We start from the raw sequence: 121,099 nt of genomic DNA, 5'->3' as shown, positions 1-121,099 counted from the left end.
GGTCAGGGGGCCCGTTTTGGACATAAATTCAGGATCTGGGTTAGAGATCCGAGTGGCTGTGTCAGTAGACAGTTGAATATAAGCCTGGAGTCCGGGGGAGACAGCAGCACAGAACGTCCTGAAAGCCCGGAGGTGGGGCAGACAGAACAGGGCTAACCCCCCCAGCGCAGAGAGGCTGGAAGAGGACCCAGCCGCGGAGATGGCAAGGGGGGACCACCGTGCAGGAGGAAGATGGGGGCTGAGAGGAGAGAGCGACCCATGAGGAGGGTGTGGTCAGCGGGTCACGTGCTGCCCGGAGGCCAACCAAGATGAGGATTTAGCGACATGGAGGCCGCTGCGGCCTTTATTCAGCTCCAACTGTCTGTCCCGCATCCGCCCCTGACAGCTTCCTGCTCCCAGTTCCCCAGGCCCCTTGGGACCTAAACCAGCAACGACAGACCCTTCTCACTGTCCCCTCCTGCCCTTTTCAGTTTCTGTCCCTAAGCCTGGGTACAACCCTGGAGCACGGAGCCTGTTCTTTTCCTTTTTCACTGTTTTTCCTTTTGGTTTGTTTAAATAAGTTATCTTTTTAAATGATCTCTTTTAAGAAAAAATACTAAGGAACTAATAGTACGGGTGGCTGGTAGATACAGTGCAAGTCACCAGAGTTGTGCTGCCAAAGTGACTCAGGTTGGGGACAAAGTCTCCCCCTCTCCTTCCTCTAACCCATCTCTAGGTGGGCCAGGGTGGCCTTTCTAAATCACACACTTTAGGTCATGTCACCCTATTACACTCGAGATGAAGTTCAAACTCCTTAGCCGGGCCTGCAAATGCCCAGCTCAGTCCGCAATTCTCCTTCTGGAGCTGCTCAGGGCCAAGAAGCTCCCCACCCCGACTGAGTCCCCTGCTCATCAAGCTCCATTCCACCTTCCAGACTCAGCAGGACCACCCCCCCATCCCTCCAGAAGCCCCCCGACCCTCTAGGCTGGTGTAAGTGTCCTGTGTGTACACCTTTCCCACATCCTGTTGGTGACACACGATTTTCTGTTTGTATCTGTCTCTACTCCAGTGGGAGCATTTCAGGAGATGGCAGGGATTGTACGGCCCTCATGTTACTGTCCCAGCCTCCGGGTCACACAACAGCAGGTATCCTGACATGTCTGTCGAGTGGGTACATTCCTCCGTAGGTCTCCGTGTGCCTCAACCTCCGTCCTCCCCTCTGTGCCACACCTGGGAGTGATGCAGGAGCATGACCTTCTTGCTGCAGAAGACCAATGCCTGATGTGCAGTAGGCACAAAATAAATATGGGACGAATGAATAAATATAAAACCATAAAACCAAAAACAAGAGCTGTAAGGACCTGAGATTATTAGATTTTATGTATATTAATTTTAAAAAACGCTCTATCTTGTAAAGGTGAGCATAGGCTTATTTAGAGTGCCTCTGGGTGCTCTCTGAAACAACGTAAAATCGGTGCCTGTGGGCTCTTGGCAATGTCTTTTTTTTATTTTTAATGTTTTTTAAATTATAAAAATAATACATGCTAAAAATTTTTTTTTTAAAGAAGCAAAAAGAAAGAGGGAGACATAAAGGGGAGAAAAGGAAGAAAGACAACAAAGCAAGAAATTAACAACACACAAGGGCTAGGGCAGAGCTCCTCTGCCCGCCCTGCCCCCGCCCTCTCCCCAGACAAGCCTGTTCCCAGTTTGGGTGTCTTTCCGGGCACTTCCTACGTAGCTACAGCACACATATGTTTTATTGTCTTACACAAATGGGACCTTCTCAGCTCGCTCGCTTCCCTTCCTGTGTCTTAAACATGTTCTATGTCAGCGCAGTGACATCTCCTGTGTTTAAAAAGACTGCATATCACTTCTCTGTGCTGGTGTATGACGAGACTCTGCCAGTGAGCGGTGCGGGGCCTCCTCCCCAGTTTCCTGTAATTACAAACACCCTGCAGCAGGTGCCCCCTAACCACACACTTGGCACATGTGGCCGAGGATGGCCATGGGGCAATCCCTAGAACTGGTGTCACTGTGAGGAAGGTACGCACAGACATTGCAGTCTTCATCGATCTTACCAAGTGGGTTCCCAAATGGCCGCCCTGCTCAGACTCCTACCAGTGGGGTAGGACTGCCTGAAGGGCCACCCCCTCACCGGGCTGGGGAACGGTCTTGGGTGTCTCTCCAGTCGGGGACCACGTGGTTCTAGCACACGGTGCCAATGAAGAGGCAAGGAGCCGTCAGCAAACAGAGACCCAGACCTCGGTTCTAGCCCTGACTCCACGGACCCATGGGGTGACCTCCATTGAGTCACTTCTCTCTGGGCCTCAGAAAAAGGAGGTCAGACAAGTCATCCGGTCCCTTCCGGGTCCAATGTCCCATGGCTCCAAGAATGTTCGCTACGTGTAGTTTTGCTCTTCGCTACCCACAGTTTACAGACTAAAGCTCCTCAGCGTGGCATCCATGCTCCTTCTCCGTCTGGCCCCAACATGCATCTCCCACTTTATGCCCCAGTTAGAAGCCCCCGGCTCCCTGGACCCCGTCACAGCGTCCCCTGAACCCATCCTGCAGCCTCAGGCCCCGGGTGCCTGTGCCAGTCTTCCTGCCCCTCAGCACCCACCCTTGCCCCTTCTTACAGGCTGGCCTCCAGTGCCATCTCCTCTAGGAACTGTCCTGTCCGGTCCCATTCGAATTACCCCCCCAGTGCCCAGCTGGCCCTTCCTCAAACCCCTTGTCACAAGTGGCTCTGCCTTTTAGTTAATTCAGTTCTGCATGAGTTGGAGCGAATGACTTGAAGTCAATCGGGTCTGGAGTCAAATCTCAGATCTGCCTGCTGTTTTAACGTGACGTGTCTGCTTCTCCACCGGTCCTCTGTATTCTCATCTGTAAGCAAGGAAACCGCCACCAAGTGTGGTGGCATTACCCACAATGATGGACGTGAATCTCACACTGTAGTTGGCCTCCATCCTCTGTAGAGACTAGGAGGGCAGGAGCCCAGTCCAACTCCTCCAAGTGCTCGCAGGTTGGCCACACGGCCTGACCCTAACCCGACCAGCCATTGGCAAGGGCCTCACCCTGACGGAACGGCCTGCACCGAAGGGGCGCCAACGTAACAGCAGCCTCCACGCCTGACACCCAAGGCTGTCCCACCCAGCTCAGCGGGGCCATTGTGCCTCGCCCACCTGCCAGGGCCGGCTGTCAGATGAAAGTCTCCCACTCTGGAGAGACGGGGCGTGGAAGGGAGAGTGTGGCGCCTCCACCCTCGCCTCCCAGCTCTGTGACTCAAGAAAGTTCCTTAACCTCAGAGCCTGCTTCCTCAACCGGGAACTATGGGATAATAATTCCTGTCACCAGTGGATCTGTGTGTGTGTTAGTGTTGTTTTGTTTCAGGAAAAGTCTCAAATGATGCCAGACTGATTGGAACTCAATAAATATGAAATGCTTCACCTTTCCATTTTTCCTTACTCTAAGGAACAGAAACTGCACCTCCTGTAAGAAACCTCTCACCCAGCATAGGGACAGGCATATTATAAAGGACTGGCAATTGTTGTTCTTCAGGATGGTAATGGCGTATCTGAGCTCCTTTGGTTTGTAAGAGAACCCTTGGAGGCAGACAGGGTTATGCCCGTCTTGTAGATGGAGAATCGAGGTCCCAAGAGATCAGTGATGTATTCCAAGTCTTACAGCCGGTAACTTCAGGACAATTCAGGACGCGAACCCAGACTCTTGTTTCTGAATCGCCCACGTCCCTGGTGGCTGTGCTGCCGATACGTGGGTATTTCTGCCTGATATTCTGGGTTTAGCCTGTGGCCCCTTTGAGAGCAGCCTGGATGCTTTACATGTGGCAGAGCTGGGGCTGGGGCTTCCCAGCAACCACCTCTGCCCCGGGAGACGGGGGTTGATTGTTCTCTGAATTGATTCTCAAATGCAGAGAACAGGACCCTCTGCGGGCTGGCAGCCATGGGCACGCACTCCATTTTCCAGTGTCTAACAACATTGTCAGGTACCACTCACTGGTGAAGGCTTTGCCCCCTCCACACCACGCCTGCCTGTTAGGCCGGGTGATGGCGGTCTCAGGTACGGCTTGCTGAGTCCCTGGGGTGCCATCCAGACTGCCCGTGGCTTTGAACAGAGGCAGAAGCAACCATGTCAAGGTGGGCGGCAGCCTCCTGCTCACACTGAGTTCTCTCACATTCTTTTCCTGTGGCTTCACTGTAGATCGATCATTCGGTGAAGGCGCCACAGTCGCAACCCCGCTGCCGACAAGCACACCGGCCTTGACCTCCAGTAAACTCCTCTCGCCGGTGACACACGGAGCAGGCGAGGCCACTACCGCCCTTCCAGGGAAACACCCCAGACGTGGGAGCCGGGAGGCCAGGGCTCTGCCCGCTTATTTTACTCTTTGAAGAAGATGTTACTAGTGGTGAAACATCTTCATTACAAAACAGTGTCTATTTAAATTTGTTGAGTTGTTATCCTCACTCTATAGACAGGAAACCAGCGGAGGGGGATTTAAATCACTCGCCCCAAACGGAGTTTCCTTATAGCACCCCTTCCCCAGCTGAGAGTTTCCTTTACTTGAAATTCGAGTATTTCTGACTCACTTCTGTGTGTTCTGAGTTACTCCTGTTGGTGACTCAGAAAGGGAAAAGCTGGTGGTTGGACAAGGAGAAGGGACAGAGCAGGAGAATTGGGGGACAGCATCGAGGCAGAAAAGAGCGGATGTAGCTTTCCTGCTTGCGGGATTGCTTTTCTCGAGGGCAGGCGACCGGCGTGTATTTGGTCCGAGGTGAGCGTGGGCTCAGCTGCCGCGACATTCCCTTGGAACTGGGAGGCTGACGCTTCACTTACTCAGGGATCCTTAACAGAGGCTCCTGGAGGTGTCTCCAAAACTCCAAGTGACTCGACTCTGGGCCGCACTGTGGGGATCAGCAGATGCCGACACTGAGACTAGAAATCAGAGGACTTTTAACATGAAGATAGAGGACCAGGCAAAGCACACACACAAGATGCTTCTGGGTATGCACCTGATCCTTCACGAAGCAGAACAAACGTACAGGCAGCTCGTTGCAAACGCACGGGTGGGAGGTCCCGCAAAGTTTCTGATGAGTGCGGTGGCAGGTGGAAGTGAACAGACATCATTATTACAGATGTGCCACGTCCATGGTCCTGGGTATGCTTCGTCTTGGGCATGTTGCCTATGTTATTTTATCGTTGTGCATTCTACTTTTCATAGAAGGTCTCGGACTTCTTAACCTCAAAATCTGCCACCCAGCCCTTGGGTGTACATATGCCCAGCTGAGCCACGGCCCAGTGCCCACGGTGTGCAACCCGGAGACCGGCACGTCAGCGCACCTCCGGAGGTGTGTGCTGTGTGCTTTGGGGGTGATGGCTTCCGCTGAGGGGCAGAGGTGGGGAAAATGAGTAGACGGTGCCCAAGCAGGGTCACGGAGGGAGAATGTGAGACCTTCTCAGGAGAAGAGGGAGGACAGTTCCGACAGAGACTCCAGCATTCGCGAAGGCCCTGAGGCTGAGAAGTCATGGCTCGTTCAGAAGCCCCTTGCCTGAGATCAAGGGAGCGGGGGCAGGGGAGGCGACCTCTTGGGCCGAGCCATTGGCTGTGGGCAGCCAGGAGCCATAGAAGGACTCAGCCTCACGGTGACATTAGCTCTATGCGTGGAAAAGACCTGGCAGAGGAAGGACACGTGCTTGGAAAGGAGGGAGACACAAGGGCCGTGACCATGCCTGCGGAGGACTGGGGGCTGCCTAAGGGTACCTGGTGGGGGGACTGTCAGGGTGAGTGACAGAGGGGTCGGGGTGGCGATTTGCAGCCTGGGTGATTAGCGACCAGTGCTGTGATGAGAGGCGGCGTGCGGAGGACAAGCAGGTTTGGGGGCGGGGGCTGGACGTACCCCAGTCACAAAGGCTGATGCTGTTTCTTCGGAGTAGCACTGCAGTTCTTCCATTCCAAGCCGGCATCTCCAGGGGTTAAGGTCTCGGAGGGGCTGCAAACTGGTGAAAAGCACAGATGCTGGGGGGCTAGATGCCCGGGATCACAAGGTCTCAGTGTCCTTATTTGTAAAGTGACAGGGAAGCACATCACAGGGTCATTCAGAGGACTGCAAGAGGCAAAATATGCCCAGTGCTCAGAACGGTGCCCAGCACAAGCAGCAGCTGTTACCCAGGGGCAGAGTGATGCGCATTCCCCGCTTCTGATTTAAAAGGACGCCAATCTGATCATCACAGCCAACCTTCGGAAGGCAGACAAATGAGTTCACTCGTTAAACAGCCACCACTGCCCTGCAGGGGCTGCTGAGAGAAGTAGGAAGGGTTTTGTAATTTTCCCCTTTTTATCATCATTGCTAGCATCAAAGACAGTTAGTTACTGAACATCTCTTGGATGCAGAGGTCTCCGTGGAGCCATGAGAAGCGCCCTGGCCTCCAAGGCTTACTGCGAGCTGGGAAACAGCCCACCAGCCTGGGTCATCTCTGAGATGTGCCAACCCGGGACGGCTGTGAAAGCTGGGCACTGACGGACGGCAGGGTGACACTGGGTGCCCCACCCTCTGAGCGAGGGGTGGGCGTGGGGTGCCGTGCGGTAAAGGGCAGACTCTGAGGCCACCGCACCCACTCTGGTCCCCAAGCCTTGATGTGGAGAGGCGGGCAGGGAGCCCTGATGACAGTGTGGAGGAGCACCATCCTACTTCTGACGCAGGTCCCTGGAGAAACTCTGTGGGCAGTCAGCGAGGAGTGGATGGGGGCAGACGGACGTGCACAAATAGGGCTTTGGCAGGACGGACAGCAGCAAGGGAGGGGAGAGGAGGCCGTGTCCCCAGGCCCCAGGCGGGGAACTGCCTAGGGGACAGGGGCCCCAAGCACAGGAGACCTTCCTGCACACTTACTCTGGTGTGACTTTCTAAGGAAAGCTAAAAATAAGGAAACGTGTTTTATAATATTAACCCCTAATATGGTTAAGAACACATTTTTCCTCCTTTCCACCTCGGGAGCTTTAAGAGTCAGAGACCACCTTCCTCGCTGCAGGTAATGTTTAACTTACTCACAGTCTGAGTCAATGCGGACAGCAATGGGGACAGAAGGTCATTACATTTAAGTGGTGTTTTAACTGAAAAATTCCTTTGGGAACATCTGTGAGTGCCCAGTTCAACGCAAATATCCGTAAAACATGCACTAACTGTTCCAGAAGGAAATCATTGTTGCGGAAGGGCCAAAGGCCAAGTGGGCTGAAATACCAGGTTCTTAATTTATAAAGTCAATAAAAGGGCTCTTTTGTAAGCTCTTCTCCACTCATAGCGTATTACCAGGTAAGCCTGGCACTAAAATCACTTTACGCTTAAATACTCCACCAGGGGACAAACACGCCGGGAACATAAACTAAGAGCTTCTTGAAAACATTTTGTGAGAGGCTTTATACTGTGTGAATTTACTCAGCTTTCAAGAACACGGAGGCATTTTCAATTCATAAAGTCATTGCTACCTACTCAAGATAAAAATACACACTTTTCAGTCTCTGCAATACATGATAATGCACTAAACTTTTACGGCCCCCGCACTCTGCAAATTCTGTTCAAGGTTTTCCTTAAGACTCAGAAAGGAGGCTCCTCTTCTTCAAGCAATACAGCTTACTGTGTAAATAGGTACGGGGTTGAATTAATACTGATTTCCCCCCCGCAGGTGGCTTCGGGCCAATGGAATTAAAAAAAAAAAACCAAAGAGACAGATGACAAAGCATTACAGGCGCGCCCAGCCCTGGCTCTCCTCCCTTCCCTGGGCGTTAAAAGGCCCCAGTTCTGTGTGGCAATGACAGGCCTGCCGCCCCCTCCCCCCGCCCCCTTCAGGGAGATAAGGTGGCTCATCGCCCTGCTAACTCCCCGTCATTACATCCCATAACCACGCTGACTGACCCGATGGGAAAGGGGCCAGGGCTGGCAGGTAGAAGACACTCCCTTTGCTTTTAAGTCTAACACAGAATCCCAAACTACCTAAAGAAACCTGCTTTTTTTTTTTTTTTTTTTTTTTGGTAAGGATTAAGAGAGAGAGAGAGAGAGAGAGAGAGAAACCCAACAAAACTATGTTCAAAATGTATGCGCTCTCCCTGTAGGAGAATGAAGTATTTGGGCCAATGGTCTGTGTTCTCGTGTGAAAAAACTCTCGTACATTTACTGATATAATGTTTTAATTAAAAACATTTTAAAGCGTTTGTTTTAACCTACTGTGACTAAACCTTGAATTGCCACTGCTGTAGATCTTTATCTGGCCATGTGCAATGAGAAAACCCAGACAATATTTCCCACAGGATAGGTGCTTAATAGATGTTTCACCCCTGTGTTTTCCATGATGTTCGGATGATCCAAATTTGATACTCAGAACACTAAAAGTATGGAATGCAGCGCAACTTCTGCACGTACATGCGCTCTCTGCATGGCTGTGAGCTTAGACTGATCACTGAGAGACAGCCGACACGGGTCTCCCCCCAGAAGTATCGCTGCATTCCATTCTCGGCCCCTAGAAGTCTCTGATTTCCTGCTATTACAGTAGTGACTTAACCTGAGACCATGGGAACTCTCCCTTGGCTTTATTTCCCGTCAGGGTGGTTGCCTAAAAGGTAAAATTATGTTTTCAGTGCCGTGGTGTGGAATTTAATTTAAAAAGTAAGGTAAGAGTTGTTCATAAAAGAGATTCCACCCAAATCAACGAATACAAGTCACTCCCGTGGCAAAATAACGTGTGACCTCCCCTGAACGGAGGCTCAGCATGCGCTCCCTGCCCGCGCAGGACGCGCCCTGGGAGGCCCCCCTGGGGAGCCCCCCTGCGTGGGCGGCTCTTCCTCCTGCAGCCCCGCGGAGCCCGCCTGCCCGCCTGCCCCGGCTCAGCCCGCGTCTGCCTTGTCCAGAACCGCGCACTACAGGGGCCCTCCAGAGACCCAAACGGCCTTTTCGGGCAGGGAGCTGACGTCCTGGCCGAGCCCGCCCGTCGCCAAGGTGCGTCTGGATGGAGTCACTCAGTCCAGCGCAGCCTGCAGCCCGAACACGGGCTCTGGCCTGCACCCCTGCGCCCCGCGGTCTGTGCACCAGAGCGATTATCCCCTCAGGACAGGGTGCACCACACTGTTTTATATTTCCGATGGCTTTCTGCGACACCCCTGGGACAGAGGCCGAAGCCCTGGCCGCGGCCCTGAGACCGTCCCTTGCAGCCCTGCGGGCGCGCTCCCCTCCCACCGCCCGGAGCGCCCTGCTCTGCGGGCTGCCCGTGACTCCTCGCTGCGCTGCGGGCCAGCCGGGCTCTGCGCCACCTCCCCGGGGGTCCTTTCATAACATGGCCCGTCCGATCACGTGTCTGGGCCTTGCGCGTCACTCCCCCAAATAGCACGTACGGGCTCACTCTCCGCCCCCACCCAGCTGGAGGCCCCTGGAGGCGGCGACCTTGTCCCCACTGTACGCCAGCACCCGGAGGGAGCCCGCAGCCTACAGGCGGCTCAGGAAGCGGGCGTTGCGTCAGGAGGCGAACTGGATACAAACCTCTGCCGGAGTTCCTCACGTAGTTATAAACCTTAACCATCTCTGCCCGCCGACCACGTGGGGCACCCTCTCTCTTTCAGTTCGTATTTTTTTTTAAGTCGGGTGAGGCTGAGTGACCTATCACGTTTTCTTGGCTTGGGCTTTGTATTTCTTTTTTCAAAAAGCTACCTTTTCACATCTCTTGCTCAGCTTGTCATTTTCCTATTGTTTTAAAAGAGCTATTGATCCATTAAGGAAATTATTCCTTCATCCATCAAATGATACAAATATCTTCTCCCAGTTTCTCATTTACCTTTGACTTTGTACTCACATTGTCAATCTTTGCCTTTCGGCTTCTGGTTTTCAGAAATGCTTGAAAGTCATTCTCTGTTCCAAGATCATCAAAGCATTCACACTTGCTTTCTGTAATGATTGTGAATGATCTTTGATATACCTGGGGTTTACTTCGGGGCATAAAGAGTAAGGGAGTGATGTCATTTAAAAAGCTAATTTAGCCCTGGCTGCTGTGGCTCAGTGGATTGCGAGCCAACTGTTGCTGGTTCGATTCCCAGTCAGGGCACATTACTCGGTTGCACGTCAGGTCCCCAGTTGGGGGCGTGAGTGAGAGGCAACCACACAGTGATGTTTCTCTCCCCCTCTTTCTCCTTTCCCCTCTCTCTAAAAGATTAAGAAATAAACAAAACAACAAATAAATTATTTAAAAAAATAAAAATAAAAAGCTAATTTAGCTCTAAATTACAATGAATACAAATTTCTGGACACCATTTATATAACACTGTTGTTTTAATTTTCTCAAAGAATATTTATAATTTGAAAAATAAATCCAAAGCTCACTTGTTTTCCAATATACATTTTATAAACACAATCAATACATATATATGTATGCATTTCTATGTATGGATATATGCAAAAAAATTCTATTTTCCACAATGCTCTGGAATGTTACATTACAATTTGACATGACTGTCACTAATAAAATATTTTCCCAACAAAGTTTCTATATTATTTTTCTTATTTTCTCACTCTCCTGGATCTTGAAGATTTCTTTTTTGCTTTACTGTATTTTGTTTTAAAAAGTCTCTTTTCAATTAAGCTCACTTCTTCATGGAGGAAGTAGGCGTTTATTCTCAGCAGGAAGGAGAAGAGATTTAGTATAAACTGGTAACTCAGAGAAAAATTGGATTCTTCATAGGTTGTCACATGTTTACAATGGCTGGAAGGGGAGACAAAGGAAGATGTTATCTCTACGTGGCCATCTGGAAAAGTATGCATCTGTCCCTTGAACATCTCCCCCAAAACTGAACAAATATATGTGTTTAGGCTTAAAATAGTCATCTGAGCTGAAAGGAAACTTAGAACAATTTGGCAAGACTCCTTAAAACTTTAGCTCTGCCCCTGGCCACCATGCAAGGGACACACAGGTGGCCCTGGAGCCGGGTCTCTCAACCCCCGGGCCCAGAGGTGCGGCCACTGCATGGGCCCCCACTTCTTACCACGACCACGGCAAACAAAAGCACCCAGGCAGAGGTTCTGGACCTCTTTTTAAAACAAACGAAAGAAAACAAATACTCCCCGACGCAAAATATGATACCAGACTTGATCCTGTAGCTTTCAATCCTGTCGTATTATAGGAGGAAGAGTTTACATGGCAATTTCACTTCTTTAAAGTAGCAGAACCTGAATCTAATCCAATCTCTAACCACCACCAGATCTCTAACTCCAATCATCAGCCGCTACCTCTAACTCTATCAAGGTACAGGCAACCCGGTGGACAGAGGACCTTTAAAAGCTTCATGGGACTGTGGTATCAACTGTACAATGCGGGAAACTGCACAGGACACGTGACCTGGGCTACTCAACAAGTAAATTGCAAGGGAAAGGAGATAAAGGAGGAGTTTATGAACTCGGCCACGCACAATGCATGGATCTCCAAAAAGTACATGACAATCAGGAAAATCTAAAAAGCGACTGAATGTTAGAAAATATTAAGGAATTATTATTGGGTATATATATATTTTATGCCTAACTAATGGTACTGTGGTTTTGCTCTACGAATATTCTGCTGTTGGGGATTTGCTTGCAAACAGTCGGGGTGGGGGCGGCGGGGGACGGAGCTGGGGCACCGGTGAGGCAAGGCCGGCCCGGCTGACAGCTGCTGAAGCGGAGAGACAGGCACGTTCCACCCTCTCTCCTTGTGAATGAACTTGAGATTTCCCATAATAAAAAGTTTAAAAAACAAGGAGGCAACAGAGAGTATAGACTTCTAGATACTATGGTTTAGGTCACACACGTGGTCCTAAATTCCTGAAAGAATGTTAACATTTGCGCTATAAACTCCGCCACCCACGGGCAACTGCTCTCGGTGCTCCCAGCTGTAAAACAGGAACAAACAACAGCACCCACCTCCCAGGACTAAGTGTGACACATGTTAAGGACTTAACTCGGTGGCTGGGCGGCACATAGTAATGGCTCAAAATGTTCATTCCTCCTATTTGCCTTTACAACTGATTTTTTGTTTTTACCTTAAATCTTAAAGCTGTTTTAATAACACACAATAAGGCCATTACCTTGCTGTGTTGCGTAGCAGGAAATTTAAAAGCCTCAACGGTTTGTTCGCGGATTGATGTGTTAGATATAAAGCACAGGCCGCTTTATTCACAGGCCCCCTCACAAGTACGGTGGGCTCTCGCTTTTCCGCTTTCCTAATTTCTAATTTCAGCTATTTTAAGAGAGATTCTTTCAGGTGAAATGTCGCCACAGAAAGGGTAGAGGACTTGTTTCTTTCCCCGGGGACCACAAGGAAAGCTCTGGTTCTAGGCCACGAAAACAGGATAGGTTTATTTCTACGCTGAGTCACTCCTGACACTGTATGACGATTACAGTCCTAACCGGAAACTCAGCAAACTGCCCAGAGCTGTGAGGGGAGGACTTAGGGCCCCGCACTGTGCTGGGGGGAGAACTCGGGCCCAGCGAGGTCCCCTGCTCCCTGTGGCCGGCGCACGCGGGGCGAACGTGTCTCTGCCACCCCTTCCTGTGGCAGGATGAGCGCAGGCTGGTGCTTAGAGAGGGGCGCTGAAGGGCGCAGCCCCTGTAGGAGAAGGTCAGGTGCACGCAAAGGGGGTGTCCGAAGTCCGTGCCACATACAGGTAAGTGGCCCTGCGGATGCAGGCTGGTGTGTGGGTGGCCTCAGGTATGTTCAAATTGGGCACACGGCATGTTGTTTTTTTACTATAGTTTGAAAAATTAGTTAAATAGAAATCTTACAATATTCACGTGGGACCCCTCCCCAAGCCCGTCTGTGGGCGGACAGGGGAGTGGCCTGCCCTCTCGGGAGGGCGGGCCTAGACGCCATCTGCCAGTGCCCACCGCAGGCCTTTGGGCCGGACTGTCACTAACTGGCCCGCTCACAGACGGGGACTTCCACACATGGGCACGCACTAAGGGCCGTCACCACCACGGGACTGCTCGCTCAGCCTCGGCTCTGACGTCTCTCGCAGGCTGCTGAGAAGTGCCCTTTGCACGGCGCGCGGGCGTGGGCTCCCGCTGACGCACAGACGGGGCAGGGGCCGCAGCACAGGCCCGGGCGGGGCCGTCACGGCCAGGACGGGCGCAAGGCCCCACACTCATGGGAGGCCATGGCCCTGAGCCCTGCAAAGGGACAGAGCCCTCCTGCCGTGACGCCCGCTCCGGGGCTTTTGTGTCGCTGCTCTTAGGACGGGCCCGCGCCGGCATCGTCCTAGACGAGGCTAAGCTCTTTGGAACAATTTTAACACAGGTAACTCCATTTTATCACCGTCATCTCACTGCCTTGCTATGCAACTCAGGTAGTAAAATGCTATTATAATAAAACATTAGTTTTGATTAAAACAATCATAATTATCATCGTTGTCATTTATTGAGTATTTACTATGTGACAGACACCAAGTATCTCCTTTAAGTCTCAGAAGAAACCTACGGGGCAGCTTCCACTTTCCACTCATCCATTCATTTATTCAACAAATACTCGGGGAGCAGCGAGGCCCCGTTCTAGCCTCTGGAATTTTTCATTCAATAGGACAGAGTCCCAGCTAAAGGAGCTCCCGTTCCAGCGTGAGGAGGCAGACCAATACGAACATAAATATGTGACACCATAATTATTCAGTAGTGACAAAGCTCCAGGGAAGAAGAAAATAGGGAAGGCAGGTAGAGAGAGATGAGGGGTGTGTATGTGTGTTGGTGGGTGGGTAAGAAAGGCCTCTCCAAGGAAGTGGAGTCCGAGCAAAAACCCGAAAGAAGTGACCCGTGTGGGTACACGGGGGAAGAACATCCCCGCCGAAGGCCGACACACACAAAGGCCGGCGTGGGGAGCGTCCGTGACAAGTCCCAGGGACAGCTAGGAGGCCGCAGTGGCTGGGACAGTGAGCGCAACTGGGCCGCGGCCTTGCCTCTGAGTGAGACGGAGCGCCTAGAGGCCGGGGGAGGGGAGACCGAGCGGCACCGCCCCGTCTGTACAGCCAGGGCCACAGCGGGCAGGGCCGGCAGAGAACTTGCCCGCACCCGGCCAGCAGCGGAGCTGGGCCGTGAGCAACTGGAAACATCAGCGCATCCCCTTAACCCCGTGGGAATCTGCCGTACAGCCAAGTTCCGTGTCATATGGGCATGAGATCAGTAAAGAGAGACTTTTCGCAATAAGAAGTCTTTATAATCGAAAACCTTTTTCCAGCTTTACTGAGATGTTATTGACACATGAGCTGTAAGTGGGATGAATCGGTGCATTTATAGACTGTAAAATGATTAGCACAGTAGGGCAGCTCTATCCCTAAAATTCTTAAACAAGACCCGATGTATAACCCCGATTTTCTTGATGATAAGCTCACATCCGACTATTTCCAACAATCTTTCTGGCTCTCATTGGAGCCAACTCTAAGTCATACGTGACCCTGTTTTAATTAGGAACGACTCCTGCACGTACCTCTTACAGAACTTCTGTGTGCTGAGCCAGTAAAGGGAATTCTTGGTTGTCAGGGACCGGCCCCTCTTCTCCACGAGCCCCTGGAGGCTGCATCCGTGGAAGCAGGTGGGGCCTGTGTCTTCTTCAGTCCAGCTGAACTGAAAACTTGAAGGGCTTTTTTTGGCAACAGTTGGCGTTGAATCAACCAAAGCGCTGAACTGTTTTTGTAGATTGACCACCATTTCTGGAAATGGAAGGAAAAAAGGAACGAAATCAAGACTAATGTGACGTCCTGATGAAGTCTGCAGTTTACGGGACAGTAACGTGCCACCCAGCGTTGGTTTCCTAGAACGACAGAAGCACCGCGGGTAAGTGAGAGACGAGAGCTGTAGGGGAACACCTTAAAAAAGGCTCAGGTGGTAAATTTTATGTTACATATATATTTTACCACATTTGAAGAAGTAAATAAAACAACCTAAAGGCAACTCTCCAGACAGAGTTCTGTGAGTCATGGGAATAGAGGGCACTAGGTTTCGGTGGGAACTTGAGCTCCGTTTGGTGTAACGGCAGGTCCCTGAAATAGATTTCTTTGGAGGTTTCTTTTCTTTTTCCTTTTTTAATCCTCACCGGAGGATATATTTATTGACTTTAGAGAAAGGGAAGAGAAAGAGAGAAACATTGATGTGAGAGAGAAACATCGATTGGTTGCCGCCCACATGCGCCCCAACTGGGGATCGAGCCCGCAACCTGCAGGTGTAGGGGATGACACTCCAACCAGCCGAGCCACCCGGCCAGGCCCATATGGAGATTTCTTGCAGAGGATGATGTGTCTTTGGACGTGTGTTGGAACCCTCGTTAAAGAAGAAACAATTACTCATGCATTCCCTTTTCACGTCAGGATACTTAGCCCTTTACCACCGCCTTGCTACTTAGCCTGAACAAGAGGACATGCGACTCACCCCGTCTTTTGAACGCCACCGATTTGTCGATGGAGGAGTGGTAGAGGGGCTTTTCACTTTTCCACACGTACCTGTACAAGGTAGGGAAACAGTTGGCACAGGGTGAGGAGAAATGGACCCACACCCATTTCAGAGAAGTTTCTCTGAAGCACCGCCTGAAGGCCCTGAGATCCAGGGTAAGAGCTCTGGTTAGAACAGCCCACTGACGCGCGCCTCGAGAGCGTATACTCTCGCACCGAAGCAGAGAACAAGCCAATGGCGCGCTCCGAACGTCCCGAGGAAGCTACGAAGTGCACAAAGCCCGGGGAAAGCTGTCCCTCCCCGGGAGGCTCTCCTGCTGCCTGTCTCCTACAGTGAAGCCACCGAGGGAACAGCTGCTTCTCCTGCCTCTGCCCACTCCCCATTTGCTGAGGCCTGAGTGAGGGGTTCTTCCAACGTGGATGAGCAGACAGAGGGACAAGTGCCAGTCCTCTTACTTGATGCCCGAAACCATCCTGTCCCTGGAGGGAATGGGGAGGAAAGGGCTGGGTCCCAGCAGGAGCAGTCCTAAGTCCCCGCACTGACGTGACCTATCCTCCCCGAGGGCGACCCAGCGGGGAGGGTCTGCTCTAACACGGAGACCCCACATTGGGCTGCAGAGTAGATGTCACGTGTCCCCCAGAGCAAACACCGAGAGTCAGGTGGGGCCTTCCCGACCGGGGCGAACAGCCCAGAGGCAGGCTAAAGTGCCGGGCTGTTTCTGGTCCTGAACTAGAGCTAGAAACTTGCTAAACCTCGCCAAGCAGACTGCTGCTCTGGAACCCAAATCACATCTGATGGTCATGTTCAGTCTCATTTTCATTAACGTGGCGCTTCCTATAGGGGAGAATTTTCCTAATTTACAGTAAAAAATAAGAACTGCCTTCTTCTTGATCCAAGGGCGCTTTCTTATTTTGAGAGGCGGTGTGGCGACAGGAAGAGGGCTGACTCAGAGGCCCTGGCTCTCCCCGTCCCTGCTGGGATGGCCTTGTGAGAGTCACGTGACACCCTCGGGGGGTTCTCAAAGGCAGAGGCGGTCTCACCCTTCTCTATGTCCCTAACGTTGGCAGGGAATGGCACACGGTAAGGACTCACCTAAGTATCCGTTGAAGAAGGGGTAGAGGAATAAATGAACGAAGAAATGAAAGCAACGTCTCTAAATGTGCCTACTTTTACAGGGCTGCTTTGAGGGAAAATTACGATAATGTACATAATGTTTCTTTAAATCCTATACAATTGTTAGAAGTAATTATTACCCAGTGCTTGCCAAAGTGTCAGGCTAGTAGATACTGAACAAATACCTGTGAATTTTCTAAAATAAAAAATAAAAAAAAGGCTGATAAGCAATAGAAATCTGTAAGATCTTGACTTCATATAAAACAAAGACGTTAACTTTTTACTTTGAATTCTCCTGGTGATTAAAAATATTAAGAACAGAAATGAAACTTCTCTAACCATCAGGGAGCAGTAGAGATGTAACCAATGTTCATAGGTGATGGTCTTTCTGAAAATTATGTGCAAACTAAATTTTGGTGAGCCATATCAACATTTAAAACACATGAGAGAACCTGGCCTTTACTCCTGTGGTAAATGAGTCTGCGATTCTTTCAAATATCTTTTTTGTTATTTATTTTCTTAAATAATAAAAGTAACAACATAGTCAAGGCAAAACAAACAAACAAAAAAATCCCTCAAATAATAAATTCCCGAAAACAAAGAGAAAAAAAAAGTTCCCTAAATGGTTCTAGCCCCAATTGCTGGGTAAACCCACTGCTAACGATTCCTCGTGAAAACCTAATCTCGTTAGATTTTCTCAGGCATTTAGGACAAATGCCTACACAAGTGTCAACGATGCTGGTCAAGGAGGCGTTATCACTGGGTGGCCAGAAAGTTTGCTGGTTTTCCCGTATGAGGGCTCTGGTAACCCTAAGTTGTCTTTAACGCCCTTCGATACCATTTTGTTAGATTGTAATGTGACAGCTGTCATATCAGCGTGCATTTAAATAAAACGTTAAAATCAGTGAATTTTTGTGTAACTGTTTTAATATTGAAGATGGAAGGAAATAAGCCACATTTTCGGTATGTTATGCTTTATAATTTCAAGGGAGGTAAAAAAGCAACTGAAATGCAAAAGAAGATTTGAGCGTCGGAAGGCGCTGTGACCGATCGGACGTGTCACGAGCAGCGTGCGAAGTCCGTGCTGGGACAACGCTCCACGCTCGGGGAGACCGGCTGAGGTTGACAGCGATCAAACCGAGCGTTAATGAGGACAGTCAACATTCTACCGTGCGGGACACGGCCGACATGTTCAAAATATCCAAATCAATAAAGTTACTGGTCACAATGAAATCTGTGTCTTTTAGTTGCCAGGAAAAACCACACAGAATTTTTGGCCAACCCAACAGCTGCCTGGGGGCGGGGGATCCTGTGCCAAGAAAGTGGGGACGGCGACGTGAAGTCACGGCCCTCGGGTCGCCCTTCTTCAGAGTTCACTTCAGTTCGTTGGCCTCTTTCCCGAACTACAAAATCCACAAAAGACGGAGACACACGACAAAGCCCCAGCGCTGCTGTAGGGGCCACCGAGTCCCGTGGGCTGTGAGGAGCTCAGGAGGCCGTCCCCGCCCGCTCGCCCCGGTCCCTCCACCCTCAGCCTCGGGCCTCGGGCCCCTGGTGGGAAACCGCTGCTCGTCCCCTGCTCGTCCCCGTTTCTGACGAGGACCCGCTTCCCCACGCCGCTTTACGCGTCCCCCCCACCCCCACCCCGGCCGTCTGTTCCCCTAGTTCAAATCTCTCTCAAGTGCAGGGGGAGAAAATCTAGTTCTATCCGTGAAAACTGCAATTTAGTCCTTGGAGTATAAAGCAGGCACTATTATTCCTATGTATGAGGAAACTAGAACCGCATGAATTATTGAACTACTTTGAACAACTACCTTGGTTTTACTAAAGGATTTATATTATTTGATCAGATGAGTGGTATTATACATGTACACAAAATACAGAGATATTAACTTTTTCTTCAAAGTCTCATTGAGACTCAAAGTTCCAAAGAGAAATGAAACTGTTCAAACCAGAGAGGAATAGAAATGTACTCTCTACTATATGAAATATAGCATCTCTGACGATTTATGAGCAGACTAAACCTCAGTGCACAGAGGCCGAGGTCACGCCGCTGGTCTGTAGCAGTCAGGATTCGAACCCAGCACGCGGTCTCTGCTTTCCCACTTTCCCACGGTGGACCCACAGCGGCACGAGTTCCAAGTCAAACCCTGGGACTGACTGAATTAAATACATTCTCCCTCGGCCTGCCTCTGTTTTGATGTCCATAGGGATCTTGATTTTGGGAGAGCATCTCCATTAAAGAAAAAAGTTCATTAGAATGGAATGACTAATATTTCTAGAAAAAAAAGTCACAGTGCTGATGAGTCTACGCTGATGAAACCTCAACTTCCAAACGTAAAGTAACAGACTCGGACAAGAGTCGGCAAATCTAAAACCAGAAGAGATGACATACTTTGCCCTGGCTTCCTCCCATTTTTGTTTTTTTTCTTCAAAAGATTTCTTCATAACTTGGTACCATTTTCTGAACTCAAACCATGGCTTATCTGGAAAACAAAAGAAAACCCGTGATTATTAACCAAGTCAGTCCCATGATAATACCATGTATTGTTCATCTGAATCTTCACTCACTGACATACTGAACGCATGTGGAAGAGCCCTTGGGAATGACGGATGGAAGCCCTGTCTCTGGACGCCAATACGACTCCTGAGAGATCGGTCACTCCCTCCTCTGAGCTCCTCCTGATCCCATGGCCCTAACTAGGTTGCACCGAAACTGTCTCTTTGTACGTCTGCTTCCCCGAGGCTTGACTGTCATCCCCTCGAGAGCAGGAGACATGTTTCGTCTGTCACTACACTGTCAGGTGCCCTGCTCCCAGCCCAGCGCCTGGCACATACGTCCCCACATGTCCAAGATGACATGCGTGATGGAACACATGAGTAATGACCGTGGGAAACGGCACGGACTGCAGCAGCCGAGTCCAGACTCCCAAACCCGAAGCTCCCGGGGATAAGTGAGAACGTGGCCTGGCTTGATGGGACAGGGGTGTGTGTCCCAGGTGTCCAGGTGAGGGACGACAGAGCTGCTGTGGCCTGGCAGTCACTCCTCGCTCTGTTACGCACGCCACATGGGGGACGGGAAGAGGAGGGAGGGGAAAGGAATGGAAGTAAAGCGGAGAAGAGGGCCGGAGAGCAGGGAGTCGGAAGGAAGGCAGGCTGACCGAGGGGGAGGTGGCCGACAGGCTAGCTGTTTGCATCTCCTCTAATGAAGGTACGTCTCCCTCACTGTCTAGTTAGAAATCTCCCACCAGGCCCAGACAGTCATCACTGAATCCAACAGAGCCTTGCCGGCCCCACGGCCCCACGGCCCCACGAGGGGCCACCCGAAGCCCTGTAAAGAGAGGACGGTGGTGCTGATCAGGGAACACCAGGGCCCGCCCGTCGGTCGGTCACCGCGTCTCTGAATGGCAGGTGCCTCCCCCGGGGGCGCGGAGGCAGGGGACAGCCCCCGCCCGCCGCCAGCGCGCACCTGTGTCCAGGACCAGAGGGAGGAAACAGTATGTCCAAGCGCTCTGTTTACCCTGAACAGCTGCGCAGCCCACAGGGGCCCTTCAGCCTACGAGGGGACACGGGGACCTTCCGTCCATCCCACGGAGGAGCCACCCTGACGTAGCGGGCAGAAACGAGGGCCTGCACATGTTCGGGAAGTAACACACAAGCCGATGGACATACATATGGAGTGTAAACAAAATGTTAAACTCATACAAGGAGCAGAAATGGGGTTGCCAGGGGCTGGCGGTGGGGCAAGCAGGACAGTTGGGTCACAGGGGACAAAGTTTCAGCCATCAGATGAATAAGGTCTGATATCTAACATAAAATGTGGTGACCGCAATTGACAGCACTGTGTTATACAGTCGAAATTTGCTAAGAGAGCTAAACGTAAATGTTTTCCCAAGACAAGAGATAAATACGTGAGGTAATGAGTGTGCTAATTCCCTAAATGAGAGGAACCCTCTTACAACGCACAGCAGATCAGCACAGTGTGCACGTGGCATATTTTACCGTCTTATATGTCAGTTACTCCTCAGTAAAGCTGGATTTTTTTTAAAGGACGACGATGCACATAAATCCTAGTAAGAACATTAAGAAACTGAAATTGAATTTAAGAATTCATGCATTTATCCAGCTTTACTGAGTTTTCTTAGACCAGTAGCTATGTTAGGCACCGAAGATACATTTTTGTTTGTTTAAGTAAGAAAGGCATGGTCCCTCCCTCCAGAAGCTCGGCCAGCTCCTCTGTCTGCCTACCGTCTCTGCAGCGCTTACTGTGAGTCAGACACACCCCTACGCACTTCGCACTGAGGGTGCAACAGAGGCAGACACACGAGTCCGCTGGTGTAATGCACGGTGCTCAGCGTCCCTGAGACGCCGGACAGCCGCGGCTGGGGCCGGAGGGACGGGTCCTGATTCGGAAAAGGGGGTGGGGACGGGGTGTGAGGAGGACGTGTTGCACCTTAAAGACTGAAGACAGATTCGCCAGGGACTGAAGGAGAGGGGTGAGCAGGAAGGAGCGTCTCGGGTGGAGGCAGCTGTACGTGCCGAGACCGCGGGCCTTGAGCCCCAGGACCGGCCCCACGTCCACGGGGGTCTGGCGGGGGCCGACGCAGGGCGTGAGCAGGCAGGCTGGCCTCCGCACACACAGGGCGTCACTGAGGGCTTTTAGTGGCCTTGAATCATAATTAGATCTATATGAAAATAATCCTGGCACACGGTATGATTTATACACATGTATGTGTGTATGCGTACAGTCTATTATCAAAGTTCCTTCCCTACATTTATCGCATCCATTATCTTTGAATTTGGTAAAAAAGTTAGGTACCTTCTTTGTTCTCTTCATTGTACTTCTCAGCGACAGCAGACAGAGACCTGGAGACACCAGGGAACAAGTGAGTTTGCTCAGAAATCACTCACCTGAAGACAGCGAAACTTTGAGTTCTTCTGAAAGAAAAGCAGGGAACAGCCCTTGGAGCTGATGGGATCCCTGAGACAGGAGGAGGCACTGCCAGTCCTGCCCCTCCTTGTTTGGGTTTGGGAGGGGTAACATTTAAAAATTCCTTTACTCTCCAAAATATTGCCTGACGCACAGAGTGCCGGGAGCCCAAAGGCGCACGGACGAAGTGCTGAGTGGTCCTTTAGGGTTTGGGGGCGGTACCTGAGTGCTCAGAAGCCGGCGGGACAACGAGGAACATGCATATCTACCTGACGAACAGCAATAAAACACGATACAAATGACCTTTAAGGTAGAATGGACCCTCTGACAACTAGCTGAGTCAGAAGATTATGTAAAAAGGAATCGCTGCGGACTTCCCGCCAAGATGGAGGCCTAGACAGACACGCTGCGTCTCCCTCCACAACTAAGAAGGAATACAGCTACCTCAGAACTAGAGACAACCAGAAGTTCCAGAGAATCAAAGTGCACTGAAGCCCAACAAAGATATAAAGAAGAAATACTCATCCAGACAGGTGGGAGGGGCGGAGCTGGGGCGAAGAGGACGTGGTGTGGTGGTGGCAGCAGCAGACCAGCGGAAAGTGCAGTCTCATGCTTTAAAAAGCCAGGAGGGACACCTGGGGAGCGCTCCCAGCCCCAGACCAGACCACATAGCTCACGGTCCCAGCGCCGGGGAAAATGAAGCCTCATTGCTTCTGACTGTGCAGACCAGTGGGGTTGGGGCGGAGGCAGAAACTGCTGGTCTCTCAGCAGAGTCCACTTGTTTAAAGGGCCCCCACGGTCCTAGAACATCTGCAGATCCACCCACTCTGGGAACGACGGCCAGGGCAGCAGCTAGAGGGGCGCCAGTCCAGTGTGGAAGTGGGAGAGGTGCTGGAGGGGGGTGGGGGCGAGTGCTGAGCTGGCGGCATTGTTCCCTCTCGGACCCCTCCCCCACATACAGCGCCACAACGTGGTGAAACAGGTCGCCCTGTACTGATGAATCCCTAAGGCTCTGCCCCTTACAACGTAACAGGAGTGACAGCTCTACCTGGGATGCAGAGGCAAACAAACACAGGAGCCTGTCAAGATGAGGAGACAAAGAAATATGGCCCAAAAGAGGGGACAGATCAAGCTTCCAGTGGGAGAACTAAGTGATGAGGAGATAGCCAACCTCATAGATGAGGCGATAGCCAACCTAACAGATGCAGAGTTCAAAACACTGGTGATAAAGATGCTCACAGGCTTGACAGATATGCTTGAGTACGGCAAACGCATAAAGGAAGAAGTGAAGGCTATGCTAAGGGAAGCAAAGGAAAATTCACACAAAACCAATGGTGAAGGGAAGGAAACAGGGGTTCAAATCAATGATTTGGAATATAAGGAGGAAAACAGTCAACCAGTAGAGAATGAGGAAATAAGAATTGAAAAAAATGAGGAGAGGCTTAGGAACCTCTGGGACAACTTTAAACGTGCCAACATCCGAATCATAGGGGTGCCAGAAGGAGAAGAGGAAGAGCAAGACATTGAAAGCTTATGTGAGAAAATAATGAAGGAAAACTCCCCAAAATTGGTGAAGGAAATAGACATACAAGTCCAGGAAGCACAGAGAGTCCCAAACAAGCTAGATCCAAAGAGGACCCACCAAGACACATCATAATTAAAATGCCCAAAGTTCAAGATAAAGAGAGAATCTTAAAAGCAGCAAGAGAAAAGCAGAGAGTTACCTACAAAGGGGTGCCTCTAAGACTATCAACTGATTCTCAAAAGGAACTTTGCAGGCAAGAAGGGACTGGTAAGAAGTATTCAATGTGATGAAAAACAAGGACCTATAACCAAGATTACTCTATCCAGCAAAGCTATCATTTAGATGGAAGGGCAGATAAAGTGCTTCCCAGACAAGGTAAAGCTAAAGGAGTTCAACATCACCAAGCCATGAAATGTCAAAGAGACTTATTTAAGAAAATGAAGATCAACACTATGACCATTAAAATGACAACGAACTCACAAATGTCAACAGCTGAATCTAAAACATAAAAACAAAATCCAACTAAGCAAACCAGAACAGGAACAGAATCACAGGTATGGGGTCATTTGGAGGGTTATCAGCTGGGAGGGGGGAGGGGGAGAAATGGGGAAATGGTGCAGGGACTAAGAAGCATAATCGGTTGGTACAAAGAATAATAATATAGGAAAGGGTGAAACCGAAGAACTTATATGCACGGCCCATGGACATGAATTAAGGGGGGTGGGATTGCTGGAGGGAAGTGGGGTGCTGGACAGAGGGGAGCAAAGGGAAAAAAAGTTGGGGCTATTGTAACAACATAATCAATAAAATATATTTTTTAAAAAGGAATTGAGGCTGCTAGTCAATGTTCTATAACAGCTGAGCGTCCCCATTTTCTACTGAGATCACATATGGAAGCCTTCACTGTGAATAATCAGGTAAAAACATTACAATTATTTCCTCATAAAATTGGTATATTTACCATTCCACGTGGTCATCCAATAAAAAGAGCAGTTTCAATACTATCACAATGACAGCTACAGCCTGAACATCGTATTTGACAGTTTTTTTGTTTTTCGCTATAGGATCAAATGTCAGAAAATCCACTTCTCCTATTCCAGCCATTTTTACCACCTGGCAGGTGAAATCGTTCATTTCATCTGTGGAAGGAAAAAAACAGTGAAACATGAAATAAATCCTTTGGCTAACTGGAGTGCGTACCCACAAGACAAGCTTGAGTTTACAACATGGTCCTACGCAAGACCCCCATTTCCTACCGTACAGAAAGAGACTAGTGACAGGATCCTGACAAGGCGCGCCTTTCCCGATTTCGACTTCCTAAAACACCTACTATTTGCGAGATCCATCTTGGCACCCAATACGCGGTCACAGATAAGTTTCTGCTGCTGTGTACGTGTCCTGTCTGCGTTTCTACAGCGGTTAGCGCTTCCCTGAATGGCCTCCGCAGGGGGCCCACGGGCCTCTCGGAGCGCACACGGCCTCGCGGGCTGGCGCCTGCCGAGCACACGGGAGGCGCGGTGTGTTTACCTAGATACACAGCGTTCCCCAAGAAAGCGTGTCAGTCTGAATCCCGTGGACTCGGAACCAGAAAACGCGGGGCCTGTGTCTAGACGTTGCGATCACGACCTTTGTGACTCTGGATTCGAGTCACTTAACCTCCGCTCCGCCATTTGCCAGGGGGGTTACAGTTGAGGACGTCAGGGTAAGTAAGACTAAATACAATATTACAGGAGACTATACATTTGAAAACTCTAAATTACTACACAGATTTCTTTCCTCACTAATCTCAGTGCCTATGATGCACCACACTCTACTTTTAGTCATTTCCAGTCGAGCTATTATTCACGAGGGCATTACAAATCGTATCGTAGTCAACTGAGCCCCCTCCACGCACTCAGCCACCACGTTCCCTCGGTTCTGCTCCCGTAATGTAGCATCCAGTACAGCGGTTAAGGGCGACTAGCTCTGACCCGGTACTCGTTACGTGGCCTTGTATACACAACATGACCTCTCTGTGCTGCAGCTCTCCTCACCTGCGTCAGACAGGAGTCACAACGGCACCTGCCCCAGAGTGACTGCGAAGATTCAGTGAATGACGGTGCCCGCAGCGCGCAGACCAGCGCCTGGCACACAGCGGGCACTCACGGCACATGCGCTATGACGCCGGCCGCTCCCTGGCCCGCCCGCCTTCCCCCCCTTCTCTGCTGCGCCTGAGTTTGCCCTCGTCATGGGTCTTCCTTCCCTGTGTGACCCCGCTGTGGTCCAATCATCTCATTCCGCTGCTCTCACCGTGAAGACTCAGCTCCCAGCCCGCAGATCTCTGCAGTTCCCCAAACAAGCCCTGTGCTCACCGGCCTCGGCTTCGCACGACTACGTGTGCCCCTTTGCCCAGGGAGCCCACTTCTCTTCCGCGTCCCTCCATCTCCCTGAACTCAGTTCTAAGAACACCTGCCCGCCATCAGCAGCCCCTGCGCTTTGCCCTCCTCTGAGCGCGGGCGCAGCTCTCTGGCCCTCAGCGCCCTGCGTTCTGCTGGGCTTTACTTCTTCGTCTCCCTCTTCAGCTCAAGGGCACATTCAGTCTTGTTTTATTTGTCTTCCTAACTGCAGCGACCTACACATCATTGGGGCAGCCTACATGTTTATGGCGAGGAATGAGTAAAATACAAAACAATTCTCTCCCAAATGTTCGAGTAAAAAATTCCCACGGGTTAAAAAAGTGCATTGTTCACACAGAAATAGAACGTATATAACAATTGACAATAGGCACCAAGGTATTTTTATATGTCTACTGGGTTCTCATAACTTCGCTAAAGTTTTGACTTCGCTTTTCCTTATTCTTTCAAAAGACACGTATTGAGTAGCTACTACGTCCTGGGTGTTGGAGGGAGAGACACAGGCCTTGCCCCGAGGAGCTCTGTGCAGTGACGTTTAAATAACTGGAGGTCAGCGTGATCAGGGCCAGGACGCCGACGAGAGGGCGCTTGGGGACCTGCACAGGTCAGCCCAGGGCTTGGGGGTTGAATGTGGGGGGGGGGGGGGTCGGAAGGGCCAGGTCAGGCAAGTCTGTGTGACAGAGAATTTGGGCTTATTGTTAAGATTATTTTAATTTTCACATTCCATCTGAATAATCAGGGGCTTCATTCAAGTGCAAATCGGCCAGGAGACACAAAATTCAGCTCAATCCACAGGCGATTGCCCGGTGCCTGCTGTGGCAGAGACACTGCCAGGGTCCGGGAAGCCTGCAAAATAAAAAGGGGGCAAGGCCCCTGCCTCCAAACACACACACTTGAAACGTGAAAACATTTTCATTTTAAAATACATTCACTAAAATTTTACGCATTATCTGTATTGGGTTACAGAGGCTACGGTCTGTTCCCAGATCATTTAAAAACTGAAACCACGGTATTGTTATTATTATGACCAAAGACATTTCTTGAAAACTGTTTGCTCTCTTTCTTTTAAATTAGTACCTGGAACAGCTTGCCTTACACAAAAGTACAGAGTAATGAAAAGCAAACGGAAGAAACCTGAGGAAGGAAGCGGAGGCAGCAGGGAGAAGCTAAGGAGAACGGGGTCCCGAGCCAGAGCATAAGGTGGACGCTGGCCCTGGGATGTGAAGACGGGGCTGCACGTGTGGCCTCTGCCCCCCACCAGTCCAGTGTCACTGAGCCCTGCTGTGTGTCATCTGCAATGAGGTGACAGACACGGGAGCGCTTCGGAAACGCTCAAGTGCCCCACGAACTGTGTACGTGTGCGGTCGTGAAAGCGCCGGAGGTTCTCTCGTGGGGGTGGGGGGCCGTCGTCCCAGCGTGAGGAGCCAAGTGAGACCAGGCGCCTGGGCAGTGCCGCTCGGCAGGGGCGAGCGTGACAGGCCGTGAGACCTTTCCCGCCAGCTCCAGAGCCACAGGGCCGCACGGAAAGGCTGTGGGGGGCGGGGCGGGGGCTGCTGGTGCCGCAGCCTGTCACTCCTGGCTCCCTGGGAGCCCTGCGAGAGGCTGTGCCCGTGCCGGGGGCGTGGGTCTCTCCCTCCCGGGGCTGCAGACACAGCACCCGCAGAGCTGAAAATGGCGACGCCCTAAGGTCTCCCTGCAGCCTCCTGGGGGGGCCCGCAAACCAGTGCCACGTTTTAGAACCTACGTCCTAGGGTGCAGGGACTAGCATGTCTTTGCTGGGAGATCTGCTTCGTTTGCTGTCTCCCCCACTGCTAAGCACCACAGCCCCGACACGGGACACTCACAGGGCACAGAGAGGCAGACGGAAGGCACAGCGCATTGCTGTGACTTAGAGACACCGTGCTAATATTTCGGTACACTTATTTCTGTTAATTTAATGAATATTTTCCTTTTATGCAGCCGTGGTTATGTTACATATGATAATTTTGAAACTTGGCTTATTTCACGTTTTGTTGTAACATAAATGTTCCCACGCCTTTCTGGACTCTTCACAGCATGATTTTAAAACCTGCACACCGGATATACACACCACGGTTTCCTTACCCGTTACCTTTCCGCTAAATATTTAGGTTGCTTCTGATTTTTCTGTATTATAAACGAGGAGCTCAATAACGTGTGTGAATACTTTCTTTTTCTATTGAACAGCCTGGGAGAAGTGAAATTTCAGTACCTCAATTTTTTATCACACTGTCTCCAAAGAGGCACTTAATAAACAGCAGGTGATGGTAATGTCTCGCTGCCTCTTGGAATGTGTTTAACTCCACTTGTCACCTCAGGAAGACGGAGGCGAGACGTGCTGCCCAACGACACACACTGGCCAGAGCACCCACCCCCACTCTGTCCAGCCGCAGCCGCGTGGGCCGGGCGCCGGCCAGGGCCCGGCTGCGCCGAGCATTTTTGGTGATCCCTGCTACGTCTTCCGCACTTAGTGCTCCCTGTCTAAGTTCAGGGGTTAGGAGTACACGAGAGAACACAGGAGCTTTCCAGAGTTCAAAGAACCACCAAAGAAGTAAATTTAAAAATGCAAAATCTAAAACAGTAATTCTGCCCTATGCTCTACGTCAAACGCAGAAATCTCTGGAAGAGATATACAGTTCTTAGCTTAATAAATAATTTTAAAAGTATAAATTATTTTTGTTCTGTAAACTATAGATTTAATGTTTACGTGTAGACATTATAAACACATATCTGTATTTATTTTATAGTTAAAATTACACTACACAGTTTTATGCACTGCTTTCCTCATCTATTTTCCTTTCCTATTCCAAATCCATCCATCACACTTCGATGTTGCTTAAGCAACAGCAGTCACACCCTGTCAGTGTTTTCTCTCAGAGAGGAAAGTCCTGCACCTCTGACATTTCTAGTTTAACCAGACGTCCGAGAGCGGGTTCCACCGGCAGGGGCCGTCGGGGGCCTGCGTCCTGCACGTGGTGACCAAGGTCTAGGGAGCCCTCCCCACACCCCGTGTTTCCTTGCCTTCCAGAGTCCACCTGATCCAACCACACTTTGATCTCCCTTTGTTTTAGGGACTGGAAATAGCATCACGTCTCCGCACCATAAAAATGTTACCATAAATGAGCTTCTGGGATTTTTAAATATTAGAACTCATTATGCAACAATCATGCTTCACCATGCAAATGAGGAAGTGCTGCTTGGGCGGGGGTGGGGGTTCCCTGGGTCGCTGATACACTCCGAAACATCTGCTACTTTCCTTGCACTCAGCATATGTATGGAGCACAGCCCTCACCCCCAAACAGAGCTCTGTATTCCGGAACAGTGTCCCTTTTTAAATGGTCTGAAACACTTTAAGAAAAAATGTTGGTATTCGGCTTCACGCTGTTAGGGAGCCTGTCAGGCGGCCCCACTGGTCTGTGATTTGAGAGGACTCGCCACTTTGCTCACTAGGGTCATAGCTGGTAAGAGCCTCCTCGAGGCAAACTCCACTCGCTTACCGGGGAGGTTGACTTCCATCAAGTACTTCACACACAAGGTGTTGGGATGGAGATAGCAGTCTTCAGTTATGTCTGGGAAACGAGGCAGATCTAAAAACACGGCAACTTCGATCATTTTCTTATAGATATCCTCATAGGTAGGCCAAGACTGAAATAAAAGAGATACTCAAGGTAGCAATTTGCTCAACATAGATTAGTTTTTAAAATACTGATTTTGAAGTAATATGGACTCACTGAATGAAACTGGGAACATGGAGAAAAGCATGAAGGGGAAAACACTATAAACCTTTATTATCTAACTTAGCAGTTTTCCAGAGTAATAACACTCAGCAAAAAAGCCACTGAAATTCTCTTTGGCTCATAAAACTCTTCCTGGCGGTCCCCACGACCCAGTGAAATCCGAGCTTCCTGCCGGTCGTGGCAGAGTCTGGGAGCGGAGCAAGCTGGGCCTCCGGGAGCTACAACGTCACTCTAACTGCTGTACCCAGGCAGCCCCTCGCTCCTGTCCAGATTCACGGCTGACACATGTAGCTCATGTTACGTAATATTCATGTGCTTCTGCGTGCCTCAGACCGCCGCCTGGTCCCAGAAGCGTTATTCCTAGCAGCAGCCCTCAGGTGGAAACAACACGACCATCCATGAAGGGAGGGATGGGCAGATGGGGTCCTTCCACACAGCACAATCGTACTCAGCCTCGGAGAGGCACGAAGCCCTGACCCGCCGCACACGGGTGAGCCTCACACGCGGGGAGAAGGGAAGGCCAGGGATGGATAGCGATGATGGGCGCACCGTGTAAATTATTTAATTCTACTGAGCCGTGCATGTAAAGACGGTTTAAATGGTAAATTTTATGTTATGCATATTTTAGCACAATTTTAAGAAATTACAGAAAAGGAACCTAAATATCATCTAAAGGGGGAAAAAAACCCAATCATATTAGATATCATAATTAGAATAATAAAGCTGAAGGTTAAAAAAAGTCGGCATAAGGCAGCCACCGGAACGGGACATGATACTTGCAAACAACAGCTCTGACGAAGGGTTAACATCCAAATTGGATAAAGAACGCACACAAACCCACGCCGAACAAACAACCCAGGGAAATGGGCAGAGGACCTCATGGCCACTTCTCCCAAGAAGACGTACAAATGGCCAATGGACATACGGAAAGATGCTCACCGTCACTAGCTATTAGGGGAATGTGGATCGAAACCACCCGAGATGCCACCTCACACCTGTTAGCATGGCTATGACCCACAGGACAGGTAATGACAAGTGCGGGAGAGGATGTGCCGGTGGGAATGTGAGCGGTGCAGCCACCGTGAAAAACAGTGTGGTGGTCCCCAAAGAATTAAGAATAGAGTGACCACATCATGCAGCAACCCCTCTGCTGGGTATCGACCTAAAACATTTGAAAACGTTTATTCGCAAAGACATAAGCACCCCTGTGTTCCCTGCAGCGTTATTCATGGTGGTCAAGACATGGAGCCAGCCCACGTGCCCTTCAGCAGGTTGGACAAAGAAGGCGTGGTATGTACGCACTCTGGAGCCCCCTCAGCCATAAGGGAGGATGGAACACCGCCATCTGCCACAACCCGCTGCGTGGAATAAGCCAGAAGAAGCTAAGAATCATGTGACTCCGCTCATACGTGGCATGTAAAACTGAGGCTCATAGACACAGACAACAGCGTGGTGGTCACCAAAGGGAGGGGGCGGAGGGGACAGTACAGGGTAAAGGGGGCCAAACGCATGGTGACGGGAGATGATTCGACTTTGGGTGATGGGCACACAGTGAAATGTACACTTGATGTAATAGAACAACAATAAAAAAATTTTAAAAAAGAAATGTGCACTTGAAACCCATATGGCCTTATTGACTAATGTCACCCCAATAAATTTAATTGAAAAAAGAAAAAGAAAATCAAAGAAAAAATTTAGAAATTCAACATATATAAAATCTACACACATTTAAAATCTATAATACTTTCTAATATCCTAATATCTAACTATTTTATGTAAAATATCTTTGCAATAGAGACATACATGGGAGGGTAAAATTATTAAATATATAAACAAGATATAGAGCCTTTCCCAGAAGACAAAATATACTAAGCAAAAAGAAGCTATTAACACCTGCCGAATCTCTTGCTCAGGGCCTCTTTGTCCAGAATAACCCTTGACTACTATGGAAGAGTCCTCGCACGAAACTGGAAGTGACCTTAGTGCCTCAAAGGAGGAAAGGGTTCTAACTGGACACCGCCACTGCCCGCCATTTCTGCCCCAGCGGTGTTGCCACGGGCCCAGAACGCTGCCTCCTTCCTCCGACACCGCTCCAAGTGGCGGAATGGTCAGCAGCCCCCCGACACATCTGCTCCCGGTCCAGCCGCGCCGGCTCAGCAGAGCGGCGAACCCTTGGCGGGAGGCGGGCAGCGCTGTGACCCAGCACTGATTCCCCGCTAAGACCCCAGGGGAACGCGTGCGCTTCTGCCCCGTGGACCTTAGCCCAGAGAGGGGACTCCGGATCCAAAACATGGATAAGTGTCCTCTAATCACGACAGTAAACACTTAATGACTGTTAGAATGACCTTATTTTGACGTTTAGGAAGGACACTCACACATAGAACAACGCAAGGGAAGGGCCTCAAAGAAGCTGCGAGGCATCTGCTCCGTGTTCTCACTGCGCGTGCAAACTCTCCGCTGTGCTAACCAGGAGAGGTCTACCAGAGCCCTGCGTGGGGCTTCGCACGGTCAGTAGGGCGTAACGGCGCCTGTTTAAAACTGGGCTCTGGCGACCTGCTAATGAGTCTGATTCCACAGGCTGGGATAACGAAAGAAAGGAAGAGGCAGAGGGAGGGGACCGGCCCGCACAAAGCGCCGCCTCTGTCAGAACCATCTGCAGGGCGCCCGCTGACAATGCGCGTTTCTAGGCGCCACCCCACGCCTCCTGGGTGAGGCCCTGGCACTGGGTCGAAGAGCCTGCGGTGGAACAAGCTCCCCAGGGCATCCCGATGCAAAACTAAATAAAAGGAAAGGAAAACACGACGCAGTGGCTTCCCAGCCTCACTCTTCTTGCAGCCAGAGGAGCCCCTCTCCTGGTGTCAGCCCCCAAACTTGAAAACAGAGGCGCACCCACAAACCCAGGGACGGCGACGGCCTGTGGGAGGCCAGGGGAAGGCGAGGCTCTCCCGCCAGTGGCTCTGGGAGGGAGGAGTGGGGCTGAGGGACGCTGAGAACACCGGTCATCGGGACACTTGCCCTCGTCCCCGTCGGGCCATTATTACCCCAACGAACATGCACAAGCAATCCCGAGAACCACACGCGGCCTACAGAGCGAGCCGTGACCAAATCCAGAGTAAAGTTTGAAGACTCAGCGCGCGCTGAAACTCGATCCAGGGACGCCGTCCCGGGAGGTGCTGGAGAAGTGACTGACAGCTGGGAGGGAGGCTGCTTCTTCCTTCGGCCGCCAGGGACCTGGTTTCACAGCGGGTGTAAGGCTGCCCGAGGCCAAATGAGTCACCGTGGCCGAGTGCCACGCAGTGGGTTTGGCTGAACCGGCATTACACCTTCTCTCTCTACTCATTCAGAGAGAAGATCAGAGTGGTGTTGATGAACACTCAGAAAAATACTGCAGAAGCGCTTCGGAGTGACTTTCCAGTTCCTCTGTGTCCTTCTGGCTGAGTTTGGGGACGGGTGACGAAATGACTACTTGAGCGAATTGGGAAGCACTGTGGAGGACCACGGTATAACACAGTGTGTGTGACACATGACCTGTTCAGAAACTGGTCTGTGGGTTGTAAACATATAAAAATAAAGCAAACCCAGGCTAAAAAGACAGAAGGAGCCCCATCGGCAAAAAAAAACCTGTATCTGGAATAGAGACGAGCGTGTCTAGGCTCCACTTTGGTTCAGGCAGTGACTGATGACTTGGTACTCTGTGTAGGGACGGTGTCCCTGAGAGAGACCAGATTTTCAGTTTCTTCCTCCAGATGAACAAACAGATTGTTGCTGGAGGAAAGTAATGCTTTGACTCCGTACCGTACTCCAGAAGCTTGAGTCAAAAATGAAACAGCAGAAGAGACAAAGGCAGATGAAGGAGGTTATCTTTAAATTAAGTAAAAACAGAAAATGAAGGAAAGGAAAGAAAGCGCGTGCCTGGAGCTGGAATCCCAACGCAGGAGATGACAAGCTGACCTGTGCTCCCCCCACGGCAGGGGGGCGCCGGCCGCTTTCGTGGAAAAGAAAAACAAACCCCATCAATACCCTCTGTGTTCCGTGTTCCATTCCCCTCTGTCTTAAGTGAGCTTTGTCAGATTTGTTTTTACTGGGACCGAGGGGCCCACTTAAATACTAACAGAGCAACTTAATGGAAAGAAGCAGTCCACCCAGGATAGAGGTTTAAGGGTCTTTAAATAAAGCTCTTGCTCTCTTCTTTTTTTTTGGTTTGTTTTTTAAGCTGGACTCAACTTTCTGGAATAACAAAAACAAAATAAAACCAAACACAGAAGGAACACAGTCCGCAGCGGCCCACACGCACCACGCTCGGCTGGCACTATCTCCAGCCGCATCTCCCAGAACAATCGCACCTTTTGTCGCTTCTGGGGGAGGCCGAGCTGCTGAAGAAGCCAAGGCTTAGCGGAGAAAGGTACGCCACGGCAGGCGGGAGGAAAATGCTCCCTTTGTTCCCGAAAAGCCGTTTCCATTTAAGAGTTTCAACATCCTATGGAAGCGTGAATGCACTTTTGTGAGCAGAGGCAGGGCACACAATGAAGAAAAGCTGCCTGTCAATTAAACAAACAGTCACTGGGAGACATCTGCACCTTCTCCCTTTTTTCTTGAAAAAACATGGAACAGGCGGGAGGGAATGTGGACTGTGACTGGCCGCGGCTGAAGAGGCGTCTGAAAGGTAAAGTAAATATGACGCAGGGGGCTTTTTTGGCTCGGATGGCCTTTCAAAGATGACGAGGCTGCAGTAAAGTGTCCCAGCATGCATTACCAACGGAGGGCTTGGGAAAGCATTTTACTGAATTTCCCAAATATTTCCGTGAGTTTATTTTCCTTCATGAGGCAATGCCCTAAGACAGGTAAGGACAAGCTAGAGTTTCTGTTACACAACAGCAGGCTCTTGTGATAAACCTGATTATAATACCCTGTCAGAGGTGAGCTTCCTGCTGAGCTATTAAAAAAAAAAAAAAAAAAATAGAGCATGGAACCTCACCCTTATTGTTCTGAGGCAGAGATTCAGCTGAGAAGAAGCTAAGACTTCATGCACCTGCTGATCCAAACTTAAGACAAGACTTTCTATTACAAAGAACAATTAATGAGGAATAAAAGTAGTGTCAGAAGTAATGACAAAGCACTGTAATATATCATTCGTGGAGAAAGGGTAAAATAAATTCCACATGTATTGTAACTCAAAAAGCAGTTCACCTCACACGTCCAGCACACTAGAATTATCTTAATGGCTGTAAATCTACCAGGTAGTAACAAAAGAAATACTTTTTTATGTTCAAAGTCGAGTCTGCTGGGAGTCTGAGGCCCACACATTACTTTCTGGGAATACAGTCCTGGTCCTGGGATGAGGCCTGCCTCAGAAGTGTTGGCGGCTGGCACAGGCGGACAAGTCTTATGAAGAAACCCAAACGTACGAACTGATGACCAGTGAAGACCTGCCAACCGCACAGGAGACAGCGCTTTGTCTGGGCCCCAGGAGGAGAGCTCGGAAAAACCCATTGGGGTCCCTCTCCAGAGGCCTCTGTCCGCCAAACGTCCTGCTGATTGCTGCGTAGCTCTGTTCCAACGCCCCCTGTCTTTACTAAAGAAGATTCAGAGCAGATAATCCCCAGATCACTTCTGCTGGGTCGGGAAGGGTTACGTGATTATTTTTGCGGCAGATGTGCCTTTGTCATGCCTCGATTTCCTACAGACGGACCTCCTGCCTGGGCCCCACCGTCTCTGCCCAGACGTGGGGTGAGGGGAGGCCGGCTGCACACGCTGGGAGGTACTGGCCAGGTCACGCTGCACCCCAGACAACCCACATTAAGTCGCTGGCTTCATTTAGCAAATACGAGCTATGATTCTCCTAAACGAGGTATCATTAGCATAACCTCAAACAAACGTCTTCTGACCAAAGTAATTCATGACTGGGTTCCGTATATTGGAAAAGAGCAAGTATTACCTGATAAGATTACGCATCTCACACACTGATTTCCAGGGGTGATACCGGCACACCCATCATTTGCATTTTTAACTATCCTTGCTAATAAGCAGAAAGGATATCCCCCACATATTTATCATTAAAATTTTAATAGAATGCCTTCTTATTTTGTCAATCAAATGCCACTACTCAATGGCTTCCTGATATATTATGTAATAAATACATCAGAAGCAGTCTGGAAGTTTCCTGCTCAGGTAGAAAACCCCCCCGACAGATTGATTTTAGAGCTCCTAAAAATAAAGTATTTAAACTTATTCTGTTTTTTTTTTTTAAAGCTATTTCAAATAATCTTATTAATAAACACAGACTGAGTCCTTACCATGTATACAAAATTGCATTAGGTTTTATAGATAATAAAATAGAAGCATTAATACGGTCCCTAGTCCCAAAGAGGAACCGGGGAGGCAGGACATACATGAATAAACCCACGCGTTACACATTAACTTTTACGCCTCGGTTTTAGAAATTCTTCTTAGACGTCCTCTAGCTGCCTTTAAAATCTTGAAAAATACAGAAAGAATACATGCAACTTTCCTGCAAGCCATGAAGCATGAGAGTAAGATGGACCACTGCCCACCGGGGGGGCCACCCCACGTCTCCCGCGGCCCCCGCCTCCGCCCCCACAGAGGTCACGAGCATTCCTAATTCTGCTCATCGCAAGCTCACCTTTTTAAAAATGGTTTTCTCATGCACAGAACGCAGTATGTGTACGGAAAACCGCGCACACAGAAAGACACACCCTTGGCACTACTGAACCAAGCGTCTCTCCCTTTCAGCAGAACACGGAAAGGCGGCTCCGGGGACCAGCCACAAACAATGTCAGCAGCTGAATTTAAAATGACTTATTCATGAAGGACACAGACTTTAAAACCGACTATTTTAAGAAAGACCCTCTGTGACAGGGCCGGGGTGGCGTCCGCAGGGTGCGCGCCGAGCCCGGGCCCCGTTTGAGAGCAGGAGCCACCAGCCGCGGGCGCGGGCTGCTCCGGAGCTAAGACGTCGGGCGACCCTCCCGCAGACGGGCGCGGGCTCCATGGCGGCAGGCGGCCCGCAGCGCTTTCCTCCCCGGCTCTCCCCGAGCTCTAGCGCGTCCCTGACACAGGAGCCGGGGGCCGGAGTGCTGGCTGGAAAGCAGGATGTGCCCTGCGCCTCTCTGGTCCTTTCAGTCGACGGCTGCAACCTGGCCAGGCTGGGAAAGAGCCTCCCCTGCCTTTTTACAGAGGTCGGCCTTCAGCACGGCCGCTCCAGCCTGCCAGCCCGGGCCGCACGCGTGCGGACAGGTGCCCTGGCTGCCCCACGGCGCTCCCATGGGGCCGCCTCCAGCTGCACCCTCTGTTCCCCGCTGTCGGGCCCTGGCCGCCCCTCCGCCACGGGCCGCCCCGTGGCTTCAGGAACCAGGCTGGAAGCTCCTTGTTTGCCTGACGGCCCCCCCCCAATTCCTGCCCCGCTGCTCCCTGCCCTGGCCTGCCCTGTCCTGGCCTGGCCCTCACACGGTCCTCACTGATTGGCATGGCCCCTCGTGTGCCATCTCCTTCCAAACGAGGCTGCGCGGCCCCGCTGGACTACGCTCAGAGTGAGAATCGCAGGCACGCTACTAACAGCTCTGCCTCGGTCTCCCCTCTGAGAAACGGGGGGAATACACTGCCACGCACTGCAGAGGGTTGGTGTGGCAGCGAGCGAGCTCACAAGGTCTCTGAGACGGGGCCCCGCAGCCAACGAGCACCCCCACTACTGTTATTTCTTCTGTTTGTTCCAGGTCAAGCGGCAGCTGCGGCTACACCGTCCTCCCCTGCACTGTCCACGGACGGGCACGGGCAGGCCCACGCGGCACCTGTCGTGTCTCTGGGTATAAAGCAGCAGTGACTGGAAGGACGCAGCCCTGGGGACCCACCTCCTGGCTAGCTTTGCCTTCTCTGTCTCTACGGGAACTTTGCCGGCACAAGTGCAGATTTTTGGGGGGCAGGGGCACAATGCAACAACTTTATTGAAAGAAAGTGCAATTAACTGTGTTGAAAGCTTAAAAGGGGAACCTTAGACACCTCCCCTCAAGCGCAGGACCAGGGCAGCGCGGACTCTTTCTGGACGCTGCGCCCACCTTCCAGCCGTTTCCCGGCAAAGGGCAGCCTCTGCTGGTTGGGGGGATGCCCTCTTTGTTTAGGAGGGTGGGGCCATTGCTGGGTCACGGGTCTAATGGTCTCTACGTCACTCACAGAGACCAACATTCTAATCCAATGCAAAATGCTGCCCATGTTTAAGAGCCTCGGGGGTAAAATGGCCCGGCACGTTGCAAGCCTGTTTTTCTGCGTGTCCGGTCACCCACTGCCTTCTGGCTTGATATGTCAAAAGGAGCACGTTCCAGTGGAAGACTTTTCGTAGCTCCTATTTAAGGGCCATGAAGAACCCGGGTGATGAGGAGGGACACGCAGCCAGCAAACAGGGCAAAGACGATACGCTGAGCGGAAGGCCTCAGGTAGGACAGTTCCAAGCCTGGGACCGCCAACGGCACGCTCTGGGCCAACACTGCCCTTCTGAGCCGCTCGCTCACACGCAAAACTGGGGTGAAGTGAACCACAATTATCGCACAGGGTTTAGCACGGACCACAAGCAACCCTCAAATTAAACTGTAGACAACGTGAAGGTCGGGGACCTCAGGCCAGCCTAGGAAGTAAGTTCTTAAGTGGGCAAACAGAAGATAATGTTTAATCGTCATCGTATTTAGTAAACTGAAAAGCTTCTGACGATGAAAAAGGGAAGGTAACCTTTGAGCACTGTAAATAGTGGTAAAGGCTCCTAACGGAAGGACAGGCGCCCCTCCGCAGGAGACGGCTGGAGGCGGACAGACTAATGCTAGCGAAGGCCTGAAACGGTGCCTCATGAGACGAGATACTCGCTTTCTTCTATTTCTGCCAAAGCGACATAGCGTACAAATAACAACGACAAACATTCTTCAGAAAGAGCTGAAATTATTTAAAGGTCTCTAGATAAAACGTTTCAAGTTTCGCACCAACAATATGCCTTTCCGCAATGCACACAGCTTACACTACAGCTATATTTTGAGGCTACCCTAAAGGATTAAAAGGAGCCACGTGAGGAAACTCCACTCTTCATTAAATTATGACTAATGTTCCCTAGTTGGCCAGAAAGTAAACTAGATGACATTTTAAAAACCCTGACACCAGATGAGAAGTCAGACCAGAACTCAACACCCCCAACAACCACTGCGTCTTCTTCAAGACTCCAAAGTGAAGGGCGGAGACTGACCTCGACAGCGAAGATCCCCTTGTCGCGCCCGTACAGCTTCATCTGCTCTGGGAAGCGCTGGAAGGCATTCACGTAGGGGACGTGGCCCTCTTCCACAAACCTAGTGGGGAAGGGACAGAGCTTCAGTGCGAGATGCGAGATGCCGGCTGACGTAGCCCAGGACCCGAAGGAGCTGAAAATGCTGTATTTCAAAGACAAGGTCAGACTCAGCTGAGTGTATTGCTGACGTGTTTTAGGGATGGTTCTATTTCTCTCTCTGGCCAGGTGTGGAGAGACCACTTTGTCGCTTCTCTCAAGACCTCACGTCCCTGGCTAAATGGGTGAGTTAGCTCTGGGAACTGCAATCTTCTCTGGCAACTCCCCGGCAGGCTCGCAGCGCGGCCTGGCTTCCCTCCCTGTACCCTTCACAATGACCTCCGACCCGTCTTTTAAATCACTTCTTCAGGGAGACCTCCTTGGACCCCTGCTTTCCTTCTGAGAACACCTCCCTTGTCCACCCTTCTGTCCCCAGTCCCTGGCGGATGACTGTCACTAGGAGAACAGTTAAGAAAGGGGACCTCGCCCATGTGCTTATCACTCCATCCCAATGTCTGGCACATAGTAGCTGATCAAATGTTTTTGAGTAAATTATTCGGTTTGAAGAAAATACATAAAAGTAAATACACATACATACTTATTTACAATTAATCCATTAATTCAACAGAACTCTATTGGGTACTATACACCCAGTACTACTCCAGGCTGTGGAGACACGGCAGTGACCAGAACAGGAAAATATTCTTGTTCCTCAGGAGTTTCCATTCTAGAGAAGAGAAAGGTCACCAACAAAACAGACAAAGGAAATGCACAGTATGTTAGGTAGAAAAAGAGTAAGAAGAAAAATAAGGGAAGAATGGAGGATGAGGAATGGGGCATATGTGTATAGATGGAGATGCACACACGCATACATATAAGAACATATCTATTAGATTTTTTTACATAAGAAAATTGTTCAGGAAAGTAAGATAAAGACGAGAATAAGTTAGTATACAAAATATTTCACTTCAAAGTTTTTGGCAAAGCTAGTAAAGACTACTACTGACTCAATTCCAAATTTTAAATGTGATTTCTTTAAGTTTTTAGTCTACTGAAAGTTGAGAATTAAAGTATTTTCTATAAAAACGGTGTTTTATGAAGGTTAACGATGAAGCAGGGTTCCCTGGAACTGGCCCGTGGGGAAACCCACCCAGGTTTCCATTAGTTTAGTTTGTATAAATGCATCTGTGCATAGAAAGCAGTATTCGTGTTATTTTGGAACGAATTTCTTGGTTCCACAGAACTTTATATACAGGGTGTATTACATGCTTATCACTTTGATAAACTATCCAGTATCCATGATATTAACATATTCATCATTTATTCAGTCATTGCCCCCTTTTGGCGCGCGCGCACACACACACACACACACACACGCACAGCGCCCCCGCCAGGCAGGCCGCCAGGCGGTGAGCGGGGAGCCAGCCCACGGGCACACGGCGCTGCGGGGGCCAGAGAGGGAACGAGGACCCTGCCTGGGGAGAGATGACTGCACGCAGCATGTCCCGGGCACCCGGAGTTTTAACAGTTCTCACCGTTTATAAATATTGCCGCTCTTCACCTCTTCCCAAAGTATTTCTTTTCCCTTTTTGTATTTTCTTCTGGAAAAAGTATATACTTTTCCAGTCAAAGTTCTCAACAAGCTCTTTCCCTCGTTAAGGGTTCTCAGATGGGTCTTTGGATCAACCCAAGAAGCGAGCAGAGGAACGCCGCAGGCTAAAAGCCCGGCCTGACCGGCAGACCGCTACGGTAGCCGTGCCCCCTGGAAACAGTCTCTATTTATAATTTTATTACCTTTTTCAAAGTTCCAACCTGCGACAGACTGGAAATGTAACAAGTGGGTTCTTTGCCGCAGACACCGTGAGCAGCACTGCATTAGAGGGAAGTCATGTCTGCTTGCGAACATCCTGGGCCCGCTCGCCTTTTCTGCTCCCAGCACCCAGCCCCGGCCACTGCCTGAAGTCCAGCCGGGACCGCCTGGCCTCCCTTGTCCCTCAGCTGCCCGGAGGCCTCCCTGCCTCTCCTGCTAAGTCTTCCCGGGGCCTTACTACCATGTTCCTAGTGAGCATGGGGTGTCCTTCTGGGGTGACGGCTCTGTCGTGGAGATACAGGTGGTGTACAGCCTTGAAATATACTGAAAACCACTGAATTGCATTTTAAAAGGGTGGATTTTATTGCATATGAATTATATCTCAATTTGAAAAAGTCCCACTACTAACTGGCTAACAAAGACCTCTCTCCGGCCTCTGCTCCTTAGCTCCCTGTCCTCCCCCTCTGGCTCCCTCAAACCTGCCCAGCCCGCCCACCCGCCTCCTTGGGCCCCTTGACCCCACGGAGCCCGCTCTTGCTTTAGGGTTTGGCACCAGCAACCGCCTTTGGCCTGGAATGCCGGGACTCCCCATGCTCACCTTGTGGCTTGGCTCGATTTTCATTCCCAGTGCAGCTGACACCCCCTCTCAGCGAGGCCTTCCCCAGCGAGCAGTCTGGGGCGACTACCGAGTCACGCTCCGCCACGCCACCGTTTCCGCCTTCTGCGCCGCCCGTCCCTGTCTGACTGTGTGTTACATCCCTGCATATGTGCTCCTCTGTTTCCTCCTCTGGGATTGAACTTCATGAACGTGGGGGCTTGATCTATATGGTTCACAACTGTATCTCAAGAATAGCCCCTGTGTGTAGTCGCTACCCAATCAACATCTGGGGAACGACTACATGCTGGCCAGCTGTATGTACTACTGTCATTGCTAGGTAGGCGAGTTTAGGGTTATGAGTTTATCCTAAGGCCCACGGGTGCTGCTCAGGGACTAAACAGGCCAGACCAGGATGAGATACACGGGCATTGCAGCCAGGCTGATCGTGGATTCTCTTCAAATCGCCATTCTTCACATTTTTTGTCCAAGTGTGGAAGCAGTTCTGAGTTAGCGCCTACAGGAATCTCTCGGAAAGCTCACTCGGACAGAGATGACAGACAGGCCCATCCCCAGAGTCTCTGACCCAGAGGCTAGAGCAGGCCCAAGGATGTGCACCTCTAACAAGGCCCCGGGTGACTGCCGGCAGGGGACCACTCTGTGAAAGCCTGGACTTAAGAGATTCTTCTCTGAGAAAAGCAGCAGGGAAAGAAAGGCCATTCTCTCCTATTTCTCCAAGTGACTGAGCTCAGCTCCCAAGTCTGTGTGCACAGAGCAAAATAAAAGCCCTCCAGCTAACCAGACCCGCTCCCCTGGAAGGCACTGGAGAGCCTCCCTCACGGGGGGGGGGGGGGGGGGGGGGGCGAGGAAGAGGGTGGTGGAGCAGAGAGAGAGACAACGGTGCCAGGACCGCACCCCCAACCTTCCAACCCCGTGTACTGTGCTTACGGAGCAGCGTGCGCAGGGCCCCCGGGGAGGGTCTGAGGGACCCAGGTGAAGGGGACACAGGGCTGGGAAGGAAGGACAGGGGGTCTCAGCGCTGCTCCACGGACAGGAGGCCAGGACTGACGGCACGCGCAGAGAGAGCCCTTAAGGAGTCCGGGCTGATGCTGAGGTTTCTGAATAGAAGGGAACCGCATGCGCGCGTATCGGCGGAGAAGGAACACAGCGGAGGGGAGCGGGATGGGGGCGAAGACGCTGGACCTCGTCCCGTCCCGCCGCCGACTGCAGACACCGTAACAACGCCCCCGGAGTGGCCAGCAAGCAGCTGCCCTGGGTGTGTGGGTACGTGGGTCCAGCCCTCCGCAGACAAGCCTGGGCTGGAGACACTAACCTGGGAGTCATCCCCGCAGAGATAGTAATTAGAGCCCCGGGAGAAGATGAGGTCACCCAGGGAGGGCGCGCGGAGCGAGACGAGGTGTTTGACTCGACGGTAAAATTCACTGAGTCATGGACTGTCTGCACAGGGTTAATCGCACCTGAGAGAAGCCTTGTTATTTGGTTGATGTGGCCGAATTCAAAGGCACTATCGTCATTTACTGGAGGCATTTTATTTAATCAAAGGGCCTGGTGCCAGTGATGATGATGACGGTGAAGAAGGAGGCGGAGGAGGAGGAGGAAGACGAAGAAGGAGGACGAGAGCAGAACCAACAACTAGCTCTGAGCTCTTGTCGCGGGCCGGGCTCCGCTCAGAGTGCGTCCCACGCGGGAAGGAGCCCTGGAAGCAGCTTTGCCCCCATGAGGCAGGCGCTACTGTGCCCGCTCCACCCATGAGAAGACAGAGGCAGAGAGAAACTAAATTTAAAGTAGAACTCACTCAAGGTCACACAGCAAATAACGAACAGAGCTAGGATTAGAACCCAGGACTGTGGTCCTAAGTCTATGTTTTGAAAACCACTCCACACACCGATTGGACCCAAATGTTATTCATTAGAATACATAAAGCAAGGGAAGAATTAATACATTAATGATTTGGCACGTCCTCTAGTTAATGAGACGTTTCTGTACACAATGCCATAATTCGCTCATTAACTATAAAACCCTGTAGATAATCTTGAAAAATGCCGACCAGCTACTTAACAGATTCTTCCAATATTTCTGTTTTCAATTTTACCTTAGAAGCATTTCAGCCCCTAAGCACACGGGTGTGCACTTCTGTGTAACGCCAGGAATAACCGTTTCCCAATGTGAAGGTCATCTGTCCGTCTCCCCCTCAGGGATAAAAAGCACTACCACTACTACTTAAATGTCACTTTCCATTTTCAAAGCATTTTACTCACAGTAGCTAGTTTTCTAACACCCCGTGTAAGGCAAGGACTATTGTTTCCACTGTATGAACAAGGGGACCAAGAAGGTGAACGACCAGCCTGAGCAGGGTGAAAGCTCAGAATTAGAACTCAGGCTGCCCAGTCTTCCCAGCCCCTCCCGCAATCTAAGCCTCCTTGTAAAACTCAGAATAGCCAAACGATCCCGAGTTCGCACAGATAATGCGCAGAAACGCGCCAAGCGGCGCGGCCCACCTCAGGAGGTCTGAGAGCGGAATCGCCTCTCTCTGCCAAAGCAGCGACAGGGAGCAGAGAGCGAGGGTCCCCGGCACGGTCATCTTCACGGTCCCCTTCTCCTTCCGCAGCGAATATTCCACGCCATCGAGAGATCCAGAACAGACGGATGGCATTTCTAGGGGACAAATGGGTTTTTAATAAGTGCAAGTAATCAGTGTACACAGCCAAAGAAACACAATAAAACCCAAACAGGCATAGTTCATATGTTAAAGTCAGGCTGTAACTGATACAATCGTTTAAAATTATTTATTTATTTATTTTTAGAGAGCGGGGAAGGGAGGGAGAAAGAGAGGGAGCGAAACATCCATGTGTGGTTGCCTCACGCACGCCCCCAACTGGGAACCTGGCCCGCAACCCAGGCCTGTGCCCTGACTTGGAATCGAACCGGAGACCTTCTGGTTCGCAGTTCGGTGCTCAGTCCACTGCCCCACCCCAGCCAGGCCAAAATCTTTATAAAGAGCAATCTAGCAATGAAGCCATGATGGTTTAAGAGGAAATTACCCAAATAGATAATTGTTGGTTCTTTGTGGAAGTTGGATGGACTTGGATACTAAAAAAGAATTTGACCTATTGAATTTTTTTATAGGGAACACAAACGATTTTTTAAAACAAACAAAAGGACACACAATTTCAAAGCAAAGGACGAAGCGTGTGAGCGCTGTGACCCAGGCCTCCCCTCGCCTGTCCCTTCTCGGGGAGGCTCTGCCAACAGGAGCAGGGCAGCCCCGCCCCCAGTCGCCCCCACCGCGGGCTTCCGGTCCCCCTCCCTCGCGCGTTCAGGGGGCACGTCCTCACCTCCCTCACTCTTTGTGCCCGTTCTAGGTCTGGGGGAAGGACACCGCCAGTGTCCCAGCTCTTGGAGCTCACATTCCTTAACGGGAGACAGTCCACAAGCCAGAAAAGCCACAGAATTTACAACTGACAGACGGCGGTCACTGCTCCGTGGAGAAAGAGCCACGTGGCGCTACGGGGAGAGCGATGCGAAGGGAAGGGACAGGCTGCGCTCCAGGGGGGACGGAGGCGCCGCTGCGGGAAGGCGCTGTCTGGGCAGGCCTGGCGGGCGCAGAGTGAGGCTCGAGGGTCTCGGGAAGAACACTGAGTACATCGGTCAGCAGGCGTGACCCGGAGGGGACAGCAAGGGGGCCGCAGTGGGAGCTCCCGCCACCCGGGAGGGCAGTGGCAGGCGGGCGACACAGCCGGCAGTGCGGTGGGTTTCATCCTGGGACAGCGCGAGACGAAGATCCCGGACTTTCCCACGGAGGGCAGCGCGCTCCCGTTTCTGACTCCCAGGGCCCGCGGCCGCCGTAGGAAGGGTGGCGCCCCGAGGGCAGAGTGGGCGCAGGACCGCAGCGGCCCGCGCGTGCGGGGGAGAACGGCGGGCTGAGCACAGTCTGAACCGGACTCAGGGGCACGCCCTGCGGGGCTGCGTGGGACCCACCCAGGAGACACACTGAGGCAGGTGTGACTCCAGGTTTTCGACCCGAGGAGCAGGAAGAACAGACGCCCTTTACGGAGACAGGTGGGATGGGACCGATCATGCGCTCAGAAGTGCGCGAGGCGAGTGCAACGTGTGATTAACTACAGGAGGGAAATGCTGAGCAGGCAACTAGGTACCAAGTCCCTGGTTCGGAGGCGAGGCTGGGCTGTCAGGGTGCAGCGTTTAAAGCCAAAGTGCGGGTACACACGGGAAAGCAGGACCAGGAACGACCGGAGAGACTCTGAGTTTCCTTGGACGAGAACCCTCCAGGGCACTCCTCCAAGTCCCTGCTTCCAAACCCCACGCGCCCTTTCCGGCAGCACCGGTGGGCGGCTGCGCTTCCCCGCTCCTGGGCCGCCCACTGCCAGGGAAGCACGCGCAGGCAAGCAGCCGGGCCCGCTGGGTCCCCAGAGCCCCGAACAGGCCCAGCCACGGAGCGGGGGCCCGTAAACATCTGGTGACAAACAGAGCTTGCAGCTCTACTTCTAAGATGTTCATCCTAGTGATTTTTAAAACATGCAAAGATTCAGGGTCAAGGTATGTTGTGGCATCCCTGCTTATAATATGAAACAAAATTAAACCACGTGACAGGGTTAGAAATTTAATTAACTATCTTCAAACCATGGAGTACTATATAACAATTTCCGCAAGGTTTTATATAAATCAGGGGCCCTCAAAGTAGTGCCCCTGGACCAGCTGCGTTAGGGTCCCCGGAGGACTGATGAGAGCTGTACCCATCTGTGTTCTAACAAGCCCTGCAGGTGATCTGATGGATTCTGAAGTTTGAGGGTGAGTGTTTTCAAAGACAGACTTCCCTAAGATATATAAGATATCATGTTGAAGTGTATATGATATTCGTCGTCAGCAGCCGTCCGTCTTGAGAGACGATGGTGTAGCTTCTTAAGAGTCTATCTGCACCGCCGAGAATGGCTGTGCAGTCCGACTCGGGAGTGACACGGTATCTGTCTCCTCCCGTGTTAAATCGACATCTTGCGATGACGCTGGAGTGTCCTCTCCAGTGAAGCTGAAGCTACAGAGCCTGGGCAGGGTGATATGGAGGGTCTGCTGTTGCCCATGCAGCAGACCCCCCCTCTCTTCGCAGCTGAAGGGTCCAAGGGAAAGACAGAGTCAATACAGCTTGGCTTCAGGTGCGCCGCAGGATTTGCCGGTGTTGACTACAACGTCAAACCGCCTTAGGGACTCCGGCTCCGGATTTTCTGTCGGGGTTTACTCCCTTAGCCTTTCCCCTGAAGAGGTATGCCGCAAGGCAGCGGAGATTTTTTGGAGTCAGAGTTTTCCTTCTCTGATGTGCCCTGACTGGAAGATCGAACCAGCGACACTTAGCTCGCAGGCCAATGCTCAATCCACTGAGCCAAACCAGCCAGGGTTTGATATATGATATATGTGTATATATGATATATGTGTAGGTATGTGTATATATGTACACATACAACATGTAGGAACTTCCAGTTAAGATGGCAGGTTGAACACACACATTAGCCTCTGCTCTGTTTCACCACAACTATTACCTAGGCCACTTTAAAAGCTACAGACCCAAGAACAGATAACACAGGAGAGGAGACAAGAGCAGTAAGATTAGGAACGCAGAAAAGCACACAGACAGGTGGTCCCCGCCTCAGCAGCTGCCGGATGCGGAACCAGTGGCAGGAAAGCCAAAAGCCAGTCCACTCCTGCCCGGGAGGCCTCTACGACTGGCTCGGGAATTGGCTGAACACGGTTCCCCTGGAAACCGGAGGAAGGAGAGCTGACCTCAGTTGGGTTGCCCCAATCTGATTCAGAAGCAGGCGGACACTCAGATTCCTACCCCTGCTCCATGCAGCCGAGTGACGGCCCCTCCCCGATCCTGGCAGAAAATTGGAAGTGTCTCCTCTAGAGAGGGTACACGGAAGGGTCTCGGCCCTGGCCGGACAGCTCCGTTGGTCGGCTAAGGCTATAGGTCCACGCCCAGTGAGGGCATGCCGGATTATCAACCAATGAATCCATAACTAAGTGGAACAACAAATTGATGTGTTTTTCCCCCCTCTTTCCCCCCCCCCCCCCACTCTAAAATCAATCAATAAAATTCTCCTTAATGCGAGGGTCTGGGACAGGGAGCCTTAGTCACACAGACAATGGAGCCTAGGGACATCTTACCCAAGGTCAGAGGATTAAGTGAAAGTTTACGTTTGGTGTCTAGAGACAACCCCACTGCCCTGGGGCCTCTTCTTCCCGCCCACTTCCCAGAACGGCCAGGATACACCCTCCGACCAGAAGACTCAGAGATTTCTCTGGAAAATCTAATCAGCTCCGGGGGAGATTTCAAGATGACACTGCTTGAGGTTCCCTAAAAGATAGCGCAGCTGGGTCACTCTCCAGCAGAGTAGAGCTGACAAGACGTACTATGGGTACAAAGTTCTAAATCAACCTTTTAGCCTCCGTTCTGAAACAGGACTAGCCTCTCAGGCTCACCAACATTTGAAGAAAGCTTCTAATCGTGTCATGTCGCCTAAGAAGCAGGTGTTCTGAGAAATTCATCCTCATGTGCCCATGATAGGTGTATTCACACACACCTGGATGTGCTGGGGGGCAGGGGAGGCCTGCGAGGGAGCACCCATGGAAGTGGGGGAGACAGGAGGGGGCAGGGGGAGGGAGGAGGGGAGAGTAAAGATTAAGAGATACCCAGAGAGATTAAAGCTGGAGACAAGAAATAAGAAAAGAACCAAGTGTCGCTGGTTCAATTCCCAGTCAGGGCACATGACGAGGTTGCACGTCAGGTCCCCAGTTGGGGGCGCGAGTGAGAGGCAACCACACACTGATGATTCCCTCCCTCCATTTCTCTTTTCCCCTCTCTCTAAACACAGATAAAATAAAATAAAAATAAAAATAAATTAAAAAAATAAAAAATATTTAAAAAAAAAAAGAAAGAAAAAAAGGGAGGAGAGACAGAGAAGTGCAGGGAAGGGAGGGCGTCTGAGTGCAGCGGGTGCCTGCGGCGGAAGCAGGGTGGGCTCCCCTCCTCCCGGCCCTTCCTCGCTTCCTGCCCAGTCCTGGTCTCGGCCTCCGCAGGCCCAGGGCCCGGAACGGCAGGCTGGGCCTCCTCCTCCATTTAAACCACCCAGAGCCAGACGTGAGCGCAGTATCGTGGCTGGGCCCCGCCTTCCTTGTCAGCACTGCAGACCTTCTGCGTGTAATCATTATAACTCCACGGGGCCACGGTGCACGCATGGTCCCCGTTCACCCAAGCGGCGTTATGCGGCACATGATGGAGGAAAAGCAGAGGTCAAAACAATCAAATGGGGAGCGGGGATCACCAATATTCTCAGCAAAATAAGAAGATGCTCCACAAAAATGGGAGCAAACCAGCAGAGAAGATGGGACGGGACCAGGACACAAGGAATTTAGTGAAAGAGGTGACCGAATGGCAGAGATGCCGCAGAGCCAGGTCACGGGTCGGGAGAGCCCAGGCTGGATGGGAGCAGGCAGGCGCTGCGGAAAGACTTCACAGAGAAGACAAAACCGACAGGGCACCTGAGGACCCAAGAGCCCCTTTCAGAGCTGGGCAGAAGCGTGCGGAGATGCTTATAAACCACAGCACAGGAGTAAGTAACAGGAAACGAAACAAAGACGGGGACGCTCACCTACACCAGGAAAACCAGAGCACGTACAGGAAGTGTCACACGGTCAGTTATGTGGCTCAGTCCCTGAAACAATTTAGGCGCTAAATATCGATCTAGTAAAAATTATAATTCTTCCGGGAAGACGGTGCATGAAAAATGCAAAATCGTGTGCTGGGGATGAGTGGGAGGAGGGGCCTGAGGAGTGGGGAGGAACTGAGACTCCACCTTCCATGGAGGAAATTTAATAGCTAATGGCCCTACCGGAAGTCACAGCGAAGCAGCACTAGGTGCGCAGGGCCCAGAGGGACGGTGGCTGCAGGCAGCGAGACACACGCCTGGTGGGGGAGGACATTTAGGGGAGACAGCGGACGACAGCTGTTTTCATTTTTACCATGTTTTGTGACAAGTCTTATAAACATTGTATTTGAGTTACATGCATGTAGAATTTGATTTAAAAATGTAAAAAATGAAGAAATAATTCACTTTTTGGCAAAAAACATGAACAAAACTCGTTCCCTTCCTCTCTGCAGATGAAGGGGAAACGTTCTGGAATGACCTCCTGGAGCAGCAGCGGTGACTTGGGGGCGGCACGATGACCGCTGATTGGATTTGCTCTGTGACTCTCTGCAGTTTACAGTTTTGTACTAGGGGTTACATTAATTGTTACTTTCAATGTAAGCACTAAAATAAAGCTCCAAGGACCACAGCTTGGGACAAGACAAACACTCAAAAACTAAAGACAGGCAATCTATTGACCCGTCGGTCCATCATGAGGCTTTAGAAGGCCTGATGGGTCTGGAGTCTCAGTCCCCCGGGAACATGTGGGCTCCCACGTGCCAGGAGGCAAGGCCTGGAAACTCCAGAGAGTCACAGCTGCCCAATTCTTCTGCGAGCCTAACTAACTCCTCCTCTTCTTTGGACAGAAAGGTGGCTTACCTGATCCTGGGTCACAGTGCAGTCTAGCAAGAAATACAGATACGCTGTCACAAGGAATTTTTTATCTTTGAAGGGCAAGAGGCTTGCAAAGGAGTCTGTGCAAGAAACGTTTGGTTGACAATCTCCTCCAGCCACACGGAACCCAGAGTCCGACACTGTCTGCCCCGCGGGGTTGGAAGCTGTCCCCCCGAGGCCTCCACCCTAACACCCACACCTGTCCTTGGAGGTCCGTTCTCCACCGTGGGTTTTTTTTTGTTGTTGTTTTTAACTATAGTTTGAAACAACTAAAATCATAAATAAAATGCTTTGGGAAGGTCTATATCAATAATCCTTGATAGACTCCTTATCTATTTCAAATTACAGAATTAATCAGAAAATAAGACACACATACACACAGGTAACATGGTTTTGTTCAGCTTGCTTTAGCCTATGCTTAGACACTGGGCCAGTCCTCCGACTCCTGCCGGCCTCGCCACGTGGCTAACTTCCATCATCTCTCGCTGCCACGTCTCTGGAAATTCTGAGCCCGCACGTGGACGTGGTCTTTATTGCACTGGCCCTTCTTTCCGGATCCACTTACTGCTCAGCTCTCTTTAAACATCACACAAAAATATTCATGTAGAAACAATGCACCTTCTTAAAGATTATACTAAGATTTCATTTAATTTGCCTTTTTCTTAGCCATATGATTTTGTTAAGCCGACCTCCTCTCCTTGGGCATGAAGAGACTGGATGACCTCATTTCTAAGAGGCATCACTGCTTTTAGGTTCTAGGTAGTTGGGAGTCTCCTTTTTACCTGATTGCGACGCTTTGCTGGCGGGGAAAGGCTTCCGTGTGCGGCCGTCAGACTGAGACTCTGCTCCGCTGTCAACGACGGACCTGAAGTCACTCAGCAGCTCAGGCTCACTGTCCCAGTCCGAATGGCTGGGATGATCTTCCAAGACCTATTTGCCAAATAAGACAAAGTTACTGCAGAGGAATTTAAAACTGCAGTTCATTTCCATGAACTTACCTCCCGACCATCACAAACACCGGGAAGAACCCGCTCCAGTAACTGCGCTGTCCGCCAGGTCCCTGCGACCCAGAGGCCCCCCCAACTTGGGCCGAGGGCTCCGGCGCAGCTTCCCCAGCGCCTCGGGGAGACGGGCTGCAGACGAGGCAGGCAGGAAACCCCGGCTTCCTTCCCCTGGAAGTGCTGCCCCTGCTGGAGCCCTCGTGTCTACCCCAACAAACACCGGCGTCGATGAGGACCCCCGCTGGCCGCCCGCCACGCTTCACCGTGCCTACGGGGGCACCTTTGCTGGGTCTGCGGATCTGTGTCTCCCGCCCGGCCTATCCTTCCTGCTCCTCCTGCCCAGCTCATTAGTGACGCTGTCACACCATCTCCCCAATGGCTCTTCTTCAGAGACTTCTGTGTCCTTGAGCTCCAGCGGCACTTACTGTTTGAAACCCTTAATTGACAAGGATATACTATCTCATACCACTGCTGAATTTTTCACACATGTACCAGGGGGGACCATCAAAAACCGGAATCTATTCAAAACTGCGTATTTATTCTTACACACATAAACTTCAGTCACCTTCAAAGTCCTCTCCATTTCATGCAATACACCTGTCGAGATGTTTTTTCCTCTGCTCATAACAGTTTCTGAACTAATCAATTTTGATGCCTTTTAGTGCTTCTGCCATTTTTTGTTTCACCTCTTCCACATCGACAAAATGTTTCCCTTTGAGGACTTTTTTTCATCCAAGGAAACAAAAAAAAGTTGCTTGGGGTGAGATCAGGTGAATAGGGAGAATAGGGCAGGGGAGTCATGCCGTTTTTGGTCAAAAACTGCTGAACACTCAACACAGTGTGGGCAGGTGCACTCATAAATCATCCATCATGAAATGGGCAAATGTGTAGTCTTCAAAAAAAACTCACTGGAGCTGAATGCAGCCTCTCACAACAACGCCAGCTGGTCCACTGATGCAGACGGGCTCCTGGAACACTCACTTAGCGGGGGAAGCCTGTACTACAAGGGGTCCACCCTCCAGAAGATAATTCTGAGTTTTTTTGAGTCCTCCCCTGCCCCATATTGTGGAAATGGTGGTTAAAGTGTCCCTAAGAACAGTCAGCTGGCTGCCGGACTAAAGGCCTCACTAGCTGACATTAGCCTTGGAGGAATCGATCAAAGAAAAGAAGCCACACTCTCAGCCATGCAGGCCACGGAACTTGATCTTAGTAAGAAGAGATAAGACTTATGTGAAGAAAACTCACAAGGTTCCTGGCTGGTGTGGCTCAGTGGGTTGAGCACTGGCCTGCTAACCCAAAGGTCGCCGGTTTGATTCCCCGTCAGGGCACAGGCCTGGGTTGCGGGCCAGGTCCCCAGTTAGGGGCACAAGAGAGGCAACTGATCGATGTTTCTCTCCCTCTCTTTCTCCCTCCCCACTATCTAAAAAATAAATAAAATCTTAGAAAAAAGTAAAATCTTCGTGAACTCACAAGAGAGTAAGAACAAAGCAGGGAGGAGAAGCCACCGTCCAGCACACCCCCGCCTTATAGGCCAGCACCTGAGACGCGGGGTGCAGTCAGGTGGCAGCGCACCTGCACTCCTGGGAAAGCCGCCGCCGCAGCCAAAAGGGAACGCCCAGAGGCCCCCACGCCCCTGCCTGCTTCTCCCCGCGTGGACAGCCCCGCTCCTGTCTGAAGCCGGGTTCCCCCTTCGTGCGCTCAGCCCTCCCTCTCCCCGCACAGATCACCGCTCACTTCCGCTCTCTCTCCCGTGTCATTCCCATCCGTGCACAAATACGCTTCCGTTCATCCCACGTAAACACGCTCCTGGGCTCCGGCGCGATGCGACTGTTTGGTGCAGCCGGACTACTGTGCTGCGCTTCGCTTTCACCAGCAGAAAGACCACAACGTGCTGCTTTTCGGGGGTCTGGAACCGAACCCGCAACGGCTCTGGGGACTGCCTGTTCTCCTTGCGGCAGAACGCCGAGAAAGGGTGGGGCAGACCGGCTGTCCCCACGCCCTCTCCTCCTGGTCTATCTTAGAGCCCCATCCAGTCCAAGTCTGAGCCCACGGTTCCATTCACTGATCTCCTGCTCTCCTCCTTCCTGACCAGGGGCAGCGTTTCTCAAGGTGGTCACTCCCCTCTTCCTGCAACGCTCTGTTACTGGTTTCCAGAAGGCCCCCTCGCTCTCTTGGCTCCTCCTACTTCACCAGCTGCTCCTCAGACTTCTCTGCCAGTTCCTTTTTTATCCCAGACATCTTGACCCGGAGGGGCCCAGAGCTCAGGTCTTGGTCTTCTTCTCTGTCACGTCACCTTGCCTTGTGGTTTTCAACACTATCTACAATATTGTTTTCAATTCTGCAATAATGGTGCGCATTACAGACAAGGGCATTATAGGCTGGATGCCTATAACGTAAATTGACAACCTCCACCTGCACGCCTCCTGCCCACACCCCTCTCCTGGGCCATAGGCTGTGTACCTAACGCGTGCAGCCGCTTCCTCGTGGGTGTCTAACGGCCCTCTCACACCTCACAGCCCCACACGGAGCTGCTGACCCTCCTGCCCCACCTGTCATCTCAGCGGATGGCAATACCTTCCTCCCAGCTGCCCAGGTGGAAATCCCTAAGAGGCATCCTTGAGGACTCCTCTGTCTCTCACACCCTGCGTCCCACCCGTCAGGACATCCTGGGCGCTCCACCCAGGGATGATCTAGACCCTGCCCCTTCTGGTCTCCACGCTAAGCACCGGGGCCCAGCCCCTGTCACTTCTCACCTACGGCTGAGCTTCTCCAACCTGAGCGCGTACGGGAAGCACCTGGGACCTGCGCTAAATGGCGGACTGGCTCAGTAGCTCTGGGCCAGGCCTGCAGTTCTGCGCCTGCCCGAGATGTCCTCCTGGCTTACTCTCTCACTCCCTTAAGACCCCGCACCAGGGACGCCTTCCCTGCTCACTCCATATCAAACGGCACCTTTCGCCACCTCCCCGTTTTCTATCCCCTTACCCTGATGTGTGTGCTTGCTTGTTTGTTTGCTTTTTATGTAAGTTTCAGGTAACTTCTTTCACCCAAGATCACACAAGGAGTCAAAAGTAGTGGAGCCAGGCCCCGGCCGGGTGGCTCGGGTAATTGGAGCACCGTCCCCTACACCGAAAGGTCATGGGTTCGATCCCCGCTCAGGGCTCATACCCGGGTTGTGGCTTCAGTCCCCGGCCAGGGCGTGTACAAGAGGCAGCCAGTCGCTGTTTCTCTCTCACATCAATGTTTTTCTCTCTTTCCCTTCCTCTCTCTCTAACATCAACAGACATATCCTCGGGTGGGGATTTAAAATATACTTTTAAAAAAGTAGTGGAGCCAGGTTTCAGATGCAGACCGCTTACTATTCTTAAAACAGTTATAGCCAAAGCCAGAAAATATTTACTGAATCTTTGAGAAGACTAAGCTTCTGATTTAAAAGTACTTTTTCCTTTTTCCCTCTAAAATAGAGATCAGCTGTGCTCTTTTGATAGAAATTATATTACCAACTTATATACGAGCTTAAAATTTTGCTTATTGCTTATTTATTCACCAGTAAGATTTCAGTGTGATGCTAATATTACTTAAGATGGGTATTTACTCAAGTCAACAAAACCTTTTTTAATATCTTAAGTTTACTTAACAATATTAAAATCTCAGAGAAAACCCCAGGTTCCAACCCAAATCTCCCACGTGGCAGGCAAAGCCCCAGTGCATACACACAAGCAAAACACCTTAGCTCTTGAATCCTAACACCTGGTTCCTCATCGTGTGGACGCTTCTGTCCTCCTTCCGCCCTTTCAAAGGTCACCCCAGAACCATACAGCACCTTCTGCTTTCCTTGGGAAGCACCTGCCTCCTAGATCGAGGACAGCCTTCCATAACTCTATGACTATAGAATGCCGTCTTTTCCGCGGAGTTCATGCCAGCCCTCCTGAGCTGATGCAAATTCACTGTCCCACACACCGAGAGGGGGTCTCCCCAGCTCGTGCCCCAGGTCACACGCACGTTCGCCGCTGTACCCCGCGGCCTGACTGCTCTCCAAGTCCCCCTTCTCAGACCGGCTCCTCCCACCCAGACCAGCCTTCTCGGTCCCAAGCCACTCAGCTCTGCACGTGGACCCTCTGAGGCCGCAGCCAGACACGGACACACGGGGCCACGTTCCCACGCTCTCGGCAAGGAGAGGCGAGCAGACTCGGAATCCGTCCTCGGCCCCGGAGAACGAGCCCCACGCACCGAACACACCAGCGCTTACCGAGCTGCCCTGCTCAGCGGCGGGTCCTCCCCGATCCCCGACAGAACGCACCGTGGCGCACCCGGAAAGCAGGCAAAAGCAAACTGCTCCAACCAGAGCGGCGCTGGGGGATGGGGTGGGGCTGTGAGGCACCCAGACCTCGTTTTCTTCACTCACGGGCTTCTGAGAAGAGAGGGTACCTGAGCTGAACCTGGGAACGTCAGGTAAGGTACGTAGGTGTTCCAAGTGAAAAGGAAACGCACATAAAAAAACCTTCTAATAGCACAGTAACAGAAACTCCTTAGGCTTCTGTTTACAGCTTCACCATCTGTTTCTTTACGCTTCAATCACTTGTTTGCTCCGGCGTCTGGGTCAGCGACCACGTCTGCTGGACGGACAGACACCTGCTCAACAAAAATCCCGACAAGCGCCTGAACCCAGGGGAGGCCGGACCCACCCTCACCCCAGAGGGACTCACCGCAGCCTTCCTTCTGCTGGCGGAGACCGGGTTTTTACAGTACGCCTGCTTGCTCTTCTGAAGGTAGCGCCTCCACAGGTTATGCAAAACTCGATTCTGCGTGGGAGGGAAATGAGGGGCCGCTCAGGCTGTGATGACAAATGCACCGGCACGTCCTCAGCCACAGAACCTCCCAGGCTGTACACACGGCCCCCATCTCCGTGGGTTCTGACCCCTCTCCCCTTAACCAGCTGGGGCGTGTTTTCGAGTTTTTAATTTGCATCGTATTACACTACAGTATACTGTACTACACGCTATACTATACAGCACACTGTACTATACACTGTACTGTACTGTATGGTATACTATACACCACACCACACTGTATACTGTACTCTATAACACACGACACACTAGGTTACACTACCTATGCTATACTGACTGTACTACGAGACCAGCATCCTCTTCGGCCACGCAGGGGTCTAGAGGTCACTCTGTTTCAGCCGCAACAGCAAAGGCGCCTCTACAAGTCATTCCTTGGTGACGACAGTCCACACTGACCTTCCTCCTTTCTCTTTCTGCCCTCAATGTCCCTTACGAACACACCATTACATGGTTTGCTGTGCATTCGTTCTGCAATGCATAAAACCCTCTCTGCGGCCAGGCGGGGCCTCTCAGCACTTGGGTCCCAGTGACGGGCATGAAGCAAGTGTGCAATAACCCCCGCTGCTAAGTAACCGGCTTTTACAGAATTGCTGAAATGACTGCCACGGGATGAGGCAACACACAACCCAAATGACAGCAGGGACGCTCCGGAGAGGCGGTGGCATCACAGCACGGGGGCCCCCAAGTCCCCGAGCAGCAGGGGGAGGCTCCCCCGGGAACCTGTGAGGCCCAAAGTTCCTGGGCCCCCCTCCACCCACTGAACCAGAAACTCTGCGACGGGGCCCGGCGCTCCGTGTTTGCATGCGTCCCGCGCGTGGTGCTGACAGAGTCCAGTGTGGGAACCACGATTTCAACGCATCACTCCCCAAAGTACGCCCTGGAACTCAGGTCCCGATCCACGCTACACACGGCACAGGGCTGCCTCTCCGGCGGTGGCACTGCGCACAGGTCCCCGTGGAAACGAGACAAGCACAGTAACACGGGAGAGGCACCGCCAAGGCTGCAAAGCCATTCCCTCCACCTGGCCTAAGCCCATGTTTCCTCAATACCTGATGACTAGAGCCATTGTCAGTTTCCTTTAGATACTTTGCGTATCGCCGTCCGGTGGAAGGCACCTCCGGAACTGCTGGCCTGACAGAAGGGTTATAGCGGGCCGAGCAGAGGAAGGGTCCCCGGCAGCCCGAGCGCCGTGACTGATAACCCTGCTTCTCTCCTGGTTCCCTCTCGGTCTCACTGCGCCGCAAACCACGGAACGGGGGGCCGACACCCAGACACAAACGGACTTACCTTTAATTCCGGGCCCACGCCAAGGGTCTGCAAGGCTTCTGCTTGTTGACAGAGTATGTGCTGGAAACCTTCGCACACGTACCAGTCCCAGCCTTTCTCTAAGTGACAAACGGCACGTGTCAGACATTTGCGCCCCTGATTTCCTCACGGCACAGTCACAGCACAGTCACAGCGGTGCCCTACACGTGGCAACTGGATGTTTCTGTCCCCTCAACAGGGCTTCCGTCCTTACCGTCTCTAGTTCCGATGGGGCCAGTTTGTACACAAGTGCCAAAGCTAAACGTTATTTTTATAATTAATCAGATTTTGTATTTGAAGTTATCTATCGCTTTTCTGAAATACTAATAGGCAGAAAAATGAATCGTCACTATGTTACAAAAAAAGTGGAATTAAAAAATGCAAACCGCACTGAACAAGGCGCAGAGCTCTGAGCGGAAGAACTCAGTGCTCTGCCCCTGCTGCCGCCCCCGCTCTGTTCCCGTCACAAAGGAAGGGGACCACGAGGGCTTGGATGCAGTGGCCCAGGCGTACGGGGAAGCGCAAGGACATTCTAAAACCAAGTGCTCGGTGGCATTCTGCTTTTCTGAAGGTGGTTCCAGGCTACAGAGAGGAGCCGAAAGGACAGAGCCCTCTGTATGGAGCCCGCCTAGGAGCCAGTTGTGTGCCAGGTACCGCAGACGGGTCATTGTATTCAGTCCAACGACCCTGAGCGACCAGGAGGGAAGCTGCCACCACGACAGACAGGAACCGCATGTTTCAACAGAACCGCCAGTGAAAGGAAACGTTAAACTCTGGCACGACCCCCACGTGCCACCCCCCCTGCTGGACCAGTGCCGCGCTTTGTGAGAGGTCTGGGACCAGCCCTGTCCCACACAGCCGCTGAAGTCCGTCACGGGGACCCCCGGACCCCCTCCCCGGCAGTGTCCCCGGGCTGCTGCCGCCCTCCCCTCTATGTCACAGGGTCTCCCCCTCCAGCTGACGGACCCGACTCCTGGGGAGGGCTGGGGGCTGCACGTGGCTAACCCACAGAGCCTGTCACTGTGAGGCAGCCCTGGGCGGGGCTGAGGGGGGTGCCAGCTCTTCCACCTGCGTATATTTGCGTGCTCTGTCCTTCCTGCGCACTCTTCGTGCTGGTTAAATTTGGGGTCAGGGCTCCTGCTTCCATAACAAACGGTATTCCCATTTCACTTCACAGATGAAGAAACTAAGGTCAAAGGGGTTGAATAGAAGACACCTGACGTCTAATTTGAAGCACCTGAAGTTCCTGCAGCAATTTAAGTTTAAGCTCTACATTTTAAGTACTGACATAGGTCAAGTCCATAGTCATCACGCTTCGCCCTAATAAAATGTAATTAAAACTAATCAGGGTTTGGCCTAATAAAAATAGTCACTATTCTCTAATGGGAACAGAAGTTAGCGCTTAGGCTTTCTCTCTGCGATTCACCTACGAATCTCAATGTACTTCACACAGACAGTTCACTGACATTTGTAGACATTTATTTCAGGTGCGTGTGTCCATAAAGCTCTCATGGAAAAGAGGCCATCATCATTAGCCTGGTTTCAAACTTGCGAATCTGGTCCTAGATAATTAGTCACAGAAATAAAAAGCACCAGAGAGACGTGACCTCAGACTCTTCTCAATAATAGTCAGTTATGTGTACTCACTGGATTAATAAAACAGATTACCTTTCACAGCACACCCATACTGAGGCTATTTTAAGGGAAAATAATCTTCCCTATTTTAAAAGGGTGTGTTCAAAACTCACGGTGAGAAATGGATTTCTAAAAGTAGAATATCAGGTTTCCCTCACCTAACCTGACAGTTCCAGCTGAACCATTTCAGAAAGTAAGCATTTTCCTTCAGAGCACAGAAAATCATATTCAGGACAGACGACAAATACAGAACAGGAAAGTATACGCCAGCAGATAAAGAGATTCGCTCTCTGCGTTACCACTATTGTTGCGTAAGAGCTATTCCGCTGGGAAAGCAACCTGACAACACGCAGGAGAGAAAGGACAGGCTGTAAGGCACCTGCTTCCAATTTTACAGTCAATTACCACCCACCCTACTTCCACCCTGTAGTACCTGAAGAAGATTCTGGCACCTTCTATAGACTACTTAATATTCCGGTCCGCAGCCTCCAATTGTGGAGGTGAAAACCGTGACTGAAGGATGCTGAGCACACACGAAGGAAGAGCTTACCAAGTTTCTTTTTTCTTTTAAGCCCCCGGTTGATGGCTTGTATCTTAGTGTTAGGAAGAGTCTCAGTGCTTAAAACTTCCTTTGATCTCTGCAGGAAATAGAAACAGATCGTTAAAGACAGCTTTATGTCTCCCTAAATAATGAACCAAATTGTGAGTGCCAGAACCAATAATGGTAACATTTGGGGAAAATTATATAAATTGGAACAGGCTGATTAACCTTTTCGTTATGTTCTCATTCAAAGTCACTCAGTACCTAAAAGAGTACCTGGAATATGCTGAACAATGAATAAATGTCTGGTCAAATCAGTATACTTACTTCAAATCACTTTTTAATTGTTTCAGCTAAAACCTACAGTCAAATATATTCACTATTTTCTGTGCCCAAAACACACTTTGGATTAAAATAATTTCTGTATTTACTGTAGTCAGCAATGCCAAAGCTACACATCCTACTTTTCTGTGTTTGACTAATACTCTAAAACAGCTTTATTTATTTATTTTTTTAAAGATTTTATTTAGTTGTTTTTAGAGAGAGAGGAAGGGAGGAAGAAAGAGAGGGAGAGAAACATCAATGTGTGGTTGCTTCTCATGTGTCCCCAACCAGGGGCCTGGCCCGCAACCCAGGCCTGTGCCCTGACTGGGAATTGAACCGGCGACCTTTCAGTTCACAGCCCAGCACTCAAGCCACTGGGCCACACCAGCCAGGGCCAAAAATTTTTATTCGATGTATCACTAGCCATGAAATCTTGTCACTAGTTATTACATAAATGCTGCCGGGTGCCATTATCCAAGTGGCATGACCACTTTACGTCCACAATTCACGTCCGACTTTACAGAATTGCCATGACCTGCATAAGGTTAACACTGACATGCGATCTAGCAGCCGCACCGTCTGAGGTTTTACAGACAGCAATGTAGAAGAGATATTTTAAAAAATCTTTTTATTTGAATCACCTTATGTAAAAAATAAACCAATAATTTAGATGGTTCTAAATCTCTAAAGGAGAATTTTTTTTAAAGATTTTATTTATTTATTTGTTTTTAGAGAGGGGAAAGGAGGGAGAGAGAGGGAGAGACGCCCCAGGGCTCACGGAGATGCTCCTGCCGCGCTCACAGACACGGCCGCAGACGGCGAGACCGCCAGGACCAGCCCCGAGCCCGCGTCCCACTGCGCCTCCCGGCCGCGCCCCTTCGCATGTGGGGCCCGGTGCACTGCTCTGCTCTGCTCACCACCTCTGACGTCCTGAACCGCCTGCGGTTCTTCCTTCTCTTCGCCTGCTTCACTAAAAACTCAGCTCGGCGTCTGTTCGAGCCTTCGCCTCTCTAGGTGCATCAGCAGTTTCATTCCACGGCTCTTGCTGGAATTCCGTGGGCTCGTTCCTACGTGTTTTTCAAGTTCAGGTGGACGGCCCACCGTAAGCCCCCCAGCAGCTGCTCTGCGGAACGCTGCAGCCCACCCGACCTCGCCAGGACGGGGTCTGCGGAACCGCACAACTGGCGGTCACTGCAGACGACGGTCGTCAGGCCGTGGCTGGGCTATGTGGGCCCCGAGCAGAACTGACACCCCTGGGTGTGCGTGTTGGACTGGCACGGGGACCCACCGCAGGGAATATTCATATCTTTCCCTAAATGCAGGGACTTAGAATGAGATTGATCGTCAATGCTCATCAAGGGTAAAAAGGGCTGTCTGGGACCACTGGGTTTTTGAGACGCGTTCTCTCCAGTCACAGACGCCACGGTCACAGCAGGTCTGATGCACTGGGTTGGCCACAGTAAGAACATAAGACGGGTCAGGGAAAAAAGCTTAAAATCTGGACTAGACAAAATATGAAATAACTAGAAGGTATTTAAAAAAACCTAAATATTCAACTGGAGCTATAATTACGGAATGGCTGGTTATATTGTGAACCATTATACTGTCAATTAAAATGTGCACAAATGGACTTCCAGCAAAGACGGAGGCGTAGACAGACTCCACCTCCTCGCACTACCACAGGATTAATGACAATTAGCCTCAAAGCAAAAAACACCCAGAGCTGCCAGGAAATCGAGCTGTAGGGAAGTCTGACAATCAAGAATTGAAAGAAGCCACATTCATCCATACAGGTAGAGGGGCAGAGAGGCGGCAGCAGCGGCAGAAGAGGAGGTCCCACGTTCATGTGTGGCAGGTAAAAACTGGGAGAGAGATCCTGGGAGGGAGCAATCCCAGCCCCAGGGCAGACCGCAGCCCGGGGACCCAGCACTAGGAAAATAAAGCCCCATAACCTCTGGCTGTAAAAACCAGTGGGTGTTTGTTAGACGGTGGAAGAAACTGCCAGTCTCTCAGGAGAGTCTGTTTAAAGGGCCTGCATGGACTTAGAACATATGCAAACCCACCCACTCTGGCATTCACCATCAGGGCAACAGCTGGATGGCACCAGTCACATACAGGAAGTTGGTGAAGTGACTGGAAATGGGCCGAGTGCTGGGCAAACCTCCAGAAGTCAGGCAACAGCACTGTCCCCTCTCTGAGCCATCCCCACACAGAGCCTCAAAGCGGCGAAATGGGTTGCCTGTTCTGGTGAATACTTAAGGCTCCACTCCATACAACATAACAGATATGTTAACACAGGGAGTCAAAGCAGCTCTACCTAATACACAGAGACAAACACAGGGAGGCTGCCAAATTGAGGAGACAAAGAAATATGGCCCATATGAGAGAACAGAACAGAACCTCAGAAAAAGAACTAAATGAAACGGAGATAGCCAACCTATCAGATGAAGAGTTCAAAACACTGGTGATCATGATGCTCAGAGATCACTGAATATGGAAGAAATGAAGGCTACACTAAATGAAATAAAGAAAAATCCACAGGGAACCAACAGTGAAGGGAAGGAAGCCAGGATTTAAATAAATTGTTTGGAACATAAGGAAGAAATAAACGCTTGACCAGAACAGAAAGAAGAAACAAGAATTCAAAAAAACAAGGAAAGAATAAGAAGACTCTGGGACCCCTCCAAAAGTGCCAACATCTGAATCACAGGGGTTACAGAAGGAAAAGACGAAAAGCAAGAAATTGAAAACTTTTGAGAGAAAATAATGAGAGGAAACTTCCCTAACCTAGCGGAGGCAACAGACATACAAGTCCAAGAAGCACACAGAGTCCCAAACAAGCTAGACCCAAAGAGGACCACACCAAGACACATCATAATTAAAATGCCAAAGGTTAAAGATAAAGAGAGAATCTTAAAAGCAGCAAGAGAAAAGCAGAGATACATACAAAGGAGTTACCATAAGACTCTCAGCTGATTTCTCAAAAGAAACTTTGCTGGCAGGAAGGGACTGGAAAGCAGTATTCAATGTGATGAAAAGCAAGGACCTACAACCAAGATTACTCCATCCAGCAAAGCTATCATTTAGAATGAAGGGCAGATGAAGTGCTTCCCAGACAAGGTAAAGCTAAAGGAGTTCATCATCACCAAGCCATTATCATATGAAATGTCAAAGGGACTTATTTAAGAAAAAGAAAAGAGATCAAAACTATGAACACTGGAATAACAACAAACTCACAACTATTAAAAACTGAATCTAAACCAAAAAACAAACTAAGCAAACAACCGCAACAGGAACAGAATCATAGGTGTGGGGATCATGTGGAGGGTTATCAGCTGGGAGGGGGGAGGGGGAGAAATGGGGAAATGGTGCAGGGACTAAGAAGCATAATCGGTTGGTACAAAATAGACAGGGAAGTTAAGAATAATATAGGAAAGGGAGAAGCCAAGGAACTTATATGCACGACCCATGGACATGAACTAAGGTGGGGGGAGGGGGGAGGGACTGATGAAGGGAAGGGGGGGTACTGGGCGGAGGGGGGCAAAGGGGAAAAAATTGGGACAACTGTAACAGCATAATCAATAAAATATACGTAAAGAAGTAAAATGCCCACAGATGTTTAGAAGGAACATCCTTAATTTATTAAGACAGAAGATCCAACGCCACCACCGTCCCGGTCCCCTTCCCATACATAAAGAGACTACCCGGGAGCATTGAGAGGTTGTGTGTTGAGTTTATTGATTTTAGCTTTCATTTTCATAACTTTCAAATTTTCTACAATAAATTTGCCCTTATAATCATGAAAACCTATCAAACCCGCACAGTTCTAGCCTACAACTTTATTACCTACTCCCAAAATACTTGCAAGAACATCTGTCACACAAACAGGCCAGGTTTAAGGCTTGCGCAAGTTTTCTGCATAAAAGGCACTACGAGGACCTTCAGCCCGCCACCCGCTCCGAGTCCCTGTCCAGAGCGGACGCGTCCAGGGCTGGAGAATAAAATGCACAGGGCGATGGAGGGCAGTGCGCGGGCCGAGGAGCAGGGAAGGCGTCGTACGACCCCCACTGTCCGTGGGGTGACGACCGTCTTGTCAGCCCCCCGGCCCCCAGCCCCTCCACTCGGGCAGCGCCCTCACCGCACCCTCCAGTGCAGAGCGCGCCTGGGTGGCCAGGAAGCCGAGGGGAACCCCCGAGCGGGACACACACAGTGTCTGTCACACGGAAGGCACCGAGTTAAGTGCGTGGCCTGTATAAATACCGCTGCTCAGTTTCCAGAGCGCTGCAGCCTCGCCCCGGCCGGTGTGGCTCAGTTGGCTGCACCGTCATTCCACAAACCGGAACTTTGCCGGTTCAATCCCCGGCCGGGGCGCGTGCCTGGGTCGGGGCATGTACTGAAGGCAACCAACCCATGTTTCTCTCTCACACTGATATTTCTCTCTCTTCCTCCCTCCTTTCCCCTCTCTCTAAAAGTAAATAAAAATATCTTTAAAAAATAAAAAGGATGCTGCGTCCTTGACAAGTTACTCCATTCAGGTTGATACTCTTTCAAATGTGGAACCAAGTATTAGGGTCTTTCAAGTTAAAAAAAAACAAGACTGCCACAGGTTTTATCAGAGAAAGAAATGAAAACACTACCAAAGACAGAAATAAAAGCAGCAATTAGTTCACAGTTTAATTTCTACAAAAAGAGTATGCCGCCTTCACCTGGTAATGGTAGCAGGCTGTGCAGACACGCGGCCCTCCGTCCCTGTGTGCACACAGCCCTGCAGGGGCGGGTGCACACGCGACAGGTGAGGCCGCTGCAGCGGGGCCAAGCGGCGCGTGTCTGAAGCACGCAGCGTGGTGTTTGCAGCCGCAGCCGTCACCATGATCAGGACGGTGGGCGCGCCCGCCGCCCCGAGCACTGCGTCGGAGCGCGTATCTTTTCCGCGTCCACGTGGCGAGGCAGACGCAGACAGAACTTCTGCTGCCCACGGAGGAACGGTTTGTCTCAGGGAAGAGCTCTTGGTGTGACCGAGCTGCAAGCTAACCCACTTCTTTCAAAGGAAATGATTCTTTCACTTGTTTCACGTCTTTTTCCAGGTCTTTGGTTGTTCCGGGCAGGAAGGTAAATCCGGTGCCTAATAACCCATGGCGGCCGGAAGCGCAAGTCCGCAGTCACTTTTCTGTGTCCCACGTGTGCCTGTCGCCAGCCATGCGGTCAGGGCAACACCTGCTCCTTCCCGGCTCCGCAGACCCTGAGCGATCCCTTTCCCAGAGAGAAGCGTCCTGGCATCTTGGGGCTCTCCGACAGCAGGGTGTCCACATTATTTCGGTTCCATTGCCCCGAAAGCGCGTAACCAGAACGGGACCTGGCACCCCCAGTGTGGAGGGAGCCTCGTTTCTCAAGGCCATGCGGGACACTGTGACAACCTGTATTCTAAGAGGCAGGTGTGCTGGGGCAAAATGAACGCCGGTTCACGTCCTGCCTCACCCGGGGAGCCCTACCTGCCCCACCGATCGACGGGCATAACCGCAGATCCCACAGGCTGCTGTGAGGAGGACATTAAAGAACGGGTTAAGTAAGTATCTGGCCGTTTGTAAGATACACACGAAGATAAAATAATAATAAAGCACGTCTCCAGTACTCCCAACGGGCCTCAGTCTAACACTTCAGCTTCCAAACTGCTAAGCTACCACACCACATTAAAAACTCTTACATAAGTACTAATAAAAAGAAACGCATCGCCTTCTGAGTACAATTTAAATTATTTCCCCTTAGCATATACAGTCTGAATCAGGAAATCAGTTACATACATGGCCCAACATAATTTCAAAAGACTCATCCTAAATTTAATTTACCAGTCCCTTCAGCCCTTAAGCCCGCGAGGGCTACTTACGTCCTTGGAATCTGGGCACTGCCAGACTGATAGAAACCCGTCAGTGCTTTGCCACACATCAGGGTGAAAGTGCGAGTGTTCAGCCATAAGCAAGTTCACAGATGAGACGCGGTACTTACTTCCGTGACATTGTGGCAAGAGGTACAATAATATTTGCCTTCGTCAGTAAGACCCCAAGACACAGCGGCGCACTGAGTACAGCGTTCTCTGAACTCTTTCTGCGGGACGAGAGGAAAACCACGTTCAGTGCATTGGACCTAAACCCTGCAGTTCTGCCAGAGCGCAGCCTGCAGTTCGACCCCATAAATGTGTTAAAAATCATCAAAAAGTAGATTATCTATAAGAGGATTATCTGTAAGAGATTATCTATCAGCGAGGAGAAGGGCAGTTCAGTTTCTGGAGCAGTTTGAAATGGAATTAAACTACGAAAGAGAAGTTTCTAAAATATGCACATAATGAAGAAAAGGTGGGCGGGGTAAGATGGAGCCGAGGTGAGCGAATAAAACCGCATCAGCATATAAAGAGGAGCCCCGATCTCTGTACCAGCGCTTAACTAGGCGGTAAGGACCGAACGGGGAGCGAGGCAGGCAGGTACCGGCGAGGGGAGGGCGGCCAGGCCCGAGGCCACCCGCCCGCGCGCACGCCCCTGGGCGCATCCGCGCCGAGCACGGCCTCCTAGGCCCCGGGGGGCCGGGCGCCACCGATCGCAGTCCGGGACGCTGGACTGCCCCCCGCAGGGCGGCACTGTGTGCAGATGTCAAAAATGAGTGCCCAGAGCGTCTGGGCAGGTTGGTCCCGTTTGGGGGAACGCCGTGGTGACCTGGGTCACTACTTGGAATGTCCCCGCAGCCCCACTGGGATTCCCGGAGGCCGGCAGGGGCGCGGGGAGCGTGCCGGTTCCAGCCCCGGCCCTCCCTCGCCCGCCCCAGCGTCAAAGGGAACTTGGGGGTGCTCCCACCCAGAGAGGATGAACCATGTGGGCGGGCACCCCCAAAACCCGCAACGCCATCCTCCTCCTGAAGCCCACCCTGGGGGGCTGCCCCCCCAGCCTCCCGCCCCCACAGCCGCATCCCGAGAGACGCCCGGCCTCCTGCCCCCAAACGCCGGCTCGCACGCCCGCTCACCGCCTCCTCCAGGTCCATGGCGACGCCGCCGCCGCCGGGGCCCGTTACCCGGGCAGCGGGCGCAGCTTCCGGGCGCGGCGGGAGCAGCTCTCCGGGCGGAAACCGAGGCCCCGGCTTCGGGTTCCGGGCGCGCGCGGCCGCCGCGGGGCCTCGGCTCGCGAATCCCGCACCCCCCGCCCAGACGGCATCCCTTTCGGAGCCGAGGTGACTAGACCGCCCGTAAGAAGCGGGGCGGTGGCCCCTGCCGAGCTGATCCGCTCACGCTCCGTGGTGACAGCCGCGAGCGCCCCGCTCCCTTCCGGCTTCTAACGGCACCGGCAGGGCCTGGGGTTCAGGGGCACGGACGCGGGTCGCGGGGTTAGGCCTGGGGCTCCGATCGCGGCGTTTCTCCCGCCTCGTGCCTCGGTTTCCCCCTCCGTAGAAGTCAGTGCCTACTGGTGAGCCCCTTCCAGCGGACAGAGGCGCTCACCACTTCAGCTTTTGTTGTTCCTCCCCGGGCAGGTGCGCCCCCCGATTCATTCACTCCGCGACCGCTGGTTCAGGCCCTGAGTGCGCAGCCGTGAGCACTGGAGACAAAGGTCCCTTTCTGTGTACTGGCCGCGGAGGTTATCCCCTGGTGGGAGAGGCCCAAGTAAGGAAGGAAATCCATGGCGTGGGAAACGGTGATGAGTGCCCACGAGAAACGCGGGCGCGGAGAGGGGAGCTGAAGGGTGGGTTCCGTTTTTAACGGGGGGTCAAGCAAGGTCTCACTAAGAAGGTGACCTCCGAGACAAGGAAGCAAGAGTCATGCTGGGGACATCGTTCCAGGCAGCGGGAACAGGAGGAACAAGGCCCTGGAGTCCTGAGCCCCGTGCCCTGTCGTTTAAGGATCAGCAGGGGCGAGCGAGCTGGAGCCAGAGGAGAAAACGCGGTTGGACAAAACATGTCCCATGGAGTCTGACTTGGAGAACTTGGGGGAGCCATTGGAAGAGGGACATGATCTGACTTATGTTTAACAGATCAGTCTGGCTGCTGTGGGGAGAACAGAGTGGTAAGGGGCAGAAGCAGGAGTTGGGAGACATCAGGAGGCTCCTACAAAACACACACAGGTTATGACGGTAGCTTGAACGCGGTAGGAGTAGTGGAGACGGATAAGTAGGCAGAATCTGAAAACACAGATTTTGAAGGTAGAACCGTAAGGATATTTTGAAGGCCAAGAAGTGGGCTGTAAGAGAAAGACAGGATTGAAGGGTGACTTCAGGATTTTTGCCCTGAGCCACTGGAGGGGTGAGGCTCTCATTGACTGAGTCGGGGCAGACTGGGGATGGAGCGGTTTGGGAGTGGGGAGAGGAGGAATCAAAAGTTTGATTTGGAACGTATTGGGTTAGAGATATCTAGAGGACAGCCAGGTGGGCTGAGAAGGCAATTGGGTGTAGGAGTCAGATTCGGGGCGGGAGTTATACGTTTGGGAGTTCCTGCTGTCTAGATGGTATTTAGAGATTAAACGAGATCACCAAGGGGAGGGACTCTATTCATTCACACCTTACTCACTTGTCAACCATTAATTTCACAGTCATTAGACACCCACTACGTGCCAGGCAGTGTGCCCGCAAGTGGGAAAGGAGGGATAAACAGGACAGAGTCCCTGCCTTCAGGAGGCCCCAGCCCAGCGGGGTGGCCGGGCTCATTACTTTATCACGGCACCCGGGGAACACTCTTCACCAGTTGTATCACCTGTGTCATTTTCCAGGCTTGGCTCCGTGCGGCTGCAGATCTTTCCAGAAGACCCTACCCATCCTCAGAGCACCAAGGATTGTCATAGGAAGAGCTGACCATAAGCCTTTTGTTTTCCAGACCAGCCCTGGTTTTAAATGTTTAAATATTAAAAAGGGGCCGTACCCAACATCCAACTGAACTAAAGAGCCCCTTGACAGCCACGACTTTTGCCTTTTTGCTTATTTCTATAAACCCAGGGTCCAGAACAGTACTTAGCTCCTAGGATGGGATCAGTAAATGTGTTGAATGGATGAGTGACTCGATAAGATTTTTGTGTTTATGTAAAATATTTTAAATAGAGGACATATCTTGATTTGAGGCTTTGGGTATGTGGTTACGCAGAAATGAGTCATTTTCACAACTTTTCCTTAACAGAAAATTTAATGTTATGAGCCAAGTCCGACTGCTTGGGAGAAATGTCGTCTTAGGGTGTAAGACTAGAGGGGTGTCCCAGCAGAGAGGCCTCAATGTGCCTGTCTGACAGCTCTGGCTCAGGTGCCATTCGGGGCCTGTCCCTAACGGCGCAGCTGATTCTCGTCTCATGGAGGTGATCGGTGGCAGAGGGGCTCAGTGAGTGAACCTGTGCACATGGGAATATTTCTGGGAAGCAGTTCAGCCACATGCAGGTGATGTGAGGCAGCCCCAAGAAGAAAAAACAGGGAAATAAAATTAGGACAGAGATAATAAGCCTTTGAAGGGACTGAGAGTCTCCGGGCCAAGATTTGATTTAATGCCAAAGCCTGCTTGAAGGTACTAACGTATCTAAGGAAAGACTGTGAATCAGAAAGTGATGTGTTTAGCCCTTCAAGCCTAAGACAGGAGGACCTGGCCTTCAGGAGGTCCCGGCCCTGCTGTGGTGCCCAAGCACTTCTGAGGTGACAGCCATGGAACCGAACACGAACCAGGGCACAATTTTGCCAATTTCTCGGGGCGAATAAATTTGAAATTTTTGAAGAAATGATAAGTTCTTAGAAAAACACAAGTTATCCAAAGGTGTATAAGAAGAAGTAGAACCCCTGAACAATCCTATATCTACTGAAGGTGTCAACTCTATAAGTAAAAAACCGTCTCACAAAAAACTCAGTCTTAAAGTTGATAAATTCTGCCAACGTCCATTTTCTCTCAAAAATACAGATGCAAAAGTTCCAGACCAAATATCAGCAAATGGAAATGCAGCTCCTTCGGTGCATTCAGCAATATATAAATAGGATAATAAATCGAAACGAAGTTGGGTTTATTCTAGGAATTCAAAGTTGGTTTAACATTAAACGGCCCCAACACATCTAACAAATCCAGACAGTGTGGTATAGAGAGAGACTAAAAGATCAACGGGACTGAACAGAAAGTCCAGAAACTGACCCATAAACACATATAAACAAAGGTTCACCAAAAATTCAGTGGGGGGAAAGGATTGTTTTACAATGAATGATTGTGGATCATAGGAATTGGACCTTCACATGAAAAAAATGATCAATCCTTCCTTCACACCGTACACAAAACCTACTATGATAGGTAAAGCCACAAGGCTTCTAGGAAAAAAATAGGTAAGTGTCTTTAGGACTCGGGATAGGATAGATTTCCTAAGAGGGACATAAAGAAGCACTGTCCGTGGAATAAGAGATTGTTACGTTGGACTTCATTAAAAATGAAGAACTTTATAAAGTTCATCAAAACACATTGTTGCCCTGTTTGATGTGGCTCAGTTGGTTGGAGCGTCATCCCGAATACACCACAAGGCCGAGGGTTCAATCCCCGGTCAGGGCGCGTGCCTGGGCTGTGGGTTCCTTCCCTGGCCTGGGTGCGTGCAGGCGGCAGCCGGTCCATGTTTCCCTCCCTCTCTCCCTTTCCCTCTCTCGAATCAGCAAGCAGTTTCTCTGGCGATGACTGAAAAAGCACACACATTGCGAAGGTAAACTAAAAACTGGGAAAAGGCGTTCACAATACACATAGCCAACGAAAGACATGCTCATAAGAAACAAAGAATTCCTGCCACTCCGTGCTGAACCCGCTCTGCGCGGCTTTCACTCCCAACACTGAAGCCCCCCCTTGTCACGGGCACCGAGGACCCCGTACCCAAAGCCGGCTGGTCCCCGGTCTCCATCCTGCTGCCGTTCTCAGGAGGCGTGGGCCTCTAGTGGAAGCGAGTCCGGACGGAGAGATGCTGGTGGGAGGAAGGACCTGGGGCGCCCGGGCGTGGCCCGCTCTTCTCACCATTCTTTCTGAAGTTCACTTGCTTTTAGGGGCGCCCACTTGTTAAAACGACCCCAAGCCTCCTGGCCGAGGACACGAACATCGGTTTCCTTAGTCAAGTGAGAGCGGAGGCACGTCCAGCATTTTCTGAGTCAGGCGTGATTCTAAACACGTCAGCTCGTTTGAATATTGTAATCATCATCGGCCCCGTTTCACAGACAAGAGAACTGACGTGACACAAGGGGGCGTCGCTGGAAGCTGATGTGGCAGCGGAGGGACGGCTCAGCCTCGCCAAATACTGCGCTTCACAGAAGACCCTGTGGCTGAGTGAGAGGGACCTTGGCTGCGGAAGGTCCTCGGGTGATGCAGTTGGAAGCAGGAAAGGCTGGCGAGTTAGCGCTCTTAATCGAAGCTAAGAGACAATTCTCTACCCAAAACAGTGTTGTTGCCCAGAGAAATCCTGTTTTGAGTCTACACGTTACCTCATGGCTACTGGTTTCATGGGGAAGTTATTGGAAGAGTTTGCTGCATTTCCTTCTGTGAAGTCATAGCTCCAAAGGGCACGTTATTTCATTCGTGAGAACATACCAAACGGAAGATCACACTGGTGATTTCTGAAAATGAACAAAATGACTTAGAAATTATTAGACTGGCTTGAGGAATGCTCTCTGTGACGGCTTACATCATTTTGTAAGCAGTTTTATTCTATAAATACATGTACTTTGGTTTATTTAGAAAATAAAAGGGACTATACTTTAAGTTTATTTAAATTACATTTAAATTTCAAATATTCCTTCTGAGGCCACCGTTAGGCACCTCAATTTATTAATAATTGTAGGTGTGTTGAGAAATCATTGAAGGATTTTGAACAGAGTGACTTGATCTAATTTATTCTTTAAGCGTCACCGAGGCCTGTGTGTGGGGGGGAACCAACCGGCCCCCGAGGCTAAGTGTGGAGTGAAGGTGACTAGGCCGGAGTCTGTGACAGGAGCCGCGCCCCGACCTGGCGCCCTTGGGCACGGGCACAATGGGAAGCAGATGGATCGGGGTGGCTGAAAAGTTCGTTTGCTTTCTTTCCGTAAGATGGCCCTAGTAGCGCTTAGCCGTCTTAGCTTCATTTGAAAGTTTTGTTAGGTTGTATTGTGGCAGCCGTTGTATCAGCGTGCATTTAAAAAAACATCAAAATTGGTGGGTTTTTGTATAGCTGTTTTCATAGTAAGATGGAAGAAAACGTGTAACGTTTCCAGCATATTATGCTTCATTATTTCCAAAAAGGTAAAAACGCAGCTGAAACACAAAAGGAAGATCTGTGCAGCGTATGGAGAAGGCGCTGTGGCTGACCGAACGTGTCAGACGTGGTTTGTGAGGTTTCGTGCTGGAGAGTCCTCACGGGACGCTGCTCCACAGTCGGGGAGACCAGCTGAAGTTGGTAGCGATCGAATCGGGACATTAACTGAGAACAGTCAATGTCACACAACGCGGGAGACGGCCGACAGACTCCGAATACCCAAACCAATGAAGTTATTGATAAAAACGAGAAATATGTCTTTTACAGAAGAGACCATACAGACTTTCTGGCCAACCCAACCCTTTGAAGGTGGCACCAACACTAGACGGACGTCGTTGGGCGAAGAGAGGAACCAAGGATGACATCGAGCAGGGGTGACGGAGCCCTGCCCTCCCCCGAGATGATGCTGAGCCGCTGGGGGTGGAAAGCGGGCCTGGGACACATTGAGTTCGATGCGTCTGTTAGAAATACAAGAGGACCTGTTGGGTAGGGAGTCCTGAGCCTGGGGTCCAGAGGCGTCTGGCTGGAGATGGGAATTTGTGAGAGACCGTGTGAACATGGGACCTGGAGCCCTGGGAGTCAGTGAGGGCCCCTGGGGAGCGAGAGCAGACCAGGAGAGGGGAGGAGGGAGCCTGGGGCCGAGTGCGGGCCCCGGAACATGCAGAAGTCGGGGCGGGGGGGCAGGCAGAACAATCTGGTAACAACGGCGGAGGTGGGAGGAGGGACAGCATTGTGGTGGCCGGGGCCACGCGAAGGAGGGTTCCAGAAAGAAGAGCCGGGGGGCTGAGCACGGGCCTCAGCAAGATGCAGGTCGGGGCGCAGGAGACCTGGGGGGGCGGCGAGGACGGGTGAGCCGCGGTGCGGGGTCACGGTAGGACAGTGAGTAGAGACAGCGCCTGCAGGAGATTCGCTGCAAGGAAGAGCAGAGAGCTGGGCCACAGTGACAGGAGACCCAGAGGAGGTCAAAAACGGGAACCATGGCAGCACATTTCTGTGCCGATGGCAATGGAACACCTGTTACCGAGAGACGACAGAGCGGCGCGGAGGAAGTCCTTGAGGGGGTCAGAGGGACAGGCAGGCCCCTGCTGAGGCCACCTCCAGGGGCTGCGTTATCCTTCGGTGACCAGGCCATGGGAATTCCAGGAATGTGGCCGCCTGTCCTCCAGGCTGGGGCCTGGTCCGCAGGGTGTGGCCACATTCCAGCGGGTCCCACCTCCCCCTCCAGACCCCGGACACCACCAGCATCACAGGGCTCGGGGCCCAGGACAGCTCAGCTGAACGTTTGGTTAAAGACCTTCTGCAAAGTGTGGAAATAGCCAAGTATCTCGGGGAGGTGACGGAACAGGCTCTGCCCTTGGGAGAGTCGACTGAACCCCTGCCCTGGCACCCGCCTGCCGGCGTCGGGACCCGAGCGAGTCGCTGCTGCAAGTCTCAGTACGGAGAGGATAGCGTCACCAACCCCCTTCTGTGACCGTCAGGTACCGATGGGGTCCTGCGGGAGCGAAGGCTTTGTCAGCACTGCGCAAACTGAAAAGTGAGGTACAGACGCCACAGCTGTCCCGAGGCCCAAGTCACTACATCGTTGCCCCGCTCGTCACACAAACAGGCGCAGCTCGAGCAGGAGACGTTGCTGGGATCGTGTCCTGGTGCCACCCCACTCTGTGGCCTTGATTTTCGTAACAAGGCTTCTCAGGTTTTTTAAAAGATAAGAGCAAGTCTTGGCTCCCTGCTCAGGTCTCCGAGTATCATCACAGACATGAGTGTATCGCTCCCGGATCATCCGCTGAAAGGGAAGAGAGACATATTATTATCTTCAAAGCTTTCTGGGAACCTATTAAATCCTAATCACAAAGCTCAGGGATGGTTCAGAAAGCAAAGGCCACCCTCGGCACCTCTCACCCGAGACTCCTTCCTCCTTGGGCCTGCGGGAGCCCTTCCGATGGAGAGGAGAGTGGATCGGCGCTTCCCCAGGGCGGGCCCTCTGGGTGCTCCCGGCCGGCCTGTGGCCTGGGCTGTCCCTAACCGAAGCCCAGAGTCCAGAAGAGAGGGGTCACGGAATGGATACCTGCTGGGCACACAGTACGCTGGGCACCGGACCAGGCCAGTTACCCACATCACCTGGTCATTGAGCTGGGAGGGGAACTGAGACTCAGGAAGTCAACCCAGGTGATGTGGCCAGCAAGAGGCTGAGGGGGAATCTTAGCTTGGTTCTGTCCGTTCCTAAGAGCCCGCTCTCTCTGCTAACGGAGTCAGTGCTTCCTAAGGTTTCTTAGGGAACGGGTGGAAGAACGAATCAGTCCTCTGGACACAGAGTCGCCTTGTTGAAGGACATCAGAGGCCAGAAGGCACAGCCCCAATTAGACAGAAGCAGAAACCTCCTTAGATTCCTGTGAGGCGCTCAGTTTGGCTTAAAGAGCTCAGGAGTTTCCCAAACTCTCAAGAGATAAGATCTCAGGCAAGCTGTAGAACCTGTTGAGGGCTGGTTTATCTCTTTCCTGTCTGGGAGCAAATCAGGTCTTGCGCCTCCTTCCCTTCCAGGAACAGAGCCACCGGAGTTGTGGCTGGGACCGCAGGTCTTCAAGTCCTGGAAGGAGGAGTCCTGGCTGTGACCACCCCGTGGCCAGGACTGGCTCCATGATTCATGTTCTATTTTAAAAACCCTTGCCTAGTTCAAGATCACTAGGATTTTCTCCTGTTTTCTTTTTTTTTTAAAGAAGTTTCATAGTTTTAGCTCATTTTTGTGCATCTAGCCAACCCATTATTCCAACACCTTTTCTTGATAAAATTATCCTTCCCCCTGTTTAATTGTCTTGGCACCTTTGCTAAAAATCCCATTGACCACACATATGTGTAGGTCCATTGATGGACTTTCCAGTCTGTCCCATTGATCTGCACGTCAACCTTTACCTGAATGCCGTCCTGCCTTGGTTACCGTGGGCCTTGTGGGAGGTTCCGAGAGCGCTGAGCGTAAGGCCTCCAGCTCTGCTCTTTCTCACTCTTGCTTTGTCTATACTGTATGCTTTGTACTTCCACATCAATCTCAAAATGGGCTTACTAAATTTCTCCAAGTAACTCTGCTAATGTAACAGAACCCCTGGGCTGCTCCGATTGAAACAGAACCCACGGGCTATTTAGTTAGGGGCCTGATTGCCCGCCACCAGAATTACAACTCTCAATACCAGAGTTTGATGAAAAGAAAAAGAATTGTTTATTTGCACATAGTCCTGCCTCCCCCTCCCAGACCTGGCCAGTCTGAGGAAAGTCAGAAACACCGTTTCCCTACTTCCTAGGCAGAGTTCAGCTTTACCAGTAGCTGCCAATCACTCAGTTCTGATTGGGGAGGTCCTTTCTGTGCTGTGGTGCCCTCCAGCTCTCAATGCAGGCCCACCTGGATTCTCAGCCTCCTTGCAAACTGCCTTCTTCCTGCAAACCGCGTGGATCTCCTCTCCTTCTCAAAGCAGTCTGGCAAGAGCCTCTTCTTAAAGCAGCCTGGAGACCCCTGCTCCTCCAAGCCACATGGAGGGAGCCCACCAGAGCCAGAGAGTGAGGGCGTGAGGGCCAGAGAGAGCCTGAGAAAGAGCTTCCTAGAGCCAGAGCCAGCCTAAAACGTCCGTGTCTGCTTCTCTCTCCCTCCCTGCCTCCTCTCTCTGCCTGATTGCGTCCTCTCACGCAGTGGGTGTTGCAAACAGTTCCGATCATTCACAGAACCCTACGTAGGCTCTGTCTGCTTCTTCCGTACCAGCCCACAGTCCAAGATCCCTCCCATCTTCCTGAGTCTTGGAAGTAAAGCGGATCTTTGCAACAGTGTTTCCAGCCACTAGCTCCAGGCATGCAAGGGCATCCTGAAAGCTGCTTCCTGCTCCCTATCACGCAGCTGCAAACTCTGGGGTTTGTTTTTGGACTCCCCTGTTTCTGTAACACTAATATTTTGAATGTCATTGTATTTAATCTATAGATCAATTTTAACGATATTGAATCTTCAAGCCCTTAAGCATGATATAGCTCACCATTTATACTTATCTTTCATTTCTCTCAGTGATTTTTAAAATAGTTCTCAGAGTACAGTATTCCCTCACTTATCACGGGGATTACGTTCTAGACCCCCCATGATAGGTGAAAATCTGCGAAGTAGGAACCTTAAATTTATTTTAGTATTTATATATATATTAAGGCTTTATAAACCCTTCCCACACACTTATAAACCATTCCCAGTCCCTTATTAACCTTTCCCACACTTTTATAAACACTACTAATGTTCTTAAACATATTCTATGTTCTTAAACCTATGTAATTTTAACAACATACATGTACAGTACCTCAAAATCCCGATATAGCAAAAAACCCGCGATAAATAATTAAATATAATATTTTAAAAAATCCCGCGATACAGTGAGGCCGTGGTAAGGGACCCGCAATAGAGAGGGACGGCTGAGGTTATTGCTCATATTCATTAAATGTATCCCTGTTTCATAATCTGTATGGGTGCGCATGTGTGTGTTTGAGGGAGGGGGCGGGGAGGGAAGGACGCAGGGTGGGCCAAGGAGGGTGCTAATGAATTCTAATCAGGTTAGAGAAGAATCTGTGTTTTATGTCCCCGTTGGAGGGGAAAAGAAGAAATGTTTGTACAGAAAAATTTCGAAGGTTATACACGTTTCAGAACATTAATAGAAATTATTATTTCTAAATGTCGTCATTTGTATTTTCTAAATCTGTGCAAGGTAAGGTGTATCGTTCTTCAACGAGAACGGAAGGCGCTGTTCCTTCAAGGCTCCCCACCTGACATGAGTGTCTTTCTAGCCTCCTTGCTGACCCTCAGCTGGTCGTGGAGGTGAAGACACAAGCCGGCCTCCACCGTGACTCCCACTCCCTGCGCCGGCACCTGTCCCGGGTTCCGTTCCTTGTCCAGAATCCCCGATCACGCCCCCTCACTTCCTGCTGGAGTTCAGCCCATTCAGAGTGAAGGTGACGAAATATGAGTTAAAGAAAAAAACAGTTCAAACCTACACAGAACAAATGACCTCAACTAGTTAGAGAAAAACGCAAAGAAAAAACTGGGAGGAACAACGTGAATGATTTACAGCAGCGGCACCTGGGCTCTGGGATTATAAAGCTTTGCTTTTTGCATTTATTATACTTCCCAAGTCTTCCCCAAAGACCCATTAAAATGGTAAAGGGAAAACAGTCATACCCACTTTGAGACCTCTGTCAAACACTAACACCTCCAAGATCTTTCACAAAAATAACAATATCCATCTTACACGCTTTCTCTCAGCCAGTGTCTCTGAACAACTGAGCTGTGTCTGTGTGTGGCCCCGGCACGGGGGCCCTGAATCTGGAGGCAGGCTTGGGGTCCCAGCGGCCACTCCTCCTCCTGCCCTGCACAGGACGAAGCCCCTTACCTCTGAGTGTCTGATTCCTGCCAGGGCGGTGGCAGGGATTAGCTGGGACAAAGGGAACACGCCCTGTAAACTGTCGAGTGCTATTCAGAGTTCTGCTGGGTCTGATGCCCCAGCGGGGCTGAGGCTCGGTCACTCCAGACTGCCCGCCGTAGGTGATACTCACGTGGGCTTAACCCTTCCAGCAGCTCTGTAAGAAGAGCAAAAATCTCTTTACGTCCCGAAATGTCATGAGCAGATGAGGTTTATACAGGCCTGTGCTCTGGTGAGCCTGTGATTTTTACCTTCATTTGATTTTCCTGTGCTGTCCCCAAGACGTGTGGCCTCGTACACCGTCCTGCCACCGGGTCAGCCATCAGGGGGCTCCACACAGCGCAGGGGTGCTCTGCGGTGTCATTAAAATGGGAAATCACAGGCCAGAGCCACTTGTGCACTGAAGAGGGCTCAGGCTCTCCGAACGAGGTGAGCCCAGAGCCAGCGTGTGGGCCGGCTCAGCCATGGCCTCTACCCGCTGCTGACGGAGTGGACCCCAGGAGAGGCCGACCGAGGCGCAGCCAGCCTCCTGAGCTGTCCGGCCAGTGTCCGTTCCTCCGCGGGGGTGCTGAAGCCCCAGGAGGGGAAGTGGCTGGGCAAGGGGACATGCTACCAGGTGGCGGCTCGTTAGCCCCGGCACTAGAGATCCCCGCACGTCACTCCTCAGCTGAGCTTTGCTGTAAGGAAGCAGGAAGTCCGCTCCACTCCAAGCGCCCCACAGAGCCTTCACTCTGAGCTGTGCACGCGTCAGTGGGCTCCTTCCCTGCGACCCCGGCTGCCTGGAAGAGGGAGCCGGCCGCCTGTCAGGGCCAGGGCCCGACGTGGTTTATAAACATTGGCTGCCGTGGCTCCATCCCAGGCAGAAGCAGCTGTGAAAATCGTGACGCTGGGAACCAAGCCAAGAGACAGACTGAAGTGGGGAGATCTGCCGGACAGAGAAGGAAAGAGGGGACGTGCCCCGTGTGGCTGGAGCTTCCAGACTTTTTTTAAGATGAAAAAAAGGTAGTGGAGCCACAGTGATTTTTCAGGCACCCTGTGCTTTTCCATCTCCCAGCTTTTCAAGCAGGATAAATGCTTGATACTTTCTCCTTATTTATCTGCTTTCGAATTAATAAAGCAGTTTCCTAGTATTGTCTGGACATAATACGTTTTTGCCTTTTTTTGGGGGGGATATTATTATAAACTCTTAAATATGTACATGTTTGATTGTTTTCATTAATTGCAGTTATTATCCTTATTAATAAACACCTTCAATTGTTTTCATTAATTACAGCGATTATCCTCATTAAGGGTGACAGTGTCCCCGTGGGAGCTTCCCCACCCTGAAAGTGAGTTCCTTTAACATGCTTTGAAGTCTTCATTGCTTCCTGGTGAATCTCGTCTGATAAAGTCTCCAGGAACGCCCCGCACACACGGCCACAAAGAGCGTCCTGCGGGGGTCCGGGGGCAGACCTGTCGGGTCGTGGACTGGAGCAGGGTACGGGACCAGATGAAGAATTTCCAGATCGCTCCAGAGGACGGCCTGGCCGCAGGAGCTGGCCTTCCCCGCTCCTGCCCCTCCCCAGCACTTGGGTTACTCGGCCCTGTGGAGAGGGGCGCTGACAGTTGGGGTTGGGGTTCCTTTCTCTCTGTCATCATTCTTTCTGGTGCTTAAATTGTCCTGATTTGGCCAGGAGCTCCCTCTTCAAGCGGACTTGCCCAGCGTCCTTTCGACACGCCCCTGTGCTGCGTCCATACTTTCAGGCCGAGCAGCACGTTCCGGGCTCACCTTGTACTTCTCGTTCCCCAGCCCTGGAAACACTCAATCCTGGGGATCCCGTGCCTTTTAGTGCAGAATGCCAGGACAGACACGTGCAGGGAGAACACCGTGTGAAGATAAAGACGGAAACGGGGGTCATGCTTCGAGGAATGCCCAGATCGCCAGCAATCCCCCAGAAGCCAGGATCAGACTCTCCGTCACGGCCTCAGAAGGGACCAGGTCTGCCGACGCCTCGATCCTGGGCTTCCAGCCTCCAGAGCCAGGACAGTCCACGCCGGTTGTTGAAGCCACCCGGTTGGAGGGGCTTGGTCACAGCAGCCTTAGGAAGCAAATACCACACCTTCCCCCGTCCCTTACTTGTATCTCTTTTCTGCCACAGGGAAAACTCTGGCTCCTGACAATATCAATGTACTTTCTCATTTCCTCAGGCTTACCATACACAGAAATGGTTTCAGAATTGTTACATTTGTATCTACCAGCCACAAAATTATTAAGTAAATTTCTACTTTTTGGGGGGGAGGGGTTCTGTTTCCTGGCGTTTGGACCGAGGGAATAAAGTCAAAGGACTATATTCGAAACTGTGTGAATTAGTTATTTCTCCCTCTCTTTTCTAGTGCAGTGGCCTTACCCATTTGGTGTACAGCTCAGCTCCTTTGTTGGGGCTTTATTCCGCTTGGGGGTTGACCTTCGCATACACACTTACTGAATTTTAGTTACTGAGCGCGGAACAGGTTCACGAGGCCCCAGAAGTCTGTCCAGGCTGCGGAGAAGGGGCCAGTCCCAGACCCGCTTTCTCCCCTTGCCCCCACCCCGTTCCTACCCACGCCTCAGGCCGGGAGTGTCACGAGTTTCTAGTCTGCCCTCGTGTTTATGTCTGCTCTTTTCTTTTCCTCCAAAAATAATCAGGTTCGTATATATTTATTTCTACAGAAGGCAGCGTCCCACATAAGCACTTCGTTTCTTCTGCCTAACGGTGGCTTCTGGAAATCATTCCATAACAACTTCCAGGGTTCATTCTCATTCCTTCTATGTGCGCAGATTTGCCCCATTTAACGTCTGCAACGCAGGCTCACGGGCGCCGAGGCCGCCGCGGACACCCGTGCGCGTACATGTTTCTGTATCACTGGAGGCGCATCCTCAGGGTAACTTCCTCTAAAGGGGGTGCTGGGCCCGAGCGGGAGCCAGTTCGTTTTGTCGGGTAGCGTCACGTCACCCCTGCGGGCCTCACCACTTTGGTGTCGCCGGGAAGGCACGCGAACCGGCCCCTCCGCAGCCTCTGCGGTACAGCACCTTGTCGGGCTTGTGAATTTCTGCCAATCCAACGGGGGAAACGGTATTTCGGTGCAGTTACAATTTGTATTTCTCTTATTATGAGGGCAGTTGGACGTTTCTTAAAATATGTTTAAGGGTTTAAGCCGAAACCTCCTTCCACCTGCGGGAGCGGACCTGGGCCAGGGCAGCGCGGAATGCTAATGCCGGGCCACTGGTCGGCATGTTGTCGCTGTGCGCGAAGCAGGAGGTGGCCTTGGGAAGCAGAGAGGAGCCCCAGCGCCGAAGGAAACAGAGTTCCCTGGTTCTTACGGGGGCCATTTCTCTGCCCCAGGCTTCTACCTTCCGTACTTGGGCAGCCCCAAATGGAGACTGGCATCCTGCCTGAGAGTTCGCTGCTGGCCACCCCCTGGGCTAAGACACCGAAGGCGGAAGGCTCTGGTTAAGACGCCTGCTGTCACCCGATGGCATTGGGTGAACACAGAGTCCACTAATGCAGGGGTGCGGACTGGCTGTGGGCTTGTCAGGTCTCTTAGCAGAGCTTGGAAAGATGGGACTGGGAGAGGCCACACTTGGACAGGAGGACTGAGCCTGGGGTCCAGGGTGGCACAGGGCCTTCTTTTGGGAGAAGGTCCCCTCTGTGACCATCAGGGGAGGAAGTGGGGTCAGGCGGGGAAGACTGCAGCGGGAATGTTCAAGCACAGGCACGGTCTCCCATGTGGGTCCCTCTCTGCTCCACTTCCTTGCCTGCTGACCCCGTTGAGGACGTAGCTTCTTACCCAGCCACACTGCCTCCTGCCTCCTCCCCCCACCCCTCACCTTGGCCAGAGCGGCCTGGGGCCTTGCAGGGGCTCCTGCTGTCTTCTCAACTAAACAAAATGCTTCTGGGGCATTGGCGGCCCATCTCCCCAGGACCTTCTCCCTGCAACGTTGCCCACAGACCCTACGAGCACCCTCGGAACAAAAGTGTTGGGATGTGCGGAACGATAGGGCCAGGGCCTTCATGATGACAGATTCACACCAGGAACTTTGTCACAAACCAGGTCAGCCCCGCCGAGCTGGGAACTGTCTCTCACTCGTTCATCCCTCCAGGTTCTCACAGGGCTCCCTCCGTTTTGAGGGCCCTCTCCCCACCTCTGGGCTCGCCGAGCACCCCACGTTCAGAAGGGCCCCGGACGCCCCTCGGGTGGAAGCGCCCTCTGCGCCCCGGTTCTGGCCTGCAGCCGGCTCTCCAGCTCCTGGCGCAGTCCGAGCGCTCCCTGCACTTGACCGAGAGGCAGGGGTGCGGGCGCCACCTTGTGGTCCCAGGCCGTCATCGCGCTGGGTGCTGACCCTGGCCCGCAGACCAAAGCCTGGGAGGGAAGACCCCCCCGTCCCAGCGCTGCTGTCCTGGCGGCCCACCGACTCCAGGACAGGCCACTGGGGCACCCAGAGCCCCGTTCCTGCAGGACCTGACGTTCCTCCCTCCCTCTCCCTCAGGGTCCCACCCCTCGAGGCCCCACGGGGGCTGCAGCAGCACCCTGCCCTGCTGGGGTACAGGGAGGTAGGAGAGGAGGGCGAGCGTGGGGGTCGGGGAGGCCTGGGTCCATCCGGCCCGCTCTGCCATCCCAGGCTCACCCTTGATCTCTTGGGGCCTCGGGTTTTCATCCTTAAAAAGAGGATAATGTGTGTCATGGAGGTTCCCTGGGGGTTGGAGATACAGACATTAACTCTTGGCATTTAGTAGATGCTCAGAAAGTGGCAGCTGTGATGTCGTTTGCTGGAGTGGCAGCCATGCATCCTCTCCTGTGTGGGGGCCGCTCCCCCCGGTCTCCGGCTCCCTCGCCACTGCACTCACGCTGTGCCCTGCTGTAAGGTGCACCGCCCTGCGAGCCTGCAGATGGTCAGCGGCAGGTTCAAGGTCACCTCCCATAGTGCAGGAGCCTCATGCCCGCTCAGGATGTGTGCGTCAGAGGCGGCCCTGGCGTGGGGGCTGTCGGACCAGCACAAACCGCAGGAGGAGGTCAAGTGTCCTTGGAGAGGCTCAGGAATGCAGGGCTGGGGAGGCCGGCCCTCCGCAGTGTCTCAGGAGGCCGTGGTGCGGCCACGCCATGCGAACCAGAGCTCTGCTCCGTCGGCTGGAGCGCCGAGCGGCCCGCAGTCCTCGGGGAAGGACTGGGGAGACAGGCCCGCACCCTGGTGCCTGCCGCTGAGGGCGTGAGGGTTGCCTGGGGCCGAGCAGCCTCTGTGTGGGCGCCAGGGAGCCAGGACCAGTGAGCCGGACTGTTTCCAGAACTGTCTGGAAGAGAAGGAGCCCCACTCCCAGCCCCCGTTCCTTAGCTTTCTAAACACAGAGGAGGGTGGAGGGGGCAGAGCTGCAGGGCTGCCAGGGCTCCTGGGCCGCCCCCCAGCTGTCCTCCCCACCGCCCCCTGGTGGCGTCATCATGGACCCAGTCGGCCGGGGGGCGCCCAGATGGGGAGGCCAGGCACCCACCCACCTTCCCTGTGGTGGCGGCGGCTGCTGGGCAGGGCGCCAGGCACACCCTGGGGCAGGAGAGCCAGGCCAGGGGGCTGGGGTCTTTCCTGCCAGGAGAACACACCCGGCCGGCCTTGGGTCCAGGCCAGGACACAGCCCATGTGGGAAGACCTGCACCCCGCCACTCACATACCCTCTCCTGTGGGCGGGTGGGCTTCCTGCCTGAGCCCCAGATGGGCTCCACCGTTCCCAGAACCTTCCACAGGGCGGGGGCGAGGCCCCGCCTAGCCAGCAGCCACAGCAGGGGGGTCGCTGGCCTCAGAGCACCTTGGGTCTCCATCAGGAGGGGGTGGAAGAGACCGCCAGTCTCCCCACCCCCACACCCCCAGGCACTGCTCCCTCTGATACCTCAGACCTCCCTCCAGCCACTGTGTGCTTCTCTGCCCTGGTCTGAAGCCCCCTCCACTAGCTCCAGGCCTGGGCACTGGGGCAGGTGGAGGGCCTGTGCTTCCTTCCCATCAGCACCTCTTCTGAGCCCGTGGGCTGTGTGATCCTCGCAGCCTCACCGCCAGGTGCCCGAGGGCAAAGCCACCCCGGCTCTGGCCAACCTCAGGGCTTCCCACAAGTCAGGCAGTGGGTCCCTTTCCCACGGCTGTTGTAATGCAGGTCGAGACCAGGGGCTTCAAACAGTGGCAATTTATTCCCCCACAGTTCTGGAGGCTGGACGTCAGTTCTGGAGGCTGGACGGCCCAGGTCAAGGTCAGCAGGGCCTCGCCTCCTCCAAGACTCTGGCAGGGTCCTTGCTTTCCTCCCGCGGCCCCTGGTGTGGATTTTCGATGTGTACCTCCAACCCTGCCTTGCTCCTCACGTGGCCGCCCCCCGTGGGTCTTCACATGGCATTTTCTCTTCTTATGAGGACACCAGTCATATTGGATCAGGGCCACCCTGATGACCTCACCTTCACTTGACCCCCTCTGCAAAGAGCCAGGTCCAAGCAAGGGCCCATTCACAGGTATCTTCTGGGGGCCAGTTCAACCCATAATAGGGAAGAAGCTGAGCCGCGCTGAGGTCGGGGCAGAGTTTGAAGCTGCATTTCAGATTTAAAATTTCTTAGAAGTCTCAGTTTTTAATCCTAAAAATTCTTGCCTTTTAAAAAATAATCTCTATTTCACATTCATTTTGCTTTCACGTGAACTTACATTTCTCTGGGAAAAGGCCAGATTGATTTGTATACGCCAGGGGCCAGCAAACTATAGAAAACAGAACAAGTCTAGCTCACCACCTCTTTCTGTAAATAAAATATTGTTAGAACACACACACACACACACACACAAAATATTTCTTCAAATCTTTGACCCTTTGGTGAAGGCATGTGTTTATTCTGTGGCTTCATCAGCGTCCTACATTTCTGACTGTTCTCACAGCTGGAAACACATGACCCACATAAATGCACTTAATTCCCACAAAAGCCCGGCGGCGCAGGTATAGCAAACCAGAAGGAAACTGAGGCCGGGGCAGAGGCTGGCGTGGCGGCCTCGCCCCTAACAGATGGGCCGGCCCAGCATTCAGTTCACTGGCTTCCTGGTCAGCTTTTCCACGCTTAGCTGACGACAAAGGGGAGATGAGGGGAGAGGAAGGAAGCAGACAGATGTGTGCCCCAACGCCCCCCCCTTTTGGGAGAGGGACCCGTGTACCTGCTGTGAAATTCAGCGGCGTGAATTCTGAAACAAAAACACACAGTCTCCCGTGTGGCGGGAACCACAGCTCTGTCACTGAGACAGAAGAGTCACCCCCTGCAGACACTCCTGTGTGAGGCCGGGGGCAGGGCTCTGTCACTGGTCGGCTCTGCTGCGATGAAGTGACCGAAAGCTTCTGTCCAGGTCGCTTCCAGCCTCTACAGTGCGCACCTCCGTGTGAAGTGACTCGCGTTAGAGAGGCGCCCACGGCGGCCTTTGCCCTGCCCACCCTGCATCTAGCCACCCCCACCCACGCAGGGAACCTCTCCTGGGCACCTGCCCTGCCCCAGGAACTTTGTCACCGAGTGCCACAGCTGTGCCTGTGAGAAGCTCATACACAGAGAACAGGTGGTCATGGCCCAGGAGGAGCCAATAGAGACCCATGGGGGGGGGGTGGCGGCGGGGGGCTGGGGACACTGCCAGGGCAGCGTGCTGAGCGTGTGTGCGTGTGCATGCGTGTGTGTGGCCTGGGCCCCCACGCCCATCAGCCCGTAACTGCCTGTGCACTCGGTTGCGCCTGTCGTCCCGGCCCCGCCCTGTGAGCTGCCTCCCCCGGGGGGGGGGGGGGGCGCAGCCAGGACGCCTGTCGCCCACTTACGCTCCTGCTGGTCCATCTCTCGCCTCTCCTGAGCCCCCGGGGCAATCCGGGCCCGGACACTTGGTGCCCATCCCCTGCCCCGGGGTTGGGCAGCCTGGTCCTGACCCCTCAGCGTTGCCAGCTGGGCCCAGGCAGCCCCCGGTTTCACCCACAGATCCCAAGGGTCTTCAAGGCAGGATTTCCTGCAGGACAGAGATAATTAAGGCGACACCCATTTGGGTGGATCAGGGGGAGGCTGAGGCCGGGTTGGGAGGCTTTCGGGTCTTAGTTATGTCACCTGCTGGGTGAGGGAATGTCAGCTACTAATTCTGAGGCTCTTTAGAGACACTATTGCCGATCCTCTCGACAGGAGTTGCAAGGCAGGAATTACTTGCTGCATTTCAGAGGTTAGGTAACGTGCCTGGCGTCTCCCAGGCAGAAAGTGGTGGAGTGCGGCTGTCTGCTACCCCAGTCGATGACAGGGACACGGTGAGTATCTGAAATGAGAGGCCCGGGCACCCCACCCCCGAGGCTGGTGGTTGGGGTCACATGCCACCTGCAGGACTGTGGCACCTCTCTGTGGCAGGAGGAACGCAGCAGTGACGACGACCACTGCCACGCTCAGTGCGGTGGGTGCGCGGCGGTTATGGACGGAGGGGATGGTCTCCCGGCTGCGTGGAGGGGGGGGCTGCCCCCTGGGGCCCAGCTCGGAATAAAGACTTTCTACCACGCTCCTCTTCTCAGCACCAGGCCTTCTTGTGGCTCCGCTGACGGCAGGTGTTTGTAGAGTCGTCACAGTTCTGCGAGGCCACCCGGGCCCTTTCTGCTGCTGTCCCGCTCCAGCAGCCCGTAGGTGTCATGTCAGTCACTTTGGCTCTGTGGCCTCCAAATAGTCCACAAACGCTGTCTCCCTTGTCTTTGTGTCCCTGTCATTCTCTGGGGACCTGGGAAACCACAGGTGATAAACACAGGGACCCATCAGCCATGGCCCCAGGAGCCAGCGCTGTCACTGGCCTGCCGGGCATGGACGCCCAGCCCAGGGCTCGAGGCAGGACTGGGCTTGGGGTTTGGGGCCAAGATCTGACCAAGCTTGTGCGGTCGGGGCCGGCAGCCCCGCCTCCTCCTGAGAGGAGCACTCCGGGTCCGGGGCTCCGGCCGTCTCCTCAACAGCCCCGTTCCAGAGGGAGCAGCAGCGGGCCCCGCGGAGCCACGGCCTGTCCCTTCACCTCCGAGGGCGGCGGGGGGCAGCAGGGAGTGAGGGAGGGTCCCTCCGGGCTGTGGTGCCACCAGGCTGCATTGCGTGGGAGGCGGCCGGTCCAGTTTCGCACCCTGGGAGCAGTAATGAAACGGAGGCCGGGGTGTCCGGCCCTCTCTTTTAAGTGGTTGCTGCCTCTCTACCTGGACCTGTGTGCGTTGATTTCACACCTAATTCTCGGAGAGGTTTTGCAGACGTGGACTTTGAGGCACCGAGGAAGCCCGGGTGTCCCTGAAGCCCAGCAGGCAGCCTTGGGCCGGGCCGGCCCTCCCCCACGTGGCACACTTGGCCAAGGGGGCACTCAGCACCTGCACCCCGGACGTCCACGCTGACAGTGCTCGGAGAGGCCCTGCAGGTGGCCCCCCTCCTGTGCAGCTTCCCCGGCTCCGGAGTCCCCTTTTCTCCTCTCCCCCTAAGACACTAAGGCGTCCGGGATGGAGCTGAGGCCGTGTTGCAGGAGGGCCATGTGCCATCTGGCCCCACTCCTGGGGACAGTGGACCCTCCACCTGGAAACCAAGGCCCGGCGAGGAGCGCTGCCCAGACCCCGTCCAGACGCTGACGGGAAACGCAGAGGTTTTCTGGACCGCCCACCGCCCAACACAGGGGCAGAGTTGGAGAAGGAGGGATGACCTTGCGGCAGAGGGTGAGGCAGGGACCCGCCCCCCGGCCTTGGCGGCCAGGCCCTGCAGCCCGGCCTTGGCTCAGAGAGGCCTCCATGGGCCGGCAGCCCGCTGAGCAGTCACGAGGTTCGCCTGAGCCCAGAGTCTGACCAGCGCAGGGCCTGGGACATCCCCGAGGACACGCCGAGGCAAGGAAGTCCATCTAAGCTTTAGGACATCCTTCCTTTCCATTAGGACTTGAGGTCAGAGGAGGTGGCGCAGGGACAATGGGCAGTCAAAGGGACACCAGGCTAGTTCCGACCTCCAACTCCACCTCTGAAAGTTTCTCAAACCGGGGCCCCCCGAGTCCTGGGGCAGATGTTTAGGAGTCCAGGAATTCTTTACAAAGACTTTCAGTTGGGCATTCGGAATCTAAGGAAAATGTCAAAAGAATACTATTGGCATATTCTAGACCATCCTGGCGAACCCCTTCCGGCTGGGCGGTCAGGGCCGTGTCCTGCCGTGGGGCCGGGAGAGGCCAGGTGATGACATGGCCCACAGGAGGCCAGCAGGGTGGGACGTGGGGGGCACAGCCCTGACCAAGGGTGGGGCCTCGGCCGCTGCAGGCGCTGAGGTCTGTGCGTCCCTGCAGCCTCTGGCAGCTTCTGAGTCCGCAGCTTCTCTGGCCCAGCCCCGTGATTCATGCCTCATGGTGGCCCAGATAGTGGGGCCCCCAGCAAGGGGGCAGACTGTCAAGGCTGTGTGGCAAGATCAGACCTCCAGGAAGAATGGCTGTGCAGGGTTTGGGGGCAGGGGTTGCAGCAGAAACAGGGAGGTGGAAACGTCACCCCAGGCCAGCAGGAGAGCCGGCAGTGGGACTGCGGCCCGGTCACAGAGAAGCTGGCCCCAGACACGTACGGCACTTTCCATCCTAAGTACTTAATTTCCATGCTTTCCACTGCATCTGGGGGCACTGTCCACCCACCGCCCACTCAGAGGCACCGGACATCGGGCCTTTCACCCAAGCCACCCCCGTGGGGCGCGCCTGGACCAGGAGAGTGGATCCAGGACAGCCCTCCGAGCCCACACGCAGCTGGGCTCCTGGGGAGGAAGCTGTCGTCCCATGGCAGGTGGGTTCTCAGGGAGCTCTGTCATGGGTCCTGCGTGGGCCCCTGAGAAGTCACACTCTGCCCTCCCCGGAGGCGTTGACACAGTGGCCTGGAAATCTGGGTCAGCAACGGGCAAGTCCTGACAGGTGGAAACCAGTGTTGGCGGAGAGAAAGGCCAGACTCTGCAGGGGACCGAGCCTCCCTGTTATGACACCCTGTTTCTGGGTCCTCCCAGAAACCCATTCTCCGGAGGCAGCAGAGCTTGAGGGGAGGAAGGCACCTAGGGGTGACCTGGGCCCTGGGCCTGGCTTGGTGGTCTGACTATGGTTGTCACATAGCCCTCACTTCCCTGGGGCGTGAGCATCTCGGGGTCCCCTCTGGCCGGCTCTGAAGTGGGGAGGCCATCACGGCAGATGACCTGGGATGAGAAGTGACCCTCACTGCTCAGAGAATCCTTACCCCCAGTCCACAATACAGCCTGGACCGGGGTCCCCCGGGGTCACTGCAGGGGGATCCAGGCGGACAAGGAGCATCACAAGGAGGACAGGGGCTCACAGGAGTGCTGGAGCCAAGGGCAGAGGATGCATCGGGGTGCTGCTGGAAATGGGACGGAAGCCCTCTGCTGCGCAGCCTATGAGAAAACGCACGGGTCTCGTTCTTTCCCCACCGACCCATGTTGTCCCTCCCGCTGCTTGCCTGTCGTGAGAGCAGTGGACCCAGGTGACATCCTGTGGACATTCTAGCACAAGTGGCTGCGACAGCATCTGGGCCAGAGAAGGAGCGGCCATTCCGGTCCCGCTTCTCCAGCCAGCCCCACACAGCCCCACAGACGCGATGGCCCAAGACACCGCTCAATGGGGGAGGAGCAGGAGGACCCCTGGGGAGCAGACTCCCACTTCTGCCCTGGCCACACCGAGGGCCCCCAGGCCCTGGCTTAGGGGGGGCGCACGAAAGCAGGGGGTCCTGATTTGTACCCCTTGTACAGATGAGGAGACTGAAGCGCAGAGACCAAAGGAGGCAGGCCCAGCGTCGCACAAAGTCCAGACGGACCGGGACTCTGGAAGGGGCGAGAGAAGGAGGGAAGAGGGAAGGAGGACCCTGGAGCCCAGGCTGGCGCGGGCAGCAGGAGCGGGGAGATGCCCAGCCGCTGCCCCTGGCCTGCCTCTGTCCCCAGGCCTGGAGGTGGGGCGCCCGGGGATCCCCGCCCCCCCCCCGGCCCCTTCTCCCTGGTGCCCGGGCCCCCGCAGTGCGCGCCTGCCCTCTGGTGGCCCGGTCTGGAAGCGCTTCCCCACCCCCACTTCTCAGGGAACCCGTGGGTGTCAGGTCAGCGACGCACCCGCTGAGCACCAGGGCCTGAGCCTGAGATCAGAAAGGGAGGAGACGGCCCTGCTTCTGAGAGCGCACGGCTCAGGGGGCAGGCGGAGGAGGGGACCGACCACGGCCATCTCAGGAGGTGGGGGCCAGGGTCGGGGAGCTCAGCTGTCTGTCCCACAGCAGGGCTGGCTGAGAGCAGGGCAGCCCGGGGCCGGGGCCTGCAGGGGCCCAGGGTGCTCTCCCACACCGGCCTGTCTACGGACACAGCCCCTGGGTGGAGGGGGCTCCGCAGCTTTGCAGCTGGGGCCGCAGAGGAGCCTCGGGGCTGTGGGGGAGGGGCGCGGGGGCTCCGGTTCAGGTGAGGTTTTGGAGCCAGACCGCCCGGGGCCTCGTGACATCGTGTGCCCTGCGCAGGCACTCCCTCTGCGGGGGCCTCAGGTTCCCCACCGGTGAGCTGGGAAGAAGAGGTCAGGTCCTGACCTCACTCTGTCCCTGAAACTGGCCCCGGGAACCTCCGACAGAACCAGAGGCGGTGGGCTGGGTGTGGGACAGCTACGGGGGGGGACTCAGGAGGGCCCCCCACACCGCCGGCCCCACCGCAGGCCGGCAGCCACGCAGCGTCCCAGAGCTGCGCCCACTACCGATGCTGCAGAGAGGAAGAAACGAGCGAAAACTCAAACGCGAGGAGCTGAGACCACCAGGGCCGGCGCAGCCCGCGGGTGGAGGCCCCCCGGCCCCGCCAGAAGCGACAGCAAGCAGGGTCAGCCGGCCACCAGAGGCCACACGGCTGGCGCACGGGCATGGGGGACGGGAGGCCCATCCCGGTGGGAACCGGTCTGCGGTCAGGACCCTCTCCCTCCGTGAGGCTGCTCACAGAGCGGCCCCTGCGCGACTCAACCAAATACTGACACGCGGGGGGGACGAGAGAGTCAAAGGGTGGTTCTCATTGGCGCATTGACGCACTGGAGATGTTGTAAAGAGGTCTGAGGAAGCCTGTGTGGATGAATCGGCTTTCACACCCACATGAAATGTCGTGGGATCAGAAGCGTGTGCCCCCCTCTGCTCCTCTGAAGCCCCTGGCTGGGCCTGTGTCTCGGGGGCGGGGTCCGCACAGCCCACCTTTCAGGGGCTGAGAGCGGCTGGCGGACAGAGGGGCAAACGACAGCACCATTGTGTTTCGGGAGATGCTGAGAGCCATGAAAACAACAGGCTCAGGCGACGTGACTAGGCAGTGAGGGGGACCACACTGGTTTTCTACTGCGGCCCCAACACAGGGCCTCAGACACAGCAGCCACACCACAGAGCGTGCGCCGGATCGCAGGTGCCGTGACGGGTCAGAGAGCCGAGGCCCCGGAGGCACACTGACGGGAGAGTTCCCTCCCAGGTCCCTGCCAAAGCCACTCCTGGCTTCCAGGGGACACCCAAAACCTCGGTTCCCGGTCCCTCCATTCAGACTCAACGGCTGACCTTTGCCCCCCCGCCCCACGCCCACCCCGGGTTCACCTGCAATGGTTGCCATGATACCTCTATGACCCGTCTTAAGAGTCTTAGATCTGTGACCCGTGCTCACAGTGCCGGGTTGGGACCTCCGCAGGCACTCCCCAGCAGGGGCAGGGAAGGGCTCCCCAAGATCTTGTCCTAATGAAACACAGACTTGGCTGTTGGGACACAACTGGCCCCATGGAGGACGGGGGGGAAGCCACCTCAAAAGGACAGCAAGTTCCCCCAGGGCACAGACCGCCGGGCTGGCTGGGGGGGAGGGCAGGGCCAGTGGGCAGACACAGGGCCCTCAGGTGGGCACGAGAATGGCATGATGTGATGGATAGTTTTTAAAGATCCCGCTGTGATTTGACATTGGAAATCACATCTGACACGGGGCTCGAGAGCACAGGTAGGATTCAGACCCATGAAGAGGGAGAGACATGTGCTTCAGGTACAGAGACGCGGGCACGCGGCCCGGAGGAGGGAGACGTGAAGGCGGGGCCGGGACGCACGCCCCGAAGAGGCCAGTGAGTGACGGGACGGGGCAAGGGGGGCAGGAGACCCTCTGCGGAAGAACAGACGGGACAGCGGGGAGGGGGACCCTCCGCAGAGGAACCTTGGCATGGGGCACAGAAGACCCAGATGGAGCAGTTCAGAGCAGAGGGGACAGGGGACAAGCAGGCGGAGTCATGGGAAGAGGGGGGACAGGAGACACTGGGAAGCAGGAAAGGGGAAACCTAGGGCCCCTCCATGAAGGGAACAGGGCAGAGCGGGGAGGGGACCCTCCATGGAGGGTCAGGGCAGAGCGGGGAGGGGACCCTCCATGGAAGGTCAGGGCAGAGCGAAGAGGGGACCCTCCATAGAGGGTCAGGGCAGAGGGGGGAGGGGACCCTCCATGGAGGGTCAGGGCAGAGCGGGGAGGGGACCCTCCATGGAGGGTCAGGGCAGAGCGAAGAGGGGACCCTCCATAGAGGGTCAGGGCAGAGCGGGGAGGGGACCCTCCATGGAGGGAACAGGGCAGAGATGAGAAGGGGCCCTTTAGAGAGGGGGCAGGGCAGAGGGCATTGGGGACCCTCCATAGCGGGGTCAGAAGAGAGGGGGTAAGGGACCCTTCCTATGGGTGTTAGGACAGAGGGCGTAGGGGACCCGCCGTGGAGGGAGAAGACAGAGAGGTTAGGGGACCCCCCGTGGGCGGAACGAGGCAGGTGGGGGAGGGGACCCTCAGTGGAGGGGGCCCGGGGAGAGGGCGATTCGGACTTTCCGTGGAAGGGGGAGGGCAGGCGCAGTGGGCACCCCGTACTGAGGGAGCACACGAGAGGAGGGTGGGACCCCCTCCACTGAGGGGGGCAGGGCAGAGGGGCAGGGGAACTCTCCATGGAGGAGGCAGGGCGGCGGGCAGGGGACCTTCCATGAGGGACAGGTGACGGGGGTACTGCGCCCCCTCTATGGACGGTCCCCTTATTCCCCTTCCCTGCTTCTCTCCTGGGTCCCCCGTCCTCCCTGTCCCCACGGCTCGCCCTGCCCTGCCCTTCGCAGGGTCCCCCGTCCTCTCCGCTCCGCTCCATCTGGGCCTTCTGCCCCGCCTCCTCTGTGGACGTGCCCCTGGCCCCCGCACCGTCCTTCTTCCCAGAGGGCCTTCGGGTCCCCCACCCTGTCCACTCACTCACGGGCCTCGGAGGGGCGGGTGGCCCCGGTCTGCGGCCTTCGTGTCTCCCGCCTCCTCGGCTGCGCGGCCGCCCTCTGGGCCTGAAGCACACCTCGCCCTCTTCATGGGACGCGAGGGGCCGTTTTCACCCGGGGCGCCACGCGGATGTTTAGAACACGCAACACCTGCCCGTTCAGTCAGGGGACCGACCCCTTCCCTTAGGTGGTCCCATTTAAAAACTGACCACCTCGTTTCAAGCAGGAGCCCAGACAGAGGGCTCTCCTCGGTCTGTCGGCCGTGTCGGCACAGCCGACGGGACGGTCAATTCACGGGAAACATCTGAGAAAACAGAAAACAGGGAGAGAAAAAGGAGGAATCGGGAAAAGAAAGCGAGGACGGCCTTGAAGACAGACCAGCGCCCCTGACTGAACGGTCACAGGCCGCGTGTTCTCCGAGTCCTCGCAGCCCACCGGCGAGGCGCGGCCCCCGGGTGAAAATCGCAGGTCTGAGTCCTACGCGCTCTCGGGACACACCTCACGTGTCATTTCCAATGTCAAATCACAGAGGGGTCTCGGGGGGGTCGGGGGTGGGGGGAGGGGCGATGAATGGGGACGGAAGAGGGTCGGGTGGCAAACTCACAGCACACAGACGACGCGGGACGGGGCTGTGCCCCTGCCACCTAGAGAACCGGGTCAACCGGTAGGGTGCCAATAAATTCAAAGACAATTAGATAAGGGGTGGGGGGCCCTCTTGAACGGGATGAATACCCTTTTAAAGGAGACCCCGTCCCAGACTTTTCGGGGGGGCCGCTTTGTCAGTGACACCAATGTCTAACCACTAGGCCGTACGCCTGAGACTAATATTGAAGGTCAACTCTAACGCAAAATTTGAAAACATTATTAATATCAGAAACCTAAGTGAGATAAATAACATTTAAAATCCATAAATAAAAGAGGTAACTCGGGCTGATCTTTAAAACACACAAATCACATCATGTCATTCTCGCGTCCAAAGGCCTTCCTGGGCCCGGCAGCGGTCCGCTGGGCACACGCCCGGCCCGGGAGGAGTCACACTGCCGGGAGGGGAGCGACCTGTCTCCTCCTCCAGGGGCCTCCGTCACTGCTCTGGTGGCACCTGGCAGTGCTGCAGGACAGACCCCGGCTTCCTTGACAGTGGGCTAAGCATTCGCTTTGGCGGCTTAGTTCTCGCGTGGGAGAAGACACACGCGTGCATTTTTTTTTTTTAAAGCCTTCATGGTTGCGGTAGCATTTTCAACCCACCCGAGAAAGCTTCATGCGCCCCCAACGCCCACCCTCCCCGGCGCCCCCGCCAGCCTGGCTCACCCAGCCCTGGGGGCAGAGGGCCAGGGCGGTGCTGCCCAAGCGGCCGGTCAACGGGCACCCGGTCGCGCGTCTGAACAGAACTGCAGCGCTCGCAGAAGGCAACGGAGGGAGGCCAAGGCTAGGATCGGCCACGAGCTGGGGGGACTGATCTTTCACCACGCAGGGGTGCATTGGCAGCCGCGTGACCCCACCACGCTCTCAGAACTCCATCGCCACCTCCCGGGGACCCGTGAATCGCCCACGGCAGGAAGCAAGCAGCTCCCCGGCTTCTGAGGACCCACGGGCCCTCTGCGGAGCCCTTCAGCTCACGCGGCTCGTCTCAGCCTGCGGACACAGGACACCTCAGGTCCCGGGATGCGGTCTGTTTTGAGTTCTGAGTTTCACCTTGACAAGAAAGCCAGGTCTGGGGCCCTCGTAAGACCGCTGCCGCGGCGGTTGAGACAAAGAGTGCGCCATTCCTCAGGAAAACGAACCATCGAACAGACAGAAACAAGAACCGCCACGTGCTCCGGCGGCCCCACCGACGGGGGTTTGCTCAGAGAGCTCAGGGAGGGTCTTGGAGAGACATGCGCACAGCAGGCCGACCTCAGAGAACAAGAGAAATCTCCAAGAAACACTCTAACTCTCTACGTAAAGGATCTAAAAAAAAGAACAACAAACAAGCCCAGAGGAGTAGAGGAAAGGAAATCATCAGGATCAGGCCAGAAACAGGTAGATGGTCTTTAAAAAAAAAAAAAAAAAAGAAAGAAAAGTACAATACAAAGCACCTGCAACCGAAAGGTGGCCCTTTGAAAAAACAAACAAAAGCGACAAACCTTTCTCCAGGCTCATCCAGAGAAGAAGGGAGCCCTGGCCAGAGAGCCCATCGGTGAGAGCGGCGTCCCAGTCCTCCAAGGGCGCGGGTTCCACCTCGGGTCAGGGCACGGACGAGAGGCGGCCTGTGAGTGTGTAAGAGAGTGCAACAGTAAATTGATGTTTCCCCCTCTCCCCCCCACCCCTCCTTCTCTATCTAAAAGGCAATGAAATAATAAATAAAGAGACAGGATCCCCCCATCATTAAAATCAGAAACGAGAGGAGCAGTAACAACGAACCCCACGGAAGCGCTAGGGACGGTAAGAACACGTCGCCAACGACCACACGCCGACACGCTGGACGGTCTGGACGCCACGGACACGTTCCTAGACACGCGCCGCCTTCCAGACTCCACCAGGAAGAAGCAGAAAACCTGAAGAGACCGATCACGACGAATGAAATTGAAGCGGTCATCAAAAACTCCCAAGAAACAAAAGTCCCGAACCGGATGGCTCACAGGTGAATTTTACCAAACATTCAAAGAAGAACTAACACTCATCTTTCTCGAACTCGTCCAAAAAATCAAGAGACAAGAAGTCTCCCAAGCTCCTCTCACAAGTCTGGAATCATCCTCCTTCCCAAACCACATAAAGACACTAGAAAGGAAGACGATTAGAGGCAATAGCCCTGAGGAACGTAGATGCTACAATCCTCAGCAAAATTTTAGCAAACCAGACCCAGCAATACCTTGAAGAGATTATCAACAACGGAAAAAAAAAAAAAAGATCATGCACCATAATGAGACAGCGGGGCGTTATTACTTCACTGTCCCAGGGATGCAAGGTCGGTAGAGTAGCTGCAAACCAACAAACGCGATGCGCCACAGGAACAGCATCAAGTGTGAAATCACATGATCCCATCAACAGGTGAAGGAAAAGCGTTTAATAAAACGCAGCGCCCGGTGAGGAGAACACGTCTCAGCAAAGGGCGACGAAAGGGAACACACCTCAGCATGAAGGCCACACGTGACCAGCTCACAACCAGTAACACACTCGGTGGCGACAACCCGAAGCGTCTCCCTGCAGAGCGGGAACAGGACGGGGGTGTCCGCTCTCACCGCTCCCATCCGACACGGCACCGGCCGTCCTGGCCGCAGCGACCGGGCGAGGAGAAGAGACCAAAGGCACCCGCATTGGGCGGGAGGAGGTGACGCGGTCGCTATTCGCAGATTCTGTGCACAGAGCCGCGACACGTCTCCCAACACTGCCGGGGCTGACGGACGCATCCAGTACAGGAGCCGGACACGAACCAAAGGGCCGGAAATCGGCCGCATCTCTAGGCACCAACGACGAACTACCAGAAAGGGAAACCGAGAGAACGACCCCACTGACAACTGCGTCAAAAGACAACAGCAAACCCAGGAAGAAACCTCACCAAGGACGCAGAAGGCCTTGTCGGCGCCAAGCCCGGGTCCCGGCGGCTCCGGGCACCGAGCCCGTGAGCGGCGCTGCTCCGGGGCTCGCGGTCCTCCGACGGGAGCGGCACCACCTGCACGTCACAGCCACACGGACGGTACTTAGGCTCGGTCTAAGGTGAGAGACGGTTCATGACTTCTGTGTACTGGGCGGAACGGTGCTCAAAACTGTGGTCATAACACCTCGTCTCCATACTCACCCTCCTTCCAGAGACGCTCCGGTTCCTCTCTCCACTGGGCGGCGAGAAGGATGACGAAGGCCAGAGAGTGAAACCAACAAGCCGCGTCAGGCGGGGGCGAGACGAACCTGAGAGACAGAACGTGACTCGTCCAAAGTCCAACACTTACTCAGCCGTCAAGCCAGAGGGAGTCTCGCTTCCCATCCGAGGCTTCATGGGTGAGGGTGACAACGCCAGGCCGTGACGGCGGGCTTTCAGTGTCCGAACCCAGTGAAATCTCCCTGCTCCGCGTGTCCCACGATGCGGGCCAGGGAGCCCCCGCGGCTCATCCCCTCTCTCTCCACACAGTGACTCGGGGACCCGGGGCTTCTCGGCTCTGCGGCTGCACCGAGGGCCCCAGAGGCCGGCTGCCCCTCCACGCTCAGCTGGCGAGGCCCACGGACCAGCGGCACGCAGGACCCACGGACCGGCAGTGGGAGGAGGGCCCGGGAGGGCCGCTCCCTCCGGTCCCGCCTCTGGCCGGACCTGGACCGCAGGGCGGGAGGGCTGGGAGACGCAGGACAGCGCGACCCCCGTGCATTGCGCACCCGGGACGGCCGCCCGCCTCCCTGGCCCCAGCATGTGCAGCCGACTCTGCCCACCGTCTCCAAGAGGAGTGACCGGGGAGAGGACTGAAAGAACGGGACGTCACGCCAACCAACGCAGCCCCTCTGAGGCCCGTGAGTAAAGACGACACTGTCCACTCGTTTCCAGAGACAGTCGGCTCGCTGTCCAGACTCACTTTCTCCCCCCTCACCCCCCCACCCCGCCCCTTTATTTCTTCTTGACGACAGAGAACGCGTCATTCTGGAGCCAACGTCCAGCGGCCAGCCGTCCCCGCACTGATGACAACCACGATCTTGAGACAGAGCAGAGAAGCCAGTGCCTGTGGATTTTGGAAGGAAGCAGTAGCCAGCCAACTGCGGACAGAATTCATGACTGGATGACTGACCGGCACGGCGGTGACCCGACGGGTTTCCTGCCTGGATGTCAGCTCTGTGCTGAAGGCGGTGAGCCTCGGCACAGCTCCACGGGCAGGACGGGACGGAAGCAGAGAGGGCTGGACAGGTGCCGGTCGGAGCCAGCGTCGGGGCTGCCAGGGACCCTTCCCTCGGCTCCTCTCCTGGCCCTGCTCCCGCCCTGAAGCTACACCCAGAGCCAGGGTCAGCTCCTGAAATGCCCAGGCAAAGCTGGAAAATTGACCCCTGTGTTCCACCAGCTGTGGAAATCCTGCTTATTCTTTCTCTTTTTCCTCCCGCCAGTTTGCCCTGAAAACCACCCAGTTACGTGAAGCTCCCACGCGGCGCACGGAGGGAGAGGAGTCTCATTGAGGTCCTAAGGGAAACCAGAGCACCATCCGAAGGACCAGAGAACTGGTGGGGAGTCCAGGAGAAGACGCCCGGAGGGGGAGCTAGGCCCGCACGGAGCTCACCGCGGGGGCCACCGTGAGCTCTCCGCCACGCTGGCGCCGAGGTCACCCCCGCAGGTGCTGAGACGGACCTGCGCCGGTGTCCTCGCGGCCTTAACCGTGGCCTCCCGACCTCTGCCGCTCAGCGGTGGGAGGACAGGCGACGGAACCCCACTTAGGACGGAGAAAGCACGGCACCCCCGTCGCTAGCTTTGTCCGAAGGGTGCAGGGAGAAAGGTACTGAATTGGAACAGGGGTCGGTGGGAGAAGGCTCCAGAGCCCAGTCTGCAGACCCACCCCGTTCTGGATTTGAGTTTGAAGGACAAATTAAGTTTTGAAAATAAATCTTTTTTTCTGTTGTGTTTTCAGCTTTGCCTCTGTCTCCTATGTTGAGGCTAAATTCCTTGTCTGCAAGGCAAACATAAGCAAGTGCAGAGCAGCTCTCAGCCCCCCGTGCGGCCGGGGAGGGAGGTGCAGACCCGGCACGGGTCCCCGCGCGTGCACAGGCCCGGCCCGACCTCAGCACCCAGGCAGACCGGGGCGGCTTTGCACCCCTAAGTGGGTGCGCCTAGTGGGTCGGCCGGTGCCTGCGGATGGCCCACCGATCCCCCCAGTTCTGATGGGAAGTGTGGAGCTGCTATGACCAAATCCACACCCCTGAGACCACAATCAAGGTGTGGCACCCTGATTTTAAGTCACGTAGCTACACTTAACTTCTCACCTTTGGGGGGAGACGATGGCCATGGGTAACAGGCCTCCACAGGGAACTGCCCCCCGAGTCCCCCCAAACGCCTAGCCTTCCATGACACGTGGGATGGTTTGCCGACTAGTGTGTGCTAACTAATGCCTGCGCACCTATATGGCCGCTTCTCTGCCCTCATTCCCAGGCACCCTCCTGTGTGCTGTGACTAGCTCCATGGGCCACCACTCATGGCTGGAGGTGGGCAGGAATAAAAGACAGAGAAGGAGAAGTTGGGGGGGAGTTTCCGCCTCCTCCAGGAGCTCAAAATAACTGAGAATTTGCTGGGGAGAGACCAGAACTTTCTGCCAGATTCCACTGTTGTCTGAGGCACTCAGAGTATGGCATATGTGATCAGTGCACAGAGACCCGCAGCTCCCCTGCACGTTGCTCGCCTCTGCTCCCCGACTGCGAGACGCCTACTGTACGCACGGGATCTTGTTGTGAGTAAGACCAGTACCGGCCCACAGAGAAAGGGAGCGCCCGAATGACCTCAAATGAGAAGAAAAATAATAACCACCCTCACAGATGCGTCTTGCAAGTCAGACACACCTATCTCTGACTACACACAGGTCTCACGTGAGAACATTTTAATGATATTTCTTTGAGTTTATCACCCTTTCCTTCACCTGCTGTCAAAAGGGTAGAGAAATACGAACCATCACCACCTCAGGGCACCTCTCTAATGACACTAGAGTGGGAGCCGGACCATGACGCATTGCAGGGACAGGGAGGAGGCAGCCCCGTCGCACCAGACGGCAGTGAGAGTGAGGGACTGAGTGCTTTTCACTAACAGACCCTCTGTCTGCCCAGCGCCACCCCGGCGTCCCTGAAGCACAGTCGCTGAACTCATCGTCATTGGCAGTGTGAGCGCACTGCAGCCTCATGTGTGGCGTGAGGTCAGCCCGACTGCGCTCCGTGATCTCCACTCTGCTCTGCAGACTCAGGTCTAGTCTTTGGCTGGTTCCAGGGTAGCAAACGAGCATTCTTTCTTTTGTAACAAGAAAAAAAATTAGTTTGCCCACAGAATAAAAGAGAAATAAATGAGGTTTCTGTTTGACTTAAGGGAGGGACAAGGGGGAAGGTACTGATTTCTACACGACAACAACTTACATTACTCAGGGTGCCGGTTTCGTGACTACAACTTTAAAAGGGAGTTAGGAAACCCCGTGGCCACTGGTGGTGATGGCCCGGCTGATGGAAATCTCCAGCGTGTTCACTCGGCTGCCCTGCACGCGTTCCTGATTCCAACAAATTAGAAAGCAGATGAACAGACATCAAGCTGATGCTTTGTTTAACCTCATTTATTCACTGTTTCTGAATCTGGGTCTAATCACCACTGTCAATTATCAGTGTTTTGCAGGTGGGAGTGGGGGCTGCTAGGGTGAGATGCTGACTGAAGAAGATTGAATTCCGATGCGTTTTTAGGATAACAAAAGTCGCTGGGATGCATGTCTCCTTGGGCTGCTCAGATGGGTCTAGTCCCTGATGTCTCTCACCCCATCTCACATCTGCCCTCATTCCTCCTTCCCCTCCACCCCTCTCTGATTTCCTCTCTAATCCTGTAAAATCCACAGACTGACCACTTTCCGTAACTGGTACCACAGCCCTCTGGCTGGTCCCGTTTCTCCCCGGCAACCTAAACAGGTCATAACGTTCCTCTTACCTGTGCCCTGTGCTTGGCGTGCACAGAGACCCTCCTGTACCCCCTTGGCTGTCACGGACACACCTCAGCTCACCAATGTCACCTGTGTCCAAGACCCCATCAGCCTCCCCCACCCCCTGGCTGCATCATCAACACCCCTCAAAGGATCCCTATTTCCCGCCCCAACACCTGCCTTCACGGGGACCTCTAGCTCCAGACTTCCCCGGGCGTCATCAGTTGCCTCTTTGCCAATCGATAGCGTTCACCCCTTTTGAAACCCTTCATACTTTACCCCTATTTTAATTCTACTTGGAAATAAACCAGCTGTTCACAAGTCTGTATGTCTCAGCTCGTCTCAAAGAAAAACCAGAGCCGGTAAAGTGATAAAACAGATTCTATTCAGAAGTAAAATAGGTGATAAGAGACATTGGGACAGAACCAAGCTCAACTCTGACCACAGCGTGGGAAAATAGGAAGTTACAGGGAGGGGCAGGGGGGTCAGTGGATGCAAAATCACTAAGGAAACATCGGGGTTGGGGAGACGGGGGGGGGGGGGGGTGAGCAACCCAGCAGGACGCTTCTGAGGGCAAGCCCCTGGGGCCAGACCTCAGCTAGGGAGGGCGGGGATGAGGGTCGTGATTAGACAGGAAGAGTAGTCACATGTGGAGGGTGAGTGAGTCCCACTGAGCAAGGCAGGATTCTGGCTACAATTGGGAGGGGGGGGTGCAGAGACGGGCATGGAAGCCCCAAAGCGGAGGCCTTGTCGAAAGTTCAGAAGACCCTGCGTAGACTCTGGTCAAGGACCGAATGAATCCCTGTCACTAGGCTGTGGGCTCCCTGAGGACAGGCACCATGTCACAGTCTTTAGGACCCACTCCCCAAGCCAGACCCAGGGCCTCGCACAGGCAACCCCGCCGTACGTCCCTGCGAGCAGGTTGTGAGGCCTCAGGCGCTGGGCTCTGATTTTACTTCTCCGTCTGGGCAGGACCGGCACCCTCCTCCCTCCCGCGGGCCCTCAGGCAGCTCCTCTCGGATGAGCGCCACCGCACACAGGGGCTGGGCAGCTGGCGAGTCCAGAGCTGCGGGCCCGAGGGAACCCTGGCTGACGTGAGGGCCGGACTGTGCTAGCTCAGCAGCACTGCTGTCGAGAAGAAAGAGGCTAAGACGAGGGCTGGGAGAGCTGACACCGGAAGGGAGGAGTGGGGAGGACCCCTGCAGGAGAAGACAGAGATGTTTCACTAAACACGCGAAGGCACAGAAAATCGTGTCTAAATGCGCCCGCATGGGGCCTGTGGCACTTAACTCTGCAAATGTCTACGCCAGTGTGTGTAGCTCCAAATACAAATCAGCATTGACCCACTGCAGCAAAAATAAAGGCAGAGTCCTCATCATTTCACGTTTCACGTGGACACAATCTGCTTGTGCGGCAGGCGGGGGTTGTTCTCACACCACTTTCTAGGGAGCAAATCAGTTACTTTTATGACGCGTGACACAAAAAGCTGCAGGTGGCCGTTCTGCAGCAAGTCCTGGGTAATTACAGACCTTCATCAGGACAACCTGGACATTACCCAGTAACAACCGTCCCCCGCCCCCCATCACACAAGGCCCCGCGGGTTCCAAGCGGCTTTCCCCACCGTGCCCGTGGGTGATGGTAACAAAGGCAGTAGTAAGAGTAATAATAACACAGCTGGCCCTGGAAGAATGCGGGTTTGGACTTAGTCACTAACTTTTTTCAATAAATACCTGCACTGTTTTCTTAGTGGACTTGGGAGTGGGCGGGTATGGAAAGCCAACTGTCCGCGCTCATCTCCCCATCGTATACAGGGGACTTGAGCATCCATGGGTTTTGGTATCCACAGGAGGCCCTGAAACCAATGCGCATTAGATACTGAGGGACAAGCTAAGATTTGGGGGAGTCAAAAATCATACGTAAATTTTTGAGTTCCGGGGAGGTCAGCACCCCTAACCCCAGCGTTGTTCAACAGTCAGGTGTACTCATGGTACCCCTGTAAAACAGCTACCATTTCCTGAGGTTCTGCATTGGGCCCAGCACTATTCTCTCTCCATCAATTACAACACTAAGCCTGAGAACACCATTATACACACAGATACCGTTACCCTACTGTACAAATGAAGAAACGAGCACAGAGAAGGTGAGTCACTTGCCCAAAGGCAGATATAAACCCTGAGCCCAGCTGGGACTCAAACTCCGGCTCCGCACAGTCTCTCTGAACAGTAGCACCAAACTGGACTCACACATGGCCCTGCCACGGACGCACAGCAGATTTGATCCTTTGATGCCAAGGACGAAACTCGCTCAGAGACCTTACACTGGGACTAATCCACTTCTCTTTCTCCTTTGTGCCTGCTCCTCCGGTGGCATGGGCTCTGGGACGCTTCCAACCTGAGGAGGACCACACTGAGGACTGCAGCCAAACCAGCTGCACAGCTAGTCTGCGACTGAGTGAGTGAGTGAGGGTCGCCGCTGTCACTCGCAGATGGAAGAAGTGCGGCCACCTCTCTTTAGAATGGTTCCAAACTCATTCTGAGAAGGACAAGCCCCTACCAGCTAAGACTGAGTGCAGGCAGCTCTGGGGCTCTCAACAGTGAGGAGAATCTTTCATTCTTCCTTCTTCCCCAATTAACCAATCATCATTTAATAATCATCCTTGCATTCAGTCACTACTGAATAAACCCCACGCTGTAGATGGGTTCCCGGGGCGACTCTCTCTCCAGCCCCCCAACCCCCAACCCCCCCCCATCCTGATATCCATTGCTCCGACCCTTCCCATCTCTTCTTGTAAGAAACACACCACCACCACCACCCCCCCGTTTCTGTTTGTCAAGGTGGTTCTTTTCTGCGGACCACCCCCCACGCCTGAGACCTGGAAAATCAGAGCCCCCAAGTTAATAAACGCGGGGCACTGCTGCGGACTGGCTGGGGCTCCGTCCCCAGCTCCCAGCGGTCAATGCAGCAGCCACCAACTGACCTCGGTCCCAGGGGAGCGAGTGAAACCCGCCCCCTAAGGACAGGATACAAGCTGCGCACAGCGTTCAGGAAGGAGCCTCTCCATTCTCCCGCTTTCTCGGGCGCGCCCAGTCCCACCCTTCGGGAGAGTGCCAGGGTGCAGTTCACCCTCCGGCTGCCCCGCAGAGCAAGCCCCGGGGAATCCCAAATACCCCAAGCGCTTTAAACACGCGACAAGCTCCAGTTCGCCCTTATTGGCCCCCGCGGGGTCCAGGACGACCCAATGGCATGAGCCCTTCAGCTCCCGACCGCCACCACCAACACACGGGACACTCTCAAGTCCGGGCCCCCGGGGAGGGCAGGGCAGGCACGCTTGACCCCCCCCCCCCACCTTCGCTCAGGAGCGGCGGCGCACCCGGGCGGGTGACCCAGCAGCACTCACCGCCATGGCACCGACCAAGGTGGTCTTGCCCAGCACCGCAGCCCCACGGAAGTCAGCTCCATGTCCTCCTTGCAGAACAGCCCGCAGCACCTGTCCAGAGGGGGCCGTTGAGCACCAGGTGGTTTTCACGGGAGCGCGCCCGGCCGGGAACCGCCCGCCCCCGCCCCCCCGCCCCCCACCAGCGGCTCCTTGCGCGCATGCCCGACGCCGGCGGACTTTTTCCGCAAAGCAGCCGCGGCTGCAGCCGGGGACCACCCCCTTCCCAGGGGGTCCCGGCGCAGGTGTCTGTTCCCAGGGCAGGAGCAGGAGGCCGGCTGGCCCGGTGCGTCTGCCGCCTGCAGCCCCACCTGCTGGGGCTTCAGCGAAGAACCGCACGCGTGGGTCGCCCGGGATCCTCTCCTACTCGGCCGTCCTTCGCTCTCCATGGCGTTGGTTCGGTCACTACCCCCACGGTTTATTGGAAGTGTAGTACTCCGCGCATAAAGCCTTCAAGACTGAGGGTGGGGGAGTTCAGCATAAAAATCCCTGGACTGCATTCGTAGCAATAATGAAAGATGGAAGCCACAGTGTTCATCAATGGGGGTTGATGAAATCAACTACAGTATGTCCCCACAAGGGAATACAGTGCCATACACAAACCCACCTTCTTACAGCCTGGGGATAAGCAGTGAAGAGCGGCTGAAAGAAAGGAGGGTACACTGAGTCCCTTCTATTTATTTGCTGAGTTCGCTTCAGTTGTGTTTAAGTAGCCTTTCTGGAATGTCCTAGAACCCTGAAAAGAAACCACTCATTCTCTCTTTTTCATTTCCGTCTTTTAGCATGAGCTTGGAGTTTCTTAAGCTGTCAGTTTGATACAGAATAGGATTGAAATCCTCAGAGAGAAGAAAATAACTAATTCGTGAACTATATTTATAGAGATTATAATTACAGAATTACCCATGTAGTGATATATATATACACTTACACAAATATAATCAACCTTAGCTGACTTTGCAGCCCCAATTCCTTCTCCAAACTTCATGATCAATCAACATTTTCAGTCTCTTGCATGGATTCTAAAATATCTTGCCCTTCTTTAGCTTTGTAGTATTCTGAGAGCAAAACCCTAATTTTGGTTAAATGCCATTTTCTATCTTCTCTATGGCTGTACTTATGCAGCCAAATATGGCTGAAAAAATACACAAAACTATGCCGATTGGTCTTACTCTAAATTCATTACTACAAACTTCAACAGATATGTCGATCCTGCTCTGCAGTCCTATCAAATTTTCATAGTATGTTCGCTTTCTCCCACTTTCATAGGTGATATTTTGTTTATATTTTCTATAATTATTATTATTTAAAAATAATATTTATAACAGCTCTGTTTGGAATAGCCCCAAACTGGAAGCAACCAAAATGTCCGTCAAGAGGTAAACAGATGAACAAACAGGTACATCCCTACAATGAAATACTGCTCGGAATAAAAGGAATGAACAAATGATACATGCATGAACATGAATGAATCTCAGAATTGTTCCACAGAGTGGCAGAAGCCAGACAATGAAGAGTAAGAACTGTATAATTCTAGTTATATAAAATTCTAGGAAATAGAAACTGATGTATAGTGTCAGTGGTTGCCTGAAGGTTAGGGGGAAGCCACAAAGGAGAGAAGGGAAGTATGATAAAGGGGGCACAGGAGGTTTTTGGGAGTGCTGGATATGTTCACTATCTTGATAGTATGAATGATTTCATGCGTGTACACATATCTTAAAACTTGTAAAATTGTACCCCTTAAATATGTGCAGCTGATTACATGTCAGTTATACCTCAACTAAGCTCTTCTTCTTTTTTTTTCAAAAATAGAGAATAACGTCAAATTTTGAAAATCTGTCTAACCAATGGAAAGCCTACTTCGTGTTGACCCAGTATTTCCCTTTTGAATCTAGACAAGGAGCTGAAAGAGCTCAACAAAATTTTACCTACTGCTCAGGAGTAAGTACCAAACTAGGTGTTCAAGTGTTAGACCTGAGATCCTCTGAATTTTTCTACAGTTTATGTCCGGTACATGAAAAGAAAACATCACATGATTTTGATAAAAAACACTAAAAACTTTCAAAAGAAACTGGTATGAATGAGGACACTGTGGATGTTATGCTAACATTGCTGCATCTGCTCTTGGGAAACCATGATTGCTACTGCACCCACTTCACAGCCTGCTGAGGACGGGAGGTGCTGGGGGCTGTTGTGTCGCAGGTGCGGGGGTGTGCTCACCCAAAGACCTGTTTCCTTAGGCCTCACTGGCTCTAAATAAAGCAACTTCCCACGGCTTCTCATTTTATCATGGTGTGGATACAAACTTCTATTTAAACTGGGAGGTTTTTCTCTTGCGTAATCTCCTTATTCCCCATTTGATCAGTGCCATAGATTATTTTCCCCCCAAACGCTTTCTGTGATGACGCTCACCCCACACACTGGTCTCAGGTTACATGCAGCGAAGGATTGTAGCTGGTGACTGGCACACGTGTGCTCAGCACTGAAACGCTGTGCGATAGCTGAGGAGAGAACCTTCCATTTCCTGGACCACGAACCTGACTTGGCCGGTGAGGGGAACGAGGCTGAGACGTGTCCTGCCCAGTGAAAGGGAGATGGCGGTCCAGCCACACGCTGACTTCCTGGCTCTGAGGGAGCAGAAGCAACATCCAGGGCAGCAGACGTGGCCAGACTTTCAGAGGCCAAGTCCCGCTCTGCCACCCACACTGTGAGGCCACGGGCTGCTGGACAGAACTGTGTGTGTGCTGCGTCTCTGTAAGATGGCAGTGACAAGGAGCCCGCCTCACGGAGGGGTCATCGGGTCTAACTGAGAGCAGCACCTGGTACCAGAAGCCAGTGGGTGTTAGCGGTCAGGTCCCCCTGCCTTCCAAGGGCCCCCAGGGGCGCCGGGCTGCAGGGGCCTTCCCTGGGGGGGTGGGCCTTGGCTCTGCCCCATAGAGCGCTGAAGGTTATTTTTAACTGCAACGCTCGCCAGCACTCCGGTGAGGTTATTTGGGGCCCGGCCGCAGCTGCGCTGGTCTGGTGACTTGTTTTTGAGGAGGAAGCAGGGCCCAGGGCAGAAGGGGTTAGGAAAACCTCTTTTTCCCATGGGTTCCCCTCCGCTCCCCTCTGGAAACAGCAGAGCCATCCTGGGGGTGTCAGGGAGGGTCCCCACTTCCCCCAGGGCCCGGATATCCAAAACCAGGCTGAAGTGTCCTGGGGACCCGGTGAGGGGGCAGAAGTTCTGTCCTCCTCGCCATGCTGACAGCACCATCACCCCACCTTTTGGGGGGCGTGAGCCAGTTGCCAGATGGGCCTCCCAGCAGCACGTGGGTCCCACGGCTCGGTGCCCCCAGCCCTGAGGTCAGCGGAGGCTCACTGTCCTGCCACGTTTCTCCAGTTCCCAAGAGCCTCAGGGTGGCCCTCTTACAGAAGTTTCAGTCTTCCCTGCACTTCTTCCCGAGAGAAGGTTCCGGATCCGCGGAGACACCACCTGCGTGGAGTCCTTCCTCCCACCGCCCAGCCCCCTTCCACCTTTCTGGTTCCGGTCTCCTCCGTTCACAGCCCCCCATCTCGGTGGGCTCCTCTTTTCCCACCTTTTTGGGAGCTAAAATGGTGATCTGTACCTTTTGTCTTATGCAGTGAAACTTCCACCCCTCCATCAGCCACACGATCAGAGGTGCAACTCCCCCTGGAAGATGGCGAGGGCCTGGAGAGGGAAAGCACCGCCTCCTTCCAGCACAGAGCTCGGGAAGGGTCAGCAGCTCTTCCCAGGGGAAAATGGCGAGGACCCCACAGGCAGGGGCGCTCCAGCCTCTCCCAAGTGGCCTCTTGCCTTCACCCAGCGGGTCCCCAGCCAGGGGGGCTCAGGAGCAGGTTACGTGGGGGTGTTGTTCAGGGCTGGCTGTCGGTTGCCCAGTTTCTCTCTTAAAAGTATTTCTGATTAATGTTTTTAGTTTAATCGCAGTTACTGAATTGATGCTACACTTTCTCTTATTGACGTCTGGTAAAATTGTATTTTTTGACATAGCGTTCTTCAAATATAGGTGATTTAAATGTAATTATTATGAATATAGTCTATCTACTTCATTGGACCCTCCAGAATTAGATGCAATGTGTATTGTATTCTGATTGAAACTGAAGGTCCACTCTCATGTAAACTGTTATTGAACTTGGACACGTCTAGGCAGGGACATGTTAAACAATAAAGGTCCTTTCTGTAGGCACAAGCTGTTGTAAGCAACATGTAAACCATCTTACTCTTTAATCAGGAGATTTTCGTTGGTTGGAAAAGCAGCGCAGCACACACAACAACCCCACCACCACCACCACCACCCAACAATGATATCCTCAGAAAAACCTATGAATAATTTTAAAAGTTTAGCAATCAGGACTTCTGGCCAAGATGGAGGCGCAGACAGACATGCTGCATCTCCCTCCACAACTAAGAAGGAACACAACTACCTCAAAACTAGAGACAACCAGAAGTTCCAGAAAACTAAGCTGCATGGAAGTCCAACAAACAAAGGTATAAAGAAGAAATACTCACCCAGATGGGTAAGAGAGGTGGAGCCGGGGCAGAGAGGACACGCTGTGGTGGTGGCAGCAGTGGCAGTAGCAGCAGCAGCAGGCCGGCAGAAAGCGCAGCCACACGTTTTAAAAAGTCGGGTGGGACACCTGGGGAGGGTCACCTGGGGAGCCCTCCCAGCACCAGATCAAACAGCACAGCTCATGGTCTTAGCACGGGGGAAAATCAAGCCTCATTGCTTCTGACTGTGCAAACCAGTGGGGGTTGGGACAAATAAAAAAACTGCTGTCTCTCAGCAGAGTCCACTTGTTTAAAGGAACCCCCACAGTCCTAGAACGTCTGCAGACCCACCCACTCTGGGAACAATGGCCAGAGCAACAGCTAGAGAGGCATCAGTCCCATATGGAAGTAAAAGAGGTGCCTGGAAAAGGGGCGAATGCTGAGCAAGTGGCATTGTTCCCTCTCAGACCCCTCTCACACACACAGCACCACAACGTGGTGAAACAGGTCACCCTCTACTGACGAATACCTAAGGCTCCACCCCTTACAACGTAGCAGGAACGACAGCTCTCCCTAAGACACAGAGGCAAACAAACACAGGAGACTGTCAAGATGAGGAGACAGAGAAGTATGGCCCAAAAGGGAGAACAAATCAAGGTCCCAGTGGGAGAACTAAGTGACAAGGAGATAGCCAACCTAATGGACCAGGAGATAGACAACCTAACAGATGAAGAGTTCTAAACACTGGTGATAAAGATGCTCACAGGCTTGACAGATAGGCTTAAGTATGGCAAACGCCTAAGGGAATAAGTGAAGACTATGCTAAATGAAATGAAGGAAAATCCACACAAAACCAATGGTGAAGGAAAGGAAACCGGGGTTCAAATCAATGATTTGGAATATAAGGAGAAAAAAAAACAGTCAACCAGTGCAGAATGAGGAAACAAGAATTAAAAAAAAATGAGAGGCTTAGGAATGTCTGGGACAACTTTAAATGTACCAACATTCGAACCATAGCGGTGCCAGAAGGAGAAGAAGAAGAGCAAGAAATTGAAAACTTATGTGAGAAAATAATGAAGGAAAATTCCCCATATCTGGCGAAGGAACTAGACATACAATTCCAGGAAGTACAGAGACTCCCAAACAAGCTAGACCCACAGAGGACCACACCAAGACACATCATAATTAAAATGCCAAAAGTTCAAGATAAAGAGAGAATCTTAAAAGCAGCAAGAGAAAAGCAGAGAGTTACCTACAAAGGGGTGCCTATAAGACTCTCAGCTGACTTCTCAAGAGAAACTTTGCAGGCAAGAAGGGACTGGCAAGAAGTATTCAAGGTGATGAAAAGCAAGGACTTACTACCAAGATTACTCTATCCAGCAAAGCTATCATTTAGAATGGAAGGGCAGATAAAGTGCTTCCCAGACAAGGTAAAGCTAAAGGAGTTCATCATCACCAAGCCATTATTATATGAAATGTCAAAGGGACTTATTTAAGAAAAAGAAGATCAAAATTATGAACATTAAAATGACAACAAACTCACAACTATCAACAACTAAATCTAGAAAATAAGAACAAAACCCAACTAAGCAAACCAGAACAGGAACAGAATCATAGGTATGGGGACCATTTGGAGGGTTATCAACTGGGAGGGGGAGTGGGGAGAAATGGGGAAATGGTGCAGGGACTAAGAAACATAATCAGTTGGTACAAAATATACAAGGGGGAGTTAAGAATATAGGAAAGGGTGAAGCCAAAGAACTTATATGCACAACCCATGGACATGAACTAAGGGGGAGCGGGATTGCTGAAGGGAAGAGGGGTACTGGGCAGAGGGGAGCAAAGGGGGGGAAAAAATCGAAACTACTGGATCACATAATCAATAAAATATACTTAAAATAAAAAAAATTTAAAAGAAATAAATAAATACAAAAAAGAAAGTTTAGCATCAATGTATAGGTTAACCTAAGGGAGTGAAGATTTTACTGCTCTTTGTTTCCTGTTTTTAATTTCTATTTATCGTTCACTATTCTGCTGAGCATGGTCTTTGCTGGGGAGTGCCCGGACCCTGGGGCTTGCGCACAGGCCTAGTCTGAGCGTCCGGGGCACCGGCAGGGAAACCCGGGAAGTGATGTCCCTGAGCAGCTTTGAAGGGAAGAAGGAGGCGTCTCGCCTCCCACCTGTGACTCTAAGAAACTCTGATCAGCTTCCTGGTGGTGTCCAAGGGGAGGAAGAAGAACCAACTGTTTCCACCTGTTTGCGGCCTGGCCCGATGTTCATTGGCAACAGCTGTCAACAGGAATGCTGCCTCCCTGGGGGGTCGCATGCTTTATGGACAGGAATGTGTGCTACTGTGAAGGGCAAGGCCATGTGCGGGGCTCCCGTCTGCTGAGAACTGCTTATTTATAACCCAAGGGAAATTTGCTGTGAAAGCAGGACTTCCGTGCTCTCCTGGCTAATTTTCTGTCCAGGTCCTGTAAGGGCTTAGTGGGGAGGATGCTACCCTTGGAAGAAGCTGCTTGTTTTTAACAGCAGTATTAGACTGAGAGCTTAAAACGGGGTGTTACAGACCCGGTAGGAACCCCCCCTGCCCCGTACCCCATTGTACAGGTGAGGCAATTAAAGCCCCAGCAGGAGAGCCGACTGGCCCAATGTTCCCGTCATCGATTGGCAATGCAGGCCTTGAACTTGGCTGGAAGCCTGGGTGTGTCTTAGGGGTTTGGCGTGACTGCCGGTCTGGCTTTCTGACAGTAACCCACGTGATGCCCTCATCCAGCGATGGGCAGAGGCTCATTCAGGGGCTTCAGGAGCCATGGGGAACCCCACTCCCCGGGATTCACTCCCTTGCCTGGCCTCCCCCGCCGCCAGGTGCTGGGAGCCTGGAGTCTGCCGGGTTCAGGCAGCAGGTGGAAGTGAGTGAAGCAGGCGGGGGCTGGGAAGCTGGCTCTTCTGGTGCCTGGGGCCACCTCTGCCATCTGCCTGTCCCTGCGTGAGGTCTGAGGTTGGGGGGCTTGTGGTCTATTCTCTCTCGGTTCAGCCAGGGCCCCAGCTCTTTTCTGCGCTCCAAGGTACACCCCTGGGGCCTGGCCGTGTCTCCCTCTCTGAGTGCTTCCGTCATGCCACCTGTCCCCAGGGAAAAGGCCCAGTGGCGCCCCTATTGGAAATGAGTTCCCTCTTCCTCTTATTCAAATCCCACATCTCAGTTTGGGCCAACACGCCGAAGATTTCTGTGTAAAACTGCCTGGTGGTGGAGGCAGCCCTCAGCCTCAAGCTGCCATCTGTCCCGGGGAGGACAACTCAGGCCAACTCACAGCCTGACCTCATTTTCAGGAGAGGTGTTTTGTTTTTTGTTTTTTTTTTTTCACCTAAAGAAGCTGAACACAGCAGGTGTTGGGCGTGGGGCCTTCTCAGTTGGCGAAAGTGACGTCTTGGGGCCAGGCTGGTGGCCTTGGCAGTGGCTTCTCCTGGTAGCAACAGGAATGTCTACAGCTTTGCCTCCCGGCAAATGACCACTGAGCCCTCGTGGGGGGAATGACTAGCTCTAGAACCTTGGGCACATCACTCGCCTGGGAAGTGGGGGACCGGCCCCTCCCGGAGCTGTCCAGGGCCAATGACAAAGGAGGCAGGGAGAGGGTGGGAAGGGCTGGAGCTCCAGGTGGGGACCCAGACCTCGATGTCCCCCTGGTTCTGCCACTGACGAGTTTAGTGGCCTCACATAGGTTACTTAGCTGTTTACCCCCAGAATTGTTTCCAGTCGGGGGTCCGTTTGATAGGAAGTGCTTTGAAGGCCGCAGAGCTTCCGGGCATGGGGGCAGTTGACGTGTGAGGGGTTGTTGTAACGACAGGCCCAGCACAGCGGAACGGGCAGCAGCGACTCCTGCCCAGACAGTGTGGTGGGTGCAAGGCCGGGCGCAGCCTTAGGACAAGGTAGCCTTCCCCAACAAACGCGCAGATGCTACAGACAGTGTCTGGGCTCGGGGGCGGGGAGAGCTAGGAGGGCCTGATGTGGGGGCTTTCTGCTTTGGGGCGAGACCCTGAGCGGTGGGTGCCCCGCGGGCAAGCTCCAGGGAGAGGCCAGGACACGACCGGCCCGCCGGGGACGCGGGAACCGCCTGGCGAGCGTAGGAGAGCCTGGCTGGGACCCGTCCGTCTGGCTCCCGCCCGGGGCCGAGGCAGCTCCTTGGCTGGCCGCCCCTGGAAGAGAAGCCGGTCCCGTGTGAGCTGCGCTTTGGAAGGTGTCACAGGCGCAGGTGGGGCTGTCACAGTGGGGGCAGGGAGGGCCCTGGGCCGGCCGAGTTTTAGGGAGCCGGTCCAGACTCGAAAAGCCATGCGACCACCCAGGGGAAGGCTCCCCTCACCTGCCATTCTTGCCCGCTTGCCTTTCCTCTAAGGTCTGTCCCCCATGGGTGGACATTTCTATAGGTTATGGGCCCACTGTGCGTCTGGTCTGGGCACAGACAGGAGCGCCCCAGACTCGCGAATTCCCTCAAAATCTCCAAGAAGAGGGGGCGCACCCTGGGTGTGCCCATGCGGAAAGGGGGGCCGGTGGACATGCAGGGACGGGGTGCTGACTGTTCCCTGTTCTCTACCATGTCCAGGCCCCGGGCCTCTTGCCCAGCTCTCTCAGTGGCTTCTGTCCCCCCCACAGTTCCAAGGACCGCTGGGCGCTGACCGAAGCTAAGGGAGGGTGGCGACTCCCAGTGAGGGCCCCTGGGGGCTTCTCCAGCCAGAGGCTCGGGGCTCGGGCCTGCTCCGGGGACACTGCCCAAAACCCTTAAGAGGCCTCTACTCCCATCCCTGCTCCCACACACGACTTTAAAAAGAAATCTTGACTGAAAAAGAAGACAGTTTCTATTTTTGATGAGACAGCGATGAAATGGAGGCATTTAAATTATTAACATCCAGAAATAAATTATTTATTCAGGTCAGCTATAAAGCTGCCTTTCATTTCGTGAACATCCACCGCGCCGGCCCACCAGCCCCAGTTTGCTGCGGCCTGGAGAGTCTTACCCTCCCGGAACCTCAATGTTCTCACCTGTGGAATGGGTGGGGCCGGCAGGGGGCTGGGCTGGAGGAGCCCTGGGGCCCCTGCTTTGCTTTGCCCCATCTCCTCTCACCTCGTACCCTCTGCCTGCAGGACCGGGCAAGTGCTCCCCCGGCTCACACCTTCTCTGAGCCCTCGGTGGGTGGGAAGTGGACCAGCTCTTACCAATAACGCCACTGCGTGCCAGGCCCTGCGCAATGGTTTATACATTGTGACTTATTTGTCCTCCAGTGATCCCCTGAGATGGACGATATCATGATCTTCATTTCACAGGTGAGAAAACTGGGCACCAAGTGGTGACGTGCCTTGCTCAAGATCACCCATCTTGGAAGTGGCACTGCTGGAGTTCAAGTGCACGCAGATGGCTCCTGAGCTGCCCCCCTCAGCTTTGCCTCACTTCTGGGCACCTGTCTACCTGGAAGAGTCTGTTCCCTCTGCCTGGAGTATCCTCCTTGTCCCAGACCAGAAAAAATGTCCCCTCTTCCAGGAAGCCTTCCCAGCCTCCCTCTGTGCCTGCACAGCATCCTCTCACTTCCCTGGGAAAACCCTCAACCTTTGACCCGTCGTCGTTTACACCTCTGTCTGCCCACCAGACTGCGAGCTCCTTGGGAGACAGGGACCATGGTGGGTGAGGGTCTGCGTCGCTGTGGCCCAGCACAATGCCTGGTGTGGCCCAGGAAGTGTTTGCTGAGTGACTGACTGAGAGCATGAGTGTTGGAAGGGATGCGGCTCCCTCGCCCGGTGTGGGGCGGGGGTTGGTTGCAGGAACCCCACTGTATCTACCCATTCCTGGCATCTCCGACATTGTTCTCCCAAGAGGGACTCAGTGTGGAAGGGAAACCATTGGGTTGCCATGGCAACCGCGCCCCAGGGCCTCTGAACCCAGAGCCAGCCCTTCTCCTTCTGTGGGTTCTGGATGGCTTTCCTGTGGCCGCCCTATTTAAAGCTGCGCCCAGCCGCCCCAGCTTCGTCTCACCCCCTCGCTGGGCAAGGCAGGGGCAGCAGCCTCAGGCTGACCCCACTGGGAGTCAAGCCCCCCAACCCCCGTCACCCTCAGATGGGAAACGCCAGCCCAGAGCGGGGAAGGATCAGGCTCCTACCCTTTGCCACCTGCTAGTCCCAGCCCACCCCAGACACAGGCGCCAGGCCTTCCCCTTTCCCTTTCCGCACTCGCCAAGCCGGGGAGGGGCGGGACCCTCGCTGGAGAGCCGCCCACGCACCCCCCCACGCCCCCCGCCCTGTGATCTGTGGAGCGGGGGAGCCGCTGCCCACTCTCTGAAGCCTGCCTCCCAACGCTGCACCTCCGGCTCCGGTCTCCTTGGCAACACTCACCGCCCACACACAGGCCCACTGCACTCAGCTCACCAGAGGCCAGTCCCCTGCGCTCCTACCGCCCCTTGGGGTGGGGGACACCACGCACCTGCTTAGGCCGAGGCTCAGCCCTCACTCACAGACCCGCCTTGTCCCAGCCTCGTCCCCGCCTCGTCCCCGCCTCGTCCCCGCAGGCCGGAGCAACAGTGTGTGCCCATGCCTTGGCAGCGGTGTGCGCAGGTGGGCGCAGGTGTTGAAAGCGTGGGCCCCTCGTCTGAGTCAGGTCCGCGGGGCCTGGGACCCTGCCAGCAGCGCCTCACTGTGTGTGGTGTGTGCGGTCTGTGTGGGAGGCACGCTGTGTCCTCCCGTGTGTGTCAGAGGCTCAGGAACCACAGTGCCTTTGACTTCACTTCTCCAGCGACAGGGAAATGACCCTGGCTCGGGCCCATTCTCCTAGGAAGTTCAGGTTTCCGCAGTGGCTGCCGGGGACGACCCCTGGCCCGCTTTGCTCTGTTCTCCCCCGGGGCCGACGGTTTATCCACAGACAGGACATCGATCCTCCTGAGGCATCTCCCTGATTCCATTTTCCTGTCATAATCATGGGACCCGTAGGAAGGCCGGGACAACATCAGAGGGGGGATGTCAGCCTTGGTCTGTGATAGCTGGCCGGGTTACCTTGGACAGGACATCATGCCTCTGGGCCTCAGTTTCCCCGTCTGTTACTGATCTCTTGTGGACGTTCTGGTTCTGACTATCCAGAATCGTCCACTGGCTAAATGCCCAGTTCTCCTGACACACAGCATTTCCTCTTGTTCTCCCCACAACCCTCGTGGGTTGCATGTTTTTATCCCCAGCTGATGAGGAAGAAACTGAAGACACAGAAGTCAAGTCCCTGGGATGGGACGCTGTGGGGGCAGCGGTCAGCCTGGCCCCCCTCCATCTGCTTCCAGCTGTGCTCTGCCCACAGGCTCTAGGACCAGACGGGGCCCCTGTGTGCTGTCTGCCACATCTCAGCCAACCCCCAACGGGCACTGGGGTGAGGGGTGACCAGTGACAACGGGCACCAGCTGGCTCTGCTGGGAGGCCCCTCCTTACCCTTGCTGCCTGTGGGCCATCAATCAAAGAGGGAAGTGTCGAGAAGAAAGACAAAAGGCAAAGCTGCCAGGCTCCCAGCACTGGGGAGTCATCAGGCAGCAAGGACCTGAATGGGGACAGGCTGGGCCCTGAGGGCAACATGGGGACTGACGCCTCAGAGCTGGAGCCGGGAGGCAGGGAGGGGTGGGGACCCTGGGTCAGGTAGGGGAACAAGATGCCTAGGTCTGTAGCAGTAGCAGTGCTGCTCAGACTTCCCCTTGCAGACCGGACGGTCACCGTGTTTACATGCGCATCCTCGTCCGGCAGGTCCCAGGGTGGCCTGGGCTCCTGCATTTCTAACAAGCTCCCAGGAAATGCTGCTCCTGGTCTGGAACCATGGCAGTTTGACCTGAGCCTGGGTTTGATCTTGATCTGTCCTTAATTAGCCGTAAGAGCGGACAATCGAGTTCCCAACTCTTCGTGACTACGTCCTTCAATGAGGTGCTCATGAGGGGTAAGAAGTTAATCTGTATGAATCCACATCAAAGCACTCAGATCAGGCTAAAATGCTAGGCTGGAGAACATGCGCTTTTTTGCTGAGGATAACGGGTCGCTGTGAAGTTCTGAGCAGCCGTGGTCTGACCAAAGTCTCACTTCAGTGGACTGACTCTTGGTTGTGGCTCTGCTGGGAGCCCTGTCTGTCTACCCGATGGGAGGGCAGCTGGCAGGCAGGGACTCCCCAGTGCTCTCTGTACTCCTCACCCCCGCTGAGAGCTGGTCTGCAGCCTCAGTTACCACATGACTGAACGCATCCTCTCCCCCTCCCCACCTCCCACCTGGCACCAGCAGCTCCACGAAGTTTGAGACTAGACATCCTCACTGAGCCAGTGTCATGGAGACCCCTGAAGGCTCCGGGCTTTCTTCCCAAAGGGGGCATCCAAGTCCTGAAGGTTAAGTGGTTCTTCCTGCCCACCCAGATCAACTGGGAGTGATGTGTCTGGAGTCCTCCGCCCCGCCAGGTGTTACCAAGTGGCTGGCAGAGACGTCTATGCTGGGATCACACTGCCCAGATACCCACTGCCTACCTTTCTAGAAACATCCAGGGTTTCTCTCCGGTGCATTGTTCCTTTGTCTTCGGCAATAATAACCCAATTCCCGGGATTCCAAATGGAAAATAACAACCTTAATTTCCAGACCTGGGGGTAGGGGGGTGGGGGCGGGGAGCCAGACAGAATTCCACCGTTGTGGGGGTTCTGTCTGTACCAGGACAAGCACATCAAGCCCAAATGCCCACTTGAAGCGTTATTAGGGTTCAGGTTGCCCCATCATCACAATTCTGTCTGAGCTGGGGGGGCTGGGAAAAAACAAGGCAGATTGTGCGCTGCGTGCAAACGCTGGACCAGGAAGCCACTGAGGTTAATTACAGCTGGCGCTTCTAATGTCTGGGGACGCCCCCCCCAAAATGCTACCCGAGGGAACCATAAACCAGGCTCCCCGAAAGGAACAGAAGATGCATTCCATGTCACTGTGCAAACAAAATTAACGTCGCTTGCCAAAGACCTTCCTTGCTAATATAAATCCGGCTTTCTATTAGTTATCATTGTCTGGATGCAAACAACCTTCCCGAGCTGGATGATTTTAGCGCAGCGTCTGCCTGGAGGTTTGGGAGCAGACAGCCCACGCCAGTGTGTTTAATAAGCATCGGGCTTTCTCCATTGGCTCTGAGGCTAAGCTTTTCATCCGAGGAACAAGCAGAATATGAAGGTTGCATCGGCACTGCCAGAGCCCATAAGAAATTTGCTGGGAAACAAAGTCGGTGCATCGTTCATTTGTGCAGACAAGAAACTTGGAAGCGGAGGTGGTAAAAGGAGGCTGAGTTTCTGTCCCCCGCACCTGCAAAACGGCTGTGCACTTCTGCAAGCCCAAGGCCACCCCACTCCGCTCCTCCCACCTCCTGGTGCCCAGGGGGAAGACAAACTACCTTGTGGACAGAATTTCCAAAGGGTCCCTCTGAATCTAGTCCCACGGAATCTTCCTGATTCAGAAGCAAAAGATTCAGTACCTTTTTTCTAACTCCCAGAGAAACATCCAGTCGTTTTCTGCTTTCTTCCCCTTTACTCTTTAAACAGCAAAGAACCACCTGGCCCCTTTCTTTCTCCGTTCAAACACCTGAAACTCAACGCGTTATCCTAGGAACGTCTTATCTCTTCTGACGCTCCCAAACTGTGTCTCCCTCCCGGGTTCTTGCTCCCAAAGCCAGAACCTGGGGGTCTTCACAGACCCTCCTTCTCTGTCCGTGGCTTCCATCCTGGCTGCACAGGAGGGCCCTTTTAAGAGTGACCCATGTCTCCTGCACCACCCAGACCAATTCACTAAGACTGAGAGTGGAGCCCGGGCATCAGCGGCACCCCGTGATCTGCTTCTGACTCACCCCAGCCCCAGGCCCCAGGCCACGTACATCCCACCTCCTCGGCCTTCCTCGGCTCCCTGTCCCTTCCTCCCACCCCTGCCACTTCCTCCAGACCACCTGTACTTTGCACCTGGATGACGGCCATAGCATTCTCACTGCCCCCCCCAAGTCACCCCCTCTGCCTCTTCCCTCTGTTTGGGGCCACAGTGACTTTTCTTAAATGCACAGCCAGCCCATCTTGTCACTGCTTTTCTCCTCCTTCTTTCCTGCCTTTCCCCATATTTTCTAAACATCCACTGAGACCAGGCTCTGTTCTAGGCCTAGAGAATTACAGGCTTGAACAAGAGGCCATCTTAGTCTCAGGGGAAATGCTAAATACCAAACTGCACCAGCAATTGTTTCGTAACAGCTGCGACTCATGCCTGAAAGCAGGAAACGGTAATGTAAGAAAGTCCTCCCTGCTCAGAATCCCAGTAGCTCCCGTCAGGACTCCTGGCTGAGGGAAAAGCTCCCTGTCCCCGCGCTCCCCGGGCTCCGCATGGGCCACCTCCCCAGACAGCCCCTTCTTTGTTTACACGATGCTCTCATGCCTCCAGCCTCGCTCTGCTGCCTGGACTTCTTTCCTTCCCTGCACTTGCCTAACTCTCTCCTCCTCTAACATAGATGTCACTTCCTCCAGGAAGCCTTCCCTGGTATGCCCAGCCTGGGTTATGTGTCCCTCTTTTATTCTCCCAGACCTCCTTAGGCCTTTCACAGTCTCTGCACTTCCACCATCGCATCGTAGAAGTCTGTTACGTGCTATGTATCTGCCTTGGTCCTGACAGCCCGGCTGGACTGGGAGTGCCCCAGAACAGATGGACAGAGTCTTTTAACTGTGCACCTAGCATAGGGCCTGAAACACATTCGGTGAGTGAATGAATGCAAAATACAGTTAACAGTATTCTGGTTAACAGGAACACTGAGAAAATTTTAGGCCAAGGGAAGTTTATCTATCATCCCTCCAGCTGTCTACCTTTGAGACTTTACCAAAGTTGTAGAGGTTCAGAGAATGAGTCTCTGGCCCCCCTTGACCTCTAGCAGGAATGCTAGAGCTGAACCCTGACAAGTTCTTAGCCAGGATGGGCAGGAGTTAACACCACAGAAGGGAGTGGAATCTATAATCTAATAATATTTATGACTTCGATCTCATATCACAACACGCTGTATCTCAGTCAGTGAAGAGAGTTGTTAAAAATCACATCCAATCTGAACACTTTGGAAGCCTTGCTCCCTGGTTTCACAGCCCCGTTGATGCAAAGACACGCCTAGAATATCGCCTCTAACATGAAAATTACGACTGTCCGTCCTCCTCAGGCCATCCGGGGAGGCCACGCGTGAGGGAGGACTTTGTAAACTGCCGCTGCTAAGAAAATGCTGAGTGCGTTCAGGCAGCTCCCCCCACCCCCCGAAGCCGGTGGGGAAGCCTGGGTCGAGAAGCGCACCTCTTTTCCGCAAATATCCCGTTCCACCCCAGGACCGCCCTGTGCCGTACGTGGCTGGCTGAGAAGTCGCCCAAGCCCTGGCTTTGCCCCTTACGGCAGCACCTGAGATACTGGGGGCAAAATTAGCCTTTTGTAAGGAGAGTGGGGTACAGGTGTGTCCTGTGCGGAGTGGAAGGTGGCTGGGGGCTCCGAGCGGCAGACACACCGGGTCAGTGAGCAGAGGGCGAAGCGCGGAGGCTCGCTTCCTTCTTTGCCGGGGGCTCCACTGACCAGAGAGGTCGCAGCCAGTGACCCCTTGGTTCCCTGCCCGGGTGCCCGACCCACCGGGACGCCCGCGCCAGGCAGTGCGCCCCGGCCCCATGGAACACAGCTGCAGGGCCCAGCTCCTGGAGGCCGGTCTCAGGGGACCGTGAAGTGCTGTATGTGAAACCCAGTTGATTTCGTGTTGCCTGTAGCTCCGAGGCTCCTGTTGTCCACCCTGCTCTCCTGCACCAGGTGCGGGGGGCGGGAAGCCAGCCAGCAGGCAGGGGCCTGGGTTCAGGTCTCAGGGCCTCAGTCTCTGTCTGTGACTGGCTCAAGAACGTCGCAACGGGGTCGCAAGGGAAAAGGCACTGTCCTGGTGGAGACCAGGTCGATGTGAGCGTGAGCCCTGGCTCCACGCCTCTGCCGTGGATCAGCTCAGTGGCCCTGCGCAGGTCACCGCGTCCCCGTTTCCTCACCAGTGCCAGAGCAGAGGGCTCGTCTTTACCCCTTCCGGCTCTGCACAGCTTCCCGGAGGCCGGGGCCAGCCCTGCCCTCGCCTGGTGGTCTCTCCTTATCGGCAGCTGTGCTATGGGCAGTGCACAGCTGGGCAGGTAGTGGCAAAGGTAAGGACTGAAAGCCAGCTCTGTGTGGATGGGCACGCTGAGAAATACCAGAAAGGGTCCGGCGTTTGGCACCGCAGGATCTGCGGAGCGCTGGGGAGCACAGTCCTGGGCAGAGAACTTGGCAATGACCCCCGGTGCTTACTGAGCTCGGCCCCGGGCAAGTGGGGCTCAGGGCCGGGCAGGCCAGCACAGAGGCAGCGCCGTGACACCCCGGCATCTGTGGGAGAGGAGGTGGTAGCTGATAAGAACAAAGAATTGGGGAGACTAGGGTCCTGGGAGCTCATGTGCACACTACAGCTTTGTGCTTCTGTCGGCAGGAAAACCCTTCCTCTGATAAATTTGTAATTGGGTAATATTTTTTTACCTCCCAACTATATTCATTTTCTAGGACTACTGTAAGAAAGTACCACCCACTGGGCAGTTTGAAATAACAGAAACGTGTTTTCCCAGGGTTCTGGAAGCCGGAAGTCCAGGAAGTATCTATCACGTGCTCTCCCTGCGTGCCTGTCTCTGCGGCCAAGCTCCCTGTCCTGTAAAGACATCAGTCATATGGGAATTGGGCCCGTCTTAATGACCTCGTCTTAACTAAGTACATCTCTGATGATCCTACCTCCACGCAAGCTGCCAGCTGGGGGGCTGGGGGCTGGAGCTTCGTATTCGTGGGCCTGGGCTGCGGTAACACAATCCCACAGGCTGCGGGGGCTGAAACAGCGGACATTTATTGTCTCCCCACTCTGGAGGCCGAAGTCCGAAATCAAGGTGCCAACTGGTTTGGTTTCTCCCGAGGCCTCTCTTCTCGGCTTGCAGGCGTCCTCTGTGCCCTGTGTCCTCACCTGGTCTTTCCTCTGTGCGCCCTTCCCTGCTGTTGCTCTGTGGGACCTGCTGCCTGTTCTCTTCTTATAGGGACACCAGCGAGGCTGGATGAGGGCCTCTCCCCACAGCAGCCTGCTTTCAACTCCGTCACCTCTTTTTTTTTTAAAGATTTTATTCATTCATTTATTATTTTTATTATTTCAAGAGAGAGAGAAAGAGAGAAACGTCAATGTATGGTTACCTCTCACACGCCCCCAGCTGGGGACCCGGCCCACAACCCAGGCATGTGCTCTGACTGGGAATCGAACCAGCGACCCTTTGGTTGGCAGGCTGGCGCTCAATCCACTGAGCCGCACCAGCTGGGGCCATCACCTCTTTAAAGGCCCAAATATAGTCACATGTACCCACAGGTGCCGGGAGTTGAGGCTTAGCCATATAAATTTGGGGGCACAATTTAGCTCATAACAAACTCCACATATCTTTTGGTGGGGGGACCCAGTTCAGCCCCTAATCTAAACCATGCAGCACAGTTTCTTTCTTCCTTCTG

At 53.5% G+C, this 121,099-nt stretch overlaps 1 protein-coding gene and 2 long non-coding RNA genes across 6 annotated transcripts; all 3 read right to left on the bottom strand.

Moving 5' to 3' along the window:
• Nucleotides 1-10,395: 10,395 nt before the first annotated feature.
• On the bottom strand, nt 10,396-66,202 carry TAF1B (TATA-box binding protein associated factor, RNA polymerase I subunit B). The gene is made up of 15 exons (XM_090280895.1): nt 66,121-66,202; nt 65,116-65,214; nt 58,801-58,888; nt 56,598-56,695; nt 55,167-55,262; nt 50,245-50,392; nt 43,376-43,532; nt 38,377-38,476; nt 28,902-29,049; nt 23,955-24,132; nt 21,358-21,404; nt 18,934-19,024; nt 15,405-15,475; nt 14,467-14,689; nt 10,396-10,728 (listed from the first exon to the last, which is right to left on the bottom strand). Exons 1-15 carry the CDS (start codon nt 66,136-66,138, stop codon nt 10,527-10,529), a joined length of 1,764 nt encoding a protein of 587 aa, XP_090137021.1. The 5' UTR covers nt 66,139-66,202; the 3' UTR covers nt 10,396-10,526.
• A 16,744-nt stretch (nt 66,203-82,946) lies between these two features.
• Nucleotides 82,947-84,375, bottom strand: LOC150005603 (uncharacterized). The gene is made up of 2 exons (XR_016511684.1): nt 83,465-84,375; nt 82,947-83,352 (listed from the first exon to the last, which is right to left on the bottom strand). It is a non-coding gene; the product is annotated as an uncharacterized LOC150005603 (long non-coding RNA).
• Nucleotides 84,376-98,875: 14,500 nt separating this feature from the next.
• Nucleotides 98,876-103,162, bottom strand: LOC150005602 (uncharacterized). 4 transcript variants are annotated; one of them, XR_016511681.1, is made up of 4 exons: nt 103,014-103,162; nt 101,347-101,468; nt 99,072-99,199; nt 98,876-98,949 (listed from the first exon to the last, which is right to left on the bottom strand). It is a non-coding gene; the product is annotated as an uncharacterized LOC150005602 (long non-coding RNA). The 4 variants fall into 4 exon arrangements; XR_016511682.1 differs by lacking the exons at nt 98,876-98,949; nt 99,072-99,199 and adding exons at nt 100,322-100,815; nt 100,907-101,058; XR_016511680.1 differs by lacking the exon at nt 101,347-101,468.
• Nucleotides 103,163-121,099: the final 17,937 nt, after the last annotated feature.

This window comes from Furipterus horrens, unplaced genomic scaffold, assembly GCF_987537825.1.
Source record: "Furipterus horrens unplaced genomic scaffold, mFurHor1.1.pri manual_scaffold_6, whole genome shotgun sequence".
NCBI classification, from domain to species: domain Eukaryota; kingdom Metazoa; phylum Chordata; class Mammalia; order Chiroptera; family Furipteridae; genus Furipterus; species Furipterus horrens.
This window is presented reverse-complemented; position numbering and strand designations above follow the sequence as displayed.

Bases quoted from the DNA above. Each gene is read 5' to 3' on its own strand.
- TAF1B (XM_090280895.1), bottom strand. The intron at 56,696-58,800 runs GTAAGCTCTTCC...TTTGTCACTTAG, and splicing joins TAAAAGAAAAAAGAAACTTG to AGAAAGGCTGGGACTGGTAC. The intron at 10,729-14,466 runs GTACGTGCAGGA...CTCCCCTTCCAG, and splicing joins ACACAGAAGTTCTGTAAGAG to CCATTGTAAACATGTGACAA.